This window comes from Culicoides brevitarsis, chromosome 1 (assembly GCF_036172545.1).
Source record: "Culicoides brevitarsis isolate CSIRO-B50_1 chromosome 1, AGI_CSIRO_Cbre_v1, whole genome shotgun sequence".
Lineage (NCBI taxonomy): Eukaryota > Metazoa > Arthropoda > Insecta > Diptera > Ceratopogonidae > Culicoides > Culicoides brevitarsis.
Genome location: NC_087085.1, coordinates 45,315,793 through 45,459,971, shown reverse-complemented (window position 1 = coordinate 45,459,971; position 144,179 = coordinate 45,315,793). Strand labels below are relative to the sequence as shown.

Sequence of the window (144,179 nt, the reverse complement as noted above, 5' to 3'; positions counted from 1 at the left end):
ATGAAATTATAAAAATTTTTAATTAATTAAAAATTGAAAAAAAAAATTGAAAAAAAAATTTTTTTTACAATAAATTTAAAAATTAAATTTGACGTCATAAATCCTAAAAATTGTTAAATTATGAAAATTTTTCGATAAAAAAAATTAAAAAAAAAAGAAATTATTAAAAATTAAATTTGAAAATTAAATTCGATTAATTAAATAAAAAAAATTATAAATAAAAACTAAATTTAAAAATTATTAAAACCATTAAAAATATTCATTAAAATAAAAAAAAATTAATTTAAAATTAATTAAAAAATTTTTTTTGACTAATTCATAAAATTATACTTAAACTTATGTCAAGATATTTAAAGTTAAAAACTTGTGTTAGTGAAAAAAATTAAATACAGAAAATTATTAAACTGAAGATCCTTTAAATTCATAGAAATTTCTAAATTTATCACATGAACAAAGAAAAGTAGCCTAAATGAAGTAATTTTCTCTTAAAATAGCTCTCCATTACAAAACAAATATTATCCTAAATCTTCAACATCGTCGGATGGGATCAAAAGTAAGGACATGCCTTCAATGTACTTTATCCAATGAACAAAAAAGAGGTAAAATTTATGATTCGACTTACCTTCCTAACAAAATAAAAGATTAATTTCCGCCATTTTTCATCCACAGAGCAGCACGTTTGACATTAACAAGACACTCAACACATGTCCAGGCATTTAATTACAAAATAATAAAACCAATCATGTTACCCAATCAACGGGGACGCATCACAGAGCAGCACAAACGTCTCGTAATGAATTGATTACCATCTGTTTGCATTTAAGTTAACAACATCAATCAAATAATTAAATCCCTTATCGCTCTGCAGACTCCCCTTTTTGCTTACTTTGTGTTGCGAAATCAGCAAATGTTGCGTCTCTTGGTTTATCTCGCTGAACAAACATGACAAGGCAACAACCATTTGTCTTCCGTGCATCTATTTATTTTTCCATCATTATTTATTCTGTGTGATTTAAGCTTTTCCCCGGGTAAAATTTACTCGTGTCGCTTAATTATTGCACATTGCATGTTTAACTAACAAAGAAAGATGAATGTCTGATTAGCGCGGCGAAAACTTACTGTTGACATTCGCGCATAGAAAGTAAATATATCCATCTTCGTCTTCTTCTTTTGCTTCACTTGCAAAACGACATGAATGATACGAGTTCATCATTGAAAGCAAATTTCAAGTATACTATTTATCTTATCTATTTGAGAATTATTCGAAATATCACGAGAAAATGTTTGATGTGTTTTCCTGAATAAAATAAGAGGATAGGGAGAGATGAGAAAGTGTTATATGGAGAAAATCAAATCATGACGTGCGAGAATTTCCAAGTCAATTTACCATGATTCAATCGACGCCATGTCTTCTTTATATTCGTCTTGAGACTGTTTTCAAGGAAAATTTTCATAAAGTGAAAAAATTTTTATAAAGAAGAATTTGTTTCTTGAAGGTTGAAAATATTTTAAAGTGTTTGAATATAAATTCTTTAATTTTTTTAAAGAATTATTATTATTAGGTATAAATTATTATTAAAAAAAAATATTAATTTTCAAATTTAAAAAAAAATATACAATAGATGGCGCTTTATTAAGTTGTTCAGAAAATAAAGAAAAATCTAATATTTTTTTATATATAATATAATTTAAAAATAATATTAATATTTTTGAAAAATATATAAAAAATTTAATAATAATATTATTAAAAAATTATAATTCTTTTATTCTTATTATTATTAAATATTAATTTTATTTTTTTTTTTTTTATTTTTTTTAAATTAGTTTTATAAATATTATGTATTTTTAATTTTTATATTTATTATGTCTTATATATTAAAAAATTTTTATATATTAAAAAATATAATTTTTCTCTATTTTCTGAAAATTTTTTATAAAGCGCCATCTATCGTATATTTTTTACTCATTTCAAAAATTAATTTAATTAAATAAAGGTTTAAAATTATAATTTTAATAATTATAATTAATAATTTTAATTCAAAATATTAATTAAAATATTTAATTTTATTTAAAAATTTAATTAATATTATTAATAATTATAATTTTTTATAATTTAAATATTTTTTATATTCTTTTTTTATAATTCAATATTTTAAAAATTTTGTTAAACAAATCGTTAAAAATTTAACTTTAAGTTTATTTTTTCAAAAACTGTTTTTCCAACGATGAAAATGAGTTACATTTACTCTCGTTAAACACAAACCAAAATGTCAGCATTTCAAATTTCAACTGAACAATTCAACATTAGTGTCAGCTAAAAACGCATGCATGTCAAGTACGTAATGGTTAAACTTTTCCGACACATCACTGATTTAAAAATTTATGACGCGTTATTTTTCCTGCTTTTTTAAGCAAAATTTTAACATTTCTAACTTTTTTCTGCTCTAACAGAAAAAAAAACTTGGTTTGCATAATTTAATTATAAATTTGCTGATATTTTTTTTCTCTATTCTGATCTTTGTTTCAGCAGAAAAAAAAGATAAAATAATTGCAGTTATTCGGTTAACTCATCACAATTTTATCAAAAAAAAAAAATTACAAATTTTGCTCTGTCCTACCTTTTTTTGATGCGAGATGAAATTGAACCATCTGGAAAAAAATTATTTGTGTGCACATGTCAGGCAATTTTCACCAAAATTTGTTCACATGTCCAAATTTTTTTTCTGTTGCTTTTTGATGTCGTCACAAAAAATCGCTTCTGTGTGCAAAAATGTGCATTTCGATACCAAATGTTGTTTCCTTCCTCGTCGTCGTCGTCGTTGTCAGCATTTGGCAAGACTTATCTGAACACGTATCTCGTGTCACACAAACAGACAGAGATTCGCAGATGGCACAGTGTGAATGGCACGTAAAGGTACCTATGCACTTCAGGCGAACAGGAGAGCCTTGCACGTTTTCGAGTGTAAATTCAAATATTTGTTTATTGAATTGTGTGAAACTTTTTTTTTTCGATTGTCATGAAATTCATCCTCTGTGGGTCAATTTTGTCTAAAACCAAGAGCGGAGTTTTGGTATTTTCGGCACGTTTGTAATCGTGCACACTGCGACACAACAATTTAAAATATTTCTCAATTTAGCCGTGCAACGTTGAGCGACAGCGGCATCATCACGAAATATTTATTTACAATTGATGTGATGGACACTTGATTTGATGCAATTTGTGCGTCGTCGTGATTAGTTGGGCATTTTTCCGATCAATTTCGCGTTCGTTTCGCAGCAACAGCTTTTAATTGATGTTTCAATTGCAGCGACGAATTTTTAATATAAAAATTCCCCAAATAGAAGTTAATAAAAAAAATATTTCAAGCTGTCAAGAACACACCGCAGCAGCAGCATCGACGAAAAAAAAAGCAACCAATAAAACAAACAACTTTCCGTGACAAAAGTATCGAATTCTAAGACCGCAGCCACACAAACACCATCTAACGTGGTTTAATTTATCACAAAAGAGAGCATGTTCTACTATTATTTAACAGCAAAACACACTCCTTGATCCTCCGCGTTGTTTTTCCGATTCCTCCCAAATGCACGAATTTCAGGCACAAAGATGATGGCATCGCATTTTGTACCCGTGGTTAGTTTAAAATTGTATTTATTTGACATTGTTTCGAACAACGACATCGATGTTTATGTTTCGGTTACTAACAAGTGCATATACCCGATAAAAGTAAAACATTGCAATGCACTGAAAAACCAACATGTTGCAATCAAGAGATGAGAAAATTTTGCTGCGATGACAATCCATCGTTCAAAGTTTTAATTTATGGGACAAATTGCGAATATTTTTGGTTCATAAAACGTCGAGCAATAGTAAATTGCAAGCGGATTAGCAAAAATCAATAGAGATTCAAATATTTGACAATCCAGTTATTTATGGATTTGGACAATTTATGAAAGCTTCGTTCCATATTTTGTTGAAAATTTTTAAATTCATGAAATAATTTTAAAGGAAGTATATTTTTGGTAAGTAAAATATTTAAATAAAAATTAAATTAAATTTTAATTTTATTAAAATTTAATTTTTATACCTATTATAAAATCAAATAAAAAAATTATTTATTTAAAAATTTTAGTTAATTTTAAAAAATTAAGTTTTAACGAAAAATTATTTTTTTAAAAATTCTTTATGGAAATTTTTTAAAATAAATAAATATAATTTTTATTTTAAAATTTTACTTCATCTTAAAAAATTTAATTTAATTTTTATAAAAATTTTTATTTAATTTTTTAGTTCAATTTATATAATTTTAACAAAAAAAAAATTTTTTAAATCAATTAAAATTTATTAACATTTGTTTCTTAAAAATTAAATTTTATTAAGGAAAAATTAATTTTTTAAAATGAACTAAAATTTTTAATAAAAATTAATTTCTATTTTAATTTCGTTGAATTTGATTTTTTTTTTCAATTTTAATAATTTTATAAAAAATTTTTAATTTATTAAAAATAATTATTTTTTATCATTTTTTTTCTTGAAAATTCACTAAAATTTTTAAATATTAATAATTAATTTTTTAACTTTAATTTTATTCCTCAAAAATTAGAAGTTTACTAAATATCTTTAAAAAACCAAAAATATTTGAAAAAGTTTTTAAAAAATCTTTTCATGCATGTTAAAGAAGAAAATCGACCATAACCATAGCAATTAACCAAAAAACCAACCTAAAGATCGATAGCTTCAATCTAAAGTCATCCATGACAAAATTCTATAAATATTTAACTTTTTTCACAAAGTAAAGTTTTCCTTTTGCTACCACTTTATTTCATTTATCGTTAACCCCTTAACTCTTAACTTTTAATCATAATGTTGTATAAACAAACTTTTTTTTTAAGAGAAAAAGAAAAATAAGAAAATTTTCTGTCAAACTCTTTTATCGGGTGCTTGGCTGTTTAAGAAAACTTAATTTATGCCTTTTTGACGATGTTTAATTTCTTTTCCCTCTGAAGCCGGAAACTTTTATTTAATTTTATTTTTTTTAAATTTATTTAAGTTTTTATAAAAAAAATTCCGCGAAAAGAAGAAAAAACCTTTGTACAACTATTATTAGGAATATTTTCAAAGTTGTTGGGTTTTCAATTATTAATTGCAGCAATTTATTCTTTATTTTTTAATGCTTTGTTAAGTTTTGCTATCATTATAAAAAGTGCAAAAAATGCAAGTAAGTTGATGTGTTAAGTGAATATTATTAAGAAAGTTTGTACAATGCACAAAAAATGTGAAAAAAAATTACAAAAGAGGAAAATATGAGAGAAATTTCTTCAATATTTAATATCAATCTTTTTAGTTCCTCTTGAGATGCTTTTGATGATGTTCAATTAAGTCGAGAAACTTTTCTCCTATAAAATTCCGTCATCGAAGTAAAGTAATAAAATAGCTTATAAGAAGAGAAAAAAATCAAAGTTATCATTTTATAAAAAAAAAATAAAAATAATGAGAAATTTTATGAGATACTGTCAAGAAATAATTTTTTTTTTCATCATTTTATTTTCTCCTATAGATAAAAGACTCCGGATTTCCGTCGATATTTTTTGTTCTGTATGTGAAGTTTTTAATATTTCATCGTGCATCGTGATTTATGTCGCTCCTTTTTAAAAAAATATTATAAATGATGTCTTTCTTCTGTTTTTATTTATTTATTTTATTTTTTGCGGGAGAAAATAAAAAATACATAAATAAAAATTAAGGACACGCACCCTCATAAATATGTCAATGTTTTATTGGTTTTCTATTCTATTTCATTTATTTATGATTCCGCTAATCTAAAATAATTCCGTAAAAAAATATGAACGACGACGACGACAAAGGGTTATTGACACAATAAATCCCGAAAGACGAAAAAAAAATAAACTTTTTTACCGGAAGAAAAGTTTCCATGAGAAAAAGTCGCCAAATACTTAAAAATTAATATCCTGAAAACAATGCAGACAAAGAAATTTAAACAAGAAATTTTTTGTTTCTCAATGGAAACTTTGTACAAAAAATCGAGAGATAGACCGTTTTTTTGTGTATTTTAAACAGAAGTTATTATCCTTTTTATGTCGCATTATTAAATATTATTATTAAACTTTTTCTTGTGTACAAATGTCTCGTCGTAACGTTCTCGTAATATTGACACAAGATAGACACAAAATAATTATAATTTTACAAAGTTTTATTTAAAAAACAATTACGGAGCTCCGTAAAATCTTAATTTGTTTTTAACTGGAATAATAATTATGCGACTAAAATTAAAGTTTGAAAAAGTAATAAATTTCAAGTTAGTAATATGACAATAAAATGGCCTAAAAATGAATGAAGGTACGACAAAAGTTTTGAATAATAATTTAATTTCATCAAAATTGGTTGTACAAAAATATTTTTCGTCATAACGCAAAATGATAATAATGGAAAATATCTTAAAACAATAAAAATTTTTATGATTTGCAATGAGATAAACATTTTATAGCAAGAAAAAAACTTTGATGAAAATGATAGCTATTGTTATTTGTGAGAAAAATGAAAGAATAAAATGTTTAAAATATAAAATGCAAACAAAAAACGGATGTCTTATAGTACATTATTTGGCTAAAAACAATATTTTTGTTTTTTTTTCATATTTTTAAAAATTATTATAGCCAAAATAATTTTTTCTTTATATTTTCGATTGTCAAAAAATATTTTCTTACAAAAAATATAAGATTTTATTTTTTTAAATGCTAAATCTCAATTTTATAAAAAAAAATATTTTTTTTATTATTAAAATTTAATTTTAAAAATTATTCAATTAAATATAATTAATTAAACTTCTTTAAAAAAATTATATAAACTGATTTAAATCAAATTTAACCTCAAATTATGTCAAAAACTCACATGTAAAGTGATTAAAAACAACCTAAATTGTTCCCTCTTTCACTTAATTGACCATATTGTTTTGGATATTGTTGCCTGTTTATGAAATATTGCTTTTATTTTTTGTACGTGAGCCCGAAAAATGGTTCATTTCATTAGTTTTTCCGCACAATTCATTAATTTCTCAAATCGATTCCTCATAAATTTTTTGGTTTTATCTATCATCAACAGAGAATTTTATTAATAATTAAATGAGAAATTATTTTTTTATGCTTTTGATGTTCTGTTTGTGAAAAATAAAACCACAACACATTTTTTTTTTCAATAAAAAAATTAAAATAAAAAAATACGTTGGAATTAATAACAATTGCATGAATGTTTCATGGATAGCTTAATGAATCAACAACAAAATGTTTGTTTTTGTGATAAATTCATCATCAACATCAATGGAAAAATTAAAAATAATTCACTGATCGACAGTGAAAGCCAAAAATTTGATCAAATATTTAAAGAAATGCCACCAAACTTAATTAAACACTCAATTGAGCACGCATTGCCTGGAATGTTTTTATAAAATAAAATAATGAATAAACAATAATAATTTTATACGACAGAAAAAAATATTCAAAAAATAATTATTATAAATTTCTGCGGAATAAAAAAAAATATTAATTATGAAAAAGATTGATGAGTGTCCGAAAATTAATGACTTTGTTGGAACAAAAAAAAATAAAAATTTTTTTCTTTGACTTTTGTCACATGACACTTCAACACGAACAAAAAAAATAACTGAAACTTTGAAGTGATGTTCAACAATTTTTTGTTCGCCTTGAATAAATGATGCTACAACGAGAAAAAAATTCTTTTTTTTATATTGTTTAAAAATTCAGCAACGTTTCTCTCGTTTTTCCTCGTATTATTTCAAACACATTTTTTAATTCATTCAAATACTACGTGCTACATGACGCTCCAGCAGGCGACTCGAATGACCAAAATATGCATTATTTCTGGATCAGAAGAACATGAAATGTTTGCCTTCGTTCTTGTGTTAGTTTTTTCCGACTGGCAAAAAGGGACTTTTTACCTCTTTTCAATGAATGAGGTTTTTCTCAAACAAAAATGAGTCGCAAAAATATTATATAAAACTTTTGCTTATTTCATGAATTTTACGGCTTTTTTACTCATATGTGAGTGTGCGAGGAAGAAAGGCATGTTTTATAATGGCAAATATTTAATATTTGTTGAATATTTTTTATTTACTTTTCATGCACAAGCATTTCTTTTCTCACATTTTGTCGAGTTTGATTCTTTTTAGTTTTCATAAAAAAGGATATTTTGTTAGAGTTTTTGAGCCATTGTTATGAAAGGTTATGAAAGCATTTGGAATGAAGAATCTAAATGTCACAAAAATTGTATTTTTGATGGTTTTGTAATGGTTTTTTTAAAAATTTTTGATCAGAGTTCGAGATCGATACAGATCTGAATGAAAAAATCGAGATCAATATTGATCTGAGAGAAAATATAGAGATCGATCTAAAATAAAAGATCAAGATCGATATTGATCTTAAATAAAAGATCGATATTGATCTAAAATAAAAGATCGAGATCGAAATTAATCTGAATGAAAAGATCGAGATCAATATTGATCTAAAATAAAATATCGATATTGATCTTAAATAAAAGATCGATATTGATCTAAAATAAAAGATCGAGATCGAAATTAATCTGAGTAAAAAGATCGAGATCAATAAGGTCAAAAAACGATCTGAGTAGATCTGTCGAGATCGAAAATGATCACAAGATCGCATTGATCTGATCTTTCACATAACCCTATTTTTTTTTGACACATTTCACGACAATTTATTGTATGTACTTTTTTATAGCTTATTGGCATGTGTGCAAGCAGAAAATTTATTTTCATGTAAAATATAAATAAATAATATTTTTTCTACCTCATCCTCCTGCTTCGATACCTAAATCTACCGACACTCCATAATAATAATAATATTTATTTACATTCAAATGCAGACTCTCACACATGGCAAAGCAATTTATTTCAGGAAAAGTCTAACAATATTTTTCTTATTATTATTGCAGAAGGAAAAAACGACGACGACGAGAAAAAATGCAACGTCGTCATTTTCACTTCGTGCTCCATCGATGATAAACAACAAAACACAGCAAACAAACAGCAGCAAGAAACAACATAAGAAGGATAAGAAATCGAATTGTACATGAAATATTCATTTTCTTTTTATTATACGATTTTCCAAGAGTTTCATACCCTCATGCTGCAAATAACTTTTCTTCTCTCTCTCTCATTCACACAATATTATCATCACTGCTCCATGTGTGTTGTTGCAATCGTTCGGAAATGGATGAAAAACTAATAATAATGCTACAACAACAAACAAATACGAACAAGAACGATAACATAACAATAAGTGAACGACTTACCAATAAATAAAAGCAATTATTACATTTTGAGTTGTTCTGTGTTCGAAGTAACAATTTTCCGTTTCAAGACTTCGTCGTAGACTGTCCCGCATTTTCTCTCTATAATGCAATAAAAAAAAAGTTGAATGCACGAGCCACAAAACTAACATTCAAACATGTTATTACTTCGTTTTTCTTCTTTTTTTGTGTGTTTTCCAAATGGAAATTGTAATCGGTTCACGTCTTCATGTTTTGTATCAGGATCGTTCATGTTGTAAGAACTCCAATGATTTATGGGCTTCGATTATTATACAGGTCAATATGTTATCAAGTTTACGTTTTTTCTTCTTCTATTGTCCTTTATCTCTTGTTCCTCTCTGTAGAACTTTTGCACACAAAATAATAGTTTTGAAATAATTTTACTCCCCAAAGACACTCGATTTGAAGGTTTTGCCATCATGATGTTGCATTCAGGTCATGTTCATGCATTTTTGATCAGTTGCTTTGAGATAAAGTGCGATGATGAGGATGTTGATGATAGTTTTATGGGATTTATTGTGTTTTAATCAATCAATTAGTGAAATATTAACGGACAATTTTGTTCAAAAATTCATCATATTTGATGGAAGTCTTGAAAATTTATAAATAGAAATGTTAAAACGATCTGCAGATCTCTTTATAAAATCAGTTTAGATTATCCCTTTCCCGGTTTTGTCCACAGAAGAGGAAATTTTAAAAATTTTGAAAAACTATTTTTTCAATAACTTTAAGTTCAGCTATTAAATTCAAGTTGTATGAAAGCCAATCTTTCAAGCATTTCAACAAAAAAATATTTTTGAATTTTGGTCTTTGAAATTTAAGAGAAATTTCAAAACGCGCAAAAAATCGAAAAAACTTTGGCCCGGGAAAGGGATAAAAGATCGAGATCTTAATAGATCTGACTTAAATCGGATCAGCTGATCGATATGATCTCTTGTTTCGATCATTAGATCTACTTTAAAAATTTTCTGAATTTTTCAAAAATTATGGTATATTAAAAATTAAAAAAAATCTTATGAAAAATTCAGAAAATTTTAAAAGTAGATCTAATGATCGAAACAAAACATTATATAAGATCAGCTGATCCGATCTAAGTTAGATCTTGATCTTTTATGATCTAAACTAAATATGATAAAAATGTCCTGATTCCTTAATAGTTCATAAAAAACGAAAACTTTTAAATTTTGTTACAAATTGACTGTTATTTCCCTCTCTTTCTCCCTTTCCAAACAAACATGGACTCCAAACAAACTTTATTTGTTCCCACAGGAGAGTCGAACAAAAAGAAAACTAATATAAATGAATTGTAAATTAAGGACTTTGGTTTTGTTACGCAATAATTGTTCAACTAAAAGTTTCTTTCTTTTCGCCCAAAAACCCGATAAAACACCTATTTCTCTCTTCTTACAACATCCTGCAATGAACAACGAACGACCCAATAACGAACCAACCAACCAACAAAAAACGGAGAGAGAAAAGAACTATTTTAAATGAAAAAGTTTTCTGATTAAAATCTAAACAAATATTTAAGTGTGATAGTGCTTCCGTATCTCTTTCTCTTCTTACTTGTTCCTGAAGATGAAACGAAAGTAAGAGAGAGATGTTAAATGCACTTTGTGCTCGGGAAACAACAGAAAAAAGTGAACCTGTAATACATCATCTGTTTTCATTATTCTTCTTCGTCTTTTGTTCCGTTGCCTGTTTTCGGTAAGAAAAGAAAGATTTTTTTGTGCACAAGAGTTTTCGTGTAAGATAGTAAGTAAAGGATGCACAAGAAGGAGCTTTATCTTATTTTCTGCCATTTTCCTTTTAATCGGAGAATAAATGAAGGCATCAAGTTATGAAGAAGTAGTTCGTAGTTAATAATAAATTGTAGGGTGTCATCTTACTTTTTGTCTCTATCTTTTGTTTTTGTGCCTGAAAGAGGAGTTATTGTAACTTGAGAAGCCCTTTTAGTGAAATTGCATTAAAGAAATTGAGGTTAAAAGTTTATGAGATTTAAAAAAAGTAACAGAACAAACAGAAAACCCTATAATTGTTTATCTCTTAAAAGCCCATCTTTCATATTATTTCATGGCGGTTTATGGTAGGATTAAAAACTGCTTTCAAATGTTCATTTAGAGGTTTGTTGTTGATGCTTTCGACCTTTTATTTAAAAAAAAACTTTTTTTTTCATTTACAGATGTAGATACAGATACACTTGAAAGTTGTTCCATGGTAAGGTAGGTAAGTATTTGGAATTTATAAGTTGAAATTGATAAAAAAATTGAAACTGAAAAAATTTTTTTTCTTTGACATAGTTTTGTTTTGAAAACCGAATCAAGAGCAAAACTGTGTGAAAAACTATGTTAAAAACTGTGTCAAAGCAATTTTTGTCAAATCTTGCTTCAAATGGATAAAAATTTGTCAGAGGGCTCTAATTTATCATTTTTAATCATTTTATAACTCAAAACTGCAAAAAAATTGAAACTGAAAAAATTTTTTTTCTTTGACATAGTTTTGTTTTGAAAACTAAATCAAGAGCAAAACTGTGTCAAAAACTATGTCAAAAACCGTGTCAAAGCAATTTTTGTCAAATCTTGCTCCAAATGGATAAAAATTTGTCAGAGGGCTCTAATTTATCATTTTTAATCATTTTATAACTCAAAACTGCAAAAAAATTGAAACTGAAAATTTTTTTTTTCTTTGACACAGTTTTGATTTGAAAACTAAATCAAGAGCAAAACTGTGTCAAAAACTATGTCAAAAACTGTGTCAAAGCAATTTTTGTCAAATCTTGCTCTAAATGGATAAAAATTTGTCATAGGGCTCTAATTTATCATTTTCAATCATTTTATAACTCAAAACTGCCAAAAAATTGAAACTGAAAAATTTTTTTTTCTTTGACATAGTTTTGTTTTGAAAACTAAATCAAGAGAAAAACTATGTCAAAAACTGTGTCAAAAACCGTGTCAAAGCAATTTTTGTCAAATCTTGCTCCAAATGGATAAAAATTTGTCAGAGGGCTCTAATTTATCATTTTTAATCATTTTATAACTCAAAACTGCCAAAAAATTGAAACTGAAAAAAATTTTTTTTCTTATTTTTCTTTGACATAGTTTTGTTTTGAAAACTAAATCAAGAGCAAAACTGTGTCAAAAACTATGTCAAAAACTGTGTCAAAGCAATTTTTGTCAAATCTTGCTTCAAATGGATAAAAATTTGTCAGAGGGCTCTAATTTATCATTTTTAATCATTTTATAACTCAAAACTGCAAAAAAATTGAAACTGAAAAAATTTTTTTTCTTTGACATAGTTTTGTTTTAAAAACTAAATCAAGAGCAAAACTGTGTCAAAAACTATGTCAAAAACTGTGTCAAAGCAATTTTTGTCAAATCTTGCTTCAAATGGATAAAAATTTGTCAGAGGGCTCTAATTTATCATTTTTAATCATTTTATAACTCAAAACTGCAAAAAAATTGAAACTGAAAAAATTTTTTTTCTTTGACATAGTTTTGTTTTAAAAACTAAATCAAGAGCAAAAAACTGTGTCAAAAACTATGTCAAAAACCGTGTCAAAGCAATTTTTGTCAAATCTTGCTCCAAATGGATAAAAATTTGTCAGAGGGCTCTAATTTATCATTTTTAATCATTTTATAACTCAAAACTGCAAAAAAATTGAAACTGAAAAAATTTTTTTTCTTTGACATAGTTTTGTTTTGAAAACTAAATCAAGAGAAAAACTATGTCAAAAACTGTGTCAAAAACCGTGTCAAAGCAATTTTTGTCAAATCTTGCTCTAAATGGATAAAAATTTGTCAGAGGGCTCTAATTTATCATTTTTAATCATTTTTTAACTCAAAACTGCCAAAAAATTGAAACTGAAAAAATTTTTTTTCTTTGACATAGTTTTGTTTTAAAAACTAAATCAAGAGCAAAAAAAACTGTGTCAAAAACCGTGTCAAAGCAATTTTTGTCAAATCTTGCTCCAAATGGATAAAAATTTGTCAGACGGCTCTAATTTATCATTTTTAATCATTTTATAACTCAAAACTGCCAAAAAATTGAAACTGAAAAAAATTTTTTTCTTTGACATAGTTTTGTTTTGAAAACTAAATCAAGAGAAAAACTATGTCAAAAACTGTGTCAAAAACCGTGTCAAAGCAATTTTTGTCAAATCTTGCTCTAAATGGATAAAAATTTGTCAGAGGGCTCTAATTTATCATTTTTAATCATTTTGCAACTCAAAACTGCCAAAAAATTGAAACTGAAAAAAAATTTTTTCTTTGACATAGTTTTGTTTTGAAAACTAAATCAAGAGAAAAACTATGTCAAAAACTGTGTCAAAAACCGTGTCAAAGCAATTTTTGTCAAATCTTGTCAAAGCAATTTTTGTCAAATCTTGCTCTAAATGGATAAAAATTTGTCAGAGGGCTCTAATTTATCATTTTTAATCATTTTGCAACTCAAAACTGCCAAAAAATTGAAACTGAAAAAAATTTTTTTCTTTGACACAGTTTTGATTTGAAAACTAAATCAAGAGAAAAACTATGTCAAAAACTGTGTCAAAAACCGTGTCAAAGCAATTTTTGTCAAATCTTGCTCTAAATGGATAAAAATTTGTCAGAGGGCTCTAATTTATCATTTTTAATCATTTTATAACTCAAAACTGCAAAAAAATTGAAACTGAAAAAAAAATTGTTTTCTTTGACATAGTTTTATTTTGAAAACTAAATCAAGAGCAAAACTGTGTCAAAAACTATGTCAAAAACTGTGTCAAAGCAATTTTTGTCAAATCTTGCTTCAAATGGATAAAAATTTGTCAGAGGGCTCTAATTTATCATTTTTAATCATTTTATAACTCAAAACTGCAAAAAAATTGAAACTGAAAAATTTTTTTTTCTTTGACATAGTTTTGTTTTGAAAACCAAATCAAGAGCAAAACTGTGTCAAAAACTATGTCAAAAACTGTGTCAAAGCAATTTTTGTCAAATCTTGCTCTAAATGGATAAAAATTTGTCAGAGGGCTCTAATTTATCATTTTTAATCATTTTATAACTCAAAACTGCCAAATCCGTTAAATGTCAATTTTGAGTAAAATTTTCATAATTCGAGTAAAACTTTAAAGTTCATGTCTCGCTTGTTCAAACTGTTCGTGCACATGATGAATTATATCATCCAAGTTGTTATTGCTCAACTAAAAGATAAACATTTCATTTTCTTTCCATGTCTCTTTTTTCAAGATAAATACAACAAAAAAATACAAGCAGCAGTAAGAAGACGAAGCAAGGCAAACTTTTAGCGGTTTTTATATTATTTGAGGTGCACATTGCAGCAGAAGCAACAACAACAAGTACATGAACTTGAAGTTATCCCACACAGAACTTTTATTTGCCATCTCTTCTTGCTTTCTCAGCGGAGGATGAAAAAGACAAATATGCCACGTGTGTGTGTGACTCTAAAGTGGTATAAAAATAAATGGAAAGAAAATCGAGCAGCTACATTTAGTCATCATCTAAAGTAAAATTACATAATCTTTTAACCTTATAACAACAGCAATGACGGCGAAGACGACGACGTTGCGGAAGAGAAAAAGATAAGATCCATTAAAATGGTTTTTATGGTTATATGGAAGTCATAGTCAATGGGTAACTGGTAGTTGTTTAAAATTTATCATGGAAAAAGATGATGAAAACGCGATGCAATGCCGACGATGCGATGAGGAAGAATGTAAATAATAATAGAGTAATGTGATTGTTAAAAGCATCTTCTCTCGGCATCGCGTAGATTTTTAGAGCCCAATTTTACTCAGAAAAACAGAAAGGCAGAAAGGAGCATTGAATGGCACATAAAGCTATTTTATTTTATGCACTCAGGTTAATTAAATTAAGTTGCTTGTGGATTTAAGCTGCTACTGGATGAAATTAAATGGATCTTCATTCGTTAGAAAACGAGATTATCTCATGGTTTCTGTGAAATGTGCATTTACGTCATTTTACGACGTAACCAGGCTTCGAGCAAGTTTTGAGTGCTTTTTAAAGGAGATGAAGAGCCTTGAGTGACAGCTTTAGTGAAATATTCAACCCAAAGCAGTAAAATTGCAAATGACATGTAAGTTATAAAAATAAAATTGTCGTTATCAAAGTCACTGAAAATGCGGTAAAATGCAAATTTGAGATCTCATGTAAGTTTTTTCATGCAAAACTTTTGAAATTATTTTTTGTTCAACTTTAATTTCAATTCTTTGTTTACATTTTTTTAGATTTTTACTTTCAAACATCGACAGTTTTTTTCCTTCGAAAGGAAAAGTACAATTTCTTGAGGAAAATTTTAAGAAATATAAAGATCAACTAAAAGATGCCAAATTGATGTCTTTTCAAAACAAATTTAAAGAAATTGCTCGAAGTCGAATGTTATCCGAAGTAAAATGACAATTAGAAAAGTTAGCTTCAAGGTAAATTTTGTTTTTGTTAAAAAAAATTTTGTTTTTATTTACATTCTTGAATTAAAATTCAATTTCTTTGGTTCATTATTTATAATAAAAAATAAATAAGGTCGTTCCAAATTTTTTCCGATGTTTTGTGTCCCAAAAAATTTTTTCAAAAATAAAATAAATTGCAAAAAAAAAAAGTTTGAAGTACTTTTTTATACAAAATGACAAAATTTAAACAATTTTTGAGCCTTATCAATATTTTAGCAGTTTTTATGATATTTACATTGAGATTTGGTAATTTATAAAATTAATCTTAGAGTCCCTCAGGTTGGAAACTTAAAAAGTTAAAAAATTCATAAAAAAACTGTCAAAAATTTAAAAAAAAAATTTTAAATTTGAAAAAAAAAATAAAAAATTTTTTAAAAAATAAAAATAATTTTTTTTGACAATATTTTTGAGAATGAATTTTTCATGTTCAATTTCGTAAAAAAAAATTTCGTTTTTCAATACAAAATTCTTGAAAATTGAAAATATTTTTTAAAAAATTTGAAAATTCCTTGAAAAAATATTAGAAAAGATCAAAAAATGGTCAAATTTGATAAATTTTTCAACTTTTTTTTTATTTCGCCCCATTGGATTTTCGACTTGGGATGGCATGGGACAAAAACATAGAAAAAAAAATTGGTGCGGCCTAAACTTTTAAAATAAATAAATATAAAAAATCAAAAATAATATTTAATTTAAAATTTAACATAAATTTAATTAATTTAATTTGAAATCAACTGTTTAATATATCTTAAAAAACATTTTTGGTAATTTTCGTTATTTTTTTTAAAGAAAATTGTGACTTGTATACAAGTTTCTTGTACAAGTAACAATTTTTTGATAGTTGATATTTTTTTTAATAGATGGCGTTCATAACCTTGAAAAATTTCAAAGTATTTTTTCATTCAAATATCGTTAACATTCAATAAAAATTTTTTTTTTTCATTTTCAGGTAAGATTCAAGCAAAAATCCAAAGAACACGCAACAAATTAAATTGGCAGTGAATTCAAGTAAATTTTTATTCAATAAATCTCCATTAAATTTAACTTTCGTTGGAACAATGTAACTTTTGAGCTCTTCCCGATGGATCTGCTGCACATCCCCAATCCAGTCTCGGAACCCATTTCATGACAGTCTCCGCACACGACTTATGAGGGAACATCTGCGTAAAAATCTTCCGATAATAATAAGCTTCTTTCGTCGCTGGCGTATTAAAAGGGAATTTTTCTTCAGCATTTGCGAACTCTTCATCCGTAATTCTCGAAGCTGCATAATCTTTAATCGAATCAATCCAATTATAACCCACGCCATCGGAAAATTGCTCCTTTTGTCGCCACAAAACACTATCAGGCAAGTATCCATCGGCAAATGCGGCTCTCAAAATGTACTTTTCAATGCTTTGTTTCGTTCCAGCGATGGGCATTCGATCTTCAGGCTTTATCGTCATTGCATGCTCAAAGAATTCCGTATCGAGAAAGGGAACACGAGGCTCGACACCCCATCCCATGCAACATTTATTCGCTCGAAGACAATCCGAAAGATGCAAGTTTTTGACACGCGCGACAGTTTCATGATGAAATTCTTCGGCAGATGGCGCTGAATGGAAATACAAATATCCGCCGAAAATCTCGTCAGCTCCTTCGCCCGAAAGAACCATTTTGTATCCTTCGCCTTTGATGACGCGAATTAGGATGTACATCAAGATACCGCATCGAACTGTCGTGATGTCATAAGTTTCGAGTTTGTAAATTAACTCCCGTATACAATCCAAACCTTCTTCAACGGTAAAGTAGACTTCTTCATGATCACTTCCAATGAAATCGGCGACAATTTTGCTGTATTTGAAGTCAGGAGCTCCTTTCAAGCCAACACTGAAAGTTTTCAATCGAAAGTTTGGGTCTTTTTCACGCATGAGTTTCGTTGCAATCGAAGCTACTAAACTCGAATCGACTCCTCCCGATAAAAGAGCGGCAAACGGAGCATCACAGTCGAGATGCGTTCGAACTGCTGATTCGAGTTTACTTCGTAACAAATTGAGATCAACATTGGTTGTTGGGACTTCTTTCTCCCATGTTGGTTTCCAATAACGATCGACCGTCATTTTACCCGGAGATCCGAACATCACGTGACCCGGAGGAAATATCGCGACATCTCGACAAAATTCAACCAAACATTTCATTTCGCTGGCAACCCATAAATTTCCGTCTTTATCTCGTCCTTGATAAAATGGAATAATTCCGATCGGATCTCGTGCTATCATCACGAAATTCTTTTTCCGATCGTAAATGACAAAAGCGAACATGCCGCTCAAATATTTCAACAAATCCATTCCATATTCCTCATAAAGACCTAAAATTACGTCGCAATCATTACGTGGCGTATATTCCTTTCTCGTAATGGCAAGTTGCGCCGCCACAGCATGATAATTGTAAATTTCTCCATTGGCGACGAGAATTATTTCGCCATCATCGCTGAAAAATGGTTGATCTCCTTTTTTGCCGCCCATAACAGCAAGTCGCTCCTGAAGCAAAGCAACTCCGTTTTCCTTGTAGATAAAAATTCCCGTATGATCAGGACCTCGATGTCTTTGGGCGCCTGAACGACGATACGCTATTTCGCGCATTGATTCGTCCGTTTCAAGGAAGTTGTCGTAATTGACTTTGTCGCTATTTTCGCAAATTATTCCAAAGATTCCGCACATTTTGTTAGATTTTGTACTCAAGAGGTTATCTTAATATAAGATATAAATTAGATTCAGCGAAGATAATTGATTTACAAAAGATCGTAAAGTTTTTGAATTTTGTCACAAATTGTTGCTGTGCTGATAAGAGACGTTTTGACGGTTGTTTTGGAATTTTTTGATGAGAAGGCTCGTGCTCTGTAAATAAAATAAAAAAACATGTTTATAAACATTTGGTAAGTATGTAAATAAAATGTGTTATATAAAAATTTTAAACGTATGTATTTTGTAAGAATTTTTTTCATTAAAATGACCCAAAAATATTAAAATGTACAGAAAGTCGAAAAAATTTTATATTAAAAATAAAAAAAAAATTAAAAATTAATAAAAAAAAAAATTAAATTTTTAATAAAATTTATCAAAAAATTTTATTTTTAAGTTATTAAGTTAAAAAAATTATTTTACGAATTTGTTTTAAAAATGATCAAAAAATATTAAAATATTCAGAAAATTAAATAAATTTAATATTAAAAAAAAAAATAATATTTAAAAAAAATTATTTTCTTCCATTATTAAATTTTAAATAAAATTTATCAAAAAATTTTATTTTTAAGTTAAAAAATTAATTAAAAAAAAATTATTTTACGAAATTCATTTTACGAATTCATTCTTAAAATGACCGAAAAATATTTAAAAAAATACAGAGAATCAAATAAATTTTATGTTTTTTAACAAATATTTTATAAAAAAAATATAATTTTATGAAATAACTCTAAATGAAATAAATTTTTGAATGAAATTCATTAAAAAAAAAATAAAAATAGAGTTTTTTAGGTCAAAAAATTCATTTTACTTTGGTTTTAAAATGATCTAACACGATTTTGTAACAAAAAATGCACCAACTTGACATAATATGTATTATTGATTTTCTGTTCTATTTATATCTTTATATATGTTAAGGTCATTGCCATTTTAGTTCATCTTTAATACATACCTTCTATATTTCAACAATTTTATGTAAAAAAAAATATTTTTTTCTTTTCTTATTTAAATTTTAAATAATATTTTTTTATTTATTTTTCAGAAATTCAATAATTCTTCTTCACTCAACGATATCTCTGAATAAACTGAAACAAACGCCGGTTGTTCGCATCTTATATACATTCGTTGCCGGTATACTTTTTGTCGTATGTAACCCCGTATCTTCGTTGCATCATCAAATTTTCGTTTTTTCGTAATCGGCGCAAAGAATGAACGCGCAACGATGAACACTTAGAACGTATGTTTCAAACGAAAATGTTAGAACGTATGAGAAAGTATTACTCGTTGCGTATTTATTCACAGATTGAAGGTAAACAACGATGCTGATGATGAACTTTGTTGTTTGAATTGAAATGAATGAATAGAAACCTGTTTTGAAAGAACATCCATTTCGCTGATTGGAAAGTTGTTGCTAAAGTTATCAGCTGTTAATTAAATTACTCGTGGCAGAAATTTACATTTGAAGTTATCGCAGGTAGTTTTATCATTCGAACAGATGTTTGTCTTGTTTTACATATTTTTTTTGAATGTTTGTAGTTATGAATGATTTACATTGATATATTCGGATTCAAAGTTTTTGTAATAAACAAGTTCTTTGAATCCAATAAGATAAAATTAATTAAAATATATTTTTCGTCGAGTCATGAATGTCGAACATGAATTAACATGGAAAATTCCTGTTGATCAATTTGGATATGAATTTTTGATAGCAAATAATGTTCGTTCAAAGTTATATTTAATATATGAACATATGTTATTTTAATTGGTTCAGAATTTCCAAGAAACGATGTTCAAATGTTTAACAATTTCGGGGTCTAAAAGTTAATAAAGAGTCGTTCTGAGTTCATTTTTGTTGATATTTGATCCATTTTTTGCAGATTTTTTTAACATATGGGATAAAAAAATCCTTCTTAGGTATAAAAATAAATAAAAAAATATTTAAAAAAAATGTATAAAAAAAATATTTAAAAAAATAAAAAATATTAAAAATTATTATCATTTATTTTTTTCATATTTTTACCGCATTTCGAAGAAAAAATGCGGTATTAAATTCGACTTGTCGTCTGTGTGTGTGTGTGTGTGTGTGTGTGTGTGTGTGTGTGTGTGTGTGTGTGTGTGTGTGTGTGTCAGTAACGCTGTGCCCCAAAAATTTTTTTTTTTATTTATTTAAAAATCATGGAGATTTTGATGGAAATCATCTTTAGAATAAATATTTATTCAATTTTAGCTTTGAAATCCATCAAAAGTTTACTTAAACTTGACTTGAAAAATTTCATGACCGTTTTTAATTTTTTTTCCAAAAAACGGTCATGAATTTTTTTTGAAAAATTTATTCAATTTTAGGCTTAAAAGTGATCAAAAAATGACTTGCAAAAAAATCAGAGTTTGAACCTCCAAACTCTGATTTTTTTGTTACGTCAAATATCGACCCAATATGAACAGAAATGAACTTTAGAATGAATATTTATTCAATTTTAGGCTTAAAAGTGATCAAAAAATGACTTGCAAAAAAATCAGAGTTTGAACCTCCAAACTCTGATTTTTTTGTTACGTCAAATATCGACCCAATATGAACAGAAATGAACTTTAGAATGAAATATTGAATATTCAATTTTAGGCTTAAAAGTGATCAAAAAATGACTTGCAAAAAAATCAGAGTTTGAACCTCCAAACTCTGATTTTTTTGTTACGTCAAATATCGACCCAATATGAACAGAAATGAACTTTAGAATGAATATTTATTCAATTTTAGGCTTAAAAGTGATCAAAAAATGACTTGCAAAAAAAATCAGAGTTTGAACCTCCAAACTCTGATTTTTTTGTTACGTCAAATATCGACCCAATATGAACAGAAATGAACTTTAGAATGAATATTTATTCAATTTTAGGCTTAAAAGTGATCAAAAAATGACTTGCAAAAAAAATCAGAGTTTGAACCTCCAAACTCTGATTTTTTTGTTACGTCAAATATCGACCCAATATGAACAGAAATGAACTTTAGAATGAATATTTATTCAATTTTAGGCTTAAAAGTGATCAAAAAATGACTTGCAAAAAAAATCAGAGTTTGAACCTCCAAACTCTGATTTTTTTGTTACGTCAAATATCGACCCAATATGAAAAGAAATGAACTTTAGAATGAATATTTATTCAATTTTAGGCTTAAAAGTGATCAAAAAATGACTTGCAAAAAAAATCAGAGTTTGAACCTCCAAACTCTGATTTTTTTGTTACGTCAAATATCGACCCAATATGAACAGAAATGAACTTTAGAATGAATATTTATTCAATTTTAGCTTTGAAATCCATCGAAAATTGATTAAAACTTGACTTGAAAAATTTCATGACCGTTTTTCTTCTTTTTCGAGGAGTACGAAAATGTGAAATTAGGGGTACAAAATTATGAAATATATGCATTTCAATGGAAAGTCTGTAGTTGATAAAAAGTTCGGAAAATTGAAATGAGGAGTATGAAATGGTAAAGTGAGGACAACAATAAAGATATGTATGTAATATCGAAATGCGGTATAGTATGTCGTTCTTTAGACGACTACTTTTTCTATTTTTTTTAAATTTTTTTTATTTATTTTTTTTATATTTTTTTTAATTTTTTTTTATTTATTTTTTTAATTTTTTTATTTATTTTTTAATTGTTTTTTAATTGTTTTTTTTCAACGTATAGTCTCGCCAAAAACGCATTGGATTCAAAAATTTTGAGGCAAACACAATATAAATTTTATAAAGATAAATAAAACACATTTTTTGACATTTTTTAAGATATCATACTTTTTATATTTTTGTCCATTATTACAATACAGATAAGGTGCTAAATAATAATTATTATTATAATTTTAATGTTTATTTATTATTATTATTTATAAGTTTATAATATATAATATAATGTTCAAATATATATTTTCAAATATTTATTTCGAAATTTCCTCCGCTTGTCCAAATTTATTCTCATCAAGAAATAAAAAAGGACTTTTCTCCTGTTTTCTGTTACAGATCGTATTTCCGATATAATTTTAGATCTCCTACATTTTTTTTATTGTTTATCTTAAAAATTATTTTTTTTTTGTTATTACAACTGCACAATATTACTTTTTTTTCTAAACTATTTTGTTTTATAGTCGCTGTACTTCTTTTTAATGTACTCATTAGAAGCTTAAACAGTTTTTTGTTTACCAAGCAAATTTTTCTGTATACGTGAAATGTTCATCGTATTCCTAAAATGCACTAAAAAAGGGGATCTCCTTATAGTTTTACGTTATTTTAATGTTTATTTTATTATTTATGTTTTATTTTATTCAAAATACAATATTTATTATGTTGAAATATATAATAATGGGATTATACATATTTTTATTATTTATAATATTTATATGTTTATAATGCATGTTGTCTCAAAATTGTTCCAATATTCATTTTTTTGTGTATTTATATATTTATACCAATTGTTTATTTATTTATTAATTTTTTTTTATTAAAATACTACAAATACTAATGTCTACGAATGATGAATGTTAATATATATTTTTATTAATAATTATTTTTAAGCAGGATTTCAGCTTGAATGCTAACAATCTACATCATGTATAATAATTATACAACGATAAATGTAAGAAAATATTTTTTTTTTAAAACCACATAAAGTCTTCACTAATTTAATGATGCACAAAATTATGAATGAGTTAAATGCAGGATTAAATAAATGAGTTTTTGACTATATTCGTATAAAAATAATATTTTGTTAAAAAATATTTCTTATAAAAAAGAAAATTAAATTTTAATGAGATCAGAACAAGAAAAAATTCTTGAAAAAAAATTTTCTTTTTTTTTAAATGATTTTTTTTAAGGAATGATAATGATAAATGGAAGAGGAATATGAATGGACATGAATTTTTGTTGTTGTTGTTGTAAAATGTACAAAGAACAAGATATACAAATTTTTAATATTTATACAATTTATTGATAAATATGATGATGTTGATGAACTTTTTAATGATGTTTTAGGATTTTTTTATTATTTGCATTTAATTAAATTAATTGAAGTTTTTCTTTATGTGGTTTTATTTGATGTTCATTTTAATTATTTTTAAAGTTCACACAATATTTGCCCAAAAATTGTTTCCGATGTAGTCGATCAAATTTTTACAGCAAATAAATTTCATTATTTTTTTTTAATTTCTATTTTTTTTGTACAGTAAATTACAAATGATGACTTTTTTTTGTTTATTAGTCGATTGAATTTACAAACGTTCTTTTGTTTTAAAAAAGAGAAGTTAGAAGAGAAGAAGTTATTTTGTACATTAACCGTCTTTTTTTAATTAAAAAATTATTCAATATTTACATGTTGTTGTCATATTTGCACAAATATGAAACAAACACAGTCTTATTTCTTTTTTTTTTATTATTTTCAATCCTTAAAAGTTACGCAAAAATAAATATTATAAAAAGATCAGATCCTTCTTCATTCATCGTCATTATGAGTAGTAGAGCAGTTCGAATTTTTCTTTTATTTTTTTTTTAATTAAAAAATTTAATATTTATATAAATATACAAAATAATTATACATGTTCTTCATCGAAGAGTTTTTTTTTACATGTTGAAATTTTAACGGTTTATTTATTTTTTTTGGTTGTGTACAAAATTGTGTGTTTTAAAAAGTTGTTTCATTATTTTTATTTACTTCGCTTGTTTGTTATCCTAAAAAATGCATTTTTACTTTTTTTTTACATATTTTTGGATCGTCTGTACAAAAATTTCAAAAAATATACAATTACGCTACAAAAGAATTTGAATCACAGTTTTTTTTTTATTAATTATTACGTTATTTATCATTTTTTGGAGAAAAAAGGTTACTTGAAAAATATTAAAATTAAACGGAAATCGTTTTTTTTTACATGTTTGCGCCAAAATAATTCCCCAAAAAATTTTAAACCAACAGGATGAAAAATCTTAACCTATATATTTTGTGAATGTTTTTTTTTTATTTATTTATACGGATTGTGTGGCATGGTTGCTTTCTACAAATGAATCATGATGAAAATCGGATTTTCTTATTTTTTTTTTGGGCAAATATTGTGTGACAATAAATTAAACGCAAATTAATGCACACGCAAGCGGTCAAATATTTTAAGTATTCACGCACTTGTACTTCCGATTACATTAAATATTATAATTTTCTGTATTTTTGCTGCTGCGTTTCCGGAATGATAAATGATTGCTATCAAAAATTTATTACTGAATGACATGGTTTTTCTTTCAGGTCATGCATTTGAATTTTTTTATAATTTTTTTTTTAATAAAATGAAAAAAAATTTTTTTTTTTAGACAAAAGTGAATCCTCGTGAATTCATTAACTTTTTTTCCAACAAAAAAAAAATAATTTAAATACTTTTACGAAGTTTTTTCCTCTTCGTCGCCACTTTTTTGTGAAGCATACTTCACATTTTTCTCACATGCATTCATGCAAGCAAAAGTTTTTGGAAAAGTTTATGCATATGAGGTACTTGACGACGACGCAAACTATTGTTTTATATTTTAATTTATAACAAAATGGATTTTTTGCATGTACTTTGCAGCGAGGCAGCAAAAAAATAATAACGGAAGGAAGTGCATTTTATATTGTTTGATTCGCTATTAAAAGAACTCCAAAAGAGTCCTTAGCGTGTCACGCAATAAACTTTTCAATGTTTATCTCGAGTCAACATGGAACATTTTGCGTTAATTGAATGACTTACTCGTCACTTTTACGTCTCTCAGCGTTATTTGTTTGTCTTGATGATAAAACCTTTTCTTAATGACGTGACACGTTTGCTACTTTTATTTGAGTTTCAAATCTGCTTCGTGTGTGTGTTACAATTTTTGATACTTTCTTACATTTACGCGTTATATAGTTCTAAAATATTTATTGTAATAAGAAAAGTTATGAATATTTATAATTAATACATTTATGTATAAGATATTTATAATATTTATAGCAATTATTTACTAAACATTTATAAATGTTTTTATTAGTTTTTTTATGTTTAAAAAAAAATTCACAACTATAAAAAAAATATTTTTCAAAAAAAGCAAAAAAAAAAATCTTAATTTAATTACATCCTAATTTTTTATATTTTTTTTCTACATATTTTCATATTTTTTTTTATTATTTATTACATAAAATACACAAAAATATTCAAGTTTATTATTTTTAACAAAAAGAAAGAAAAAAAAAACTTAAAAATAAAATTAATGCCGAAAATCGTATGTATTGTATATGTTTATTTATTATTAGTAGAGCCAATCAATATCTATTATTTTGTTATTAATATTTATTTATACTCATTATTTATTTATTATCATTTTATATATGTTGCTAATAATAAGTAACATTATTATAGTAGTAGCATGAAACTTCGTTCTCTATATCAAATTGCGGGTGTTTCTACAAAATTTGTATTTTTTTATTTTTATTTTGGGGTGTTGTGTTGTTATAAACTCTACTAATAATAATATAATGATTATAATTAATTATGAATTTTATTTATTATTTATATATATATGTATATTGGAAACGAGAGGTATTTATATTCATTTACGTTTTATTACATTTATGATGAATATTTATATGAATTTAAAGTGTTTCACTAATATAATATATATATGAATGATACAATCATATATAACATGTGACAAGAGCAGGACCGATTTTTTATGTATAAGGATACACGTACAATATAAAAATATACATACATGTATAACATATATACTATAACAACACCACATTTAACATTTTTTTTCCTGTATAAATATTTATTTTTCGCGTATTTTTCACGCCAGCAAAAAATAAAATGAACATCTAACGATGAATTTTGCGTTCTTTTGATGTTTTTTTGTAAGTATTATTAATAATACATGTTTCCTTTTTGATTTTTATTTTTATAACTTTAGATATTTGATACATACATATAATATAATGATAAATTTCGGGACCAAAAATAATGGCAGTGAATTGTTTTTTTTTTTGCAAAATTTATTTTCATGAAGGTTAAAATAAAAAAAAAATAATTTAGGCCGTTCCAATTTTTGAATTAAAAAAAATTTGAAAAATATTTTTTTTTTTAAATTTTTATTTTATATTTTGAAAAAAATTAAAAAAAATGTTGAACAATATTTCTTTTTTTTAATTTTAAAAATTTAATAAAATATATTTTTTTTAAATTTTAATTTTAATTTGAAAAATTTTCAATATAAAAATTCTTTTTAAAAATTTGGAGCGGCCTCATTTAAAATAAAATGATAATAATAATTAATGTGCTTCCGTTGTCGCTGTTTTGTTGCAAAACATCATTATTATTATTAAAATTTTTTTGATGCATTTTTTCGAGTAAATAACAAAAAAAAAATCACACCTGACCGATTCTGTTTCGAAAGATTTTAATAATAATTGCTTTGTTATATTTTTACAAGAAAACCGCCTGTTCATATTTTTGTTTGCACGAGAAATTATTGAAATTCTCGTCTATGTTATTTTATTTTAATTAAGAGAAATTTGCTGTTAAGTATTTATCTCTGTCTCGCACGGATTTTCTCTGTGCAGCGGAAAAATTTCCATCGACACGTTCGTGTGTAGAGTAATAAAAATAAAATATAAAATAGACGACGGCAATTATTATTAATAATAAATAATAATAAAATTTTGTTGATGATTTCTCATGAAAAGTTTCGTGAAAATTTCGGTAATAATTTTATGATTTATTGTAATTTTTTTTGTGCATTGTTTCGAAAGACTAAAATTTTAATGATGTTGTAAAATGAATTTTTAAACCAAGGAGGGAATTGTTGGAATTTTATGTGACGTATGAAGGTTAAATAACCAGACGTCTCCTTTTTTCTAAAAAAAAATAAAAATAATAGCACGAATTGTTAAAAAAATGATAATTATGGTTCGTGCAAATAAAATTTTTATTTCTGTGATAATAATTAAGCGAAAAATGGAACATAACGCTTTTCACCGATAATTTGTGGCTTTCACTGGAAATGCACTTGAATCGTTTCTTGTCGCGGTTAATTGAATGAATTTAACAATTTTCGTACTCGAACAATTAAAAAAAGCTGTTTAATTGATATGAAATGCGACACTTGTCGACTTTTAAATATTTTACCAATTTATCATTTTTTTTTTTTGAATAAATGCAAATAATCAGATCAATCATCCCATTTTGCAAATAAATGTTTTCGTATCGATTTTCATGATATTTGCCCTTTACTTTGCAAAGAGAGAGAGAGAACGAATTCTCGAGTGGGTGTCTATCAATGCTATTTGTTTGCATTCCGCTTCCAATTTCACAAAAATTCATTGGTAATCAATTCACGTCTCGGTTTTTTTTTTCGTCTCGAGGAAGATAAATATCGGATGCCTTATTGTTGTACATGTTCGAATTTTAAATAAAATAAGGCCGTTTCATATTTTTTTCTATGTTTTTGTCCCATTTCAAAAAAAATTTTTCCCAAAAAAAAAATTTCAAAATTTAAAACAAAATATTTTTTTGAATTTTTTCAAAAAAAATATTTTTCAAAATTTTTTCAAAAAAAAAAAATATTTTTCAAAATTAAAAAAAAAAATTCAAAATTTTTTGACAGTAGTTTTTATAAAATTTTTTTGTTTGAATTTTAACTTGAAAAAAAAAATCCTTTGGGATGAAAAAATAAAAAAAAAATTGAAACGGCCTTAACTGAAATTCTACGAAAATTCAATTAGTCTCGGGCGGGCGTGATTCGTTTAACTTTTTTTTTTCAAATATTGATTGATTTACGGATAAAAATGCATCAATTATTTTTCGTCACAAAAAAATGTTTTAAAGGGGTAAAAATATTTTTTTTTCTTAATTAAATATAAAAATTATACATCAAAAAAATTTAAAACGAATAAAATTGTGTAAAAATTGTTGTAGGTCCTGCTGTTCATGTGTTTTTTTTTTGATTTTTGATCGAATCGTGATGGGAAAAAGCTTTTGTAATCTTTAATCGTCATTTTTTAAGTCTTGCTTATTTTAGCCGTTTAAAAAAAATAATAAATATAAAATTTTATAATCTCATTCTCGTCGCGAGTCTTTTCAATGATGATCGATGCATGCTGTTTGCTTGGGCAGAGGCGTTTGGAGGAAATTTTATACAATTTTACAATAATTAATCAAATTTTACATCTAATATAGTAATTAGTTACTTGTCAAAAAAGTCGTTCTCTGTTTTTTTTTCAACGGCGAGCGACTTACATCACGCCATTTGTTGTTGCTGGAGGTCCAATTGGTCCGAGACTCGTGTTATTCACGGATGTTGTAACGGATGACGACGACGAAGACGCCGACGACGATGACGTTGTGCTACTCGTGACAACTGTTGACGTTTCTGTCGCTGAAGCTGTTGTAGTTGTCGTTGGATTTCCTGTCGCAGCAACTGACGTCACGGGAGACGATGCAGCAACGGCATTTGCTGCCGCTTGAGCTGCTGAAGCGGCAATCGCGGTAGCAGCGGCGGCGCTTGTCACTGTCGATCCAAGGGGATTCGAAGCTTTCATCGAGAATTTGTCGAGTTTGGCGATGATGTGCTTGCCATACGTGTATTTGCGGAGCGTATTCAAGTGAGGTCGGATCTTGTGGAGCAATTGTTTGCGTTGCGTCGGTTCCGAGACATCAATCATCTTCTGGATCACATAGTTGGCGAACTGATCTTTCATCATAACTTGCAAGCCGCTAAAAAAATAGAAAGAAAAAAATGTTAGAAAGAAGCTTAAAACAATCACTCAAGCACGAAAAGTACTTTCAAAATATTTGACACACGAAACAACATTAGAAATTCCGTTTTAATCTCATTTGTGACACTTTTTTGTTAAAAAGCGGCAATTATATGCATTCACTTGATCAGATCAGATCAAAAGCCGAATCGAATTTCGACGAAAAAAAACATTCAAAGAGAAAATCGGTTAATTACGACATGACTGAAGTTGACACCTTTTCATAATAAATTATGAATTTACATTAAATGCACTTTTTTGTGTTTGTTTTTGTGACAACATGTGCTGCGAGAGCGAAATTGTAAATATTTGAAGTACTTTTAAAAAAGGGTTTTATAATATTTTTTTTAAATGATAAAAATTCGAGAAAATTATCACGCTTTCACTCTTTTTGTTCGTAATCTGAACGTTTCCTGTACAGAAATCGATTAAAAGTGCGGTAAAACCTTAATCTCGGTAAATTTTGACACTTTTTGTTCGAGAAGGGAACTCCTACTCAAATGTTATTGTCGTTAATTATGTTATTGATTAACTTTATTGAGATTTTTAATGAGAGAAAGGGCGAGATTTTGTATTTTTCGGTCTTTACAAAATTTCTTTACAAAATTTATGATTTTAATTTCTTTTATTTTATTTCTCTAAAAATCATTAAATTTTTTTTAAAAAAATTTTTAAATTTCAAAAATAACAATTTTTTTCTAAATGTTTTATTGATGAAATATTTACAATATTAAAAAACTAAAAATTTTTCAATTGTTAAATATTTAATAATATTAAACAAAGAGACAAAGAAAAAATAATTAATTTCAACAAATTGATTGAAAATGACTTATTGATCGTCCATAATTAATTAAAGCAATCTAAAATGAAATTTTTTTTTTTTTTTTTTTGAAAAATTAGGTATTTCTCAACAATTTTTAATATTTCACTTCCTTCAAACCGTAAATCATCCTTGATGAAAAATAAATCTCCTCGTTTATTATTAATTACAACAACACTTTGAGGGCACATCCTACCTTCCGTTCAACTGTTTTCAAATGCTTGACAGTTATCTTCAGCATACTCAAAATTCAAAAACCTTTTTGCTTCGTCGAGAAATAAATCATTAAAATTCTTGTTATTAATACACCTCATTTTACTTTTCATTTCGCTCAATTGCTCTTCCTGCTGGCTTTTTTCTGGCTGTGCGCACACACTTCAAAAATCAAGTGATTGCGATAATGAACCATAAAATTTAATGATGCTAAATTTTTTATACGACAGCGAGAAGCATAAATCTCTCTCTCCCGCACACGCACAAAAATGAAAAAAAAAAAATTTTTTTTTTTTAATTTTTTGAATGAAAATCCGATGAAAGATAGACATTTGCGATGCGACGCCGATGATAGGTTGAACTTTTCGACGAGTTCGAGTTAATCAACAGCATGTCGGGCGTCGAATCGTCGTCGTCGTGCGTTGCGGAGAGAAATGTTTAGCAAACATATTAAATTGATGAGACGTGACTAAAAAGGTGTACTTTGAGTGTTATTTATTTATTGTCTTACTTTTGTTCTCATCATTACACGACACGATGAACTTTGTTGTGCCAACTTTTCGATACCGATTCGAATTGTGAGGCGAGGTTAACACACAGCGAGAAAAGGATACCTTTATCTGGTTTCACGTTGCGTGTTTGGCTGTACGTTAGACGAGGAGATAATAACTTTTTGGCATGTCGGTAGCAAAAAGGGTGTTTTCGGAGTGGTTTTAGTGCTAAAGTGTGCGGTAATTAGAAGAAACTCGAGGGTTTGATGAACAGAATGATGGAAACGAGTTATTTAATTTCCGTCAAAATGGAATTTTTTGGTTTCCTTTTTTTGGTTTGAAGGTATCGTCTCGTTTTTTTTGTTTCATCCTTCCATGAATTAAGATTTTTCTTTGAAATTTTATTTTAGATTGCTTTAATTAATTATTGACGATCAATAAGTCATTTTCAATCAATTTGTTGAAAATATTACATTTTTTTAAAAATTTTTTCAATTTTAATTTTAATTAAAATTTGAAATAAAAAAAAAAATTAAAATTATTTAAATTTTTTTTTATTTTTTTTATTTTATTAATAGTTATTTAAATAAAATAATTTTTAAAAAATTATTTATTTAATTTTATTTATATTGATATAATTAATTGAATATTTTTTAAAAGAATCTTTTATTTTTCATCAATAAATTTTTCGAAATAATTTATATTTTTGAAATTTTTGAAAAATTAAATGATAAAAAATTTTCAATTTAATTACGAGCATCCTAAAAGTTAAAAAAAAAATAGAAGTTGATGAAAAACTTGATTGAAACAGATAAAAATCTAATCACTGAAAAGCAATTACACTCGAAAAACAGCAATCAACAATGAAAAAATTAGTCATCACACTCCTATCGGCAAAAACAAACAAATTTTCACTCCTTTTTTTTGCATGAATTTGCGCTCGATCACTTTCACATGTATTTCGTGTCGTCTTTCCTATTCTAAACACAATTTACTGTTCAAATATCGGAAAGTAAATATTAGAACAGAATATTCATTAGATAGAAAAACTCACATTCCCTCATACGAGAGAACATTAAAAGAGAGGAAAAACATCGAGGACACACAATTTTAATTGCATTAAAAACAATTACTCGATTGCATGTCCGGCGTTGTTTTTATTTCTCTTTCTATCGTTTGAATTCAAAAAAAGCAGAAATAATGATGGAAAAATTCTCTCAGGGCTAAAATTCGAAAAAAAAAAAGATTTTTCGTTGTACTTACGCTTCATTAAACGTGCAGACTTCTTCAATGAGGAATTGACGTTCCGAACGTGTGGCGTGTGTTACACATTTTTCGACCACATTTGATGCAAATTTATGCTGAGACAATACTAAAACTTTGCCACGTACATGATTAATTAATGTAGACTTATCTTCCGGTTTGCCATGTTCTGCGAAATGGAATAAAATTTTCATAAATAAATTTTCCTATAGAGATGCATGTGGTAGACAAAAAGTTGTCAGAAATCAATTGGTCATATTTTTTTAAATTTTTTTACAAAATAATTTTTTAATAATTTTTTGAAAATAATAATTTTTTTAATTTAATTAATTTAATATTATTTAATTTTTTAATTATTTTTATTAAAATTTTTATTTAAATTAAATGAATAAATTTAGAAAAAAAATTAAAAAAAAAAAAAAAATTTTTTAAGACCAAATTATTTTTTTCTAAATTTAATTGAATTCAATTATAAATTATTTAAAATTTAATTAAATAAATTAAATTTAAAAATTAATTAATTAAATTAAAAAAAAAATATATAATTTTTTAAAAAAATTTTGTAAAAAAAACTTTAAAAAAAAATTATTTTGATTTCTAAATGTTAAAAAAAAAAACCCCTTGATTTGATTTCTGAAACGAAAAATTTAAGACTCTTACCTAACACATGCTGAATGACGTAATTTCCATATTGATCCTGAATGAGTTGTTCGGTGTGTGAATGGAGCTCTGCGAGAATTGGCGCCGTTTGTTCCGCCGTGCAATGTTCAAGGATGCGTTGAATGACCCGACAACCATACGGATGTGTACTCAACGAATAAATTTGCCCACTGAAGGCATTTATGACAAATTGCAAAGCAACCGGCTCAACGCATTCGATGCATTTTTGCACAACGTGATTGCCATTTTGATCTTTGACGCATTTCAGGATATGCCCATCGAGTTCCCGGACAATTTCTTGTTGTTGTTCGGCGGAAATGCTCTCGAGCGCCTTTTGGATCACACGACATCCGTACATTTGTAAGGCAAGAGGCAAAACGTGTCCCTTAATTTGAGAGGCAAGCGTTGCCTTTTGTTCGGGCGTACCAAACTCGAAGAATTTCTGTATCACATAGTTGCCAAAAACGTCAGTCATTAAGCTGTAAGCAGCTCCGAGAATTTCATTGAAGACAAGTTGCTTTTCCGCAGCCGTTGCGCGTTCGAGTTTTTGCTGAATAAATCTCGAGCCATGTTGATCTTGGCTAAATTCGACAATGTGATTCGTCAAATCGCGCAACTGCAAATTCGGATATCGCTGATTGCGGAAATCTTCGAGCAAACGAGAACGTCCCGGAGCTTTATCGCCTCCTGCTGCCGAAGCGGCATTCGCTTGAACAGCATTTGCTGAAACGGGAGCGACAGCTGATGCTCGAGCTGCGGGATTTGCAGCCATTTTCGGGAAGAGAGATTGTGCGGGATTCGCAACAGCAATTGCGGGATTTCCAAACATGCCATTTGACGCCATGCCGCCTGCCGTGAGTTGATTGATGTTGCGATATTTCGTTTCGGCGCCCGGAGCACGTGACGTTACGAGAGATCCGAGACCCGAAGATGGCGGCGGAGGCGTTAAGGGAGTTCCCAAGGGACTTGCTGAGGCAGCTGCGGTTGTTAATCCTCCGTAATTGTTGACGGGCCATTTTAATGCGGGATTATTGACGCGTCCCGATGTGTAATCGAGCGAAGGACTGAAGGCAGATGTATTGCGATCAAAGGAGTCACGACGACCTGTGATGGATGATGTGTTTAAGGCAAGTCCTGATTGCGCGGGGCTTCCTAATGTGCCCAAACTTCCGCCGACTGTTTGAGGAGCGAATAATCCGCCGCCTGAAATGATAAAACGATGTAAGTATTTTTTTCAAAAATTTTATGTTTTAAATATTATTTTGTTTTTTACTGAAAATTCAAATTTAATTTTTTTTAGATGGAGAAATCGAAAAAAAAAAATTCATTTTAAAAAATTAAAAATTATTTTACAAAAAAAAAAAAAAAAAAATAAGATAAAATAATTTTGAAATTTTATCTTTTTTCAACTAAAAGATTAAAATTAACTTCTTTGAAATATTAAAAAAAATAAAATTAAAGCTAATTTGTTCGTTTTAACAACTTTCAAAAAATTGAATTTTTTTTGAAATTGAGATAAATTTTTAATATTACATGAAAAATAATTTTATTTTATTTTTTTTTATAAAAAAATTTTATTATTCAAACTACTTGAATTACTTTAAAAAAATTTTTTTTTTTTTAAACTTTTTGAAAATTTTTTTTCTATTTCTACTTTTACTCATTGCATTGCTTGATGAGAGAAAAAAATGTAAAAAAATTAATTTTCAAAAAAAAAAAAATTTTTAATAAAATAATTTTTGAAAATAAAATTGAAAGGCAAAAGTAAAATACGTTGATTGAAAATAACTTTTTAATAAACAGGAGTCAAAAAATGCTAAAGGCCTGAAAATCTCATTAAAATTGTTTACCTGAAACATTATATCCGTTCTGTGATTGATTCATCGGATTTTGTTGCACTTGCTGAGGAGGATATATCGCAGGAGGAGCTTGAGGCGCTCTCGCAGCTCCCGGAGGAACTAAAACTTGCGGCGCAGGACTAACTAAACGCATTGGCGTTCCCGTTCTTGGTCCCATTACCAAAGATCCGTTTTGATCGTAAAACGCCATCATCTGATAAGGCTGTTGATCTGCTCCTTGAACAGCAGCTAAACGAAAAAAAAAATCCCAAATCAATATAATTTAACGTTTGTTCATGCTTTAAACTTACGTGTCATTGTCGCGGCAGCGGCAGCAGTTTGTTGATTCGGCGTCAAAGGTCTTCTCGGTTGAGCGCCTTGTTGCGGAATCAAATTCGCCGGATACATTCCCCATGGCGCCATGCCATAATATCCAGGGACAATGTTCACATAAGGTCCCTCTTGTCCCGGATTTATCACGTAAGGTTGTTGAGTCGCAGCGTAGGCAGCGCCCGCTTGTGCTTGTGCCAAAAACTGTTGTTGTGCAGCCAACGGTAAGGCTTGAGGCATGGGAGGAGCGCCATTTGGAGCAGCTTGATTCGGAGCAGCGATTGTTGGATTCTGTGATCGGAATAATTGCTGTGAGGAAAAAAAAATGAAAAAGAAAATGCGTTAATTAACTTTTTTTTACACATCTGGGGGACGAATGACGAGAAAAAAAAGAAGAAAATTGAAAAACTGACAAATTAAAAGCCTTAATAGAAAAATAATCTCATTATAATCCACGCGCGTTTCGTTATGTGAACGCGGGTGCCATCGTTTTATCATCACTTTATCATTATTTACGGCACACAAAACCTAATTTGAGATTTTTTTTATTTATTATTTCATTTATTTACTTCCCATTCTGCGAAATTTACCGAGGTAAATAAATATACAGGAAGACGATCAAAGAGAGATTATTTTTTGCATGAATTCATCCGAGATTCTAATAAATGACAATTCAAAGTGTCGCTATTCTTCGTACATAAATAAAATATGAGTTTGAACCATTAAACTGCCATATTTACGATTCTTTGCGTAATTTATTGGAAGACATAAAAAAAGCGAATTGTTGAATTTTTCCTCTATTGAAGAAGAAGACTTGACTTGACTTGAAGGCAGGAAGAGCGAACAAAAAATAACAAACGGAATGATGAACTGATAACAAACATAACAACTGGAGGGTTCGCATTTACATTTCTTTACTTTGCTTTCTTTTGATTTGTCCGATACAACAAAAAAAAATTACTTGAAGACAAATTTTTTCATCCTTGCATTATTTACTTTCAGGATAAATTGAGGAAATTATTCTTTCAATCTATTTCGTTTTAGGCAGATGAAATTTTATGAATTGTTTCTTTTTTCATCTTTTTTGTTATGAACTAAAATTTTCGAAAAAAAATTATTTCAAAAATATTTTTATAAAATATATAAAAAAAATTAAATCTAAAAATATTTAAAAATTAAAAAAAAAATTTTAAACTATAAAAAATTTAATTCAAGCCAAAAATGAAAACATTCAACATTTTTAAAACTATAAAAAATTCAAAAAAAAAAAAAATAAGAAAAAATAATAAAATTAACTAAAAATCAAGTCAAAAAAATCATAAATGTCAATTCAAAAAATGACAGTTGAAAATTTGAAAATTGCCTTTTGCTAATTCAAGATTTTTTTAAAGAAATTGTTTAGTTTGTTGCATCAGCCTAATATGAATAAAGTTATAATTTTTCAATCAATAAAGGTGAAAAACGACTAAAAGCGAAAAAATTTCTCCTCTTCCGTAATTCGTTTTTAATAATATTCTATGCTGCTCGAAGGCATATATTGCGACAAATGAGCATCAAGAACGACATTTTTCTCCATCTAACACATTTTTTTCTTCAACAGATGACAACGGTAATAACAACTCGTCTGCTCGATGATAGTTAAGGATAATAATGATGATAATCTATTGTACCCTATTAACGAAAATGATGATTATTATTACACAACTGGCGCGACTTGCTTCGTAATTTACTGCATCGCAGCAACGTTTTGCGCCCACAACAAAAGAAAAAAAAAGGAAATTTATACAAAAAAGTGGCATTAAACATCCCGGAAATGTCGACAAATTTAATAGACGTGCCATGCGATGCCCCATTTTTGGCACAAAAAATGTAAAAAAGTTGATTTTTTTCATTTAACGTAATTCTTTTAAGTAGATTATGCTTAATCTAATTTTTTGTCATTTTAGATTTTCGCATCTTGATGACATCCAATCTCCATCTTGCGCATCAAAAAGGGGGGAAATAAACGCGCAAACAATGAAGATAGCATTTTTTTGCTCGATAGACGGTTTTATAGAGGCGAAAGATAAATATTTCACCTTGTTAGTTTAGTTATGACAGACACCTTCTACCTTATTATACTAATTTAGTAACACATCAAGTAAACTCCATCGCCGGTGTGCTATCAATGATGGCGTGAGCAAAAAAAAGGGGAGAGAGAGAGAATTTTATGTTTGTAAGGCTTGGCGTGCCTGCGGTACATCACGTTGGTAATGGCATACTTTTATAAAAATTGCTTGTATGATGACGACATTATGATGGTTTTCTGTTTGTGTGTTTGTTGGGGCGAGCGACGTTTGCTGCTAGGACATTAGACCGCAAAACAAAAATAAACGTAAGAGATGTAAAAGTTGTCGAAACATAAATAACTTGAGTTTATTTCAAAAATTTATGATTTTTTTAATTTTTTTTTTAAATTTAATTTTTTTTTTTAAATAAAAATTTTTTACAAAATTTTATAAATTTTTAAAATATTGTTCATGATTTTTTTTATTTTTCATTAAAAACAATAAAAATCATTTTTTAAAAAAAATAGAAATTTGCGACAAAAGTTTAATTGAAAAAATTTTTTTTACAAATTATTCTTTATTTTTTTTTTAAATTTTGTGAAATTACATAAAAATTTATTTTTTTTTTAATTTTTTAAAATTTTTAATTTTACAAGTTTTCAATTAATTTTTAAAATCTATGAATTTTTATAAAATTTTTATCTTTTACATAATTTTTTTTATGATTTATTTTTGATTTTTTAAAATATTTTTTCATTAAAAAATTTCAATAAATTTTTAAAATTTATTTATTTTCATGAAATTTTTTTTTGCATGAAAATTGATTTTTTTTTTAAATTTTTAATTTAAAAATAATTTTGGATTTTTTTTATTTTTTTTTATAAATTATAAATTTGTCATAATAAAAAATTATTTTTTTAATATATTTTAGATTCTTCAAAGGATAGACAATTCAACACGAAAAAAGCACTTTTCATAATCCTTCGAAATGTAACAAACACAAAAAAAGAGAACACAGCTAAGTAATAATAAAATTAAAAAGGAGCGGCTTTGGCACTTAAAACAGCATTATATTACGAAAAAAAGCTATAGCAGTGGTCGACAAAATAAAAAAAAGAAACACGTGAACCAAAAAACAAAGGACGACGGAAAATTTTTTCATGGGCCCACATTTTTTTATGGGTCACAGACATTAAAGCAACTTTGTATCGTTTTTCCTTGAAACGAACATTATTATGATTATTAAAGTGTTTCGCGAAGAACAGAAGATGATGCGACAAGGGTTGGAGGAAAAAAGGTAATTTTCGGGTTGAAACACTTTATTTTAATAAATATTCAAACTTTTTTTTTCTACCTGTTTTAGGATAAACATACCGATAAATTGACAGTTCGTCGAATAAAATGAATGAATATTAATGAGACGGGATCAAATTTTCAATAGCGAAGGATAAATATTTATTGACTGAAAGTTCTTCTTCTTCGATCGTTTTCAAGTGACCGATGCTGAAAAATTGAGTTCTGTTGTAACAACATTTTATCGTATCAAATTTCCGGTCTATCGTTCATTTTTATTGTGCGACGATATGAAAGGCATAAAAATAATGGAACAGAAAAAAAAGAGAGAGAGAAATTGTAGCAAGTTATGGAACATCGTAACTGGATTATGATTTATTATGGAATCAATTTTTGTTGAGTTAATTGCTTGTTTATTTCTTGTCGTCTTTTTTTCTCGAACATAAAGAAACGTTGACGTACATTTTTTTTGTCGTCACAATAATCCATCTATTTGAAGGGGGAAGTAGGCGAATATCATATGGAATGATGAAAAGTTTTTGACCTTCAAATAGAGGAAAAATTGAGAAAACATACAAAAAAAAAAAAAATTAATTAAAAAAAATAAGGTATTTAAAAAAATAGAAAAAAAAATTTTTTTTGAAGTTTATTCAGAAAAAAATTTTCTTCAAATTTTTTTCGCGAAAAACATCTAACACGTCATAACTAACATTTTTCTCCATGAAACATATGCTCTGAGACGTATAGTTTTTGAGATTACCTCTCAGGAACAAATTTTGTAGGGCAAAGTCAATAAAAAGATTTAAAAAATATAATGAAAAAAATTAAAAAATATAAAATTCCATAGACACAAAAGTAATTATAGTAAATAATAATAATATCATGGGCAAAATTATTATTATTTTTTTGCTCTGTAGGTCGACATTTTTCCTGCAAACACATTTTCATCAACTTCCTGTCATGCTACAGTATTGGATATTTTCCCTTCTGTACAATTCCGACACACACAGCGCACGATATTAACGCTACATTATCGGCTGGAGCTTGACAGGAGGTAATTTTGCATTTAATAAATATGAAAAAGGAAACGAGGAAAAACAACGAACGAGAGAATTCAATAGAGAGCTAATGACAATATATTGTACATTTTCATAATTGACATTTTTTTTGTGTTTTGTCGTATTTGTTGCTTAGCTTGACCGAGACAAAAAAAAAGTTGCAGGACAGTTAAATTAAGGTCAAGGATCGATGATGCCGTTGTCATGTCGCAGCATGACACATTTAATGAGGCACGACAATAGACGAGAGCGAGAGAAAAAGTTAATCAAGCGGAAGCAATGCGAAAAATAGGCAAAAAATTAGCTTAATTTTATAATTTATTCAACAACAGAACGGAAAAATGTACAGAAACAAAATGGAATCGATTGATTGGTATTTTTCCTTTTTTTGTGTTTTTCTGAAAAATTAAATTTAAATTTGTATTAAATTTTCGTTATACAAAGCTCTCTTGTTTGGATGAGAACAAACAAAATGAAAAATGTTTGACCTGAGTTTTTGTTTGTTTCTGTTATTAAATGAGATCTGATATGAAAACTTCTAAAGTCAACAAAATGTAAAAGAATGAAGAAAAATTTGCATTTAAAGTTTACTTCAAATTTTGTTAAATTAAAATTTGATACACAGCGCCATCTTTCTTTAAGTTTTTTAGTTAAAGCGCCATCTATTGATTTTTTTATTAATTTTTTACTTAAAAATTCTTAAAAGTAAATTTCATAAAATTAACTTATTTAAAAAAAAAAAATAAAAATGACATCTATGAATTGCTTTTAAATATTAAAGCGCCATCTATCGGCGAGAATTCCTTAAAAGCAAACTTTAAACAAAATTTTCAGTGAATGCACTTTTCTGTTTGCAAAAAAAAAACTTTTACTCAATCCAGTTTACTCCTCTTTCTCTTTATCTCTTGATTGTTTGCACTTTGGTATTTTGTTGCTTGAATATTTTATGTAGGTCAGCAAAAACGCCATACATTCTTCTCATGCAACAAAAATATTCAGTTTCAACGGGATACGGAACAATTTAGCATTTTAACAAGCCAAATGAATGACCGAATAAAACAAAAAGGGGGAAGAAATTTCCTGAACTGAGATAAATAAGAAACAAGATTATCTCTACTTGTTTAAAATGAACGACGGATGGCAACGAGAGAAAGCAAATTCGACACAAAAAAGGACATTGTCATCATCCAATAAAAATTATACACACCTGATTGCCCTTTTTTTACAACATTTTTTTTTATTATTAATATCGGAGCTGTACACGTGTAAGTTTTAACCTGTTTTTAAGTGTCGTTCTGTTGTTTTGTTGTTATAAGCTTGTTTGTTGTTGTTGTAATATCATAATAGTAATAATAAAAAGCAGGCAACTCTTTTTTTATTCTCAGACACACTTTCCATGTTTTTCCGAATAAATTTGCATTTACAACAATGAAAATATCCTTCCATCAAAGGAGCAAAAATAGACGAAGGAAAACGAGAAGAGATACGAACCATGAATAACATTAATAATCTCCATGTTTTTCATGTTTTCAAAACACACACACACACAATAAATATTGTAATTTCCGATTTATATCCATAAATATCCATCGATACAAAATATATTTTGTTTTGGTATTTTCGTAAAATCGAGTAAAATTTAATTTTCAAAGCATAACTCTCGCACCGCAATTCCTCGTGAAGTAAAATAAAAGCAGTGCATAACCAATATTAATGCTAAAGTATGTGTGTGTGCTGTGTGTTACCATCGGTTTTTAATCAAATTGACTAATGATTGTTTAGGTAGGTTGTAATTTATGGGCACAGACAAACTTTTTACTTGTCGAGAAATTTCAGTCGTTGGTGTATTACAAATGTCTTTCTAATAGTCAATGAACTATTTTTAGATTAATTTAATTCCAAAATTTATTCATAAGCTTGAAAATTTGCATAAAATTCTACTTTTAAAAGAATTTGCAAATTTATGTCAATTTAAAAAATTTCCGTTAAAAATTTGAGAATCGCTTTTTGCTAATTCAAATAAAATTTTTTAAAGAAATTTTATAAAAATCTTTTGTTTAATTTTTTCAAATTTAAACCAAGGAAAATTTTTTTTCAAATAAAATTTTATAAAATTATAAAAATCTTTTGTTTAATTTTTTTAAATTTAAACCAATTTAAAATTTTACCAATTACCAATAAAATTTTAAAAAATTAAAAAAAATGTAAAAAAAATTAAGAATCGCTTTTTTGCTAATTCAAATAAAAATTTTTAATTTTTTTTTTTTAATTTGTAAAATTTTTCAATTTCATTAATGTCAATTTTAAAAACTTTTTCTAACTTTTCATTTACTTTTTTTTCACAGTAATTCTCGAAGTAAATTAAAAAAAGAGCAAATAAAGAAGTTTGGAATGCAGAAACGACGATAACAGAGCTTTATTAATCCCTTTCCTCGTATCTCCATTAATCCTTTCAAAGGCAAAGTAAAAAATGTGCAAGTAACGTACACGAAATACATCATCGCATTAGCATCCCATTTATCGCAAAATAAAGAAAAATTTTAATTAAAATTCTTTTTTTTTCGCAACAAACAAACAAACTAACCTACAACTATTGCATTTTCACCGGCTGAGTACGTGCAGTATGAGCAAATGTATGTTTTTGCTGCTGCTGATGATGATGATAAATAAAGTCATTTGCATAGTTTTTTGTCAATTATAAAACTCAAAACTAGATAAATGTTCCTACAACTATTTTAATTAATCAGACAAATTAAAATTCGCTCTCTTCGTGCAGAATCGCATGTGCCTTGCATTCGCAAAATAATAATTGCAACGAACAGAATGTTTATGCTGCTACTATTATTTTATTTTTGTATTCAAAATGCCATCTGCTTCGAGAAATCGACCACTTGCAAAATTTATTACAAACAAGAAGCACAAATAAACAAAAAAAAATGTACAGTTGCTGTGTCCCAATTGAACGAGCGATGCATGTTTCATGTAACAAGTTCACACCAAATATATTCAAATGCTTGTTGTTGCATTTGCCGTAAACAGACGGCAGCAGAGAGAGAAGTGTTTCATGAGCAACGATGGCAGTTTGTTAGTGCCAAAGAGAGAAGAAACCGGTTAATGTAAGACAACAAAAAGTAATGTTGTTTGACACACTTTTTTTCATGCCTTCCATCATCAAGAGCAATGAAGCAAATGCGTGAAACTTGATCTAATGCAAAAAAAAGTACAGTATATTGAGTGATATCTTTTATGCAGATGAAGTAGTAGTTTTTTTCAAATTAGGCCGATAGAGTTAGAAAAAAAATTTAAAAATGGAGCTTTGACATCTTGAATTAGCAAAAGGCGATTTTCAAATTTTTCAACTGTCATTTTTTGAATTGACATTTTACAAATTTTTGTTTCAAATTTGATTTTTTAAATCAATTTTTAATCTTTTTGAGAAAAAAATTCTAAAAATATTTTTAAGCTTAATTAATTTTTTAAAATTTTCAAAAAAAATTACTTTTAGGATGGAACATGAAACATTTTATCTCATTGGATCTGCCTCTGTCAAAGAAATTTGTGTCAAATGTCAAAACCAAACCAGCAACAAGGAGTTGATAATTGAATCATGTCTTATAATAAAATAAAAATTAATCGAGCAAAGGATCTTTTGTACGACTCGAAATTGCGTAACAAAAATTTATGAACCGTCAAATGGTAACGGGACTTTTTTTTGACATTACAGATCAAGTACATTCACGTATTAAAGGATCAATAACAACCATCAGGTAGCGAGTTTTAACCACAAATGTTGTGTTGTTGTCGATGTTACCTTAAATGGCTTAAACATTCAATCAAGCTTCGCTGCAATCGATTTTGCCAAAGTATTTGTTGACTTTGGATGCAATTACATCTCCTCAAACGTTTTATTTTTCTTGGAATGGAATCTCGAAGCGTCGCAAAAATTTCAAGCAGTGCACGTAATCGCATTATTTGCGTTTAAAAACCATGTCACACACACTTGCATCGCATCAGCAACAATATATGCACAGATTCCGCACAATTATACGACCGCCATCGACGAAGATGTGATATTTAGTAACACATGCACGCCCTCCTATCATTATCCTCGTGTATGTGTCGTGCGTCAATATAAGCAAGCAAGAGATAATCAAGACGGTGAAAAAAAAATGAAATTGAGAAAATCTGTGCACGTCGTCACTTAACCCAATTATGTGAGTAACATACCGATAAAAACTAATAATGAGAAGAAATTAAGATCTAAGAGTCAATTTTCAGTGTCAAACTGCGTGAACTTTTTTTTTATTGATACACGAAGGAACACATGTAGAAGAACACTGATTGACATTTAAACGAAGGGAAATGTCGAGAAAATTCTAATGCAAATTCACAGGAAAAACTTTTTTTTTTGCCAATTTGTTTATAAGGCAAACGTGTATTCATTAGAAGTTTATTCATGCAGTAATTTAATTAACTTACGTCACAGGAAATGAATGACAAGGGAACGAAAAAAGGCAGAAAAGTAAGTTTTGTTGACTTTAATTGATTATTTAGAGATCTGATACTTTTACTTTAATTAAGATTTTTTCTTTTCAGGTTTAAATTTCAATTTTAGAGTTGAAAAAATTCAAATTAAATTTTCCAATTAACTCAAACCAAGCTTACAAAACTTAAAATATGAAAGAAAACTGTGAATACTGTGATAAAAAAGACGGCAAAGAAGGTTGGTTTTTTAATAAGACATAGAAATAAGACCGATAGAGAAACAAGACTGATGCTTTAAAAATCTATGTAGCTCAATTTTTATTTTGAACAACGAGACTGATTTCAATGAATTACAAAAAAAAAATGCAAAATCAAGCATCAAGATCACTGACTGAATCAAACAAACTGAATTATTGAGTGTCAAACAAAAAATAAACTTTAATATGCTTGTCCTTACTTATAAATGTGTCAAAGGTCTCTTGCCTGATTATCTAAGAGTCAATATAGCACATGTCGGCGATGTTCAGAAACCTCAATCAAGAAACCTTTGATTCCTCGAATTGAATATTTTAGAGTTGAAAAAATTCAAACCAAATTTTCCAATTAATCCAAACCAAGCTTAACGGTCAAAACTTTCAAATTGACAAACGTCATATTTCACAAATATCGATAAATTCAGCATCAAATTAAATTAAAACCGTATAATTCAATATCAAAAATGAGCCTATGTGATTATTATTATCATGTTACTCCGCAAATTCATTTAAAATTTTATCAAATTATGATAATTTCAAGTGAAACACACACAAAGTTATGAATGCATTAAATTTAAATCTTTGTTCAGATTAACATAGAAATTACACTTTGTGACACGAGATAAGATAACGTTCGGTGAATGCAATGGCAAGATGGCAAATTGAAGTACTTGAAGATAAAAGTGACCTTCTTTTCCGCTTGTTTGCTAAAATAATAAAAGAAGATTCTCATTAATGAGATACACACAAAAAAGAGCATTTCAAAACAATAATATTTGCATTTATATTGTTATAACAACAATTTCAAGTTTGATGCTTCTCTTTCTCTCTGTTATTGATCGAAATCTGCTGCTACTACACAAAATAAATAAATAGAGGATCTTTTGACAGTAAAAGAAAAATATAAACATACAAAAGTTTTCCTTCGACAATATTTTCCGAGTCACAGGGAAAAATTTTTCAAACTAAAGGTACAAAAGTGTCTGTGTGTATAAATTTTTGATTTATTTATCTTTGAGAAAGTGTGTGTTTTCTTCGAAACTAAACTAAGCCGAAGGAACATAAGTAAGTTAATTTCTTTCATACATATTGAATGTCGAGTAGTTGCATCTTTTTGCAACGAGAACTTTTCTTCCCGAGATCATCTTTTGCCTCGTTTTCTTCGTAAATATTATATTATCAAGGGTTACTTGGTATTTTCATTCAAATTTATTTTATTTATTTATTCTTCCAGATTTATGTGTGTGCAGAATGTGGGAAAATATAAATTTCTTCGTATATATGCACTTCAATAATAATAACAACAACAACAAAGACGAAGAAAAACAAAATTGCAAATATAAATTTTAAATTATTTTTCTTCAGATTCTGCACTTAAATATCTCATGTACGTTCCTTTGTTGTCGTCGAAGAAGAAAAGAGTAAAGAAATAATTAAATAATAAATTAATTTTATGGCTAAGCACTTTTCTTGCAAAGGTCAAAAGTTGAGGTTCCCATCAAAATTAAAATTCTTGTTAGACGAGTATTTTAATTTAATTTATGGAAATTCTTTCATGTGGCTTTTTCAATCTCAATCTCATCTGAAACCCTAAAAATTGCTCGTTTAATAATTTAAATTTTATTTTGTTTCGAGTTACTCTCGAACATACGTGCAAAAAAAAGTTAAAGAATTTTTCATTTTCTTTTTGCGAAAGTTCAACAATGAAAAAGAAAGAATTCCTTTTTGAGTCGTTAGGCTGTGTGTGCGCACGGCAGATTATGCATGTAAAGGCTGAAAATAGCAATTCAAATCCTATAAAATATTCCTCTTGTGCAATAAAAAACCTTAATGCCTTAAATATATTTGCATGACTTGCTTTTGTGTTTTCCAACACTCTCAGTTAAAGCACTTTTAATAAATTGAATGAATTTTGGATGAAATATCGCTTTTATGATCGTTATAGGATTTAACTGAATTTTTTTCATAAATATTTTTTTTATAAAATTTTTGGGCGTAAATTTTTAATTTTGTTAAAAAAATATTATTTTAGATATTTTAATTTAAAAAAAAAATATATTTTTTTAATAATAATAATTAAAAAAATTATTTGATATTAACAAAAAAAAATTAATATAAAAAAATTATATTAAAATTTAATAAAAATCATAATTTTTAAAAAAAAAAAAAAAAAAATTAAAATTTGTTTTAAATTTATATTTTTTATTTAAAAAAAATAAATAAAAATTTATTTAAAAAATATTATATTAAAATTTAATTAAAATCATTATTTAAAAAAATTATTAAAATCATTATCAAATAAAAAATTATTAAATTTTTAATTTTAAATATTTTTTTTTTTAAATTTTTAAATATTTTTTTTTTATTTTTAAATATTTTGTTTTTTTTATTTTCAAATTTTTTTTTTTAAATAATTTTTTTCAATTTTTTTATTTAAAATTTTAGTTTTAATTAAATTAAAATAAAAAGAAAAAATAATTATCTGAAAAAATCAACTTGTCACTGATCGTCAATGATGCATAAAAACCAATTCTTCGATGACCCAATTACATTCTTCATTCTCCATTCGCCACTTTCTACATCGTTCTTTATTTATTTCTTTGTTATTTGCTCAAAGCACATACCTCAAGTATTTACATGACGAGAAAGCAAAAAATATTCTTTATTTTTTATTTTATTATGCACACGCATACGAAGTTAAAGTAAAATAACAACAAAGGTAAATAAATATACGACGACGAAGAAACGACTAAAGGAGGAGAGAGAGAAGAAAGAAGTGTGTAATAATATATTAAATAATAATATCGTTGCTCTCTGTGTGTGAGTTTCTGTCAGTAATATCGTGCAAGTACAAAAAATAAAAAAAAACTGGTTGCTTTGCCATATTATTACCGTTACAAATTCGGTCAATATAACGGAATCGAAAATATAATGATGATGCAAACGGAGGTAAGTAAATTTTATATTCTGTACTTATAAATTTTACGAGAAACATTACAAACACTCGAAACGTTAAAGTTTACGATAATAATATGTGATTTCGAGAAATTTTCTTCTTTTTTCCATCTTCAAAGCAATTTCATGAGAAAGGTCAAAGTTTGAAGAAAAAAAATATCAAATCTCGATTATGAGTAAGGAACATGTGTTGCAGTAACAGCAAACTTTTATACCCAAAAGACGTGGATTATCGGGTTCAATGCAATTATTTGATGGGCTCAAAGTTTTATCTCCAAAGTCGTCGTCGTTGCTTATCGCTGCGAGAGTTGCCGATAAGTTTAGTGAGATTAAGATTATAATTTAGAGAGAAAGAAAAGAGAGATAAGAAATATATTAAAAAAGTTTCTTTTCGTAATAAATATAAAAATACTTAATCGTAATATGATTACTTTACTCTCACACAAATATTTAAGTGAATCGATATAATCGAAAAAAAAAAATCTTCGTGGGAAGTACATTCTGACAAAGGTAAGAAATGTCAAAAGTTTCATTTGGAAGCCCACACAAATTTCAAATCTCATTTTTTTAAGGGCTTCCTCATAAAATGAAATGTACTAACAGTAAATCTGTGTCAGAAAAGAGTTTTTTTGCTCAAGTGTGGTTTTACATAAAAAAAAAATGATGCTAACAAGAACATTAAATAAAGAATATTCTCTCTTTTTTTATCTCTCAAAGTGTTTGTACACAAAAAAAAATGAAAGGCGGATAAGTTTTTTGTTGTGTACAAACACCAATAACATATGGTTAGAAAAGTTTTGTTCAGGAAATATTTTGAGTAAGTTACGTTTTATGTGGTCTGTCGGATAAGTTTTTATCACAATTTAGTAAAATTTGGTTTAAAAGTGATCCTTATCATAAATTTTCAATAAAATTTCAAATAAAATAATTTTTTTTATTAATATTTTAATAAATTAAATTAATTAAATAAATAAAATTATTTGTTTAAATTTAAATTAAAAATATTTTTAGTTTTTTTTTCAAATATAATTTTTTTTAAATTTAATTTTTTTTAAATTTATTTTTTTAATTTATACAATTTTTTTTTAATTAAAAAAATTATTTTATATTTTAATAAATTAAATTAATTAATTATATTATTAAATTATAATATTTTAATTTATATTAAAAATATTTTTAATTTTTTTTTTTAATTTTATTATTTTTATTTTGAATTTCTTCGAACTAAAATTTAATTTAAAAAAAAATTATTTTAAATTTTAAGCATTAAAAAAATTAAAAAAGCGCTTTCGTTTTACTTCCGATCATTCATAACTCATTTTTTTACAAAATACAGATAATATTTAAACGTGATGAATGAATAATGACAAGAACCCGCATATAAAATTTCTTTCTTTTTCGGTCAAAACCCATCCAACACATAACCAAAGAACCATAAAACACACACACACACTCACGCGCGCATCCACGAGAAATATTATCATCTATGAACGAAACGAGCGAAAAATAGACAAAAAGAAGAAATGAAAGGCCAATGAACGTAAATTTGAACTTGAATATTTTTTTTTTGATGTGTCATTATCGGAATATGTGAACGACGATTGACGAAAGGTTGAATGATCGGTTAAATTCACACAAAAAAAAAATATGACGAAATACCTTTCTGCTTTCTTTCCTTTTCCAACTCATCGAATCACACAACGTTTTATTTTCACCTGTTTTTGACGTTTTAATTGAAACTTAATCGCCGATGAAAATATTTTTCTACTTCGATGGAGAAAGAGCCAACTCGAGCGAATATTTATTTTATTCAACAGGACGGTGTATTTATTTTTTCAATTTAAACGTTAATCAAAAATTCAGATCGCCGATTTTTACAAAAAAAAAAAAAAAAAAATCGAGAGAAGCTGAAAAAAAAAGGATTTCATAATAAAAATAAATATTGAAGCAGTTTCCATCACAAAATAAATAAAAATTGGAACAAAAACGATTTTCAATGAATATTTTAATTGTTTTTTGAGTGTGCGATGAAATGATATCGTTTTAATTTATTTATTGGTTGGAATTTTTTTATGAACCGTTTTTCTCTCGTCGTGACAGTTTCCCGATACTTTGTTGTAACATATAATTGGCAAGTTGATTGAACTAAACTTGAAAAATTATGCGAGCGCTCGTCGCTCAGTGCAAATGAATTTATTATTGTCACTTCAAAGGTCTGTCGTTCGTTTTAAATAAAATTTTAGTTCGCGCTAAAAATTACAGTGTGGAAAAAATCGTAAATTAATTTTAATTTTAATGTACGATTATTATAATTTCATATTTCACGAGATTATTTCACTTTTTTCCTGCTGGCAAGGCGGAACGAACGAACGACAGACGTAAATCTTATTTAATAATGATGAGCCAGAGTAGATATAATTGCAATTTCGGGCACTTGTCGGGCACAGAAAGATGTTAATATGATTAATAGAACGGTGTCTTGTATAATTAAATGAAGATTTTTCTTTCTTTTTGCGACATCGAGAAATGGACTTGCGCGAGATTTTTTTATTGCTTGCTGTAATTTGGATTCTATTGTTATGAGACGAAGCGTGGGGCGTACCGAGCCTTCGCTAAAAGAAATAATAATTATGACGCGTAAATCAAATTAAATGATAAGACGCGTATTTATCTTTGGAGGAGATGGAAATCTAATGGGATTCAAGATTTAAATGATATTTTTGATTTATTTAAAAAGATTTTTAAATTTTTTTTTAAATAAATTCTTTTTTTTAATTTTATTTAATAATTAATTAATTTTTTTTTTTCAAAATTTTTACTAAAATTTCTCCCTGTCTCCCAAAAAAAAATCGTATTTTTTTTAAATTTCAAAAATAAATTTTTCAGAATAAAAAAATTATAAAAAAAATCAAATTTTTTAAAATATTTTCACACAAACTTACAAAATAAATAAAATTTTGAAAAAAAAAAAATAAATTTTTTAAATTTCGTAAATTTTTAAAAATTTAAAATCTTTTTTTAAATAATTTCTGTAATAAAAAAAATTAAGAAAATTTTATTTGTTATATTTTTGTTCTATTTTCTTTAAAGTTGCCTCCGAAATTTTTGAAATAATTTATTTTTATAAAAAAATAAATTTTAACGAGGCTTTGTTAAAAAAAATTATAAAAATATTTTTACGAGGATTTATTAAAGAAAAAGTTAGAAAAAATGTCTTTAATCATCAATTAAATTTTTCAGATTTAAAAACAAAAACTTCAAATCTCTCCTTTGAGACTTTTTATCGAGCACGCCTTTGCCACAAATCCCATTTAATCGAATAATCCCCGTAAAGCACCACTCGTCGTCGTCGTCGTGCATTTTTGAAGAGAGTGTGTAACAACAAGTCCAACAAGTATAAAATACTTCACTTTTTTCTTTCATTTTCTCTCTCTCCATTTTTTTTTACATTTCGCCAAGTAAAGTGTGTGTCACTCACACTCACTCGAAAAGAAGAAACGACGAAGAAGCGGAAATCTTCATTTATCAAAATGTTGCTTATTTTGTTTGTTCCCGTTTTGTTCCATTGGAAAAATTTGTTTTTTAGTCCAACTTTTCAGAACAAACAATTGCCGATGATGTGACGACAAATTAATGATTTCGCAAGGACCAAACTTTTTTTTTTCGTTCGTCGACAAAACAGCGCGTCAGACAAGTGTCAACAACAAAGTTTTTCTCGGAAAGATTAACAGAAAGATTTAAAACAGAAAAAAAGTGTTTCGAAAGTATGACGACGACGACGACGACAAGAAGAAACGACGACACACAATGAAGAGCATCAACTCAAATTGAAATTATCTAATTTCCTGTCAGTCTTTTTAGCATTTCCTGAAAGTCGTTTTCGTCAAGAGATGAGAAAAGTAGAATTTGACAATGAAACAAGACGAAAGTATCTTTGTGAGCAAATAAAAAGTTCTTGTTACACGTAAAATTTTCGTTGTAAGCAAGACATTAATAAAAATGTTTTCAAGTGTGCTGTCTTTTGAATATTTTATGTCGTTTCATATTTTTCAGCTGCAATTTCTCTCGACAAAAAACTTTTCGCTTTTGAACAAATTTATAGTTGAGGGGATATGTTTACATGGAAAAATACTCATAAAAACGACGAAAAATCTGCAATAAAAAGAGGTTGAATTTAGATCATTTTTTGCGATTTTTTTCGCTTCTGAAAATCATCCTTGACCGAAATTCAGGGATTTTTTTTTGCTGAAGGTCCGTAACGATGATGAAAAGATAAGCGGAAATTCCTCGTAATAATAGAAATATTTCGCAAAAAATGCCAACAATCTCGTTATTTTCACTGCTCTTGTCTTTTTTCCATTTTTTTTTTAAATAAGACTCGAAACAAGGAAAAAAAAAGTTATTTTGAATGACTGATTTTACAACAATTTCATCCTCATCCATTGTTCGTCGTTGTACATCATATTCATCACTCCGTCAAAAGTGAAGTTGAACAAAAGCACAACATAATAAAATTAAAGTGAGATCGACATAAAGGCGGCTTCCATCGCCGCACGATTATGATGATTACGAGAGTACGAGCGAAGAAAAAAAAAGTCAATAATAATAAAAAACTGACTGTTGAAATCTGTTTTGTAAATAGATATGGGTAGAGAAAAGCAATGCAAATAGTAACGACGTCGACAATAATGATGATAATAATAATGGAAAAGGACGTGCCTGTACTTTGGCGACACATATAAAGAACGCTCGACGTTTTAATATAGAACGATGTGAATATTGTGTTCGGAGGATGAGAGATATTACGCGCATTGACTGTTGAATATCTTTATTTACATTTTTCTTTGTTCTAAATTGTGTGAGAAATTGGGTTAGAAGCGCATTTTTTAGATTTCTTGAACAAAACTTCAGATTTTACGAAGATATTTTAATAAAAATAATTTTGATAAAAAAAATCAAAATTATTTTTCTCAAAAAAAAAAATATTATTTTTTTTGATAAAAACAATTTTTAAAGGATTTTTTTATCCAAAATTTATTTAAAAAATTAATTATTTTTTTTTTAAATTAAATAATTAATGTTTTTTTATAAAAAAAAATTTTTTTTAAAGTAAAATAAAAAAAAATAATAAATTAATTTAAAAAAATTAAAAATCAATAAATTTAAAAAAAAAATTCAATAAATTTAAAAAAAATTTTTTTATTAATTTTTTTATAATTTTTTTTTTAATTTTATTTCTATAAATTTCTAATTTTTATTTTTTTTTAATTTTTTTAACTTAACTTTTACTTTTTATTTACTTGTAGAAGAAATTTAAAGGAAAATTTAATTTTTGTGCAAATTTTAAATTTTCAAAGATTTTCAAATAAAAAATTTTTCATTTCAAGAGCAATTCAAGTTCATATCTTGAAATAAACTGAACATTTTTTTGTTAAAAAAAATCAATTTTTAACTAAAACATGAGCGAGAGCAAATATTAAACCCCGATGTCATTTTGTGAACCAAAACTCTTCACAAAAGCCGTCGACAATATAGAAACATTTATTTATTCATGTTTAAACATTACTTTCGCCTTTCTGTAGTCGTACGTTTTACATAAAATATGAGGCAAAGCGCAAAAAAATCCCATTCAATTTTCCAGAAGTTTAAACATGTTTTTCATCCATGTCTGCGAAATTTTCCTACAATAATAACAAAACAGAGAAGAGGAGGCGTCTGTAGCACGATTTGTGGGTGGTTAATCTGCAACAGTGGGTCATAACGTTTACGGCTTGTCTCATCACAGAGGAGGATTCTGTTCGCATGCATGACCCATTTTCAGCAAATTAATGAACTTTTTGTCTCGTTGAATTTTGCCGAAAGGCTCTTGAAATTTTTGAAAAAATATTTTGATGAAAATAAAAAATTTAAAAAAATAGGAATGGGAAAAAAGGGAGACTTGTCCGTAATAAATAGATGATGATCATGTTTATCATTAGCATTCGTTTTATTCATTCGATTTTTCATCATTTGCATTTTTATAGAGCCATGTCACTTATTTTTATACATGTTGATGTTGATAAAGCGATGTTGTAGTTTGCACTACAAATTTTCATATTTTTTGCTTCAATTCAATGTTGTTGATGATGATGTAAACAAAGTGATATACATTCATTTTTTTTTTAATATTTTCCAATTCAATATTTCAAAACTCTGAATAAATGTTGGAGAGATGAACGATTGGAGAGGAAATCAATAAAAATATTGCTCGAACACATAAATTTATTTATCGAAAATATTAGATGACGAATGAGAGAGAGAACGAGAGATGATTTTGCTTGATTACTAAGCGCTTTACGAGATGCGTGTGCTTGTGTAAACAACATTCGATTCGTCGTCAAATGTTTGCTTTCAACATTCACGACGTAAAAAAATATTAATAATAAAGTCATTTCCTATTACCGAGTAAGACAAATATATTAAAATTTAGAGAAAAGGGAAAATTTTTGATCGCATTTTAAATTTAATTTTTTTAAATTATAAAAAATTTATAAAAAAAAAGTTAGATAAATTTTTCTTTTTTTATTTATTTTTTTTTATAAAAAAAAAAAATTTTAAAAGTAAAATTTTTTCAAAAAAAAAAAAAAAATAATAATAATAAATTAATTTTAAAAAAATTAATAATTAATTTATTTAAAAAAAATTTAAATAATTAATTAAAAAATTATAAAAAAATAATAAAATATTTTTTAAAAATATTTACAATTTTTTTTTAAATATTATTTTAGATAGACGTTAAAACGAGCAAAAATTCATTTTATTCTTGAAATTTATTGAAAATCAAGAAAAAAATGAAAATTGTACGTTCTCAACTAATCTATAACAGATGAGATTTTGACAGATTTGACATTTTCGTTCAACTTTTCTTACAAAAATCTCTTTTTGAATAATATTTCTATTTATTTTTTTCACAAAATACGCTTTAAACTCTTCTCACAGAAGTTTTTTCCTTTAAAAAATTATTGAAAAAAAAAATTTTTTTTCTTGTAAATTTCCGTTTAATTTTACGTTAGAAGAAAAAAAAACTTTCAAGTACTTGCTCGCGTTCAATTTTTATTATTTTTTCTCATTATTTCTCGAATCAATATTCAAACAAACGTAGATCGAACAGTAGTAGTTTGTCCATCTGTTCATCGTACCTGATGCTGTTTCATTATATAAACAAAAAAAAAAAATCATCGACACTCTTTGGACTCACAAAGTACAATACTTTTTCGTGAAGAGATAAAAAAAAACGAGAAACGAGTAAAAAATGAGGTAATTGTTAGCGATTTTGTTGAGATTCACGAAAATAATTGAATGTATCAATGACTTGACGAAAGACGACGACAACGATGACTTTTGATCACTCATTAAAAACATCGCGTTGTTTAACATTTTTTTAAAAAGTTGAAAGAAAAATGACTCAAGGCGTTTCCCGTTCGAAAAAAAAATTACATAAAATGGATTAACGCAGATTTTCTCTCAAGGCAACAATGGAAAAATTTTTCGATTCGATTTTTCGGCGAACGAACAAACAAGCCGAATGGAAATGTTTACATTTTTAAATAAACTACAATTTTTTCACTATATTTTATTTTTTTTTACATGACGACGGAATAAAATGAAAAAAATTAAAGTAAACTTGATGTACAAGTAAATTTAAATTTTTGCCGAACGACGACGACTCGCTATGGAAAGATGTAGCATTATTGATTTAACCAGCATTTGAAAATTGATTCTGTCAACAAAGTCATAAAAAAGCGGGTGTTGACTAAAGTTTACGTGTTCGTCGTACAAATTCGATGAGACTCGAAATTATACCTGAACACTTCTATTCATGTCTCTTTCGCTCTTTCGGTTCTGTATGTGTGTGATTACTGTTTACTTTTGTTATTTTCATGCATTTCTCACAATAAGGGGGGTTTTGGAAGTCCATTTTTGGGCTTTCATATTCATGAGTACAGGCGTTAAAAAATTTTTAATTTTAAAAAAAAAAATTTTTTTAAAAAAAATTTTTTTTTAAAAAATTTCTCAAAATTTAAAGAAAAATAATTTTAAAAAATTATCGAAATTAAAATAAAAAATTTCATAATTATGAATTTATTTATAATTAAAATTGAAATGATTTTAAAAAAAAAATTTTAAATAATTAATATTTTTTGTTTAATTTTTTTTTTAAAAATTTTTTTTTTCATATTTTTTAAATTTTAAAAAATTTTGAATTTTTTTTTTGAAAGAAAAATATTTTTTATGAAAATATTTTTTTAAAGAAAAATTATTTTTTTAAATAAAATATCTTGAAAATTTAACAAAAAAATTGTTCTACTTGAAAATTTTCCAACATTTTCGTTACTTTAGAACATTCCAACCCGCCATCAATCACCCGTATTGAGTATTTACATGTATCTGGGTTACATATTTAACACATATTCTAAATTGCATTTATTTTTGGGTCTCCGCATACCTTTTCGGAACACACAAAAAAAAGTTATTTACTATATTTACCGACCTTAGTAACATCAACTTTTACCCCATTCTCTCGAACTTTCGCATTTCTGTGTGTGTTTACTTATTTATTATTTCGATATTTGCACAAAACATTGTTTTGTTTTTGCTGACTGGTCCTTTTAGCCTTTCCAAATAATAAAATTTACCGTTCACAGAAACACGTAGAAGCACATTATTTGTCCATTTTCTTCGTTTTATTTTAATATCATCCTCTTGTTAAGAACGCATAAAGTAAGCATTTTATTGGGATTTGAGGAAGATTGGAGTGTGACAACAAATTATGGGTCAAATGCTTTTTATTTAATGAAAATGAACTTTGAAATGAATTTTAAAATTGACAAAATAATTTTTTCGATCTCGAAATGAATTTTTTTTCGAAATGAAATTCTTTTTCGAAATTATTTTTTTTTTCGTAATGAAATTTGTTTTCGAAATTAAATTTTTAGATCTCGAAATAAAAATTTTCGATCTCGAAATTATTTTTTTACCTTTCGAATCGAAACTTTTAATTTAGGAAAAGATTTTTTCCCAAATTAAACTAAAATCCTAATCCAATAAGCCCGATTATTTTTCTACATTCATCAAATATTTGCATACACATCATGAAAATAATGACGATGATGGAGACATACATATCGAGAGCATCAGATGATGAGGTTTATTTGGTCAAGCGCACACACAAAACAAACAACAAAAAAATAAACGAGACTCAATTTAATGGATATCCAACAAGCTCCGTACGAAAACTAATCAAATTAGTAATGAAATCATTCATTAAGTGTGCCAACGTTGCACTATAAAAGCGGGAAATGAGTGAAAATTTATTTATTTTGTGATAAAATAATAGTCAAGACTCGTTCGTTCATTCGTAAAATGTCCAATGCGACGTGAAATGATGACAAAATCCATACGGCGCGACACACCTAGTTTTTATTGGATCGCATTCAATATAGTTAATTGAATATGAAGCTGGCTAATTAATTGCACATCATCGCCATAGATCATGAGGAAAACGCAAGTAAGGCGTGCAAAATGTACATAAAATAAATAAGTACGGATGGATTTCCCACATTAGAGCGCCAAATTGAGGTAAAAAGAGTAAATAAACTGAAATTTGTTTGATTTTTATCTAATTAATTTTTCAGTGAAATGGAAAATTGGGCACAAAAAATTACCGCGGTTTCAAAATTAATTCATAAAAGATTTTCAGGCAATTTTCTGACCACGGCACGTTAACGCGTCAACACACCTGATTTCTCATTCATTAAATTTAATCGACGCTTAAACCGTAAATATCCTCAAATTTCGTCATTTTATGTTTCGCGTGTGTGTTTCGTGGGTAATTTTGACACCAAAAAACTTTTTGTTGTTGTTTGCTGACACAAGCAAGCGGATTAACATATCGCACACACAAACAAGGTAAAAGCAGATGGACAAGCAGCAAAGTTATGATGTCAACAGGATTCGATATGTCTGACGTTCGGATGACTATTGTTATTGTTATGGTGATTTACAACACTAATTACTGTGTGAAATGGTTCAGGATTTGTTTGGCTGAGACAAAAGAAGCGAGATAACAATGAGCAACGCGTGATAGCTTGAAATTGATGTCACATTTAATTATCAGCAGCATGTATCGTGGTACGACTTCCTTTTTTGTCACATTTCACACTTTTAAACGGAAAAACTTTTCTTCTTTTTCTCTTTTCTACGACTTCGCATCGTAGAGAATTGTTTTGTTGTGTCTTGAAAAAGTGTCGTTTAAATACGAGTTCATGCGAAGAGGAAAAGGTTTGTCGCAGAAATTGTTTTATATTGCGGAGATTAGTTTAATTACATTGCCAAGTTACGAAAAAAGTTTCATTTTCTATTACAGTGTTCATTAAAAGTGATTTTTGACTCGAAAAACGAAGAAATGGAAACGCCCTGTCATTTACTACAGTAACAGCTATTTGAGGGAGAAAACGATTTAAAGTCAACATCATCATCAAAGGCGGGAATTTTTTTAAACAATTTTTAAAAAAAAATTTTTTAAAAAAAAAATATTTTTTTTTTAATTTTTAAAAAATTTTTTTTTAAATTTAAAAATATTTTTTTTTAATTTTTAAAAAAAAATTTTTAAAATAATTTTTTTAAATTTTTTAAAAGTTTTTCAAATAAATTTTTTAATATTTTTTTTAATTTTTTACCTTTAAACTATTTCAAACTGATCGCAAAAAATTTAAAAAAAAAATCCCTTAATTTTTTTACAATTTTTTTTAATTTTTAAAATAATTTTTTTTTTATATTTTTAAAATAATTTTTTTTTAATTTTTAAAATATTTTTTTAAAATTTTTTAGACATATTTTTGAAATAATTTTTTTTTTAATTTTTTAAAATAATTTTTTTTTAAACAAATTGTTAAAATAATTTATTTTTATTTTCAAAAATAGCTTTTAATGAACGTAACTTTATTTTTCATTTTTTTTTTAAATTTCATCTGATTTAACTCAAGTTGCAAAGAAAAGATTTTCACTACTTGAGAATGTGTTAAGAGAAAATTGCATGCAATTAAAAAATGCTCAAGACGAAGCAAACGAGTTACGTAAAGAACTCCCATTAAAAGGTTTAATTTTCTCTCGCCAAGTATGTCGTTTCGAGAAATAGTTGAGGGTCATTTAAGGAGGAAAATAATTATACCTCGTTCTCGGAAATAAAATTTGTCCTATTTCACATAAGATGATGATGATGAACGTACGGAAACCACATATGCGCAACAACAGCAACAAAAAAAAGCGTATTATTGGATCAAGTTGGGATTTATTGAAATAAATCACCATATTTTATTTTTTTTCTTGTTTGCAAAAAAAAAACTTATTTCCAATACGAAAATTAGACAGTAAATCTTTTGGATATCCTTCGTTCTCTCATCCCCTCGTTTTTTTTTGTAACAAGAAGGGATGGATTCTCATCATTTATGATGCAAAAAAAAGAAATACAAACAAGATGTGTGAAGAATTTTTATTACTTTACTTTTTTTTCGTTCTAACCACTCGCTTTCATCATAAAAAGTCAAGGCTCTCTTTTTGTGTGTTTTTCTTTTTATTATGAACCATATAAAATATGAACCAGACAAGAAAGAACACAAATAATGACCTCTATTACGTCGCCGCCGAAGACAATGATGATAAAATGCAGGCACGTATTGGTTGTAAAAGTCATCATAATCAGTAAATTTCAATTAAAATGAGTTGTGTCAAGTGATAATAATAAAGTATTAAAAAAAAGTTTAAAAATAAAATGGAAAATAGAACAAAAAAAAATTATGAGAGCAACTTGAAGAAAAAAAAAGTCACATTTATTGATTAAAAAAGTTGTTTTGTTTTCTCGTATAATGTTTAATTAATTAATTAATTTTTTAGAATTTTTATATTGATTTTGCTCTACAAAATTTGTTCGTGAGAGGTAATCTCGAAAACTTTAAGTCTCAGACCATATGTTTCATGGAGAAAAATGTTAGTTATTACGTGCCCGAAGTTTTTTGCGAAAAAAAAAAAATTGAAGAAATTTGAAAAACATTTTCACTCATATCCTCTTATTACAATTTTTTATTTTTTTATAATTTTTTTATGTATATTTTTTTTTAATATAAAAATTATTTTAGAAGTTGAAAACTTCAAAAATGTTTTTTTTATATTTTTTTTTATATTTTTAAATTTTTTAAATATTTTTTTAAAATATTTTTTTTAAATATTTTTTTGTAAAGAAATTTAACGACATTATGAAAAAAAATAAATGAAGTTGAGATGGATGGCTTCATTTCGCCCGTTAAAACATGCAGCGTAACTTTAAATTCAATTAAAGAATTTTTATTTGTTTTTACTTCTTTTGTGAAGAAAGTTGCTCCTTTCGTGCGACGAAGCGACGAGATAATTAAATAATGAATAAAAGGACATTTTTTTATTCCTTTTAATTTTACTAAAGATACAAGTTACTGAAAGAAAATTTTGTCCCACATTTTTTTTATCGTTACCTCAAGGTGTTGGTAACTTTCTACATCGAGTTTGTTTGCTTATACACATGTAATTAATAGAGTGTGTGAATTAGCGAAGCAAGTATATTTTATTGGTACGAACGAGATTCCAAGAAAATAGTAAAAATATTTTTCTCTGTAAATGTTTTTATTTTTTTTTGGGTCGAAACTTTCTAAACTAGAATGCAATTAGAATTTTATATTAAAAAGTTTATAATCACACACGTTACGGTAATTGCTCTTTTGGTATCTCTTCTTGCAAAATTAAAGAAAACAACAGAAATAGAGATAAGAAAGTTCTGCAATAAAAACACTTTTGAGGAGAAAAAATCACGAAGAAAAGATTTCGAGGCGTTCATGCAGAATCAGAGTATTTAGAATATTTTTCGAAATAAATTTTTCCTCCAACTTTATTGTCTAACAACAAAAAGAAACTTTCGGGGAGGGATAGAAGATAATGAAAAATAACGTCGAAGCGAGAAAAAAGACAAACTTTTATGTGTGAAATTAGAAATTATACACTTAATTCATTCGGGTTATTTTTTCCAGTTGTGTGGTTCGGAGCATTGCTGATGAGTTTTTTCCACTTTTATCGCTCAGGCATGGCGCACACGGCAAATAACTATATCAATTATGTGTGTGTGTGAGTTTTTAAAAAAGTTTTCTACAAATGTTCAACAATTGTTTGCTACCATTATACGACTATTATCTATTTTTTTTTCGTGTTGGGGTTTTATGGCATTTTGAAAGAAAAAAAAATTTTCTCGCTTCTTTTCTTCGTAAGAAAAAAAATATTAAAAAAAATATTTTGAAAAAATATATAAATTTTTTTTTTTAATTTTTCAATTTAAATTAATTAATTAATTAAAAATTAATTAAAATTAATTTAATTAAAAATTATAAAAAAAAAAATATATAAAAATTTTTTTTTTAAATTTTTCAATTTCTAAAATAATTTTTAATTTTTTTTCAAAAAAAAAAATCAAAAAATTTTGACTTCGCGAAAAACATCGGGCACGTCATAACTAACATTTTTCTCCATGAAACATATGCTCTGAGACGTATAGTTTTCGAGATTATCTATCACGGACAAATTTTGTAAGGCAAAATCAATATAAAAATTTTAAAAATTCACCTGCTTATAAATAATTTTACGCTATATTAAAATGTTACAACAATTTATTGAAAAATCACAGAAAACGCAACTACCGGAACGTTATGCCATTGTTGTCGAAGTGTTTTGACAAACATCGGATATTATGCGAAGAAAGATGCCCTGACTTGAGATAAACGATGTGAAGCACAATTAAAGTCCCCATTTAGTTTGTGGTTTCTTATTCTCCGAAGGTAGAAAAGAACATTAGCGAAAGAGCAAAAAATCATGAAAAATAATAACATTTTCCATTTACAAACAGCTCTATCTCCTACAATATATTACATTCTTATGCAAATAATATTACGCCTATTATATTTTTTTAAGCGTCTCCTATTTCGCTCTTTTTGTGTTTGTGTCTTGAAAGAGTGCGAACACCGATTCAGCGGTGCATTACCATCTAACCGCCATTATAAACAAAAACAGGCGAGATAATATTATATTTCTCGTATATCTCTCTCGTATCATAAGAAAATATCATGTTGATACAAGTTGCTTGGTTAACCGCATTTTTTACTATTATCTTTTTTTTTCTGCATTTTGTAGCGCACAAAGTTTTGCATGAGTAACGATGACGTTCGTGTAATTGTGTGATGCAAAACAACACAATCGATAGTTGGTGCGAAGGAAAACCTTGTTGCACCTTGAGAACTATGAGAAATATGGCGAAATTGTCATCAGGTATGGAAATTTATGTGCAGCAAGTTTTTGCATGGAAAAGTTGTGTCTTTATATGTTCACATGACAAATGTTCAAAGTTTTTTCAAATGTATGTGAAGCGATATGAAACATGAAAAGCATCACTTTTGAAAGATTTCACTTCATTTGGAATGAGAAAAGGAAGGTTTTTGCGTAAATTTTGCATTTTTATGACTTTTTGATGAAAATTGTTCGGGAAAAAAGAGAAAATTGTCAAAAAATACAGATAAAAATGTTCATAACATTATTTTGAAAATTTTTAAAAATTTGATACAAATTTAATTTAAATTTAAAAAAAATAAATAAATTAATTAAATCGAATTAAATTTAAAATTTTAATTTTTTTTTTTTAATTTTTTTAATATTTAATTTAATTTTTTAAAAATTTATTTTTAATTTAAATTGAAAAAAAAAAAATAAATAAAATTTAAAATTACATATATTTATTTTTTTTTTAATTCTTTAATAATATAATTTTTCTTTTTTATTTAAATTTAATTTAATTTTTAAAAAATTTAAATTAATTTAAATAAAAAAAAATAAATTAAATTTAAAATTATATTTAATTTTTTTTTTAATTCTTTAAAAATTATAATTTTTCTTTTTTAAATTTTTTTTAAACTTTTGAAATTGAAATTAAATTTTCCATTTAATTAATTAAAGTTAGTTTAAAATTAATTATTATTAATTGTTTTTTTAAATGGAAATTTCGATCAAAAATCGGTTCAAAATAATTTTTTTTTTTCAAAAATGATATTTTTTTAAATTTTTTTCAGATAATAATTTTCTTTCATAATTTTAGGTTCAAAGACTATCAAATCTATTATCAAAAATTTCTTAAAAAAGTCAAAGGAGACGGTTGGTTATTTTTTGACATTTCTCTTATCAAATCCCGGAAGAGGCACAGTCACAAATTCCTTATCACTTTTAAACTTTGCATTGAGATGCATTGAGAGCAACGTTCTCTTATCACAAAAATTCTCTCCATTAAACGAAATTTGTGAATTCAATTATTTCTTCGCTCATTTCAAGACAGGGAGAAACACTCGAAAATATTGATGCGCAATTTGGCATTATCTAACGTGCATACGTTCAAAATTTGTTTACCAGTTTCATTAGAGTATAATGCGCTCAAAATATATATTTATAGAATAAAGTAAACATTTTATCATTATCATTGTGGCAAAATAATATTTCGTTATGAAACTACTCAACTCTCGACTTGCATTAAATTGAAAAGGAGAACAATGTACTTCACAATATTGTTATTATTGCATTATCGTGTCTCTTGTGGCAAAGTGTGTAGCCATGAGGGAGAATCACTCATTGAAATTTTGTGTCAATATTTGTCGATGACACACAAACGCATCTGGAGATGAAAGTCGATTTGAGCTTGATGAGATTTTTTCTTACCGCCCTTTTTTGTCAGTTTTCAATACTTTTGATGAGAAATTGTGGACTTACCTAAAAGAAAAAGAGAAAATAAATCGTTAGTAATTATTTTTGCGAGTGAATTAATGTCAAAATAGTCATAAAAATAGGTCAATCGTGGAGCCAAAACGTATCAATTTCCTTGCCTTTGTTACTTGACGTTGTTTATGGTAGTAAGTAATTTCCCTTTTCCTCCATATCGTTCATGCAGATACGACGGAAGAGTGTTTGCTATGAGCAAGCAATTATAATTTATAATGAAGCTGTACAATAATAATGATTTAGGGGAGAAAAACCATCAACCAGAATCTCATTAAATTATAATGCAATATAACCCTTAAAGTTAAATGGACAAGAAAGTGACGAAATTTAATGACACGCAATTACACATTCACAGGCGTCTTGAGGAATCGATTAAAAATTCAATATGTCTTTAATTGGATTACGAAAAGTTATATTCGAGTTTCATCTCGAGTTTCTGTCGCCCATGAGAGAAGAGAGAGGAGGAGCAACAGATGCGCCCGAACCAAACACGCCAGAATTTGTTGTAATTGCCATGTTGTTGCGATGGAGCCGAAGTTAATAAAATTTATGATGCCACAATAAACTAAAATAACAGCAACGGGATGGAAAAAAAAGAGGACAATATAATAAAGTTGCGCCACACGAACCGCCGTCGCACACAATGAAACAAAATTTATGGGAAATTTTTCAAATAAAAGGCAACAACAACAAGCGCACTTTCAGGATTAATTAACGAGCAGCGAGTAATGAAGGTTGCCTCTTTTCTACGATGACGTTGCAATACCTTAGTATAAATCAAACGACTTGATCCCAAGCTGCATACATTCGCAAATGTAAAATATGACGCCATCAGGATATTTATTGTAAACACTTTTCCGCAAAACTCTTGGAAGAATGTCGAAAAAGGGGCTCCTTAAATCACGAAGAACAGGCAATTAAGCGAAATGAAATATTTTTTGGTAAATTTGAGGATGTTTCAATTAAAAAAAATGTTTCATATTTCAAAATTTTTCATTTTTCGAAATTTTCTGAAGTTATTCTTGAGACAAATGCATTAAAAATTTTAAAAATGTCGAAATTTGTAAAAAAAAAAAATTATTTTGATTTTAAAACTTATTTAATTTGTAAAAATTTGAAAATCGCTTTCTTGTTAATTCATAAAAAATTATTTGTCATGTTTTTTTATGTATTAACAAAAGGCGATTTACAAATTTTTACGAATTAAATAAGTTTTAAATTCAAAATAATTTTTTTACAAGATTCGACATTTTTAGAATTTTTAATAATTTTTGTAAAAAAAACTATTTTGAATTTAAAACTTATTTAATTCGTAAAAATTTGAAAATCGCTTTCTTGTTAATTCATAAAAAAATTATTTGTCATATTTTTTATGAATTAACAAAAGGCGATTTACAAATTTTCAAAAAATCTTTTATGAAATAATATTTACGAATTTTTAATCAAATATTAAGTTAACTAAATTTTCGAATTAAACATTTTCAACAAATTTTTTATAAAATTTTTTCAAGATCAATATTCTAAAAAATTCAATAAACATGAAACATTTTTGTCAATTGTATCCGCCTAAAAATCACATGCACTCGAAAGCATTTTTATCCATTTATCAGGTCTGTGCGCCAAATTTGTCCAATAACCAGCAATACATGTGTGTGACATAAAATGGGATTCAGGTTAAAGGGTAAACAAGTAAAGAAAGTTGAAATGAGAATTCAATCCCCGAAGGGAATTTGACGAAAGCCGAACGTAAGCCAACCATATATTTTCGCCTATATCTCGAGAAGCGGCAAAGGACTAAACATATTGACACACAACAACAAATCATTTAGAAAAATGACACTTTCCGCTAATATAATGTAATATAAAAGGAAAGCAACCCTTTTTTCTTTTTTTTTCTTCATCTCTTTCTTCGAGAGTAAGTAACCACTTTCGATAAACAGAAACACATGCGAGGGAAGAAAATAACATCATCAACTACCGGATAAAAATAATAAAACGAAAAAAAAAGAAAACGAATCAATATGATACAATACAAAATATTATTATGGATACGGCAGCTACTTATTTAATGATATTTGCTTCTCGCAATTACTGTTGCCTCGTGTAGGAGATATCAATTTCTCTTATAGGTAAGCGCGATGGTGCCTTGGGGCAAAGAAAAAAGCAAATATCTCTCGGAATCCGAAAACCAAATAAATTTTGTAATATATCCCGTATTGACACAGAGCTAAAGCAGGCAGATTCCATTTCCATCCAAATATAAACATGTGAGATGCACAAATTTTGAACGACCAACACTCAAGTAGAATTCGATGTAACACACGACGAGGGTAAGTAATGGAATTGTGTCTTCTTGTAACTGCCATTTTCACTGTGTGACGGATTTAGAAGGAAAATTTATAAACTTCCAACGACGACATCGACAGCACGAGCAACAAGATGTCGCGCGAACGAGAAGAGACACAATTTATTTCATGGCATGACCGAGCGACATCGTCTCAAACTGCGATATCTATATCCAATTTGAAGCCGAGAGATGTTATTCCATTATAATGTAACATGGATAAAACGACATCTGGTACGACATTCGGCGGAAATGTTTTTTGGTCATGTAACTGGCTTTCTCGAGGATTTTCACAACTTTTACTATTATTATTGTTTGCTACTTGTTTCCGGGTTTGTTTGGATTTCGTCAGTTTCGCTGCGAAATATGAACTACGATCGCTCTATGGGCGAAAAACGGGTCAAATTGATATCTTAAGGGATCAGATTGACCTCACAGGGGTCAAATTGATTTCTTCAGGGAATTTTTTGATCCCTTCAGAGATCAATAAGAACCCTTAAAAGATCAACCTGATCCCTTATAAGATCAATAAGAACCCTTAAAAGATCAACCTGATCCCTTATAAGATCAACTTGATCCCTTAAAAGATCAACCTGATCCCTTAAAAGATCAAACTGATCCCCTAAAAGATCAACCTGATCCCTTAAAAATCAACCTGATCCCTTAAAAGATCAATCTGACCCGTTTTTAGCCCATAGGACCATCTTACTTTGACATGACACGAATATTGATGAATTTATGAAGATTTGAAGAAAAGTTGACGAGAACTTTTTTGTCACATTTTTTGAACGAAAGAAAATCACATTTTTCCATTCTTCAAACCGAAATATATCGACAACATTTCCTATTAAATTTTCTATTAGGGCAACACAGAGACACTCACACGTACCGCAAACACTTACATGCCAAATTAGTTTTCATTTTGAATGTGCCTATTGGATATCAGAAAAAGAAATATTGTTGCAATTTCAGACACATAATAAAATTGTTGCAAAGTCATGGCAACAAAATGACATTTTTATAGATATAATATATAAAACAGGCTTCAGCAGAAAAAAAAATCGTAGCTTTGCTTTGCTTGTTTCTACATAAAAGGGAGGCATGACACATATTTGTAAACGCAGGCGGATGGAATACAAAAGCTTTCATTTTGTTAATTTTCATCCTTTTGTGCTTTTGCGAGTGTTTTTTGTGATAAATTTTCCGTATATCTGAGTTTTATTGGGACAAAAATACCCCGAAAAAAATGGAACAATTGAACGAATTTGACAGAAACATTTTGAATTCGTCTCAAACGCCTCTTCAAACGAAGATAAACATAAAATTTTAACAATTTTAAGGTTTATTGTTCATTTTATCGGACATTTGAAGATTCCCTGTGGCATATTCGTGTGAGTGTGCATCAAAAAATTGATGAGAAATCATTTTACAATAAAATCTTTTATTTTGCCATCAATTCGTTCTCGTTCGTGAATGGAGTGTCAGAGAATCATAAAAATGCCATCTTAACTGTTTTTTTACGATACGATACGATTTTTCGTGTGTTGTGTCTCAAGTAGCTATCTTTTTTTTATGTATTTTTGAAAAAGAAAAAAAAATAAAGAGAAACAAATAAAAGTTATATAAGATGAGGTTGGAAAAGCGAAATAGATAAAGATAGAGAAGTAGGAAGAAAAATGTCACGGATGAAGCAACAATGCTCGTGGCATGACATAAATAAGAGAATCTCGTTCTCTCATGCAAAAATGTTTCAGTAATAAGCTTTTAATGGTCTAATGGTAAAGTACTTGACCTCTTGTTCTTCATTTTCTTCTTTTTTTTCTCCGGAGGTGATGCGGTATGAAACATTTAACAGAGGAAATGATGCAGAATGACATAAACTTTTCAAGAATGGGATTTTTAATTGAAACCCATGTTCAGTAACGGAATCTGCGACGAAGGATCTCTTTTGGTAAGTATCTTATCTTAAATTTTAAAAAATTAATTCTAATTAATTCAAACCAAGCAAAAAATTTTTAAAAAATAATTCAAATTACTTCAATTAATCCAAACCAAGCAAAAAATAATTAAGAAAAGGGCTCTTAAGCTCGTAAAAAGTACGAATCCGCCTCTGTTCGTGTCGCTAGATAAAGAAATAGATGTTAAATTATTCAGAAAATGAGCAAAAATATTTTGCGAGGAACAATTCACGGAAATTTTTCTGTACTTCCTGCTACTGTGAACTTAATTTAAAATGATTTCTTACACAAAAATCGTCGTCGTGTCACTCAAAAGTTTATTAACACTTGTCTTGAACTCTTCAAAAAACTTTCGACATGCTTGAGCAAGCATGGATGGTCATTTACTTAAAAAAAAAATGGGAATTAATTCCAGAAGTAAGTGATGTAGAACAAAAAAAGTGATGAAGATTTATAATTTTTGTGTTTTTATGTTGTTATTATGAGCAAAGATTATGAAAGATTTATTCATAAAAGAAAGCAATAACCTCTTTACTTAGTGCTACGTACGATAAATTCTTATTTCACATGTCACGACCATAAAACACTTATGTAGCACGTTCCAGATTGAAAGACTCACGTCGCTTCTACAACTCGGTTTTCTCGCAGCGAGCACGTAAAAAAGATACGCTTTCTACTATGAAGAAAAAAAAACTGAATTGTTGTATTTTTCTTCTGTAGTATAAATTTTCCCTTTTTTGCTCTGTGTGTGTTTCTAAATACTAAACACGCACAGGATTTTATGCTTCGAAGCATCTGGCTTCGTTCGTCTGCGAACTCATTCACTCATTCAGGGCGAAAACTGAAAGCGAAGCAACATAAGCGCCGACACGATACGGGTTTTATTGACTTATTTACGCTGCGATGGAGTTCATATCCAAACAACATGGAGCAACAATTCGTCGAAAAACCCAGTTTTTTAATTACAAAAAACGAACGAAACAACAACAAGGCATCATCAAGCCAGGCTAAAATCTAGTTAAAATTATCATATTTGGATTACTTTTATCTCCTATCCGTCGCTTTGCTCGTCTCGTCGTTAAACTACATGATATCCTATTTCCCAAAGTTTTATCCCAAAGTTTTATCATCATCATCCGATCAAACGATTTCCGAAAAGAGATGCGAAAAAAAGTTCAGCGAGTGTCGAGGAATATATGAAACTCGATGCCAAGAGGAAAATTTATCGATAAATGTCAGCATGTTTGACGTGTATGTTACGCTCGCGGTAACTCTGGATTTCTAATGTTTCAATCGATGTTGAGCGTACAAACATGCTTGAATCAATAGTCAGGTAAATGATTTCATTCAGAGGAAAAACAACCTGGATTTGTGTCAATTTTGTGTTAGTATCTTTTTTATCTCGTTGCTCCTTTTTTTAAAACGTTTAGTTGTTCAACAGAGATTGAACATGTGTTTGTTGGCAAAATTGTGAAAAAAAAGAATTGTCACGTGACCAATTTTAAAACATTTTTTTTTGAACAATAAGGTGATTTAAAGAATAAAATTTGTGATGTCAACATATTTTTTTTTGGTTGAAAATAAATTTAAAAAAAAAATACTTGAATTAGCGAAAAGCGATTTTCAAATTTTCGAGTTTATTAATTATTCAAGTTTGAATAATTTTATTAAATTTAAAAATTTAATTTAAAAAAATAATATCAGAAATAAATTTAAAAAAATAATATCAGAAATAAATTTAAAAAAATTACTTGAATTAGCTAAAGGCGATTTTCAAATTTTTAACGGAAATTTTTTGAATTAACATTTATTTCTTTCGTTTTAAAAATTTTATTAAATTAATAAATACTTTTTTAAATAATTTATTAATTTAACAAAATTATTTAAACGAAAAAAATTAATGTCAATTTAAAAAATTACCATTAGAAATTTGAAAATCGCTTTTAGCTAATTCAAAAAATTACTTGAATTAGCGAAAAGCGATTTTCAAATTTTTAACCGTAATTTTTTTATTTTATTTTTTTTTTTTGAAATGAAATTACTCATTGCTCAATGAATCTGCCTAACTGAAGCAAAGCAAAAAAAAAAAAGAAAATATGAATGTGCGGCTTAAATGCTCAACAATCCAAATAAAAAATACATTTATATTTTATTATTATTATTATATCTCTTTTTTTGCATGTAGGTACGCCGTTTTTCTTGTCTGATAAGAAAAATGGCACAAAAATCCGTACTGTGGAATGTTGCTCGTGTCATAAACATTTCCTTACTGCTAACGTTCCGCTGCATGAATAAACGACACAAAACGGAAAATTTCTGCTCAAAGACACAAATAAATGCTTAAATTATTGATTAAATTTAAAAGAACGAACTTTTTTATGAATTCTGTATAAAAAATAAAGATGTTTCACCTTTGTGTCGCGAAATTGCTTCTCCCTATCTTGAAATAAATATTTAATGAGAAGAAAATTTAACACTCTGATTTAAAGAATAAATACCAAAAAGAGGACAAAGTTCATCCTTTTACGCTTCATTTAATTTGTATTTTAAAGAAGTAACATTTCGAGAGAGAGAAAGAGAAAAATTCCTTCAAAAGCAACCAATTAGTTGATTGAAGTTCACATAATAGCTCAATTATTCGTTCTTCAAAATAAACATTTTTTTTCTATAAATTCTCGTTTTTTAAATAGAAAAATTAATTTCTGAAGCAGAAAATCTTTTAAAAGGTAATTAACTATGAGAAAATGCTCATATTTTTAAAACAAGGGCTCCTTTTGGACTTTGATAAATTATTACTTTCGAAATAGTCGCAATAATTGCATCACAGCGCAAAGGCAAAGGAAAATGGAGCTCTATAATGTAATTTATTTCACATCAAATGCAGCAAGATCCTTCTATGACGATGATAAAAGGCATAAAATTTTTAAGATAAAATAACAAGGACGACGACGACGACGATGGAAATATGTAAACTATATTGAGCAAGGCAGGCAGGCAAGTCATGTAGATGGAGCAAAATATATATTTTATAATAAAGATAATTGATAATGTTTAACCGCATACACAGACAATCTGCTTGCTCCTGACATTCGTGCGACGATAAATATTTTGCAGGATATGGAAAACGGAGTTATATTATCGCCATGTCGCATCTCTCTTTTCAGCATAAATGTGTATTTTAATCTGTTTTCAGGCTCTAATCTGACATCTCTGAGCTTCAAATGGATGGTAGAAAAGGTAATGTCACGAGGGAATTTTTCGATTGTATCACGTTCGGTTTTGTGTCATTAGAAATGATTTCAAATCGACACAATTTCAAGCGTTATCAGTGAAGAGAGAGAGAATATTCATCAAAATATGTTTTTTCAAGTAGATTGTGAGGTCCATTTCTAATCTTCTTTTGTCATGGAATTAAATTAATTTAATAACAACATTACAATAAAATGGGAGCTTTGCTCTATTGCAGAACGTACAATGAGCTTAAATTGTGTCGTCCGAAAAGATTTACTGATGGATGGAAACCGCATGGATGAGAGATATTTTTGTGGTTGTAAAATGCATTAAAAAAGGTTAAAAGTCAGACATGGTTCCCTATAGGAGAAAAACGGGTCACATTGATCCCTTAAAGGATCAGGTTGACCCATCAGGAGTCAATTTGATCCCTTAACGGAATTTTTTGATTCCTTAAGAGATCAATATGAACCCTTAGATCAAGAAGATCAAATTGACCTCTTAAGGGTTCATATTGATCTCTTAAGGGATCAAATTGACTCTTGAGGGGTCAACCTGATCTCTTAAGGGATCAATTTGACCCGTTTTTCGCCCATAGGGTTGAACAATGGAAATGGTACAAAAGGAATTGTCTTTCTTATTACTCCCATAACATTGTGTGTGTGGATCACAAGTATTCTTTCGAGGTACATCGATTTCGTTTTAAAATTAACATTAATCTAATCAATACAATTGAACAAAGATTTTCACAAAAACTGCACTTTTTAGTTTCAAATCTAAAGAAATTCTATTTTTCAATGAAATCTCTTTAGATTTGAAACTAAAATTTTTAGTTTTTTGTAGATTTTTGTTGCTTTAATTTTGTTCTTTTGACGAATCTTTAAACGAATGTAATTCAATATTCGTCTTCAACTAAATAACTAAGCATTTCAGTTCTCATGATTATTCCCTCTAATGACGACGATGAACGTCGCGTCGACATTTTGTGACAAAAACGTGATCTCCTTATCAAACTGTGTCGCTTTTTTTTCGTTCTGAAACGGAATGTAATGTCAATTGTACGTTCTATGGCGTGCCATCGATGCTTGAACTTTGTTACCTCCCATACATTACAAAATACTCTCCTAACTAACTCGTTTTACAACATTCTCAAAAGATACTTTAGTACTTACTTCTTAATCAGTTACGTTGCCTAATAGTTAATGTATTCACAACTAAACGAAAAAAAACGTAAAAGAAGAAGATGACGACGAAACGAGACTCATAGACCGTAAACACCATCATCATCTTGCCCATCAGTGAATGAACTTTGTACACGCATTCTATTTGTGGATTTGAGGCAAAACTATAACTTCCTAATTATCATGAACTGAATTCCGAGAGTGAATCTAATCAAGAACAATCAAGAGTTTTGTGACTTCTTCTTCTTCGCGTGTAGCGTAAATAAAAAGTATGAGTAACGAGATTACGACGGAACGATAAAAAACATAAAACTGAAGTAGTTAATAGAAAAAAAAAGTGTAATGTACACAGAAGTTTTAACAACAAGTTTTACCGCAACAACATATGGCAAGACATTAATGATGATATATGTACAGAAGTTCCGATAACAATCGACAATGTTTGCGAACAAAATTTTCGGGTTAATATGAAGATGGACCGAAATCTGCACATGGGTAAGGATTTTACAATTGTCAAAAATGTTTTTTAACTAAAAATTTAAAAATCCTTTTAAAAAAATTTTTATGTCATTTATCGAAAAATGTAAGAAAATGATTAATTTTATTATTAATTTAATTTTACAATTATTTTATTAATTTTTTATTATTTTCAATTCATTAATTAATTATTTTATTTTTCAATTAATTAATTATTTATTTATTTAATTATTTTTATTATTTCTAATTTAATATTTTTTATTTTTTTCTTTTTTTTTCAAATTAAAAATATATATTTTTTTCTGAAAAAATATTAAAAAAAAATTTAATATTTTTAAAATTTTTGAAATTTTTTTTAAATAAAAATTTTATTTTTTTTATAAAAAAAATTAAAAAAAAAAAAAAATCAGTTTCGAAAAAAATTATTTAAAAAATTTTTTTAATTTTCTTTAATTTTTGAAAAAATATTACTGAAATTTTTAAATTAAAAAAAAGATTTTTTGAATTAAAAAAATTTTTTTTCATTTATTCTTAAAAATTTACTAAAATGTTTATTTTAAAAAAATTTTTTTTACCAAAATATTTTATATTCAAATTTTTACTTTTGAAAATTATAAAAATTTAATTTTTTTTACTTTTGTGTAATTATAGAAAAATTTAACATTTTCTTATATTTTTAGAGATTCGATATTAAAAAAAATTTTTTTTTTTTCATAAAAATATACGAAATTTCAAGTTATAGATAAAAAAAAACATTTTCGATAATTGTAAAAACCTAAATAAAATAGGTTTCACAAGAGGAAAATCTGATCAAATTTAGGAACAAAAAAAAAGAAGAAATATGATGGAAAAGAAACACCATCCAATAATAGTAATAATAATGATACTAAAAACATTAAATTATGCGGGAAAGAGAGGCGAGTAAATAAAATATATGCAAATAATATATAGACAGCTATCTACGAACATTGTTATAATAATAATAATAATTTTTACGATTATTATGGTTAAAGGCATAAAATAATAATAGTAGTATTTTTTCTCGCTACAAGACGTGTGAATATATGTTCTTGTAATAAAATTTAAATATTGGCAGGTACGTTTATTGGTTACAAGAAGAAACACTTTGGAGAATTGATTTTTATTTGCGTACGAATTTTACGAGTGCCCTGAGATAAGAAGAAGAAATGTGAAGTTATATAATGAGCTGAAATACAAGAGAGAAAAAAAATGTACAAGAAAACTTACAATTTGTTCTTTAATTTCTTTCGTATATACAGGACTGAGCCATTGATGTACTCCGAGATAGCGTTTCGGTACCAATTTGAGAGCCGGATTTGCTTGGGTGTACGGAGTCCCCAACAAATTATTCTTCATGCTTGTTGTCTCAAGTACGACCATTTTTATACACTTTATACACGTTTACTTCTTGTCTAATTATATGATGATGCGAATGCGCGTGTAGTGTACAAAAAAATTATTAGTTTTTGACGACGAACGATGTCGTTTTGGTCGACGGTCGTCGGAATAATTATAATAATTAGTGTTATTTACTCTCTTTTTTCAGGCGTTTTGTTGTTGTTGTTGTCTATATAGTACAAGTACACTCATTTTACATATATATATATATACTTAAAATAGTTAGAGATGTCTTTGAAAATATTTTTTTGAGAATATCACAGCTCTATGTAAGTATTATTTTAATTATTGTTATTCCTTTCATTATATATATATTTTTATTATTTAAACAACATACAGGCTATCATAGACTAGAAAAGACAAAAAATATAAAATTTTAGTAATAATACATATATTTAGACAACACAATTTTTTTTACATGTTCTCTCTCTCTTCGTCGACGAAACTACGAGGCACGTGGAAAGGCGATGAATTATTATTATAATGCATAATTTTGGCGTAGTAGTAATAATAATAACAACAATGATAGTTAAAATAATGCAAATGCACACTCACTCACTCCCACGACACGTCTAGCATATTTTAAGTAATTATGTACAAAAATGATTGTTGATGTTGGCAAAATTCATTAAGATACAAATGCACGGTATTCTCGCAAGAGTCTACTTCAAGACTATTTTAAGATGAAAATTTTCATGAATATGTTTGTTTATAGTTTTAAAGTACTTAACATCATATTTTTTGACCCTATGGGAAATTATTTTCGTTTTAAATTAAAAGTTGTTCTTTGTTTTTGGGCTTTGTTCCTTGAAAAATATTGAAAATAATTACAGTATTTTACTTTTCAAAAATTTTCATATTTTTTTTTATTTAAATTTTTATTTAACTTTTTAATTCTAATTTTTAATAATAAACATTTGTTTTTTTTATAAAGTATAAAATTTATTTAAAAAATTAAATTAATTTTTTTAATAATAATAATTAAAAATTTGAGTATAAAAGAAAAATTTTCCATATAAGAAAATAAAAAAAAAAAAATCTTTAAAAATTAATATTTAAAAATAAATTTTCGCCACAGGATATAAACTGTTATTTTCTCACCCGACAATTAAGATTTTATTTAAAAGTCAATATTTCAAAATATTGAAAATAATTACAGTATTTTACTTTTCAAAAATTTTCATATTTTTTTTTATTTAAATTTTTATTTAACTTTTTAATTCTAATTTTTAATAATAAACATTTGTTTTTTTTTAAAGTATAAAATTTATTTAAAAAATTAAATTAATTTTTTTAATAATAATAATTAAAAATTTGAGTATAAAAGAAAAATTTTCCATATAAGAAAATAAAAAAAAAATTCATTAAAAATTAATATTTAAAAATAAATTTTCGCCACAGGACATAAACTGTTATTTTCTCACCCGACAAACAAGATTTTATTTAAAAGTGAAACAGAGTTCATTATGTCTGATAAAGTTCATGTTTGTTGGACAAACACCAAAAAAATAAAAATATTTTCAAACTTTAAAGAATTTTATACATCCTGCGCTCTCATCTACTCTCCCAAAGCACGTTAAAATTTTACAAACGACGAAAAAAGTTACAAACTGCTCATTTATATCAGCATCCTGTAAATTATTTTTCATAAATTGTTCCGACAAGAGAATATTATGTTTAATATTTATACACATTTACCGAAAAAACCACTCTCTAAAAATGTACATAACGCAACTTAATTTAATATATGCTAATTTACAAACTTTTTTTTTCTATAATTTTGTTTTATAGTTGGATGCAATTTTACATGCTCTTAAAATTTTCATGATGATGCTGTTGCATTTGCATTTGCGATAAATTAATACGTAGATGATGACGTTGATGATGATGGGAAATATTAAATTATGCAACTTAATATTGGGACAGGCGTATCATGTCGTTAAAAAAATTCGAGTTTTCATATTTTTAACTGCATTCGAAAAAAATGTGCATTGGGGCAAAAACATAAAATGTCCCAAATTGGGAAAATTTACAATTTAAATTTGAGAAAATTTCAAAATGTGCATTGGGATAAGAATTTAAATGTGACTTGAGATAAAAATTTCGAATATTTAATCCGCAGACATTTTGCAATGTGCATTGGGACAAACATTCAAATGTGATTTGCGATAAAAAATAAAAATATAATCTCTGTAGACATTTTAAAATGTGCATTGGGATAAGTTGAATTTCAAAATGCGATGAAAAAATTCTTCTAACGAAAAATTTTATTCTATCTCTCTTAACACAAAACTAGTTTAGATAGAATTAAACGTAAAAGTTCACATAACGGCACTTTCATTCCCTATCTACATTCAAACCACGAAGCGGAATGGTATGCAAGCACGCAAAGTAATAGGAAAAAATGGTCAATCGATATATTAAGTTCCTACTTCACTCCAACGACTAAACAATGAATGCGGAATGTAATAAAAGACACGCATTGCCATCCATTAGTGCGCGCCGCACAGAGGAGTTCATTAATGTAATGTAATTACACTTGCTCGTTATTTAATTAAAGTTGATTTCAAAAATTTCACTGTGTCGGGTCCTGCGCCGCGCGTCGTTTCGTTACCAAAACAACAAGAACAATAATAATATAATTATAATTAATTTACGATAGTATTTCCTTTTTCACGCAAACTATACCGTGAATTTACTTCTGAGGACAATTGTAATAATCATCAAAACGCCTCAAAATGAGAAATGTACCTTTTCTCCAAATGGATCCTATTATTGTCTTAATTGCAATCATAAATTGCGATTATGACTCGAATGAAAGAGTACATTATGCAAATTATCAACGTCGGGCAGAATGCAGTTGAAATGATAGCAAGCTGTTTGTCTGTGCGTGTGACAAGCAAATATCGATCACGGCGTTTGAACAATCAATGCAATGTCGTGATTGTGCGAGTGTGTGAAGTAAAAGGATTAGTTAATGAAGGCATGTAACACGCGCAACGATGTTTGCTTTGAAAGGTAACTCGAAGTTAAACGCCCCAATTCCAGCTGAGACACACAAAAATCGTAATTAGTGCTTTCGTAAAAAAAAAGAAAAAAAAATGTAATGATTACTAAGCAGTCGTTTTGAAGTGAAAAACATGAAAATAAGTAATGAAATGTTACGTGACATTAATTTCTTGAGTGTATTTTAACTAAATTTATCAATTTGATGAAAATTGTTTTCTATTTCAAGTTAGTTTTCTTTTTCATAATTTTATAAATTATCCTTAAAATATTTTTTTTAATTTTGACTTTTCTCAAAATTGTCAATTTATTCATTAGATTTTCAAAAAAAATATTTTTTCATGAAATTTTCAAAAAAAAAATCATTTTACATGAAATTTAAAAAAATTTATTTTTTTATGAGATTTTAAAAAAATTTTAATTTTTGATGAGACTTTTAAAAATTTTTAATTTTTTGATGAGATTTTCAAAAAGTTTTAATCTTTCATGAGATTTTTAAAAAAATTGAATTTTTCATGAAATTTACAAAAAAAAAAATTTATTAGATTTTTAAAATTTTTAAATTTTACATGAATTTTTCAAAAATTTTTAATTTTTCATGAGATTTTAAAAATTTTTTAATTTTTTTTTTTAATGAATTTTTTAAAAAATTTTAATTTTACATGAAATTTTCAAAAAATTTTAATTTTTCATAAAATTTTTTTATTTTTATAAAAAATTTCATTTTTTTATTAATTTAACTAAAAATTTTTTTTCCATAAAATAAATTTCTGACTTTTGCATGTTAAATTTATTTTTATAAAAATTTAATAAATTCGTAAAAAAATATCAAACCTCAAAAAATCAAGGACAGAACACTTTAAGAAAACTTTTTGACATGTGTCAATTTGAAGAAAATGACCGTTCATTGTCACTTTTCGCAAAAGAAATGTTGACCTTTGATCCCCATCATCTTAAATAATGATACTTTTCTGTTACTTTTTCTGCAACAGAAACTTTTCCTTTGCAACTTTCCTTTAATTTTCAACATTCTTTCAAAGGGGGAATTTTTCTTTGTCAACTTTTACTTTGCTGCTAAAAACTACTGAATATTCAAATTCTCTACCTTTCGTCTTTTATAGTGTTCATTTGTAACATTATTGTTTCGTGACCCTTTTTATTATATTTATTTTTTTCGTTCTGTGTTCTGTTTAACTTCAAGCAATTTTTCATTCAAACACTTTAGTTTCTCTCTTTTTCGTTGTTTTCTCTTTTTTTCACTCGAAATGTGACACTTTCTTGTACTTTGGCATTTATTTCCATTTTTTTCTATTTTTTAGATTCATGGGATGGGTGTTGCTATTTTTACGTTTTTTTCACGCAGACAGGTGAACAGGGAACATTTATAGCTTTTTTTACTTGTCCAGAGACAAAAGAACGAATTCAGGTACTTTAATTTAATTCTGTGCAGCTTAAATTTTTCGTGTCTTTTTTATTGTCACTTTTTTTTATTTCTTTATGTCGTAATACAATCTGGCTTGTAATAGACAAAAAGAGGAGAAAAAACGAAGATGAAGAAGGCAACATTACAAGAAACACGTTGCTAGACAAATAAATTCCGTTTTATTACATTGCTACACTCGAAAGTGGCTTTGACCATCTTCTTTGGGTTTTTTGGGTGATTTTGTGAGATGAAGAGAAATAGAAATGGAAGAGAATGGGAGTCACATAAAATACAATTATGTACACTTTTTATGACTATATACATGGAAAAAAAGAAGAAATACGACAAAATACGTCATTTCGTCATCCTCTTTTTTTAAACTTTATATTGATTTTGCTTTACAAAATTTGACACTGAGAGGTAATCTCCAAAACTATACGTCTCAGAGAATATGTTTCATGGAGAAAAATGTTAGTTATAACGTGCACGAAGTTTTTCGCGAAAAAAAATTTGAAGAAATTTGTGAAAACTTCAAAAATATTTTTTTTTATATTTTTTAAAAATTAAAAAAAAAAGTTTTAATTTTTTTAAAAAAAAATTTAAAATATTTTTTTAAATATATTTTTTTTTTTCAAAAGTTTCAAGAAGAAGAAGACGAAGTACGTAACATAACACAAATCTCATTTTTATTTGAAGATAAAATATTTATTTTGTAGTAGCAAATTTTGTAACAAATTTGAAAATTTTACGTCTAGACCGAATTCAATTGAAAAATGCCATCAACATATGTTACCTACCCGAAAAACGACGAACCAACATCTCGCCTGATTGCCACGATTTGATGATTGACGCAGCAAATCATGTTCTATTTATCAACAATTCAGCAGAAATTTCGGTTTAAACGCCCATCGAAGCAGCGAAACGAGGGAAAGATTAACATCTGTTATCAGTAAGTTGTCGTTTTGTTCATTCTCTTGAATTTCAGATATGAGAAAAAATATAAATTACGACAATTTTTCAATGTTTCAGATAACAAAAAATGCAAAATAGTTGTAGGATGACCCTTTTTTGGTGTTCCGTAGTTTTCTGAGAATTGTTGGGAGGCAACAGCGCATGCATCGCTCGTTATCTACGGTTATCAACACGCAATTTCGAGGAATGTCGGATCAATAATTATCGGCTTTTTCCCGTTGGTTGATTGATTTATGCATGGCAAAGTGTTGGCGATAACAGAAAATGTGATAAAGGGTAACAAGCTTTCAATTAAATTGACACGTTTTTGTCGAAAAAAGGTCCGTGGAGATCAATTTTTTGCTCATATTGAAAATTTTGATGAATAAATTTATAATTTCAGATCAAAATTCAATAAATTTTCCACACAATGCAGGAAAATTGATGAAATTCACCTTGAATGCCGAGTAAAAGTACTTTTTGTAAGTATGATTTATTGTTTCTCGTGCGCGCGATGGATGACCTTGAGCCCATTACAGCACGTCAGGTATTCATTTTTCATCCGATTTCCCCGATGAATTGTCTCCGTGCTGTCTTTAATGAACAAACACACAAAAACCCGTCAAAGAGGAAAAATTACACACATGTTTAACATTACACACGTAAATATTTCTTTTAATCTAAACCGACTGTCGACTGTCGTCGTCATCGTCGCATCGAAGCTTGGATGACAGACAGACGACAATCAAATAGAAATTCTACGCATTTTCAGTTTATTTGTGTTTCTGCATTTTTCTGTGTCACGTTGGATGTTTTATCATTAATAATAATAAATAATGAACAACAAACACAAAAGGAAGACAATTTCAAAAGAACTTGCAGTCGTACGCCTTCTTCTATCGTTTCTCGTCTTTCATTTTTCGATAAGCAACGTTGTTTAGAGGCGACTGCATTGAATGACGACTATATTAAATTACAATTTTAATTGAAAAATATCGCAAGGCAAAGTTATAAAGTAAAATTAATGAAAAATTTCATATAGACTTCCATTTTGTTTGAATTAGCAAGTTGGCGATTTTCAAATTTTTGCGGTTTAAATCGGTTATTTTTTAAAATATTCAATATTTAGTTAAATTTAAAAATTTTTTAACTTTGAAAAAATAATTAAAATGAAATATGAAATTTTTCTCTTATTATATCTGAGTTTGTGATAAGAAAAAAATTTAATATGAAATTTCTTATCATAAAAAATGATTAATTATTCATGTCGAGTTTTGTTCATTTTATCATTAAACAATGCATTACCATCATAAAATGCAAAAATTAGAAAAAATATTAACTTTTCTCTTTTTAATGAACAACTTCACTTCACAACGAAGGACAATGATAAATGACGACACAGAACGGAAGTTGTCCGATAACAAAATCCCACATGAGAGAGAGAAAAAAAATACATCTTAACACACAAATAAAGAAAGCATAAATCAAATTGACGTTAATTGAAACTTTTCTTTCGTGTGCGAGACCGACAAAAATCTACTTATTATTTTATTATTCCTATTTCTGGACATAATCAATGGGCATGGATGTTGAATTCAATTCCAATTCAAAGCAAAATGGAACGTATGAATATCTAATAAAACATAATATAATATAATAAAACATCTGTTTGCATGGATGTTCCATCAACAAGTGGATGCGGATAAAAATACATCGCAAACGAGAGAAAAATATTTTGTAAACATGAAACTAATCAAATCAAGCTTTGGATTTGTATGACGGTACGAAGGATAATTGGACATAAATATGAAAGATATTTAATTTAATGCACTTTTGATGTCGTCATTCAATTGGATTTAATGAAAATTGTAGAACATAACGACGACTTGTTGCAAGAATTTTTCAGATGAGAAGGGAATGGAAATGCAAATGTGTGAAGAAATTGAGCGGAAATGATGAGTTTTTGATTAAAATTCAAATGATTTCTTGATTTGCATTAAAAATTTGTCCTTGAACTTTATTTATTTTAAAAATATTATTGAAAATATCACGTTTGAAATCATAACCGATTTTTACCGATTGAAATTTGAAAATCGCCTCTCAGCTAATTCAATTTTTTTTTGAAGTTGAATAAAGTATTTAATTTTATGATAAATTTTAAGTCAACAGAACTTTTAAAAATATAAAAAGTCAAAAAATTTCATTCAACTTATTTTTGAAAAAAAAAATCTTGAATTAGTTGAGAGGCGATTTTCAAATTTCAATCGGTAAAAATCGGTTATTTTTTCAAACATGATATTTTCGATAAATTTTTTCAAACAAATAAAGTAAAATCGATTCAAAGGTAGAAAAATCGAATGAATCTAATCGATTTTACTCATTTTTACGCCTACATGAACATTAAGCATTATTTGTCTTACCCCATTTCATATTCGAATTAGAGTGTTCGATCGATAAAGAAAGCCCTTCATTTTCGTCATATTTTTTTAGTCGTCGCTCTGCATATTTATTCAACATACCCCAAAAACACTCGTGATTTTCTTTACCTTGTCATTTATCACTCACTTCGGTACACGCAAGTGCCTCAAAAAATACGCACAAAAGCTCATATTTTATGTTTTTTTTTCTTCATATATATTTATTCATTGCCGCCACATTTATTACTGTTATTATTACACTCATTTTTATGGTTTATTCATACACTTTCACGACGACAAGAGGACGGTAAATAGGAACAAAACATGCATAAATACTTAACGTTGGCGCGGCTTGAGACTTGTCATTCTTAGTCACACTTTATTAGTACGGCGAGGGGAAATTTATGCGAACGACTTCGCGGAGAAAAAGCAAATCCTTGGCAAAGTATGCAACGAACGAATGCACTTGAATGCTACTGAAAAGAACCAAAAGATGAGTTCTTGCAGAAAGTATAAAAAATATAACCAAAGGAACTTTTATTATTTATGTGATATGGCTTCTGGCTGAGTTAAGGGTACTATTGCAGAAGCAACAACACATAGATAACACATTTTTGACATTTATTGAAGAAAATTACCAACATGACATGCGTTTCTGATTGTTCTCAGAGATAAAGAGGTCGATGTATGAACAAATATTGTCAGAAAAAGGGGCGTTTTTATCGTAAAATCGAGAAAAATGGGTCAGAGAACTCAATTTAGTAAAAATTTAAAAAGCAAAAGCACTTCAAAAAATTATTTTTTTTATGACAATTTTAACAAAAATTAAAAAAAAAATTAAAAATTAATTTTTTTAAATTTTAAAATATTTTTTTTTTATTTTAATTTTCAAATTAGGTCTCATCATTAAAATTTGGAAATTTTTAAATATTTTAATTTTTACTCACGTTCTAAATTTTTCAATAATAAAAAAATCTTAAAATATGACAATTTTAACCTATTTCCAACTTTTTGTTCCATTCTTCGGTATCATTTACAACGCAAAAGGTGCTAATTATTAAAAAAATGTAATACAAAGCGTGACTTTTATAACTCAATAATTCATTTTCTTGCCTCATCTTTGTTCTCATTCGCGCAAGCAACCAACCAACGTTGATTAATCAACATTTTTTCATAGTTTTTTTTTCTATTCTTTCGTAAATTATAATAAAAGTCCATAAACAAATAAATGAACGTTAATGCTCACGCTTTAACTTATAATAATTTTTTTTAATCGGAACTAGTTCCTTATTCATTATAATTTTACTCTGTCGTCGTTCTTGTTTCGAAGGAAGATTCCTTTGCATTTTTATAAACATTTTTTATGTTCATAATAATAATAATAAAAATGTTGTACGCATTTTGATGTATCTTTTTTCTTCGTTTTTTTCTCCATTCTCTTTGGTTTCAGTTGGTACATGAGCTTGCTTGTCACACCAACAAGATAGATATTACATGCGAAGAAATAATAGACAAAGTACAAGACAAGCATTGTACGAGCATCGCATGTTGGCTCGCTTCGTAATGAAGAAGAAAAAAAATTGTAATGAAGAAACGTATCAATTCTGGATTCATGTACACAAGTTTTGTACTATTTTGTAGTAGAATAAAGTAAAGAACAGAAAAAAAAGAAACATTTTCAATGCTAGTCATGTGTTTCTGTCCATTCATATCAAAACAGAGCGAGTTCATCCTATGGGCGAAAAACGGCTCAGATTGATCCCATAAGGAATGAAGTTGACCCCTCAGGAGTCAAATTGATCTCTTAAAAGATCAATTTGTTCTGTTACGATTTCAATCTGATCCCTTATAAGAGATCAACCTGATCCCCTTTCGAGTTTGTCATTCGCAGACCCAAAAAATTGAACCTTTTAAGAGATCATTTTGATCACTTAAGATCAACTGATCTCCTGAAGAGATCAATTCGACCCATTGAAGAGATCAAATTGACCTCTTAAGGGTTCAAAATGATCTCTTGAAGGTTTCATTTTTTTTTTGGGTCTGTGGATCATCAACTCGAAAGGGGATCAGGTTGATCTCTTAAGTGATCAGATTGAACCCTTAACGGAACAAATTGATCTCTTAAGATCCAAATTGATCAATCTGACCCGTTTTTCGCCCATAGAGTGCACGTTTAGAAAAGAAGAGCTCAGTGGTTTTTTTTCAGTATTATTATTATAAATATCTACTTCATACATTCATTTAAGAAGTTCATCGAACCATTATGAATGAGCGTTCACTCGTATCCATACGGCGTATTTTATTATTACAAATGATACAACAACAATAACAATCAAGCTATGTGAGCATGCAGTCAGTGTCTTTTTTTTTAACACGTTTATTAGTAGAAGTACGTATTGTGCTTGAAACAGCAGCAACCGAGCAATGTAACAAGTGCACTACAACTACTACTTTCTTAGCTGAGCAATGCAGAGAACAGGCCATTGTACTGAATTGTCATTTTTTTCATGCTCTTTGTTGTTGTTATGTTCTGTTATTTTTTTTATTATTATTATAATTTCTTTCTATGTTGTTGCTGATTACAACTGTTAATTTCTTGTAAATTAACATAAATTTTAAATGTTTGTTTGTGCGACTTTTTGTTGATGCAAAACGAGCTGTGGAATAATTAAAGCACACACAATGATGAGGTTTGTTGGCTTTTTTTGTTTATTTATCTGTTCCGATTTGGCGGAATGATAAATTGCGACAATATTTGTTGAACATTTTTTTTGTTTTTTTTTATTGTTGTTTGTTTGAGAGTAAATTGAAGAGAAATGACAGTTTTGGAACGTTAGTTCATATGAAATATTTATTTTAGTAAAAAAATGTTTATTATTTAAAAATTCTTATTTAAGAGAAATTAAAATTTCCTGTCAAATTTATACAATTTTTAAAAAATTTTTTATTTTAATTTTTTATTTTAAAAATTTAAATTAAAACTTTTTAATATAATATATTTTAATTTAATTTATTTTATTTTATTAAATTTAATTTTTAAATTATTTAAATTATTATATTTAAATATTATTTTCATAAATATATTTTTTAATTAATTATTTTATTTAAATTTTTTTTTAAATTTTTTTTTAAAAAAACTTAATTAAAGTTTTAAAAATCCTATAAAATTTTTTTTATTAATAAATTATTATTAATTAAATTTTCAAATTTCCAACTATTTTTTAAAGAAATAAATAATTTTTTAAAATAAATATTTTTAATTAAAATAAATTAATTTTTTTTTATTAATATTTATGTACTTATAAAATTATTTATTTTTACTTAAAAAAAACTTTCGTACTTAAAAAAAATTTTTTTCAACTTCAACTTTAACAAAAAGATCTTATCTCAATTAATTTTGTTCCTTTTTCACACAATAAAAATTATTGGAATGACATTTTTCATCATTCCATTTTCCCATATTATATCAAAATAGTTATCAACAGGTTGTTGTCTCCATTTTTATGGAATTCTTCGGGAAAAATCATTTATATCTGTCACTCATTTCATAAATAAAATTTCTCATTTTTCCCATTGGCGACAAAGAAAATTCTTCTGAGACGAGATAATTCTTTTGTCATTTCAAACAGAAAACGAAAGAGAAAAATAACCGCAAAAAATCCATTTGACTGTCACCCATCCGCATTTTGTGTTTCGTTTTGAACAACAGTGAAAGTGACAGGAGTTGCTTACGCAAGAAGAAAAAAATTATATTTATTTAAGGTGAAGGTAACTTTATGAATTCACGTAATTCAGAGGTCGACTCGACTCTATCTATAAATAAACCATTTTTTTTTTGGGTAAAGCTTTTTAGTAAATTAAATGTCAGTCTCCATTCAGGTCTTTTTCTCAAAAAGAGACCAAAAGTCACTTTTTATAGGATTTTTTTTATTGTTATTCATCCTTTTTTCTCTTTTTTCTTGAAAAAAGACAGAAATTGTGTGTGGTTATCGCATTTCACAAAATATGACTCGTGACTGATGATGATTTTAATTCGGCCCGATGCCATTTATCAAACACTCTTCATCATCACACATCACTTGATTGATTGAATACTTTTTTTTTCTCGTCGAGCCTTATTTAACGAGAAAAGAGAAAAATATTCGAGCAATCAACTAAAATACCGATAACGTCGATAGGGTCAATTCAATTTCTTTATTTTATTTTTTTCGTCGTCGAAAAGAGAGGCAGAAAAAAATTTATGGCGAAAAAATTTGTCGTCATAAAATATGTGTGTGCGACTCGCTTTTACCTGAAAGTAATATATCAAATATTTGTGCCAATTCAGCAGAATTTATTGGGAAATCTCTCTTTTTTTATTTCTATGAATGTTATTTGTTTGTTCGTGAATAATGCGAATTCAATGCGAGAAAAGAGGATATGAGACAAAAATAAATAGCTTTTAATACTGTTGTGTGTGCGACTTTTTCGGATTTTTTTTTTCGGTTAAGTTAAAATTTGCATTGCGTTGTGATTTATTAAGTCACAGATTTTTTTTGCAAACAAAAAAAAAATATTAAAAAAATATTTAAAAAAAAATATTTAAAAATATATATATAAAAAAATATATTTAAAAAAAAATGAAAAAGTGTTAAAAAAAACACTTAAAATAAAACATTTAAAAACGAACTAAAAAGTATAAAATATGGGCTTACATGGGAGGGTCTCATATGATGGATGAAAGTTGAAAATCTAATATTATGGCTACCTTTTGCGAAAGATTTAATTAAGTTTTGACCCTACTTTGAGCTTTCTATCTCTTAAAATAAAAAAGTTATAGGGACGGGGCTTAAATTACTGTAGTGAGCTTTAAGAAAATTTTTATAATAAAAGGATTTTTTGAAGGATTTAATAAAATAAAATGTTCCTCTCTAACATAAATGACTGCGGCGAAATATATCAAAAAATATATTACAGGCCAGAAAATAATAGTGAAAAATAGTTTCAGTTTTTCGTACAAATATCGAACGTCACGAGGGAGTTCAAACAATAACACACATGCACGTAGGCAACCAATTTTCCACTAAATTGCTTCTGAATAGAATGCGAATGACATCACAGAGCATTTTTGCTTAACTACGGGCGTTATCGATGCATTTTTTGATGTACTATAGTTTAAAACAAAAATTAAAAATTTCCCTGTGAGTCATGAAATTATTACTTGTGTGTGTCTAAAATAAACAATAAACTCAATGTCATGTCGACTCGACGGGTAATAACGAAAGTAATGAAATTTTCGTGCACTTTTTCCGAATGCAACGGACACGAATGACAAGATTTCCTCTCCGCGTATCTCTTTTTCTGTTGTTGTTGCAGTAGACAGCGCGAGAGACAGCGACGAACATAAATTTAATTTTCAACTTGACATTCTGCGCTTTCTGTGAGTCGTTTCGTGCTGTTGTTAGGAAATTGTTGGTGTTATTATTTTATTTTAGTGCACTATGGAAAAAGGGAAAACAACTCGTAAACTCGCATCAAAGAATTTTATTTATAGAGGAGAGTTTTCTTGTTCATCGCAATCATATTTCTTATGATATTTTTACGATTTTTTTTTTTTATAAATAAAAAGGAAATAATTTCAGACTACTGCATGCGCTGTTCAGTGCATGTAAATGGCATTTAATCCGACGCAACGATGGAAAACTTGGTCTGTATTATTATTTCTAAATAAAATATGAAAAAAATTCGCTTTTTTTTCGCAAGACAAGGCGAGGCATGTTGATTGCTATGCAATGAACTTTCAGCCATAAGGTATGAATTTAGATTCGAGCGAGAAGCAAAAAAAAGGTATTTTTGTGAGAAGAAGAGAAGAAAACGATGATGTCGTCAGTGGCAAATGTAAATTTAATTTAACACAAACTTATGTTATTTAAATGCAAAGTAAAACAAGAATTTTATTTATTTATGCTTTTACTTTTGCTTCATCCATGCGAGAGAAAGAGATCGTAGCGGAGCAAAATGTATGGATGTAAGATTTATAAGGACATCCTCTTTTATACTTTTTAATATTGCATGCCGCTTTTATGCATGCGATGACAAAAAACAGGCAAACGACGAGACAGAGGAAGTTGTTGTACTTTTTTTTTAGTATTTGATGATTTTTTAAGGATTTACTGTCACGTTCCTACAAGGAGTTTTATTTACATTTTGTCTTCTTTCTTTTTTTTTCAAGTACTCTAAGTGAGTACTTTTCAAGAACTATAACATTTTAATTAGTTGAAGTAACGGATAGAAGGATTTTAAAAAATTTTTAACTCATCCCATACAAAATTTAGTTTGTCGTGTTTAGTTGCTTCAATTGAATCCGTAAAAATTAATTATTTAATATTTTTGTTAAAATTCTTATTACTTCGATAGATGCCTTTTATACAAAAAATAGTTATATAAGGACTCTATCGAAGTTATAAGAATTTAACAAATTTTCGAAAATAATTTTTTACGGCTTCTATTGAGAAAACTAAACACGACAAACTAAATTTCGTATGGGATGAGTTAAAAATTTGTTTAAAATCCTTCTTCAAATTCAGTTTATCATCGATTATCACACCAAAGTATTTTGTCTTTATTTGCTCTTTCAGCAAATTCATTTCTAAATCGTTGAAAAAGCCTCCTTTGTTCTTTTTTACCTGAAAATCAATTTCATTAAATTTTATCTGATGATTAAAATTCCATTACAAATGACGCCTTCCCGCAACCAACAATAAATCGACACCTGTTCAATTCACTTCAATTGAAAATGTCACAGCTTGCTCAAACAAAAGGCAGAACAAAACCTATTCATGTCTCCATCAGACTTTCACATGAAATGACATTTTCCATTGAAGTGCTTTTTCTCTTTCTTTCGTTCGAGTTCGAGAGCAAACAAAGCCTCAAAACTCGTGAAATTCGTTCGTATTTGGTCATTTCTATTTGCTTTTCAATGTTATTTGTGATTTCCGCAAAAAGTAAATTTTAACTTGCCTTCAGCTGTAAAATACTTCAAAATGTCCAGATTTATTTTTAAGACTTTTATCTTTTTCGATATTTCTTCATTTTCTTTCAATTTTTGTGACAAAGTTAGCCAAAGTTTATTTTTCGTTTTATCGTCTATTTATTTTCTTTCGCACTCGAACGGATATCTCAAGTAAGCTTAAAAAATTGATATAAAAATCAATTGAAGGTTATCTTTTTTTTCATGTCAAGAAAAAAAAATAAAAAAAGTTCAAAATCCTCAAAAGAGAAGTAATTTGATCATGAAAAGTGATAAGAAATAAAAAAAACGAAGGATAAAAGTTTCAATAAAATAAAGAAGAAAATGCACTTTTACTCTGGACTTGGCGAGCGATAAAGCAACTCGTTCAAGTCTTTTATGTCATCATCGTCTACGACTTAGTCTTATCTCATAGCAAAATGGAACTTTTGATTGTAAAAGATGGTCAAGTCATGTAATAAAAAAAAAACGTAGAAGAATCGTCTACGTAAAGACCATTATTTTTAATAAAATTTATTTCTAAAGTTCTTCTGACAAATTGGATAAAAATAAAAGAAGAAGAAAAAACGAGTTCGCGTATCTATCTAAGAAGAAGTTGCTTCAGCGAAGAAAATATGAGAAGAGAGAAGCATAACGGTAAATTTTGTTTCTCGTTTGTTTGGTTTTGCTGTTTAAAGTTGAATCTACGTCGAATGGGAAAAACGAAATAGAATAAAATAAAATAATGATAAACACAAAAAAAAAAATAAAATAAGCAGAAATACAATCAGATCTAGTTGAGTTGAGTTGAGTTCAGTACCTGTACAAGATGATGCCAATGAACTTGAGGAGTACGTATGTAGAATAGCATGATTGCATAAAAAAAAGCGAATAATACAATAGAATGGAAAAACTAAGCAAGTTTAAAGTTTAAGGAACTCTTTTTTTATGTTTAATTTTTTTTTCTTCTCTCATCATTGTTTGGCGATTTATTCAAAAAATTAGTTGATTTGTTTCAATTTTTTATATTTTTTTTTTTTTTTTTTTTTTGTAGATAATGATGATGAAATATGAATGAGTCAACAACGTGCTTCATGAACACACGAAAAAAAATTTTAAGAAAAATATTAACAAACAACGAAATTTTTTAATATTTTTCATCGTGAGTATAATAATTTATAATTTTTTTTCATACACTTTTTTTGGAATCTTGCCCTCACACAAGTGAATGCATTCATTGTTCCAAATATTTCTGACAAAAAATAAAAACAACAACAACAAATATTTGTCCGCCCAAAAAGTTGCCATGAACCGAGAGAGAGATGTGTGAAAAAAAAGAGGCGAACAATAGATATTTATCTAGTTCAAGAACGGCAATGTGCAATATTAATAAAAAGCAGTCTCAAATGACAGACATTGTGACATTACACTGACAAATAATTTGCACAAATATAATTTATCTTAGTCTTGGTATCCATCCCGTATGTGCGTAAAGTGTCTCTATACAGGTTGCATTTATTTGGTAGCACGGCAAAGAGCAAGTTGTAATAACATGTTTGAGTAATAAAAGTGGAACACCACAGCAAGGGAATTTAATTTTGTGTATTTTGTGTGGGAATGACGATGAAAATTTTAAGGTTTGGCTCAAAAACTTTTTTGACGAATGATACGTTTCATGGCTTCATTGACCTCTTGTTAGAAACGTAATTGACAATTTTGCATTTCAAACGAGAATTCATCTTTGATTAAATGTCAATTAATAAAGTCATGCAAAAATTGCAATAACCATATTTTACTAAAATTATATTTTCAGGTTGCTATCGATATTGGATACAAAGGAAAAATCATCTTTCGGTAAGTATCATATCTCTTTATAAAATCAGTTTCAGTTAATCCAAACCAAGCAAATATAATTAATTTCCTTAACATATCACCCAATATCAGCATTTCATCGAAAAATAAATGGCATGAGATTTTTTTGATGGTTTTGAGGCCTAAAGTAGTCGAAAAAACCTAAATTCAAAATTCTGGAACGAGCTCTTGAGACTTTTGACATTTTTCAGTGCAATTGGGTATACTTAAGTACCTCTTTGACATACCCCGCCATACCCAATCGCACTGAAAATACATAGAAACATTTGAGCTCATTCCAGAATTTTAAATTTAGGTTTTTTTCGACTACTTTAGGCCTAACTTACACAAAACCATCAAAAAATCTCATGCCATTTATTTTTCGATGAAATGCTGATATCGAGTCAAATGTATTGAAAAGCCAAAATTATCAAAGAAAATCATAAAAACTGTCAAAAAATCACTTTTGAGTTAAATTCTTTTCCAAAAAATCTCATAAATCACTCGCAAGCACGCACTTTCTCACACATTTGTCATCGTCAATTTTTCAGTAAATCCGTTCATTAATCTGCGCTTTATAAATATAATTGCGTTTGCTTGTAAATCTTGACACACAAACCTCCTTGACCCCTTTCGAGAGACATGACAAAAAGCATTTCTTTCAAAAAGTTCCATTGTAAACATGTTGTTTTGATTATTTCGTATTTCAAAATAATTCATGAAAATAATTTTTAAGCAAAAATACTTTCTTCGCAATTAAATGAAATTATTAAACAAACACGTTCGGAAATGCATCATCTGAAATTTATTTTGCAGTTTTATTGCAACTTTCTTTTCTTTTAACGAACAAAAAAATCACTTGAGTTTATCAAATGACAAAAATTATATTTTTACATTTTCCAAACACAATTTTTCTTCCACAGAAAAAAATAAAGAAAAATGAGGAGACACCCAAAAATACATTTTTTTTTGTAAATTTTGCAACAATAAAATAACGGTTTGCGGCGATGAGTCGTCTCGTCATGTACAAACGCAAAACAATATTTTTGCATATCACAATATTCATTTTTTATTTTGGACGATGTACGTCGCTGTTCACTGACTTGACGTACACAATCAATGAAGAAGTACATTGAACTCGGTTTATTGTGTATTTTTTTTTAAACCGAACAATTTTATTTCTTTTTAAATTTATTAAAAATATTTTTTTTTTCGTCATTATTTGTAAAATAGCTGACTTATTGTTTATTAAGTCATACATTATTATTGGTTTATTGTAAAAAATGTAAAAAACTGCAATTTTGTGGCCTGGTTTGTTGTAAGGTTTCACTTTCAATACGTAATCGATGATTAATATTAACGCGATAATTTTATAATTTTACAAAAAAAAAAAACTTACAACGAATTTATGCGATATTTGTAATTTTTATTGATCCGTCGTTCTAAAAATAAATATTTTTTCCTTTTCCAGACATTATTTTTATGTCGTTTTCATTATTTTATTATTATGGATCATAAACATTTAGCATCTTTATCTCGAGATCAACGAAAATGTCAAATTCATAATTTTCCTCCTTCGTTTCGTGTTGGAAAATGTAACATTTATTATGTCATATGTGTCATAAATACACGCCGTTCAAACATAAATACTGTCATTTTTTGATGTTCTTTCGTTTTCTATTATGTATAAATTACTCTGGCACACGAGATTATTCCATAAATACCGACAATAAACATAAAAATTTCATCTCCAAAAAAATGTTCATTTTTAATGGAGATTTTTTTTTGTTGTTGTTCATTCTGATAGATGACCACAGCGAAAATTTATTATTATTTTTTTCGACACGAGACAATGTTCATTACGGTTTCTTGAAAAAAAATGAAAAAATTGGGTTTGTGGTACACTTAACAACGTCAACAAATGTACAGCACAGTTAAAAAAATAACAACAAATTCGTGCGAAATTCCATTAAAAATTATTATTTCAATTTTTCCACAAACACAAACACATGAAAAAAAAAATGATCAAGAAAAAAAAACGAATTGCAAAATTTTTCAAGTGTAGGCGCGAAAATATAATTATTATTAAAATTTTTATCAAATGTTATTTTTGAATACACGACGACACAAGATGACTTTTGGAAAATTGTGTGAAAATGTATCTTATCATCGAAAATTGTGCATAAAAACGGCGATTATGTGACGGAGGGGAATAAATATTTAATTTCATACATTTTTTTCGGCATCATCATCCTTTTTAATAAAAGTTTTAAATTGTTGCAAAAGGTGCTCGGATAATTTTATACGTTTTCCAACTTTTTTTTATAGCTTTTTATTTATTTTTATTATTATTTTTTTTTGTTATGAAAAAAAAAAATATAAGCAAACAAAGCCCTCCTTTAAGTAAACTTTTTTTTTCATTTAATTTAATCAATTTTTACCGAGAGGATTTTCTTTTCTTTGTGATAAAATTAAATGTTTATTAAAACCACGAAATTCAGACAAAAATAAATAATAAACAATAAAATCCGAGATTTACCCACTTTAAAAACGAAATTAAACCTTTCAGAGATTAAAATGAGAGAGAGAAAAATAAACATAAATTCCATTGTGATACTTGAAAAATTTCGGACTCTTCAGTTTTGTCATCGTCAAAAACATTCCGGGATCCATGATTCATACCGCACATAATTTTATTATTATTACAACTAACTGATAATAATAACTGTACTTGAGCGAATTTCTCTGAATTTTTGGAATAACACGAGTACTTGATATTTTTGCGCGAACATTACAGATTATTTAAAAAATCATCGTCACACGAAGAATTTTTTTACACTCAACAATTTCATATTTTTTTTATCATTATTGTTATTATTATTATTACTACAGTACATATATAAAATACATATAGAAGAGAGATTAAAATTAATAATAATAATATAAAATAAAGGAAGTTGTGGCTTATGTAAATTTATACTTTTTTATTATTATTTGAGACTCGTCTCTACGCGTTCTCCATATTTTTCATATATATATACATTGCTTTATACACACAAAAAATACAATAAAATTATGTACTTTTCTCGCCTACTTTATGCGCGATTTTTACGTACAGCAAAATTTATTATTAAACATGATGAAGAGATTGAAACATTTTTAATACAAAAATAATTGTGTTATCATTAAAAATTCATAATAATATTTTGAAGGAGGTTTTGACACTTACAACATATTATTTATTTTTTTCTGATATTTTTTTTTGAAGTAATAAATAATTAATTAATCGATAAACACTTTTTTTTTGTAATTTTATGTTTTTTACTTTGATAAATTAATTATTAATTATATATATTTTATCTTTAGTGTGGTGTTGATTACTATTTATTATAATATTTTTTTTTTTATTTTATAGTATAAGTAGTGTATGAAGAAGCTCACAAGATAAGATAACGCACTCTTTTTATCAATATAATTATTTTGAAACTTTTTGAATATTTTTTTTAGAACATTCTTTTTTATTTATTAAGATATATTTTTTTTATATATGATAAAGAATCACTTAACACTTTTTTTTTTAATTTTCAGGATCGTGATTTGTATCCAAAAAAGTCTTAAGATGAACAGCTGTTTGTTTTATATATATATTTATTAATTCAAACTGTTTTTGGTCAATATTTATTTTTTTTTTAATTAAACTTTAATTAATAATGTTTTTAATTTAAAAAACAACAAAAATAAATAATTAATTATATTTTTATTTTTATTATACGGGATATTTTATAACTTTTTTTCTCATTAAACTAATATAAATAATTTAATAATAATAATGATATTTTTTTATAACGAAAATTATCTATGTAATTTTTTTTTTATTAGATTAGGAACGTTGAGAAGCACTTTTTAATATAATTTTTTATCAGAATGTTGATAAATAAATAATTTCTTTTTTATAGGCCCACTTTTGATATTATAAATTTTTATTTTATGATATTCACATTGGAAGTTGTTTGATTTTAAACTTCATTTTAACCCATTTGGGGTGTTTTTTTATTTATTTGTTGATAACTGAACAGTTATAAATATATTTTTTGTATTTTTTTTAATATATTTTTTGTGATATATATTTTTAATAAATATATAGTAGTTTTTTGTATATAATTACAATAATAATAATAATATAAGAATAATAATAAAGTGACTAAGGCGCGTATGTATTCATCTGAAGCCGAATTTCAACTGATTGCTCTTTAAATTTTTCCTGTATGGCAAAGGGAAAACTTTACTTCGCATGGAGGTACGACGAGTATCATAGTATATTTCATTTGAGTTTTTTCAATGTATTTTTACGTGTACAACGTACGGGATTTGTGTACGAGAAAGCGGCAATAACAGAGAATAAACAAAAATCTCTCTCTTTCTCGCGCTCTCTTGGATTCGGATCTCACTGAACATACCTTCATTATTTACTTCTTTTCATCTACGTTCTAACCTAAACATGTGTGTAGCTGGAGGGCAGACGACGTATTTATGGTGTCGATGTACCGTCGTTGCAAGGAGTTTCGTTGAGTATGTTTGTGCATATGACGTCACAAGTCGTTATGTACTTGCAAGATTTTCATTTCTTGTGAACGAACCAGACATTTAGCAACAGCGCGTTTAACTAACTAGAAAATAACTCGAGTGTAGAATTTTTTTTTTTCGCTCCGTGTATATAACTCCATTGAGACTCATTGAGTGACTGCGCGCATATGTATTGTACTATATTTTACCAAAGGCAACCACACTCACGTTCCGAGTCGTCCTCTATGCTTTTCTACGAGGCTTTTCATATTATATTATAATAAAAATACACAAAGCATTAAGCTTTTACTCGTCGTACGAGCTACGAGGAGCGAGTTTATATCCATTTTGATGGTTTTGCTGGCATCAACTCCGTGTAAATGCCATCAAATACGGAAAAAATAACCGAGAAAACATGCATGGAGAAGGATAGAAAGCATAGTGCAGTGCTATTATGATTATTATATGAGTCTCTTTTTCCCTAAACTACATTTTTTTTCTTCTCCATTCGACGTTACTTTGCGTAATGAGAAACAATAGAAGGACTTTGTCGCTCAATTTGAACCGCTTTTACTTTAAAATTTGTTGAAAATTTACCCAAACAAGCACAAATTGTTCCTCATCCCGTCTAAACTTTCGTCGCGAAAGCCGAAAAAATTTGTTGCTTGTCAAAATATTTTCATATTCTTTCGCTCACTTTACCTTCCAGCCAAACGAAGAACAAAGAAAAGTCTTCGCATTAAAATAAAATATGCGAGAGTGATTTTTATATTACATTTCTTTCCGTGCATGCCTTTAATATTCGCATTATTATTTCGTTACTTTTGACTGCTGCTGCTGCTGCTTTTCCACTCCAAAAAACACGACACAGGAGACGAGCGACGTACGTGTCGCATTTAAATATAATAATAACGTTGTTGGGATATGAGGAAAATCGAAAATCGCAGAAAGAAAGAAAAACATAAAAGGTGTGAAAAAATTTTCTGCGATATGATGTCTAATGCTATTTTGTGGCGTTTTGTGAGGAAAAAGAGAAGAAGAATGTTGATAGAGTCATAAAATTACCGCGGGTACGAAAAAAATTTGTGATTTTTTTAACCTCAATACGAGGAGGAAGGGAATATGAAGTCGAGATTTGAATATGAAAAAGAAAAACAAAATTTTCATTAGACGAGTTGTTGTATGTTGGATGACTTTAAATAAAAATTTATGAAAAAAAAAATAATTCATAAATTTTTATTTAAAGGAAGTTTAAAGGAAATTTTTTTTTCATTAAGATTTTTTCAATTTTTTTTTTCTGAGATTTTTCAAATTTTTTTATTTAATTTTATTTATTTGAAAATTTTGAATTTTTTTTTTATTTATTTTTTTTATTAAATTTGGCATTTTAATATTATTTAATTTTTTTTTTATTTTATTTAATTTTATTTTTTTTTAATTTTTTTTTTTTTATATTTTTTTAATTTTTTTTTTTTTTAATTTTTTTATGCGAAAACAAAATGTTCTCTTTAAAATTAATTTTAAAAAAATTAAAATTTAATTAAATTTAATTTAAAATTAAATTAAATTAAATTTTTTGAAATTTTTTAATTTAAATTTTTTATTAAATTAATTAAAATTTTATTAAATTAAATTTATTTTTTTAATTAAATTTTTAATTTAATTTTTTTATTTATTTATTTTTTTATTTTTTATTTTTTTTTTTAATTTTTTTATTTTAGAAAATTTTGGATAAAAAAATTTGTTGATAAACTTGTCAATTTTTCCACACAAAAAAAAACTATATTTAATCAATTTCTCAAGTCTCAATCGCTCATTTGTCAAAAAAGTGTCAAATTTCAATGGCAAATAGAGACACGGGACACTTTGCGTGAAACATCTCATAAATCACACACGCAAAAAAAAAAAACAAAAAAAAATGTGTGCAAGGAAATTCCATCGTACTTTTCACGTGAAAATGTGTCATCATACCGCCATCATATCAAACATTGTTCCAAAAATAACAACGGCAAGTGAATAAAATAATCATAATATAAATTTTTCTGCTATTTATCTGCCGTGCCGCGTTTTCCATGCCAAAAAAAAAAACAACAACTAAATGTATGCGCAAAAGGTAGAAGAGACAAAGTTGACAGAATTAACACAGATTTTATGCTGTCATCTATCCCCGGGTTCAACAACGCAGCAGTCAACATTCTTGCGATTCACGTTGTTTGTGCTCCGCCGAATGATGATGACGATGACAGAAATATTCGTGTTTGTGTTTCCTTTCTAATGTTACCGCGCGAATAATGTGATTATGTAAGATTTATTCGCAAATCCAATATTTTTCCGCCGAATTTTATGTTTTTCATCGTTCTTTTCGCACCAACTAAATAAATATGAGATATTAAAATCAACATTGTGCGACTCACTTTCAAAACAAAAACAAACTTTAAACGCGATAATGATGACTGAAGCTCGAGGAGGAAATTCGTTCTACTTCATCTGTTGAGAGACGGAGCGAAAATGAAAATGAAAAATAGGTAAACCGCACAAATTTAAGTGAAGCGGTTTTGATCAATGTCTGTGTTGGTGTGTGTGTGCGAGCGAATTTATTATTTAAATGGGTCTATTTTACGCTTTTGCGACGACGATTGTACTCCCCGGAACACGAACGTTTTAATTGAAATTTTGTTTTTAGCATCATCATTGTGTTCGTTTTTTGCATTCATTTCACGCAAATCAAGGACTCCAACAGCGAAAAAAAAGGGAGAGACGCTTTTCATTAAAAATATTTACTTCAATAAGCAGTTTGGCAAGAAGAAAAAAAACAAATAAAATTGGAAAATATCTCGTTTTGCAAACAAACAGCACAAGGTAAACATGGCGAGCGATTACCTGTCGTCTCCATCCATCAACAAGTATTATATCCTTTTGTTTCCAATAAAGGAAAAAAACGAGACACAGAATGAGGGAGGGGAGAAAAAAAACAAAAATAAGTCAACGAGAAAAAAATCTCGTGACGAGACGCGTGTACACAAGATGAAGGTAATGAAATGAAATCGTCGGTAAAATATGTGAGTTTTTTCCGCGAGGAACGAGACATATGAGAATTTTCAGAAAAAAGGATGTTAAAGGATATCACGTTTTGTGAGATGCAAGCATTTAAATAACTTATTTTAAAAAAAATTTAAAAGAAGTTGAAATTTTATTAAATTTTTAAAAATTTGTTGTTTAAAAAATTTTTAGCTCTTAAAACTAAATTCTCAGCTTTTGTTTTTTTGTGACCTAAATTTGTTAGTTTTTGTAAAATTTAACTTCATTCTTATCAGAAATTATTTAAAAATAATTTCAAGCTTTTAGACTTCCAAATTTGATGATTTAGGGCTTATTTAACGAAAGCTGAGAACATTAAAATGTAAAAAAAAAATATTTTATTTCATTTTTAAATTTTCAGTTTTTGTGAAATTATTGATTTTTATGAAAAATAAATTTTAATACATTTTAAATAATTATTCAAAGCTCATAAAAAATTTAAAGAAAATTTTATTTAAATTCATTTCAATACGAAAAACGTAAATCTCAATTTTCGTTAAATTTTTCATCAAATATCAAATTAAGAAAGTCAAGAAAGTTGCTTCACGTTAATTAAGCTTACATTTCATTCAAATGATTAATTAAAACCCACGCATGTCGAAAAATACTCAAGTTTCTTCTTCTTTTATTCCGCTTTCAGTATTTATCCATTTTGACGTGAAACAAAAAAAAAGCTTCATCCTCCTTTTATCTTTGAAATTTGTTGCTTGAACGATTTTTTTTTTGTAGTTGCTTCCAAAAATAGTTTATTGCTCATAATTTTTCTTTTCGTATTTTTCCCTTTCGTTTCTATGACGAGCAAAAAAGTAAGTGAGGCTTATACAACCCATTTTTATTATTATTAAGAAAACATTAAAAAGGAATTTATTTTTTGTTTTGTTCATTCTAAATCTCGCAGAAGAAAAGGAAGAAGAAAAAAAAATACAAAATATTAAAAAAAAAATATTTTTCTCCTTTCCTTCTAATATTACTCACAAACAAATTTCTCGTATCTGGCTTATTTCCTTGTTTGTCGAAAAATTGTAAATTTTTTGTTGTTGTTACGGAAACGACTGTTCCAGAATATTAACTCGTCTTATTTTCACAAAAAAAAAAAAAATAAAAAAAATAAGAAAAAAATATTTTTTTCGCTCAATTCAATATTTGTCTCTTATTCATTCAAATGTGAAGGAAATTTGACATGCGGGTTCTTAATAGACTGCAAAATGATTGATTATTCTGTCAATAATCACACGAGCCAAACATTCGTGGATTTCTTTTCATCAGTTCATCACTTATTCGGTCATTACCGACATTAAAACCACTTTCCGTAAAACGCAAAATTGGAAGTAAAATGACAGGATAATTATGTGACAATATTATAATGATATAAAAATGACGCGACAAGCGACATAACAACCACAATAAAGAATACCGTCGTGCTTTGTCGCGTAATAACAGAACATTATTTTTTGTGAAGAATTGAAGGGGTAGTAAAAGATATAACTTGCATGAAAAGAAAAGAAAAATTGCTCCCTTTCGATTTTTTTTTATTGATATTTCGTAAACAATGTCGAGGTAAATCGAGTGAGAAATGTCACAAAATCAAAAACACATCATAAAAATGGTTGATGAATTGTTTTGGAAGGAAAAGCTGTCAAAAAATAGGGGTCACATGTATTTTTTGAAAATTTTTAGAATTTATCAAAAAAGCTTGTTAAAGTTGAATTTTAGTTTTTTTTTATTTAAAAAAATCAAAAAATTTCTTCAAAAAATAAAAATTTAAATTTGAAAAAAAAAAATTAAAAATTTTAAAAATTTTAAATTTAAAATTTTAATTTAAAAATTTTAGACTAAAATTTAAAAAAAAATTGATTCAAAATAAAAATTTTTTTCTTGAATATTTTTTTTTCTCGAATTATTTTTTTTTTATTTTTAAATTAAAATTTTTACTTTTAAAAAAAAAAATTTTTTTTTCAAAAAATGTTTTAAAAAATTTAATTTAATTTTAATTCTCTAAAATTGAAACAATTTTTTTTCAAAAAATAAAAAAAAAATTTCTTGAATATTTAAATTTTTTACTTTTAAAAATATAAAAAAAAATAATTTTTAAAAATTTTAGAAATTTTAGAAATTTTTAAAATTAATTAAAATCAAATTTAATTAAATTTAATTTTGAATTTAATTAAATTTAATTTTAATTTACATAATTTATATTCAGAAAACAATTTTTTTTTCTTGAATTTTTAATTTTTTTTTTTTAAATAAAAAAAAATAGTTTTCCAAAAACACATGAGACCCCTTATGCAAAAAAAATTGTCTCGAGGAGTGTTATGTAATGAATAGCTGGCACTATTTCGATATTCATAGACAAAACAAAGGTTTCGTTTGTTGGTTGGCAGTACGTGTGTCTTTGAGGAAAATTTATTGTTTTACAGCAAAGAGTAATTTATGTGGGTGGTCTTGCATGTCAATAACGTTATTTGCGGTTTTCTTTTCCTCAATGGAAATTTCCCTCAACACATTTTAAAAAAATGAAGAAACCATAAAAGATTGTCGGTTTCAGCTTTCCTAAAAGGTCACGAGAGTTTTTTTCACGCAGGAAGAGGATTTCAAGTGTTGGTTTCCATTTTCATTACGAGTTGCTGTGCGAATACAAGACACACCTTTTCTCGTCGCCGCCTTGTTTTTCCAAGCACAAAGTAATCCATTATTATACATTTTACTTAATTAAAATTATTTTAACAACGTTGGTCGCTCGTCGTCGTCTTTGGAGACGTGAAAAATTACCGAGGTTTTTGACATGAAAAAGTTTTATTTTATTTTTTGCGTTTTTGTGCAAAACTGGGGGAATACATGAATCGGGTCCCTTTGAAATTTGCTTTGTAACGTTGCGTTTGCTTTGTTCTAGATTTTCAGATGAATACGAAATGAAAGTAAATTACCACAATCATTTCCATTTTATTCGACAAAATTCGTTTTGCCGCGTGTGCAAGCGATTCAATTGAAATCGTTTGTTATTAAATAATAAATAAAAATTTTATGCAAATATTTTGTGAATTTCTGATTTTTGTTTTAGATTCAGGTATTATGCATAAGCCTATTACGATTCTAATCGGTATATGAAATGAGATGACTTGCCAATTTTCGGGCGATGTTTGTTTCAATTGCATTAATTTTTTGGTAAATGCGAAATATGTTGTTTTTAATGTAATTTTGTGAACATTGTTTGATAGTTTTCAGATAAAAAAGTTCTGATTTTTAACTTAATTTAATATTTTTTTGAATTAAAAAAAAATAAAAATTAATAAAAAAAATTTTTTTTAAAGCTTCAAAAGCTATTTTTTGAAATTTATTTTTTTCAATAAAATTAAATTAAAATATTTTTATTATTTTTCATTTATTAATTATTTTAAATTAAAATTTTAATTATTAATTAATTAATTTTTTACAAAATTTAAAAAAAAAAAAAAAGAATTTTTTCTTAAACTAAAATAAAAATGACGTAAAGAAAAAAATCCTTCAAACTAATTCTCGAAACACAATTTCCATAATTAAATATTCAGTAATTTTCCATTTGACTACCAATATTTAAATATTAAGTGTTTACCAAACAATGCCAAAAATAAATAAAAGGTCACCTTCCTCTGTCGAAGTCCTTCTCACACATTGCTCCATTAAATATTATAATAACATAATTTTCTGAATATTTTTTTGTGATTAATTAATCATGAAACGAAATTTATTGTTCTCTGATTCAATTTTGCTTTATTTTATTATTAAATATAAATAAACATGAAACAGATCGCCTGCTCAATCATAATAATACTCTATGGGCGAAAAGCGGGTCAAATTGATCCCTTAAGGGAATTTTTTGATTCCTTGAGGGATCAATTTATACCGTTAAGGGTTTAATCTGATCCCTTAAGAAATCAAAATGAACTCTTAAGATGTCAATTTGACCTCTTAAGGTATCATATTATTTAAAATTAATAATAATTAATTAATTAAAATAAAATAAAATAATTAAAAATAATTTTTAAATTAAAAATAATAAAATAAAAAAAATATATTAAAATTTAATTAATTTCTTTTATTTTATTTTATTATTTAAAAATTATTTTTAATTATTTTATTTAAATTTAATTAATAAATTATTATTTAATAATATTTATTAAATAAGGTTCAGTCTGACCCGATTTTCGCCCATAGGGTACAAAATTTTTTGATCGTCATGAATATTCTGCGGTTTTTCGAAATATTAATAATATTGTTGTTATTGTGTGTCCTTTTCGTTTTTGTGGGGAGCTTTTACCTGCCATTTCATATTTATGCGTTAAATAATATCATCTGGATTATCGGCGAATTTACGCATTGTCGCGCATAATGTTCGCGTGTGTTCATGGAGTTCAATTCGTTTTTAGGGTTAATTCGAGTGGTTTGGAAAAGTTTATTTTGGAGCGCGCGATAAAAAAAAATTAAAGGTAAATTTGAGGTAATTAAAACGAGAGTTGATTAAAAGTTTGCGTGTGTGAACGACATTTGCATTTCATTTTTCTCTCTCATGAGAATTTAATTATTATTTTTATTTGTTTTTTTAGAATATTTTGTCGTGTCGCGACGATGGATGGATGACATCACACACACCCAAAAAAAAGTTTTTTTTTGTTTTTCAAGAAAATGGCACGAAATGTCATCTTTGTTGCAAAAAAATAGGCTCACACATGCGATAACATAAATATTAGACATCTCCTTGGGGTACGATAAACACGAGTATTGAAACTTTTCCGTTTCGCCTCAAAGCATTCAAACTCAAAGCTCTTTAGAAAGATAGATTGAGACAGAAAAAACTATTTTAATGCTTTTTATATGGAATTTTACAATAAACGACAAGAAATAGGTCTCTTCGTTCGTCTTCCTTCTCGAGACACTTTCGCATATGTTATCTCCGGTTAAGTGTTCCATGCCAAGACACAACAACAACACGACAAAAAATGTGTTCGGTAACTATTTTCAATTCAGCTCTATTTAGTGCCGTATGTGACAAAATAATTTTGCATTTTATCCTGTCTTAACTTTTGTCTAACACACACTTTTCGAAAAGTTTTTGTCTGCACGGGAAATTTCCCATCCAGCATTGACGTGATGATGAGAGGAAGAACGAAAAGTGAAAAGGAATCCTTTGTAAATTTTGTAAAAACTATTTAGAGATTGCTTCGAGGCAACAATTTTCACTTTAATTTAAAAAAAATGAAAGCAAGCTGCTCCGCAAGAGAAAAAAAAGAAGGAACAAAAATAAGTACAAAGTTATTTTGGATGCGAAAGGAGAAAGGAATTGTTTTTCATATATGAGTACATGATATGAAATAATAATGGAATCACCTTTCACTCATGAAATATTCACAAATATGGAACCACAGAGTATGCATGAGTGAAAAAATATTGATATCAATGTATGTCAAAAGATCGATGCAAGTTTGAATTAAAGAGAGCTGTTGTTCTCATTTTTCGTTTTATGCAAAAGTGAAATTTTTTATGCTGCATGTTTTTGTAAGAGCGCCTTTTTGATAATAATTTTAATTTCTCTTCCCTTCACCAAGCTTTATTGTTATTCTTATATTATTATATAATAATGAAATTTTTGATTTATACTTTAAACATTTAATTTTAACAAATTATTTTTAATACTGTGTAATAATTAAAAAAATTTTTAACATATTTTAAATAATAAAATTCAAATTAAATTTAATTTTTAATTTTTTAAAATAATATTTACATTTTTTAAAAATATTTTTTTTTATTTATTTTTTAATTTTTAATATATTTTAAATTTAACAAGATTTTTTATAAACTAAAAAATATTTAAAAATTAAAGTATTAAAAAATTTCATTTTTTTAAAATATTTCATCCTTGAAAAAATAATTAAAATAAATTAAAAATAAAATTATTCTTAAATAATAAAAATTAAAAAAAAACATTTAAATTAACTTTTTATTAAAACCCAAATCAAAAAGAATTTTTTATATTTTTTTTATTTTATTTTTTTAAAATTTTTTTTTAACAAATTTTAATATATTTTTTTTAATATATAATGTTAAAAGTTGAAAAAAATAATTACATTATATGTTTAAAAAAATATTAAAATTTGTTAAAAAAAAAAATTAAAATAAAAATATGAAAAAATTAATTAAAAATCTTTTTGATTTGGGTTTTAATTTAATTTAAGTTAATTTAAATGTTTTTTTTTAATTTTTATTATTTAAGAATAATTTTATTTTTAATTTATTTTAATTATTTTTTCAAGGATAAAATATTTTTAAAAAATGAAATATTTTAATACTTTAATTTTTAAATATTTTTTAGTTAAAAAAAAATCTTGTTAAATTTAAATTAAATTTAAAATATATTAAAAATTAAAATATTCATAAAAAAATTAAAACTTAAATTTAATTTGAATGTAATTAAAATTTTTTAAAAAATAAATATTATTAAATGTAAAATTATTATTTTTAAGATATTAAAAAAAATTAAATTTTTATTTCTTTGAAAAATCTCAGACAGACTTTCAAACAATATTCCTTTATCCAATTCTTCAAAAAAAATTCTTTGCACAAACGCACAAAACACACAAAAAAACCACTGAAGTCATGGCACTCCACACATGCATTGCTGATCGCACAAAAATTCAATGCAAGCAATAACAATCATGCTCTATAGTGCTAAAAATGCATGTATGTTTGTGTCATTATTCGAATATAAAACATATTTTTTATTCGATTCTAAAATTACATTTACACAATCTGCATGCGCTTTGCAGATTGACATTTACAATATAGAATGACGTTATTGTGTTTTTCGTGCTACGTGCGCCGTGTGTCTATAAAAAGTAAATAAAAAGCTATTACTAACGCGTTTGCACCTGTACTTTTTCCTATTATCATCATCATCATCATCGTTGTTGTCGTCGTGCAAAGCATAATAATAAAAATATTGCACGAGAGAGAGACAATAACAATGCGCTTGGCATGATTGTTTCTGTCGTTGATGCAAAACTAAAATGAAATCCATTCATCGAGAATTGAAAGGAATGTTTAAAGCGCTTTATTTTTACCTCTTTTTTTTTTGCTGCGAATTGGAGTGCGGCGACGACTCTCGATAGAACGGAAAGGCGTCAAAAATTGACTTTTCGCATGGAATTGTAGTTTCCGAATGAAATTCACAGAATAAGAGGTTTTAAAAGCAATAATGGAATAGAGAAATTGTATCAAGTGAAAAAAGCTTTGTGGCGACGAGAAATATAATTGCAAAGAGAGAAATAGATACGGATTTTTTTTTATTTACACTTGTGACTCGTGTTTATTGTTTTATTGCAAAAATAAATTGCATTGAGTGAAAAAAATCCATCAACAGAAGAAAAATTGAATCTCTCCAATTAAATGCAAACAAAAACGGCCAATATTGTTTTTTTTTTACCGCATTTTAAATAAAAAATAATTTTATTTAAAAGTCACGTGGTTAAAATTTTCAAAATTTCTCTTTAAATAAAAATTTTAAAAAAGAAATCGAACAAAAATTTTTATTTTGGGTTGAAAAACTCAAATCTACAATATAGTAAAAATTTTAAATTGGTTTTGTGTCAAAATTTCAAATGTATGTTAACTGAAGGTCACGTGGTTTGAAATTTTTTTTTTAATCAAATCAATTTAAAAATAGAACTTGAACATTAATGAAGACTTTTCATATTAATCCTCGGAAATTGTGATAAGAAATTTTTCCAACGAGTTAAAAATAGCGCAGCAACGACAAACCCATTAATACACAAATCGACTAATCTCGCCTGCCTCGCCTATTAAAAGTGTACTCTTTCCTTCGATATCGAACGACGAGCAAACATAGCAAGGAGTGTCATACTAATAATAGTTAAGTTGCATCATTTAACGGAGCACGAAGGATGATAAGACGACGACGAGAAAAATGAGTTGAAACGTTCAAGACAAATTTTCCGCTTGATACAATTTCTTGGCAAAAATCCCTTTGGTTGTTGTGGCAAAACGACAGAAAAAATGACGCAACGATGATTATCAACCGCTTATTTCCGCATGAGCTACGCATCGACGGTGTCATAAATGAGCAAAGCCATTGGAAAATTAGTAACAACATTGGGAAAAAATTCTTCCATGTTTACTATATGGGTGGTTTTTCTCCCTTTTTTTTGCTCTATTTTCTACGCAAACACTCCATGCACATCATTATTACGATTATTATCATAAACGTGATATTTGTTTGGTTTATTTGGATACCGACGCACAAATATGCCATACCACAGGCAATATGCGATGACAACGCACGTTATCAGGACAACAACATCTCGTCGTTCGGAAATTTATGTGACACACGATTATTTTTAGGAACGCTCAAACTCATAATCGCGCGGAAAGAGAGAGATAAAAACCGAACAAATTAACAGTTGAAGAACCATTTTAGACGATATAGAGACATCATCAGCTGGATTTTGTGGTTGTTTGTTCCAATTAAAATCTAAAACTGCATGAAATTGCAAAAAAGATTGAAAAGTTGATGAGAAATATCGTTGTAACTTTTCAAAGGCAGTCAATCATGAAGTTAAATCCTTAACTGAATAGAAGGATTTTTGTTGAATTTCTGTTTCAAAGAGATTTGAGAGGTTCAATGAGCTAAATGAAAGTTTGAATTAGTAAAAAAGCGATTTTCAAATTTTTAACGGTCGATTTTTGAATTGACATTTCAATTTAAAAATCGACCGTTATAAAATTTGAAAATCGCTTTTTGTTAATTCAAACTAAGATAATATCAAATTTAAGATACTTTCAGTTTGAAAAATCGACCATTAATTCATTTAAGAAGGATGAATTACTTTTTATACAATTTAAATTCTTGTAAAAAATTAAAGTTCAATAGGATGAGAGAAAAATTTTCCAAAACCTTGACTTTAAAAAAAAAGTTTTAACAACAAATTACTCTTTCTCCTCTTTTTAAAGAAGTTATTAAATTGTTCTTGTTCAAGTTCATTTTAACAAATTTCTTCGTTTAAGCTCAATTGAGGATAAAAGTGGATTTTTCATCGATTACCGTCATCATTTTGCTCTCAATTTTTGCATTAAAGGTCTTTGTTGCCAACGAACGATGATGCTCTGTTGTAAATTGAGGCTTTCTATAATAAACTACTTGCACAAGAAGTAAGGCACTTGTTATCATGTGTGTAAGTACCTTCTTTTATGCATTTTTTTTTTTTTTTTTTTTTGAATTTACGTTTTTTTTTATCTCACGATGAATGTTGTTGGAACGAGACAAAAAAAAACGGTGAGCTAAGACAAACAACAGGGATTTATTGTATAGAATCCACTTTATTTTTTGTATTTAACTTTTCAACAGGAGGCGAGCAACAGCGATAAAGGATGAAAAGTCTCTCGGAAAAAAAACCACATAAATGAAATGCATGTACGAACGTCAGATCCTTTTTGTGGCTTGCTGCAGCACAAATTCACGTTTCTGTTCACTTTTTAACAAAGTGAGGATTTATCATGCATGAGTAGTTAGTATATTTTGTGTGCACCTTCATTCTCTATTTATGGCACTCTGTGAACTGTATGAAGGAATGTTTTCACAAAATATTCTGCACAAAAACGAGGATAGAGGTGTTTTTAATCTTTAATGGCGCACCTATTTATTTTTAATCATAAAAAACAGAATGTCAGGCGAAGAAAGGAAACGGTCAAAGGAGAGAAATTGTGTCTTAATAACCTCGATTTTCAAGCAAATGCATTACATTCTTTGTTCCATTTTAGCTCATGGACAGTGATGGATTTACTGAAGGCCCAAAGATGCAACAGAACAAAATCATGAAGTTAAATCCTTAACTAAATAGAATAATTTTTGTTGAATTTCTGTTTCAAAGAGATTTGAGAGGTTCAATGAGCTAAATGAAAGTTTGAATGAAAGATTTTGAATTTTTAAGTAAAATTTTTGAATTGATTTTCAAATTTTTAACGGTGAAAATTTTGAATTGATGTCATTTCAATTCAAAAAATGCCCGTTAAAATTTGAAAATTGCTTTTTGTTAATTCAAACTAAATTAAAGGACAAAATCCTTCAAAATTTAATTTTTTGGTAAGTATTTTTCTTCAAGTTTGTTTAAACAAATTTTTCAATTAATCCAAACCAAGCACAAAAACTTAACAAAAATGCCCAAAACCTGTCACTGCTCATCTACTATCCATTGTTTGATCCCATTTGCAAACATGAAAAAAAAGGAATTTTACGAAGATGAGGAGCATGAGACACAAGATAAAAGTGTTGCTGCAGCAGAAAAACATAAAAATACTTTCAAATAACTTTGTCTAGTCTGACGGCACGACGACAGTAAAGAGTCGAGTTGAGAGTAATTTTTTTTCTCTGTACTTTACACTCTGCATGCCTCAGACTTGACAGAATTAATGCGTCAAACGTTCCCCTTCGATCCACATCCTTTCGCATTGTACAACTTTTCTTTCTTTTGGTGCATGGTTTGCACTGTGCTGACAAATCAAACTCAGCTACATGCAGATAGAAAGACAGAATTTGCCATAATTCCCAAGTGTTGCAATTTCTCTGTTTAAATAAAAAATTTAGAGCATCAGTGACGGATTTACACTGATTGAATTTCATTTGATTTTACTCAATAAAAAAAATTTAATCTGATTATTTAGATTTTTAATTTGAATAATTTTATTTTATCTCTGTTTTAGAGACCGTTGCCCGAATTGCAATGGAATGAATTCCAACTCTGTTTAATTTTTGTAATGTTTCATATTAATAAAAGGCATGTGATTGCATAAAAAAATTGTTATATAAAATGTTCTTGTTATTACTTCTATCAAAACTTTATTATTCTATCGGGGTTTCTTTCACATTTTTATTTTACATTCTTGCATGAAAAAAGTGCAGCAAAAAACGCGCAGAGTGAAAAAATATTGAAAATGAATTTTTAATGTAACAACTTTCACTTTAATAGAGTTGGAAAAGTTTTATTTTAATTTTTGGAAAAATAACAAGGCGTTTCCATTTTTTATTTATATTGAGTTAATTTTTTAGACGATAGATGGCGCTTTATTTTAATTTTTTCTTCTAATTTTTTTATACAAAATTAAATAATCATCAAAATTTTTGCTAAAATACTCTTGAAAGCCACAAATGTTGTCACATGTCATGATATTTTATGTAAACGCTGCAAGTATTTCTGCAGTCGACCGAATAATTTTAAACTTTTGGTATCATCTCTCATCTCGTCTCGGCTATTTTATTTCAAATAGAAAATTTTATACCAACTCAAAGGATCAAAATAATAATTTTAGTTTCATTTCATTATTTATGAAGGTAATTGGATTAAATATACAAAAAGCGTTTGTGCAACAAATTTTTCATTTATTTTTTTGGTCAAAGAGTTTTTGGCACGAATGAAGATAATTTTAAAACAAGATAATGGCCAATTACTGTTTTTAATTAAAAAATTGCTGAAATTTTCTTTTTGCAAAAATTATTTTCGAATTCAATCATAATTCAAAAAAAAAATTATCTAATTAAATTTCAATTTACAATCAACCGATAGGTAGACATAACTTTATATGACTCCTGCATAATTTCCCTTACGCCAACATCGACACGTTCATAATCTCAACTGAACCATTTTATTATAAAATACAATTTACTTCGATAAATTTTCCAACCTACAGCAAAATATACCGAGTGTACGACATAATTTGATTTTAAATTTTAATTACAGTCATAATTGGTACAAATCAGCCAATTTCACTTGTAGAGCAATTCGAGTTGTTGTTGCTGCAAAATTTGCACAAAATCTGATCATCATACAATTTTATGGCAAGTCTAATTTTTGTTTGCACAAAAAAAAAGTTTATTCGAAACTTTTTTGTTTTTAATGATGTTTGAAAAAGTAAATAATATTGGTCTGTTGGAAAACATTCTTTTTAAAAAATTTATATTGCATTTGCCCTCAAAATTTTGACAGCAACGCGTTTTTGGCGAAACTATACGTTTCCGAGCATATGTTTCATGGAGAAATATGTTAGTTTTGACTTCGTTGAAGTTATAAGCGAAAAAAAAATTATTTCAAAAAATCTCGCTTTAATCCTCTTATTACAAAAAAATTTTTTTTAATAATTTGTTTTTAAATTTTTTTTTTTTTTAATTTTTTTTTTTTGCAGAAACAAATGTTTAATTTGTGTAAATTTTTTTTTTCGGACATTTTTACGAAAGCGCATTTTTTTTTAAATTTCTTTTCAAAGTATTAAAAATTCAAAATAAAAAAAACACTTCAACAAGTCTCAAACAATTTTTTTATGTTAAATGAAAAAGGCGATAAAGGTGCGAAATAGAATGAAATTGATTGCGAATTGTTACACAAAAAAAAAGTTGTTTAAACAGTTTTTCCATTTAGTTTTTCTACATGGGACTTTTTCCTGTTGAAAACTTCGCAACAGTGCATAAGCAAAAAAAAAACTTGTTAAATTAAGGGATTTTTGTTGAAAATGAAGTTGTTCCCTCATGCATTAAATTGTAAACAAAATTTCGAGTAAAAACGTTAAAAGTACGGAAAATCAGGAAATATCGCTTCACTAACAGCATTTCTTGTAGCTGTGTATTGTAGCGCACTATTTCACTTAATTTCGTTTAGAAACTTAATTATTGGCGAGGGACTGTCTGTTGTGGCGACTTGCAATGCAATTAATAACAGTTTCGAGTTACCCGAGTTAAGCAAAAAAATAAATTGAAAGACGTTTGTGTGTAATCAATTGAAATATGTTATTTTTTCATGTTCACTGCAATTTAATTTCACTTGCAGTCGAGAAAAAAAATGCGGGCTCGGTGAAAATAAATAAATAAACAAAACCACAAACTGCTCTTTTTTGCGTTTTCTCTCTAAATAAGGGCTTACGAGATGAGAAGTAATGGAACAAAAGACACAAAAAAATGAACTTGTAACAACAACGAGAGACACAAGAAAAAAAATTATTATTTATATTTACTTAAAAAACTCTTTTTCCCTCGTTCTCGGTTGTTGCATTTCTTTGTTATTTGTTATTATTACGACTATTCACATGTCATTGTTTCATAAAATGCATCTTCGTCGTGTGTATTTTGTGCAGTGAGCTCACTAAATATGTTTGTTTAGATGTTATTTGGTCGGATGAAAAATGACAAGAGAGACACACGTCTCAGTTCACAGGCTGGAAATGCATTGAAAGTTAATGAAAATTTCAAAAACATTAAAGTGCTTTTTGTTTTTGATTCAAATTAGGCGATATTGGGTTCTAAAAATGTTCAAAAAGTTAGATTTTAGTGAAAATTTTAAAATATTTGACGTTAGATGGCGCTTTATTTCAAAAAAGTTAATATCGAACAATAGATGGCGCTTTAAAATTTTAATTTTTCTTGAAAGTTTTCTTAAAAAATTAATTGAAAAAATATCTTGAGAAAAAAATTGACGTTAGATGGCGCTTTATTTTAAAAAAATTAATATCGAACAATAGATGGCGCTTTAAAATTTTAATTTTTCTTGAAAAATTTCTTTAAAAATTGATTGAAAAAATATCTTGAGAAAAAAATTTAAGGTAAGATGACACTTCAAAATTAATTTTTTCTTTAAACACATATTTTAGCAATAGATGGCGTTTTATAATAATTTTTAAATCGTTCACAATTTAGTTAATTTTTTGAAAATAACTTTACTTTTATATTAAAACGAATTTTAAAATCTCAGACAGACCAAAATCCATTCAAAATCTCATTTAAAAAAAATTCATAAATATCAAAAAATTTCTTTTGTTTTTAGTTTAAGAGCCAGCATCCGTTTTAACATAACTTTAATATAACATACTCCATACATATGTATTTATGCACATAACAAACACATAAATAAATGATAATTGTTGCAATTTTGAAATGAATATTAATGTTTTTAAACGAGATGTGTGTGAACTGGACTAGATGTCATTGTCAAAGACGCAAATAATGAAGACAAAGCGTATAATGATCCCAAACAAACAAAGATAGAGAAATTTTTTTAATTATCTTGATTGTCATTGTCAGGATTTGATGCAATAATTGGCTTTTCCTGTCCTGCGGTTTGTGTTTTCTTTTAAATTTGTAAAGATTTCATGAAGTTTCGGATTTTTATTCAAAAAAATCGCTCGTAAAACGCATTAAAACGCTAAAGTAATTGCGTTTTCTTAAAATTTCTTCGGATTTCGCAGTGAGGAAGGTCATTTTTTCTATTTTAAAAGAATCTTTTGACACTTTCTCCCGTAATTTATTTAGTTTAAAGTGAAGGCAGTCATGCACGAATGCAATTTAAATAACTCTCAAAATTTTTTTCTCTTTTCAATTTATCAAAATCTAATTATTCCGTTAATATGTTCAATCGTTCAGCATTAAAAACAAAAGGAAAAGTTTACAAAGAATTCTTTTCAAAACTATTTTAAATTTCATTTGTACGACGAGCATGACTGCATGCAAATAGGCGAACACATGAAAGATTTTAAGGAACAAACAATAGAAAACTTGTTAAGCTGCAAAATTAATTGCTTCTCTCTCGTTTGTTACGAAAAATAAAAAAAAAGTTCTTGAACAATGCAGAACATTTTTTATCATTTTTCACAATTTTAAATCGGTTTCTTCTCATAATTGCTCTGTTATTGTTACTTTTTCAAATAAAATGGAGAAAATCTGCATCCAACGATGAAGGAAATTTACGTTTTGGCTCCTTTTTGACATTTTTTCGCGAAAAAATAATCAAAAAAGTCACTTACCTGCACATCAAAGCTTTGTCCCTGTTGCTGAGATTGCTGCTGAGCCTGTTGTTGCTGCGCTTGTTGAAGCATATCAGCGCCCGGCATTTGTTGTTGATGCCCTTGATGAGGTCCTTGCATATTTTGCATTCCCTGCATGTTTTGAACGCCCGTTTGTTGCATATTTGCCATCGATTGTTGCACATTTTGAGCATTTTGGGGGTTGAGCAACGAGTTCTAAAACGAAATTTCAATGAAAAAATGTTTTTTGTGCAAAAAAAGGACTTACTTGTGGTTGCATCATTTGTTGCCCGTTCATCATGGGTCCTTGCATTTGATTCATGCCGCCCATTTGTCCCATCTGGTTCATTTGATTCATCTGACTCAGTTGATTCATGGGATGATGCGGATGATACGAGTTCAAATGTTGCTCGTGATTTTGATTCATCATGTGTTGCAATGCTGGATGTTGCGCGAATCCGCTTCCAACGTGCATCGATGAAGTGTCAAGTAGGTTTGTGTTGCGTGCTAACGACTCTTCGCCGGGAGACGGTTGACGAGATCCGGGAGTGCGACTAAAAAATTAATTTTTTGATTTTTTTTCTAAAATTAATAAAAAAAAATCTTACTTGAAGCTCTTATCGTCATCAATGCCATTAACCATAACGCCAGGTCCGGTACCATCATCGGGCTTTTTCAGACCATTTGTGTGATCAAAAGGCGAATTTCCCTTCTCTTTATCGTCGTTTGTCTAAAAATTAAAAAAAAAAATAAATTTTCTCCAAAAAAAATTAATTTCCAAAAATTTACCTTATCATTTTCGTCAAACTTGAGATTATTCAAGCGCGGAACGAGAGCTGACAATGGACTATCTTTGTTGGTTGGCGATCCGCCGAGCACATATTCGACCATTTTTACTCCTAATCCGCCTGTTGAATCACGAGGACTAAAAAGAAACAATTTTTTTATAATTTTTTTCTTTGATTTTAAGCAAAAAAAAATTTACCTCAAAATTCCTGCACTCATGGCGGGATTCATGGATTCGTGACCTTGAGCAAAAGCTCTGCGTGATTGAAGAATGTTGTCGGTTTGTGCAGACCATGGCAAATCGCGCCAAACTGCGTGATCCGAACCTCCGTGCAATTGTAAAGGACCAAGAGAACCCGAAGTTGGCACACGAACGTCAGAAATTCCGCTCTTTTCCCACAATTTCTTCGTGTTTGTTGAGGAAATCTGAAAAAATATGAAATTTTAAATTAATTTTTCTATTGTTGAAAAATTTTTTAAAATTATTTTCAAACTTTTTTAATTTAAATTGTTTTGAAAATTTAAAATAAAAACTTTGAAATTAATTTTAAAAAAATATCAAAAATTTGGTAAGTAGATAAAAATTTCTTATAATATTTTTTAAAATAAATAAATAAATATTTTAATTATTTTTTTTTTTTTTTTAAATATTTTGGGAATTATTTTCAAACTTTTTTAATTAACGTTTTTTTAAAAATTAAAAAAAATAAAAAAAATTTCTTAAAAAAACATTTTTAATTATTTTTTAACTTTTTTTTTTTAATAATTTGTGATATTATATTTAAATTTCTTTAAAAATCATATTTTATTTTAAAAGAAAATTAAAATTTTAAATCAAAATTAATTTTCAAGAAGTAACAATTTTAAATAAATTTAAGAGCTAAAATTTAAGAGATGAAAAATTTAAAAATTTTTTTTTTCAAAAATTTGTGATGTTATATTAATAAGAAAATTAATAACTTTGAAAACAAAAAAAAAATAAAGACAAAAAGTTACAAACAAATTTGAAAAATCAAAAATTCGATATACAAAAAATTCTTTAAAAAACTTTTTTAAAAGATTATTTTCACACTATTTGTTTGAAAAATTCTTCAAAATTAAATAATTTTTAAGAAAAATTTCAATTTTTTAATCAAATAATAATTTTTTAAAATTTAAAAGTTTGACAATTTTTTTAAAAAATTTCTAAATTATTTTTAAACTTTTTTTCAATAATTTTGTAATGTTATTTTAAAATTTCTCCAAATTTTTTCAAGAAATTTTAAATTTTTGAACCAAAAAAGAAATTTTTTAACAAAAATGTTCAAAATATTTTAGAAATTTTTATAATTTTTTTAAGAAAAAAAAATTCTTACAGCAGGTGCAGTTCGTGCAAATTGATTCTGATGCGGCATAACTCCCATCGGCGGTTGCGTTCCCAAATAAACAACTTGATCCTGAGGCTTTGGCACGCCATTCAAATTCATGCCTTGATGCAATTCGTGTCCATATTGCGGCATTTGATGTTGCATTTGAATCCCGGGCATCGTCGGCATCCCTTGTTGCGCACTCAAATGATGGTTCAAAAGTTGTGACGGATTCATCGCCGCTTGTTGCGGATTCATCATCGGCTGTTGACTCTGCTGTTTATTGCCGGGAGCTGCGCCTGGCATCGTGCCAAGAGGCCCTCCCTGTTGTTGCTGCAACAAATTCGAGTTGTTCGTGTTGATCGGCAGACTGTACTTCCATTTGTCTTGATTCTATTAGTACAAAAAGCGATTTATTAATTGAAACTCTCGCGTTGCATGAACGAATTGCGCGAAGGGGGAAAACGTACCTCAATTATGCCGTCATCACCGGAAGCCCATCTGGATCCGTCTTTGTCGTAATGCGAGAAATCCGGAGGTCTCTGAAATCCGTAGCCGACAGCAGCATCGTCCTGAGCACGAGTTTGCACTTGCGAAACTCGATTGTCGTCGGAACTGCCCAATAACTTCATCTCGGTGAAAAAAATTGATCTGCAACGAAATAAAATGAGTTTTTACGATTGATCAGCACAAAATTCGCGAGTTTCACAACAAAAGCGGCATTTTCGAGTCTCTTTCGTAAATTTCAGAACATTTTGTGCTGTGCCGTAGACACCGTAGATACACATCGTTCATCCATTTATTATGGCGTCGAGACGAATACAGACAAAGAAAAATGTCGCCGGAATCAAAAAGTGCAAAAAGGACCTTTGGCGAGCGATTGCCGGCCACGAAACTCACCTTTATACAAAAATTTACAATTGACGGCACGCGAATCGCCCAATTACTGCTCGATTTTATTCAAAATTCCCGATAAATGAGGCGAAACTTTTTGTTTACCCCTTTGCCTTAGCGTCTCTTGTACGTGCTCGCTGTCGATACACACTTTGTTAAAAAATTCTAGTTCCTCTTTTTTTTTTTGCTGTTGTATTAATTTTCGCTCGATTCGTTTTTAGACCATAAATTGTTCGTAAAATTACTTTTTTCGATATTTTCCTGCGTTTCTGCTCGATTTTTACACTTGAAATTTTTTATTATTCACTTTTCTTCGTCGTTTTTTTTATATTTATCTCCAATAGCTGCGAGAATTTAACTTTTGCAGCATGCGACCCGGTTAAGTTTTATGTACAATTATAACTATTTACAATTTTTTAAAAGGTTTTTAATTAATATGAATAAATACAATATACGAGAATAATAGCAAAGACTACGGCATTTATATTTTACAAAATTTTTTACTGGCTGCTCAAAACCGCAAGGAAAAGCTTACTCTCGCGCACAGATGAGAATAAAAATGTTTGAGAATTTTTGTGTGTTTGTGCATCGATGGAAGTTCTCGTTGCACGTACAGCAATCAGAATTTCGTTCTCACGAGAGATGACAGCTCCGGTGACAGAAAAATGGAATGGAATTTGAAATTTTGAGCGTTGAACGTGAAAAGTGAAGGAATTTCTATGATTTTTAGATGTTTCAAAGGTTTTCTTTGGAAATTTAAAGAAAAATATTGATAAAATTTTACGTCAAAGAAGAAAATTTGAAAGAAAATTAGAGAAAGTTGAGAAATCGAATGAGTTTCAGTATTTGAATGAAACTCGACGATGGGAAATTTGATGAGAGCGCATTTTACGTATTTTTAATTTTTCAATTTTCAAGCTTGAGAACCATCCAAAAGTCATCCAAAGACATTTTCTATAACTTTTGTTCAATTTGAAGCTTCAAAACCATCAAATGGGCCTTCAAAATAAAAATTACGTATTTTTTATTTTTCAATTTTCAAGCTTGAGAACCATCCAAAAGTCATCCAAAGGCATTTTATATATATTTTACGTATTTTTTATTTTTCAATTTTCAAGCTTGAGAACCATCCAAAAGTCATCCAAATGCATTTTTCATAACTTTTGTTCAATTTAAAGCTTCAAAACCATCAATTTAAAAAAAAAATTAAGAATAACCGACGAACCTACAAAAAACCTCCATGGAGCAGATTTTTACAAAAACAAAAAAATGCTTCATTCTCTCGTCGCTTTAACGCAAAATTCTCTCTCACGCCAGACTTGTCAATTGATATATTTGCGTTTTCAAGGACTTTCTGGTTCATTACCCCAAAAGACCTGTTTCTTCCTTGATTTCCTGACAGAAAATTTTAATTTTTCTCAAAAAAAAAAAAACAAAACAATATTTTTTTCAGTTTTTATTTGAAATAACTTCTCCCATTTTTCAACATGGGACTCATTATTCGCTTAATTGTAGATTTTTTTTGTTGTTGTGTGTGAGGTTTACTTGGATTTCTTCGATTTGATCTTCTTCATGTAGAATTCCAATTCTTTGCCTTCAAGAATGTATCCGTCGGCGCGACCGCATTGTCCGGGGCGGGAAGCGATTGCAGCTAAAATTGATTTTTTCATTAGTTTTTATGCGTAAAAAATTTTTTTTAAAGATTTTTTTGTTTTTGGGAAGGAAAGTCAGTGTAACTATGACAAGCATGGTCATTTCTCACAGGCTTCAATCGCAACTCAAAACGAGCGTGAAAGAAATTTAGTTGTGAATCGCTTTAATTTTAACATCATTCGAGTTGGAGGAAGTTTAGAAGATGTTTTTTAAGGGATTCTTACCCAAAAGTCTGCCGGCAGCAAATTGTTCCTCGAGTGCGGGATCAATTTTGGCGACTTTTTGACGCAACAAATACTTCTTCATTGCCTTCTTGCTGCGTTGCTTTGTCAAGGTGTCATTTTCCTCGGCTTTAGCTTCCTTGCGGCGTGCCAAAGGCAACAAATAGTGTCCTTCGTAGTATTGTCTGAAGGGAGTTGCATCGACAACGACGATGGCATTCTTCACCAAAGTCTTGGTACGGACCAATTCGTTGTTGGAAGCGTTGTAAACGACATCCAAGATACGAGTCTTGCGCGCAGATCCTTCGCTTGCCCATGCAAAGTTTCCAACTTCAAGACGAAGGGCGCGGAATTTGCGGTTTCCGCCGCGAGTGCGAACGAAATGCACGCGAGTGCCTCCCAACTGCAAGAAAAAACACAAATTTTTAGTTAAAACAAGAAAAATTCGACTCACAACGAGGTTAACTTACTCTTGTGTTGGCTGCGGGACGTCCTAACTCATACTTTCTCTTTTTGCGGATGGAGGCCTTCTTACCACCCGTTGCACGGCGCTTGTGAACGCTATCTCTGCTAATACCTAAAAGCAAAAACAACAAATTAGTCATGAATTCAACACATTTTGAGGCAATATTGAACGACTGCAGTTCGTACGTCACATGTAGACAGCAATAATAACATCAAATTTCACGTAAAATACCGAAAATTGACGGGAAATTTCATGGGAAAAGCTTTCACGAGACACAAATGCAATAATTTGTGATGTTTTTGCGACACTTTTCCCGAAAATAACGAAAAATAAGCGGAAAAATACCTACCCATGTTTAAAACGTGGTACACGCGAAACGAAAAAGAAAGATGGAGGGAATTGTCATTCGAAATGTCAAATTCGAATCGGAAATTGCTTCATGCTAATTCAAAGTAGGGTTTGTAGTTTTCGGAGTTTGCTCCGAGTCTGCTCGAGAAAAATTCTAAAAATTGAAAAGTAATAAAATTGTTCAATTTTGAGTTATTTTTTATGATATTGCTATTAAATTAGAATTTTGACAAATCTTGCTCCAAATGGATAAAAATTTGTCAGAGGGCTCTAATTTATCATTTTATATCATTTTATAACTCAAAACTGCCAAAAAATTGAAACTGAAAAAAAAATTTTTTTTGACACAGTTTTGATTTGAAAACTAAATCAAGAGCAAAACTGTGTCAAAGCAATTTTTGTCAAATCTTGCTCCAAATGGAAAAAAATTATCAGAGGGGCTCTAATTTATCATTTTTAATCATTTTATAACTCAAAACTGTCAAAAAATTGAAACTGAAAAAAAAAATTTCCTCTGACATAGTTTTGTTTTAAAAACTAAATCAAGAGAAAAACTATGTCAAAAACTGTGTCAAAAACTGTGTCAAAGCAATTTTTATCAAATCTTGCTCCAAATGGAAAAAAATTATCAGAGGGGCTCTAATTTATCATTTTTAATCATTTTATAACTCAAAACTGCCAAAAAATTGAAACTGAAAAAAAAAATTTCCTTTGACATAGTTTTGTTTTAAAAACTAAATCAAGAGAAAAACTATGTCAAAAACTGTGTCAAAAACCGTGTCAAAGCAATTTTTGTCAAATCTTGCTCTAAATGGATAAAAATTTGTCAAAGGGCTCTAATTTATCATTTTTAATCATTTTGCAACTCAAAACTGCCAAAAAATTGAAACTGAAAAAAATTTTTTTCTTTGACACAGTTTTGATTTGAAAACTAAATCAAGAGAAAAACTATGTCAAAAACTGTGTCAAAAACCGTGTCAAAGCAATTTTTGTCAAATCTTGCTCTAAATGGATAAAAATTTGTCAGAGGGCTCTAATTTATCATTTTTAATCATTTTGCAACTCAAAACTGCCAAAAAATTGAAACTGAAAAAAAATTTTTTCTTTGACACAGTTTTGATTTGAAAACTAAATCAAGAGAAAAACTATGTCAAAAACTGTGTCAAAAACCGTGTCAAAGCAATTTTTGTCAAATCTTGCTTCAAATGGATAAAAATTTGTCAGAGGGCTCTAATTTATCATTTTTAATCATTTTGCAACTCAAAACTGCCAAAAAATTGAAACTGAAAAAAATTTTTTTCTTTGACACAGTTTTGATTTGAAAACTAAATCAAGAGAAAAACTATGTCAAAAACTGTGTCAAAAACCGTGTCAAAAACCGTGTCAAAGCAATTTTTGTCAAATCTTGCTCTAAATGGATAAAAATTTGTCAGAGGGCTCTAATTTATCATTTTTAATCATTTTGCAACTCAAAACTGCCAAAAAATTGAAACTGAAAAAAAATTTTTTCTTTGACACAGTTTTGATTTGAAAACTAAATCAAGAGAAAAACTATGTCAAAAACTGTGTCAAAAACCGTGTCAAAGCAATTTTTGTCAAATCTTGCTCTAAATGGATAAAAATTTGTCAGAGGGCTCTAATTTATCATTTTTAATCATTTTGCAACTCAAAACTGCCAAAAAATTGAAACTGAAAAAAAAAATTTCTTTGACATAGTTTTGTTTTGAAAACTAAATCAAGAGAAAAACTATGTCAAAAACTGTGTCAAAAACCGTGTCAAAGCAATTTTTGTCAAATCTTGCTCTAAATGGATAAAAATTTGTCAGAGGGCTCTAATTTATCATTTTTAATCATTTTGCAACTCAAAACTGCCAAAAAATTGAAACTGAAAAAAAATTTTTTCTTTGACATAGTTTTGTTTTGAAAACTAAATCAAGAGAAAAACTATGTCAAAAACTGTGTCAAAAACCGTGTCAAAGCAATTTTTGTCAAATCTTGCTCCAAATGGATAAAAATTTGTAAGAGGGCTCTAATTTATCATTTTTAATCATTTTGCAACTCAAAACTGCCAAAAAATTGAAACTGAAAAAAAATTTTTTCTTTGACATAGTTTTGTTTTGAAAACTAAATCAAGAGAAAAACTATGTCAAAAACTGTGTCAAAAACCGTGTCAAAGCAATTTTTGTCAAATCTTGCTCTAAATGGATAAAAATTTGTCAGAGGGCTCTAATTTATCATTTTTAATCATTTTGCAACTCAAAACTGCCAAAAAATTGAAACTGAAAAAAAAAATTTCCTTTGACATAGTTTTGTTTTAAAAACTAAATCAAGAGAAAAACTATGTCAAAAACTGTGTCAAAAACTGTGTCAAAAACTGTGTCAAAGCAATTTTTGTCAAATCTTGCTCCAAATGGATAAAAGTTTGTCAGAGGGCTCTAATTTATCATTTTTAATCATTTTTCAACTCAAAACTGCCAAAAAATTGAAACTGAAAAAAAAATTGTCTTTGACATAGTTTTGTTTTGAATGTGTATGAAATTGCAAAAGGGCCATGAGGAGTACGAAAATGTGAATTGAGGAGTACAAAAAAGCGTAGATATATAACATCGAAATGCGTTATAGTATGTCGTTCTTGAGACGACTACTTTCTCTTTTTTTATAATTTTTTATTTATCCATTTTAGAGACTCGAACACGCTCGAAAAGAACTGCAAACCCTAATTAAAAATGACTCAAAAAATGGATTTCCTCGTGAAATTTAGTTACGAACCTCAATCAGTAAAATTTGACAGCAACAAACATCGAATTGCAAAAAAAAGTTGAATTTTTCTCAAACTTTGTGGATTTTTGTTGAAATTTCGACAAAAAACTTGCGCAAAAAGCGACAAGTCAAATGGCGACCATGGAAGATGAGAACGACGAGAGTTGGTTGTACGGAAATTCGGAGGGAAAAGACACTGCGAGTGAACAACCGCCCGGCACGGAAGATGATGCGGTGACAAAAGTTGATGGCGAGGAAAATGCAAAAAACAATTCGGTAGCTCCCGTCGTCGAAACGGAGGATGGCGATGCGAAAGATGATGTAAAAATTTTTTCTTGTCTCAAAAAAAAACATTTTTTTTAAATTTCATTTTTTTTAGGAACCCGAAGAAGTTGCAAATGACGAAGAAGTGCATTTCCAGCCCGCGAACGAAATGGAAGACGAAACGATGGAAGAAGCGTTTCACGAAGACGATGGCGAAGAAAAATCTTCGAAAAACCAAAAGTCCGAAGATGAAGATTCCGATAGCGATGAAGATGACGATATCAATGTCGTAATTGGCGATATCAAATCGGGTCCGACGTACAATATCAAGCATCGTGGGCAGATAAATTCGGGCGCTCCAAATGCCGCAGGCGCAAAACAACCCGCTGGAAAGTTCAATATCGAAGAATTCGAGTCAGTTGGCACAATTGCCGGGGTTGCAGCTCACGAATTTTCCATCGATTCGCTCGAAGATAAGCCATGGCGAAAACCGGGAGCTGATATTACGGATTATTTCAATTATGGCTTCAACGAGGATACATGGCGATCGTATTGCGAGCGACAAAAGAGATTTAGAGTTGCGGAAAGCGGCGTTGGATTGGCAAGTTTGTCGCAACATGTCACACAACCTGTCCCGAATGCAAATGGACCATCGACTGGGCAAGGAATGGGAGGAGGATTCATGTCGCGACGCTTTGGAGCACCGAGATTTCGTCATCCGGGACATATTGGGGTCATTGGAGGCGAAAATCATCAAAATAATCGCGATAATATGGATCACATGGGAAATAGGGGCGATGGCGATATGAGTCCCATGAAGAATCAGCATCCGAAAGAGAATGTAATTCAAGTTATGACAGCAGATCGACGCGAATACAGTCGAATGAATCGCGGTTTTGGCATGGATGATCAACCTCCGATGAATGAACAGCCATTTTATGAGGAGAATCAGTTCAATTACATGAATCAGTATGAACCGACGCAAGATTCGCAAGCATGGATGGGCGGCGGAAACTCCGCATGGGGTCCCAGTGGCATCAAAGAACTCACGCCAGGCCCGAATCTCATGCAACAACAACAAAATATGGGTCCGCCGGGGCATCATGGACCTCCGGGACACATGGGAATGCCTCCGGGAATGAATATGGGCCCAAATATGGGCGGAAATCATCCAAATATGGGAGGCATGAACATTCCATCGCACATGAATGCGCCGCCAAACCAAAATCGATACGATAATCGACGAGGCGATATGGGAAGAGGTCCTCCCATGGATCGTAATGATAGAATGCAACGGAGACGAAGCAGATCGCCGAGATCACGATCTCGAGATCGAATGCGACGTCCTCGTTCACGTAGCTTTGATCGCGGAGGCGGAAATATGAATGTAGCTGGAGGAAGTTCGAAGAGAATGCGTTCTCGTTCGCGTGAAAGATCAAAAAGACCGAGATCCAGATCGCGTGAACGATCGAAGAGACCGAGAAGTCGAAGCAGGGATCGCACAAAACGCTCAAAGTCGAAGGATAAAGATCGCAAGAGATCGAAGAGTAAGGATAAAGATCGCAAAAAAGACTCGAAAGATTCGAAGGACAAGGAAAAGAAAGACAAAAAATCGCATAAGAAGGACAAACCCGAAAAGGAAGCAGAATAATAGTAAAATTGTACTCTCAGGTCATTTGATAAGAAATTCGATTTTTTGTTATGTATCGAAAACAAGAAAAAAATATATGAAAAAAAAAACGTCAGAACGTTACTTTTAAACTTTTTATTGATTGAGATTGCTTAAGATTAAAATCGGAATGAATATTTTTTGTGTACTGGTTTTTTCTACAAAGTTTTTTATTTTTATTTACAGAATTATTATTAACTAACGTTTTACTTTCAAAAGCTTAAATTTTTTGAAAATTTTATGACAAGCAAGACTTACAAATAGATTTTATTCATAATATAATGATCAACATTTAGAAGAGTAATGAATTTTTTTAGGCAAATTCAATTCGGAAAAATGTTTCAAATTTCAAAATTTTGTGGAGAAAATTATTATTTTTAAGAAAAAATTACAAAATTTTAAATTTTTTGTTTCAATTTAATTTTTTTTTTAATTTTTAAAGGAGAATTTTTTTAAACTGACACTAAATTTTTACAAAAATTGTAAAATTTTTCTATAATTTTAATTTTATGAAATTTCTTAGACTTTTGATTTTTCGATTTCAAAAAATTATTTTTTGAAAAGCAAATATTAAGATTTTTATTCGAAAATTTTTTCTTTTTTAAAAATCATCTTCAGAATGAATATTTATTAAAGTTTAGCTTTGAAACCCATCAAATATGGGTTGAAAACGCTCATATGATAAAATCGTTGTTTTTTTTATTTCTTCAAAAATCGAGGAGATATGCATGGAAATTATCTTCAGAATGAATATTTATTCAATTTTAGCTTTGAAATCTATTAAATATTGGTTGAAACTTGACTTGAGAAAAAACAACGATTTTTGCTCCTCATATGATAAAATCGTTGTTTTTTTTATTTCTTCAAAAATCGAGGAGATATGCATGGAAATTATCTTCAGAATGAATATTTATTCAATTTTAGCTTTGAAATCCATCAAATATGGGTTGAAACTTGACTTGAGAAAAAACAACGATTTTTGCTCCTCATATGATAAAATCGTTGTTTTTTTTATTTCTTCAAAAATCGAGGAGATATGCATGGAAATTATCTTCAGAATGAATATTTATTCAATTTTAGCTTTGAAATCCATCAAATATGGGTTGAAACTTGACTTGAGAAAAAACAACGATTTTTGCTCCTCATATGATAAAATCGTTGTTTTTTTTTATTTCTTCAAAAATCGAGGAGATATGCATGGAAATTATCTTCAGAATGAATATTTATTCAATTTTAGCTTTGAAATCCATCAAATATGGGTTGAAACTTGACTTGAGAAAAAACAACGATTTTTGCTCCTCATATGATAAAATCGTTGTTTTTTTATTTCTTCAAAAATCGAGGAGATATGCATGGAAATTATCTTCAGAATGAATATTTATTCAATTTTAGCTTTGAAATCCATCAAATATGGGTTGAAACTTGACTTGAGAAAAAACAACGATTTTTGCTCCTCATATGATAAAATCGTTGTTTTTTTATTTCTTCAAAAATCGAGGAGATATGCATGGAAATTATCTTCAGAATGAATATTTATTCAATTTTAGCTTTGAAATCCATCAAATATGGGTTGAAACTTGACTTGAGAAAAAACAACGATTTTTGCTCCTCATATGATAAAATCGTTGTTTTTTTATTTCTTCAAAAATCGAGGAGATATGCATGGAAATTATCTTCAGAATGAATATTTATTCAATTTTAGCTTTGAAATCCATCAAATATGGGTTGAAACTTGACTTGAGAAAAAACAACGATTTTTGCTCCTCATATGATAAAATCGTTGTTTTTTTTATTTCTTCAAAAATCGAGGAGATATGCATGGAAATTATCTTCAGAATGAATATTTATTCAATTTTAGCTTTGAAATCCATCAAATATGGGTTGAAACTTGACTTGAGAAAAAACAACGATTTTTGCTCCTCATATGATTAAATCGTTGTTTTTTTATTTCTTCAAAAATCGAGGAGATATGCATGGAAATTATCTTCAGAATGAATATTTATTCAATTTTAGCTTTGAAATCCATCAAATATGGGTTGAAACTTGACTTGAGAAAAAACAACGATTTTTGCTCCTCATATGATAAAATCGTTGTTTTTTTTATTTCTTCAAAAATCGAGGAGATATGCATGGAAATTATCTTCAGAATGAATATTTATTCAATTTTAGCTTTGAAATCCATCAAATATGGGTTGAAACTTGACTTGAGAAAAAACAACGATTTTTGCTCCTCATATATTAAAATCGTTGTTTTTTTATTTCTTCAAAAATCGAGGAGATATGCATGGAAATTATCTTCAGAATGAATATTTATTCAATTTTAGCTTTGAAATCCATCAAATATGGGTTGAAACTTGAGAAAAAACAACGATTTTTGCTCCTCATATGATAAAATCGTTGTTTTTTTTATTTCTTCAAAAATCGAGGAGATATGCATGGAAATTATCTTCAGAATGAATATTTATTCAATTTTAGCTTTGAAATCCATCAAATATGGGTTGAAACTTGACTTGAGAAAAAACAACTTGAGAAAAAACAACGATTTTTGCTCCTCATATATTAAAATCGTTGTTTTTTTATTTCTTCAAAAATCGAGGAGATATGCATGGAAATTATCTTCAGAATGAATATTTATTCAATTTTAGCTTTGAAATCCATCAAATATGGGTTGAAACTTGACTTGAGAAAAAACAACGATTTTTGCTCCTCATATGATTAAATCGTTGTTTTTTTATTTCTTCAAAAATTATGCATGGAAATTATCTTCAGAATGAATATTTATTCAATTTTAGCTTTGAAATCCATAAATATGGGTTGAAACTTGTTGATTTTTGCTCCTCATATATTAAAATCGTTGTTTTTTTATTTCTTCAAAAATCGAGGAGATATGCATGGAAATTATCTTCAGAATGAATATTTATTCAATTTTAGCTTTGAAATCCATCAAATATGGGTTGAAACTTGACTTGAGAAAAAACAACGATTTTTGCTCCTCATATATTAAAATCGTTGTTTTTTTATTTCTTCAAAAATCGAGGAGATATGCATGGAAATTATCTTCAGAATGAATATTTATTCAATTTTAGCTTTGAAATCCATCAAATATGGGTTGAAACTTGACTTGAGAAAAAACAACGATTTTTGCTCCTCATATATTAAAATCGTTGTTTTTTTATTTCTTCAAAAATCGAGGAGCTCCTCATATATTAAAATCGTTGTTTTTTTTATAAAAATTATCTTCAGAATGAATATTTATTCAATTTTAGCTTTGAAATCCATCAAATATGGGTTGAAACTTGACTTGAGAAAAAACAACGATTTTTGCTCCTCATATATTAAAATCGTTGTTTTTTTATTTCTTCAAAAATCGAGGAGGTATGCATGGAAATTATCTTCAGAATGAATATTTATTCAATTTTAGCTTTGAAATCCATCAAATATGGGTTGAAACTTGACTTGAGAAAAAACAACGATTTTTGCTCCTCATATGACTTAAAATCGTTGTTGTTTTTTTATTTCTTCAAAAATCGAGGAGATATGCATGGAAATTATCTTCAGAATGAATATTTATTCAATTTTAGCTTTGAAATCCATCAAATATGGGTTGAAACTTGACTTGAGAAAAAACAACGATTTTTGCTCCTCATATATTAAAATCGTTGTTTTTTTTATTTCTTCAAAAATCGAGGAGATATGCATGGAAATTATCTTCAGAATGAATATTTATTCAATTTTAGCTTTGAAATCCATCAAATATGGGTTGAAACTTGACTTGAGAAAAAACAACGATTTTTGCTCCTCATATATTAAAATCGTTGTTTTTTTTATTTCTTCAAAAATCGAGGAGATATGCATGGAAATTATCTTCAGAATGAATATTTATTCAATTTTAGCTTTGAAATCCATCAAATATGGGTTGAAACTTGACTTGAGAAAAAACAACGATTTTTGCTCCTCATATATTAAAATCGTTGTTTTTTTATTTCTTCAAAAATCGAGGAGATATGCATGGAAATTATCTTCAGAATGAATATTTATTCAATTTTAGCTTTGAAATCCATCAAATATGGGTTGAAACTTGACTTGAGAAAAAACAACGATTTTTGCTCCTCATATGATAAAATCGTTGTTTTTTTATTTCTTCAAAAATCGAGGAGATATGCATGGAAATTATCTTCAGAATGAATATTTATTCAATTTTAGCTTTGAAATCCATCAAATATGGGTTGAAACTTGACTTGAGAAAAAACAACGATTTTTGCTCCTCATATGATAAAATCGTTGTTTTTTTTATTTCTTCAAAAATCGAGGAGATATGCATGGAAATTATCTTCAGAATGAATATTTATTCAATTTTAGCTTTGAAATCCATCAAATATGGGTTGAAACTTGACTTGAGAAAAAACAACGATTTTTGCTCCTCATATGATAAAATCGTTGTTTTTTTATTTCTTCAAAAATCGAGGAGATATGCATGGAAATTATCTTCAGAATGAATATTTATTCAATTTTAGCTTTGAAATCCATCAAATATGGGTTGAAACTTGACTTGAGAAAAAACAACGATTTTTGCTCCTCATATGATAAAATCGTTGTTTTTTTATTTCTTCAAAAATCGAGGAGATATGCATGGAAATTATCTTCAGAATGAATATTTATTCAATTTTAGCTTTGAAATCCATCAAATATGGGTTGAAACTTGACTTGAGAAAAAACAACGATTTTTGCTCCTCATATGATAAAATCGTTGTTTTTTTATTTCTTCAAAAATCGAGGAGATATGCATGGAAATTATCTTCAGAATGAATATTTATTCAATTTTAGCTTTGAAATTCATCTAAAATGGTTGAAACTTGACTTGAGAAAAAACAACGATTTTTGCTCCTCATATGATAAAATCGTTGTTTTTTTTATTTCTTCAAAAATCGAGGAGATATGCATGGAAATTATCTTCAGAATGAATATTTATTCAATTTTAGCTTTGAAATCCATCAAAAGTTGATTAAAACTTGACTTGAAAAATCTGAAGACCGTTTTTCTTCTTTTTCGAATATTCGGTCATGAAAAAAAAAATTTTTTTTATTTCTTTAAAAATTTTTGTAATATGAAACATTTTTTCCCTAATTGCATTTGCCTAATGATTTTTTTATTGCAATTATTCCTAATTTTATTCTAACTACCTTTGATTTTCATTTTTTTTTATGTGTCGAGGAAGAGTTTCCAATTATTTTAAAAAGTTAAAAATAAATAACAAATTAAACGAAAAATTTCAACAATTCAAAAAAAAATTTAAGTCGGCGTCGAATACCATCCCTGTCCTTTGTGATACAAATGAAATCCCGTTGGATGCGGAAAGTATTGCGATTGATCGATTGCACTGCTGTAACTATCGGCAATTGAACTGTGCATCGCTGCAGCTGCTGAATACGCCTGTGGCTTCAATGGCAATGGCGGCAACGACGATTCCGAAGAATTTTGCTCCGAATAAACTGAAGAAATGTACGAATCGTATGTCGACGAATGTTTATTGGCGACATGATGCGAGGAAGAATCACGAGGAGACACCGAAGATGGGGGCGTCATTGCACTTTGATACTCCATTGCGGCGGATGAATATGTTCCGTAAGCGGAAACGAGATTCGTGAATGCATCTGAGGGTTTTTGATGATGTAAAGTTGTGTATTGCGTATCGTAAGAGGATTCACTGCCCGGGGGAGTTGGTAATGCACTTGATTGAATCGTTTCTAAAAAGATTTTTATTAAAATTTCAATTTTTTATTGAAAAATATGAAAAAATTTACCTGGATAGAAGCTTCCATTACCCGATCGAGACGTTGTAGCACGAATAACACTCTCACGATTTGCGTAAAGTTGTCGTAACAAAGCTGTAGCAGGCATTGGAGCGCCTGTTTGTTGATGAAAATGTCCTGTATTGCTCCAAGATTTCTCGGGACTTTGCTGCGCTTGTTGTTGATGCTTCAAAAGTGTGTCTGTACTGAAATCTGTTGTCGATGGCAAATGTTTTGACATTGCAGTTTCCAAATCTTTCACCTAAAAATCAAAAAAAATCAAAATTTTGTCTTTATGGCCTCCAAAAATTTTTGAGCTTTTTGTCCCATTTCAAAAGTTTGTGTTTTTTCATAATTTTTTTTTTAATTTTCAAGAATTTTTATATTGAAAAAAAAAAATTCAACATAAATTTTCTTCGTAAATAATTTTTCAAAAAAAAAAAATTCAAAATTTTTCCTAAATAAAAAAATATTTTTCAAAACATTATTTTTCGTAATTTTTAAAAAAAAATATTTTTTAAAATTTTTTCAAAAAGTTATTTTTTTAAATTTTTAAAAAAATTATTTTTAAATTTTTAAAAAAATTATTTTTTAAATTTTTAAAAAAATTATTTTTTAAATTTTTAAAAAAAATATTTTGAAAAAATAAAAACAAATTGAAATTTAGTTTGAATTTTATCATTCTGTATGAAAAAGTTTTTAATTTTGAAAAAAAGTTTTTTGGGTTCGAAAAAAAAGTTCGAAATAAATTTTAAGCGGCATAAACTTTTAAAAAAATAATTTTTTACCGAAGTTTCTGCTCGATTACTTTCATCCGCTCCTCCATTTTCTTCAATATTCGCAATTTTTGCACTTGAAACTCCTTCATTTTCCTCTTCTTCCTTCGTCGTTGGCACGTACTTGACTTTTCTCTTTCTTCCTCGTGTACTTTGCTGTGGCTCAGTAACTTTTTCTGTTGCTAAATTTAAATTCGTTGTATTTCCATCGCCTCCATTGACAGCATTTGCTCTTCGACTTTGTCGTTCCTCCCTACTTTTTGCCTTTGAAGACTTCAAATCTGTCGAATTTCGTGCATTTCTTCCGTTATTTCCCTCATTCGATGGACCGCTACCTGGCGAATCTGAACTATGTTCCATGCGAGACGTTTCCATATCTTCCAATTTCACGGAATCCATTTGGCAAGTGTCTAAAATGAGATTTGCGTTTTCTTTGCGACTCACAACGTAGTTGACACAAATGATATTTTGCTCATCAGCGTTCTTCGAACTGCAAATAACCGTCGCGCATGTTTGAATCCATGTGTATCCGCCGTTTTTGTTCATAATTCGATAGTAATGTGTGAGAACTTGTCCTTTGTTGATCACTAAAAAAATATTTTTTGATAAATTTTTATGTAAAAAGTGAAAAATAAGGAAAACTTACAATCAGTATGACATTTTCTGAGTTTTGAAGCATCTTCACCGTGACATAAGGAATAAATACTTCGCCCCAAGAGCTCTTCAGGAGTATATTCTAACAAATCTGTAACTCTAAAAATTAAAATTTTCATTAAAAATAAATTTTTTTCAATTTTTTGATAAATTTACATTACCTTGGTTCACAATGCGCAATGGTAAAGTCAAAATTAATTCTTGTAACGAACATATCGCACTCTAACCTTATCTCATGAATCGATGGCGGAGGTAAAGCAACAGCTAATCCAACAATTCCCATCAATTGTGGTTGTGACTTTTTAGATTGTGTGAAATTGTATTGCGTTCGGAGACGACAAAGTACCAAAACGACCTAAAATTGAAAAAAAAAATTTTAAATTTTTTCATCTAATTTTCAATTTTTCATGCAAATCCCAAACTTTAAATCCTATTCTACGATCATGCGGAGAAAAAAACTCTTTGTCAAAAGTGATTTACGTACCACATAATGATTCGATGTCGTTTTACCGCCTTTCCCGCCCGGATTGACAACCGTTAATTTTTCGCTTGCCTCTTCCGACGCCTGTGAGAAACAAGTTTCATTCAAAAAATTTTAAGTTTTTCCTAATTTTAATTTTTCCGATTTTTTTTTTTTAATTACTTTTTAATTGATTTTCACGAAATTCCCTCAAAATAAAAATATTATTAATGAAAATTCAAACTCACCCGATATCCAGAAGATTTGAAATGACATCCTCTTTTTGTTAAAGTTGATTTCATTCTGATGCAAAATGCTCGATCGTAGCCTTTGTAAGCACTATTTGAGCTTAATGTCATTTGAGCAGCAACTGAAAAAATAAAAAAATAGATTTTTGTATGAAATTGTACGAAATTAATCGATTTTCGGTTCAAAACATTTTTTTGTTTAAAATTCACAACTCGCAATCAAGCAAATAGAGACGTGCTCAGTCCATTTATTTATTTTTTTTTTGTTTGTTGTTTTGACGTTTGTGAGGAATTCCCCGAAATAAAAAAAATGAACAAATTTTTTAAAGTTGTCAAGAAATAAAAAAGTTAAACGCATTTTGATTTTTTTTAATGATATTCAGAAAATCGAATTTACAAAAAAATAAATTTTTTATATTTTTAAGAATTTTTAAAATATTTAAATATAATAAAAAATATTTTTAGATAATTTTTTTATATTTTTAAGAATTTTTAAAATATTTTTTTATAATCTTGAATATTTTTAGAAATTATCTTTTAAATAATTTTTTTTTAAATTATTAAAGTTCTGTTATAAATTTTCAAAATTATTTCAAAAATAAATATTTATTCAAATAAATTTTATTTTCATTGGAAAAATTATAAATTTTATTTTTTTTATAAAAATTTTAAATTTTTTTTTAATTTTTTGAAAATTTATTTATTTTTTATGAAAATTTTTAATTTTTTCTTTTAAATTTTTTTTTTTTTATAAAAATTTCTAATTTTATTTTTTTTAATAAAAAAATTATTTTTTCAAAATTTAAAAATGTTTAAAATACATTTTTAAAAAAATGCATGAAATTTGTTTGAACTTTTTTTTTAATTTTTTTAACTCGAATAAATTTTTTAAAGCAAAAATATCAAAGACAGACAACAAAACGGGCAAATTCCATAATTTTCATTGAAAAATCTCTCAAAAAAAACCTTAAAATTGTCCTTCAATTAACCAAATCGATAAATTGGAACAAATGCACGAGACAAAACAACCGATGAAGAAACGTAAAGTAGATCACACATGTCCTGCTTTTTCGTTTCGTCATGCATTCGGATCTTCATTATGATTCAAGTCTTCAACTCTTTTGTGTCGCTTTTGTGTGTTTCCGAGCAAGAAGTCGCTCACGTATGAAGAAAATGACTTTCCCACGTCGTCTCGTGTGTTCAAGTTCATTGTCTCTCTTCCTTGTTCTTGAACGAAAATGGAATTTGATGATCAAAGTTTTTGTTCATTCACATTTTTTTTTTTTGGGAAAAAGCTTGAAAAGGTGGTCAATGTCGAGTCACGTTTTGTGCTCTACACGTCTTGTCTGTGTGTTTTTTGTGTGAAAATGTGAGAAAGGGGATTGTTTTTGTGTGCTCGGAATATTCATCTCGTGCAATTTTCTATGATTTTATTATTACTACCTCCGTTCGTACGACGCGTCGTGCACGCATTTAACTTTCTTTTAATTTTCAACTCACGTCACATCGACACACACACACACACACACATGGCAGACAAATAATTTTTCCTCGCAGGAAGTTGTAAGCACATCCAAAATCAATTGTTTTTCAGCTCAGACAAACATTGGGTCAATGAATGAGAAACACGTCGCCATCGTCGATTTGTAGGTCAAACTTACCGTCTGGATTGTTCGTGCCATGAGATGATCCCGGCTCGTCTGAATGTATCGAATGCGGCGAATTCATTCCCGTATTTCCGCTGGCGAGACTTAAGCCAAGTTGCTCGGCGATTTCTGCATGATCTCCGTGATGCACATAGTCGAAGATGGAGCTGCCTGTCATTTCAACCTAAAAAAAATTAAAGAAATTATTTTTATTAAAAATTTAAAAAAATATTTTTTAAAAAATTATTTAAATTTGTTTTTTTTATGAAAATTAATGAATTTTAATTAAAAATTAAAAAAAAATTATTAAATTATTAAAATATTAAAATTATTAAAAATTTAAAAAAACAATTTTTTTTTTGATTCAATGAAAATTTTTGATTTTTTTTTATCAAAATTTAATTTAAAAAAATTAGCCATTTTTATAATTTTTCACACAACACAAGCCAAAAATAAGAACACAGGCGTGGTTAACAACTTCTCTCACATAAGGCACATCAACAAGGCGCAGATCAAAAATTATATATTTCACACCATTTTTCTTCGTTTTTTTTTTTATTCCAGCCTTGCTTGCACTGTTTCATTCACTCCTTCGTTCGTTCATCATCATGCAGTAACGTGAGGCTTCTTGTGCTTCAAAAACGAAAGCGCATGCGTTTTCTTTCTCGTTTCATGCAAAAATCGACTTTTTTCTGTAAAAATCGAGTAAAAATTGAAAATTTTGCAACTTTTCAAGAAACAATTAAGGAAAAGTTGTTTTTCTTCAGACCATAGAAGAAAAAAAAATTAAAAAAAAGAAGAAGTGACAAACCCAAAATAAAAATAATGTTCTCACAATGCATTGGTCGGAATATAAATTGGCTCATTTTGGATTCAATTGCATCGATTGACTTTTTTTTCGTTGGTTCACAAACAAGCTCGATGGCGATAAAAACTGGGTGCAGTCTTGGCATGAAATGCAGAAAAATGCAATTTTGATGATTGGAACGACGAAATTAGGTGTGAAAGTGTGACTTTGTAACGGAATGCGAACAAAAAATTAACCAAAAAAAATTTTATGGTTGGAAAATTTAAATTTTTTTATCGTCTTATAAGAAATTATGAAAATTTTATCAATTTCTTTCTATAAAAAAATATTTTTTGTTAGTTTTATCGGAAATTTTTATAAAATTTTTATTTAAATTTTTTTTTTTTTTTGAGAAAAATATTTCGTTCATGAAAAATGTCTTTTAATACAATAGATGATCAAATTTTGACTTTATTCTGAAGAAAATTTTGAAATTTTTTTAATCTTTTCAAATTTTTTGTTTTTTTTATTATATTTTTTTTATCATCAAAAATTTCACTCAATAAATCTAAATTAAAAATTTTCAACTTTTTTTAAAAAAATTATTTTAAATATTTATTTTAATTTTTTTTTTAATTATTTTTTTTTATATTTTTTAAAAAATTTTCCTTTAAAAAATTGAAATTTATTTAAATTTTTTTTTTAAATTTTTATTTTAATTATTTTTTTTTTAATTTTTTAAAAAGTTACTTTTTCAAGTGAACGAAATTTTCTTTAATTTAAAACAAAAACACGCAGCAGACGTCTAAATTTCCTCTCAAATATTGATTTTCCTAAAATTTTCCTCGTTCTAACAACAAAAATATTTATCAGACGGGACTTTACTTGCAACATAGTCTCTACTTCGTTCGTTATTATTATCATGTGAAACAATTTCTTTCTTATGTGATGATGATGTGTTTTCCTTCCTCGACAAAAGCCGACGTGATCGAAATATTTATTAATTTTTGTGCTACCAGAGACATTCAATTTTCTAACTTTTTGTGAGAAATCTAACAAAATTTTCTATTTTTATCAAATTTTTAACTAAAAATATTCAAAAAATCAAATTTTGAGATTCGTTCTCTCGAAATTTCATATTTTTTCATTTGTTGAAGTAACTAAAAAAAAATCGATTCCTAATTCCATTCACCGTCGATTTTTATATAAACGAAAAATAATTTCATGCAGATCACGTACCATCGTTGTATCCTGCGTAAAACTCACTTTTTTCGGGTAAATAAATAATAAAAATAACCGAAATGATGGTTTTTGATGGCTTCCTTCGCCGAGTCCGACAAAAATGGCGTTCGACTCACCTGTGACAATCCGAGATAAATTGAAACTGTCTCCGAAATGTACAAAAAGCGTCCGTCAGCAGCGACAGCCAACGCAAATCCATCTAAACTTTGGAGAATGTGCGTTCCTTGATGTTGTTCGAACAGTTCGACAGCCATTCCCGCAGCGGTACGACGTGCTGATGCACCTAATTGACGAAGAAAGAGAGAAAATTAAGTTAGAAAAGTGTTAATTGACTCAATGAAGTTGTTTCCGCAATTAACTGAGGACAGGGGAACGTCAAATATTTGCAAATTGAACGACATTAATCATTATTAATTTATGACTTCTGGCAATTTATCGATGCAAATCACAATATTTGTCAAAGAGAGAAGACAAAAAATTGAACAATCGAGATAAGGAGCAATTTTTTCTCTAATTTTGTCATATTTCATGCCGCATGTCGATTGTTTGTCTCGCTCCTCTCGATGGAAGGGGAAAAGCGAGACAATAGATGATAAATTATGATATTCTTGCGTAACTTTACAAGAAACACGATAATAATAATAAAATAACATGTTGATATGCCACAGCACATATTTTGTCACATATGTTTCGTTTTGGCGATAAATCAAACTCTCCGAACGAAAATTTCCTTGGACTTGGTTTCCTCGTATCGATTCGTAGAGGAAATAAATCATCGCTCCAACAACATCTTGGACACGTGAAAATTTTTGGTCTCAGCTGTTTTGATGTTTTTCTTTTGCTTGAAGAATGAAAAATAAGAAAAAATCTTCGAAAAAATTGGTAAGTTTTAATTTTTCTTTAAGTTTTTTTTTAATTTTTTTTTTTTTTTTTATTTTATTTTATTTTTTTTAATTTTATTTTTTTTTTAATTTTATTTTTTTTTTAATTTTTTAATTTTTTTTTTAAATTTTTCTTTAATTTTATTTTTTTTTAATTTTAATTTTTGAATAATTCTAATTCAAAATAATTTTTCTGATAAAAAAATCAAAATTCAGAAGCATGAAAAAAATAAAAAAATTAAAATTTTAAAAATCAATTTTAAATTTGAAAATATAAAATTTTATAACTTTTTACAAACATCATTAGAAAAAAAATAAAATTTTGTTATTAAAAAAATTTTCACCTTTTTCTTAAATTTTCTGTTCTTCAAGTCAAATCTATAACCGAAAAACATCACAAGCAAAAATATTTTCTTTAATAATAAAAATAACACTAATAATAACGCCGTTTATTGTCCAGCTTTATATTCTCTTTATGTTCCTTTATGTGCCTCTTTATGTGTTTATTTACCTATGCCGAGTAATAATCGTAACAATAACAAAAAATATTATTTTTCTTTTTAGGTATTTCTCGACACAAAAAGGCAATTCCTGTTCATAAGTCTGGATCGAAGACGAAAAAGAGACCTTGAAGAACAATTCAAGCCGAACTAAAGCAGCTGATGTTGAATATATTTGTCGTAAAAGAGAATTTCTCCTGACCAAAGGGCATTTTTCGACATATTTATTCAATTTGGAAATCCTCGCCTGTCGTACCGAACGAGGGTGCAATGAAATGGAAAATCATAATAAAGTGTGTGGGTGCAATTTTTCGTTATGAATTATAGGAGGAAAAAAATAATAATAAAATTTTTATTATTAGAAATGGAACGAAGGTGCAAGAAGAACAGGGAAAGGTCATGAATAGAAATTGCACTTTAAATGTGACTTATGGACAAAGTTAACGATGTCATAAGGAGACTTTGGAATGAAAAATTGTTTATGCAATTGGATTAGATGGAGAAATGATGATAAATGACGAAATTTGTGTTGTGAAATGGACTTTTCTTATTCTTAAGAAGGTTGGATTTGGACAAGGATTTGCATAAATTGGGTAATTTTTGATTTTAAGCTAATTTTTATGCACAATTTGAGACTTTATTGTCTCATTTTTCAAGAAAATTGGAGAAATTGCTTAAGCCAGGTAATTCGGGAGTTGAAATTAGTTTTTTGTAACATTCGACAAACACTGCTTTCTATATTTCCATGCGGCGTCAAGATTCTAAGCGCTCTGTTTTGAATTTTTTGTAGTGCTTTAATTTCTTCTTTTCTATTCAGGTACAGTATTGAGCTGCAGTAGTCGATATGGGCTCCAACCATGCATTTGTACAAAGTCAATTTCGTTTCGTGTGGAAATTTTTTCCTGTTTCTGTTTAGAAAACCAACCATTTTTGCCATTTTTTGCTTAACATGTTCTGCGTTCTTTTTTAAATTAAGTTTGTCATCGATTATCACACCAAGGTATTTCGTTTCCTTCACGATTTCAATATCACAGTTTGAAAAAATGTTCCCTTAAATTTCTTGCCCTAAAAATATTTATTTTTATGATTACAACGTCTTTAATTATCATTCAGTACATCACTTTGGTACAAATTTCCGTTCATTAAAACCCGTAAATACCGAAAAAATGTTAATTTCGTTTATCGATTATATTTTTATTGGATTTTCTCTTGGTCATTGAAACAATCAACGTACAGGAGAAAGGGATAATGTTCATCAAGAATGCAGAAAATAATGATGATTATCCTTTTATGACACGAAATAAGCTTATTTTTTCCCTTTTATGTCTTTCTCTTCGTTTCTTGCACTTGCATCAGGGGAATTTTCATTTTATTTCTCTTTTATGACGATTCTTGCACTTTTCGAACATAAAAATAAAATTACTTACTTTTCAATATTTTGCTGCTCGTTGAGAGCGAATCACGAGTCCACGATGGATCTCCGTGCTGCGAAAAATCACGCAACTTTAGGTAACTAATTGTCAGTCTTATGATGGATGCCTTGTCAAGTTGACTCGTAATCGCAGCGGGAAGCGGCAACATCTTCGCCAACTCGTAAAATTCGTAATTTTCCTTGCCTCGACGATTTCTTGCTGCATCGCGACTTTTCTCCTTTCGTAATTCCAAAATGCTAAAAATTAAAAAAAAAATTAAATTAATTAATTTATTCTGTACAAAATCAATTTTTTATAGAAAAATATTTATAAAATTCATGCAAAGCCAATTTTAAATTTTTTTATTTTTTTTTTTAAAAAAGTTAAAATTTTAACCGATCAAAAATTTAATATCTAAAAAAATTCTACAAAAATTTCATCTTTCAGGAGGTCTTTCATTCATCATCCATTCACTCATTCATCAAAATCGTTAATTTATGGTTTTGAATGAAAAAAATCTTTAAAAAAATGTTTTGTCAGTTCACACTTTAACTCGCTACGTAATCCGGATTACTTTGCTTTTTATCGTAAAATCTCAAGATATAATTAAATTTTATTCAAATTTGATCTATTTCATTCATTCAATGTCGATTTGCAAGTCATTGTTGTTGTTTTTCGTGTGAAAACATCAACAAATAAACACAAAAAAAAAAATCGAGGTAAGCCACGGTATTCGAAATTCATTAAAAAAGCAACGAGGTGTGAAATCGAAAATCAAGATTAATTTTATGATTTTTAATTTTTTTTTACTTTTTTCTATTTCACTCCAAGTTTAAAGTTTTTTTTTAAGACACAAAAAACAGTAAAAGTTAACTTTTGTGGTCGATTAATTATTTCAAAAACTACACAAAAAAAATGTTGGAAAAAAATTCAAAAATATAATTTGTCAACGTGCCGTGGATCAATAATCGGTTCTGGCTTGTGTGTAACAGGTTGATTATTAGAAAATTGATTATAGGCGCTGTACAAATCCTGATTCGGTACCAACCAGGAATGCGCGAAACTGCCAGGATTGCCCGGCGATTGGGATGAAATGCGATGCGGATGTTGTTGGGCATGATGATGGTAGCCCATGTAGTCCATTGCCATTGCAGCGGAGTAAGGAAGCATTTTTAATTTATTTTTTCACTTTTTTCAAATTTTTTTTTAAGTTTTTAATGAAATTTTATCATTTTAAAATTTTAAGATTTTAACACTAAAAAAAGTATTTTAATTTAAAATTTTTGATTTTTTTTTTACTTTTTCAGCCAATTTTATTAAAGTTTTATTATTTAAGTTCAAAATTGATTTTAAGATATTAAAAAATTTGACAGTTTAGTTTTTAATTTTTAATACAAAACTTTTGAAAAGTTCTTAATTTTTATAAATTTAATTCAATATTTATTATTTATTTCAACACTTTTTGATTTAAAATTTTGATAAATTTAAGTTTTTTCACATGAAAAATTTAAATTTTTTTTTTGATCTTAAAAAGTTCAAATTTTTTACACAAGATGGCGTATTTTTGCTCTTCAGTTTTGGGTTTTCAACATTTTTTATAAAAATTTTATCACTTAATTTCAAATTATTTTTTAAAAAATCTTCAATGTTTAATTTTTTAACATAAAAAGAAATTTTTAAATTTTCTTTTTTTATTTTTTCTGATCTATAGATCTTTAAAAGTTTAAATTTTTGACACAAGAGGGAGTTTAGTTTTTGATCTTTAACTTTTATCCTGATTTTAATTGATTTTTTTTTTTATTTTAGTTCAACACTTGAGTGACTTTATTGATTTTTTGGTTCGTGATAAAATATTATCCGTGAAAAAAATCGCATAAATTTGTAGAGCAGTCACAATTTAATCAAAAATTCTATGCACATCGCCCGAACAATGCACAGACTATCTCCTCTCCGGCAGTTATCTACGATGATAGTAGCCTCGTCGTGCATGATGATGGAAGGACAGTAGGTACGAAAAAAAATTGTATCAATCAGCTGACTCTCTTTTTATTATTATTTTTAGAGCAAGAGGAAAAGTAGAGGAACAGAAAAAAACGTCGAATACTGAAAACGTCGAGGAATACGTGCGATATTAATCCCGTCACAAATGTAACTGCATGATGCTGATACACTTGGAACCACACATAACCTACATAGGTTTGAGAGTTGAGGCCCTTTTTCCCCGTATACGTCGCATACGTTGGGGTGTTGTTGGCGACGAAGCCGCTTCTCGTACGACGATAGCATTACAAATTAGTTTTTTGGGAAAGGAAATTCCTCTACTACTCGCACACACACGTGATCGTATCGTGTCAAATCGGTGAATGGGCGTTACGTGACTTTATGCCGCAACACAGCCAAAAAATGTACTTAACAAGCGAGAGATGCTTGCGAGAAGAAGAAAGTCTCCCGTATAGACGAGAGTTGTTGTTGTTGTTATTATTATTTTTGTTGTACATAAGTATTATATGATGATAGTCAATATAAGAGAACGTGATTGGTTTTAACAATTTTCTGATATAAAAACCACGCCTCGAACAACAACAACCCAAAACAACTCTCGACTCTTAAGTAGAAACACGTTTCGTCTCGTACAGCCAGAGAGAGATTATTATAATAAATGTCTCTACGTGCACATTGTAAAACGAACGCGCAAGGCAGCAGCAGCCGCCGTACAGAATGGTGTAAATATAATAAATATTCAGGACAGGACAGTGACTCAGGTCGATGTAAATAAATATTGGAACTATATTATACGGCACTTTATGTACGCGTCCTGTGTGTGTGATGTTATGGGAATTAAGGTGAAAAACTTTTTTTATATGATTTTTATGAAAATTCAAGATGAATCGAGCGATAAATTTGGGTTTCCAAGAATTTTGTGATTTATGGCTCGGAGACATTTGTTTTTGGTCATCAACAAGTAATCGTTTTTGTGACTTTGTAATTTTCTGGTAGATTTGACGAGGTTTCTCTTTTAAGATTTATTGTTCGTAAAGAGTAGATTTGAATAATTTCATCCTTTTTGACCTACATTAGTTCTATCAAATCAACTTTTGATCTTAAAAGATCTTGAGAATTTAAGATTTTTAACAATAGAGGGCGCTTTTTGATCTGTTGATCTTAAAAATTTTGTGAATTTAACTCCAGAGTGCGTCTTTTAATTTTTATGATTTTTTTTATTTTTATTTTCAAAATCTTAAGGAAATTTTTAAGATTTTTAAAAATTTAAGAAAAAATTTTTTTGGTGTTAAAATTTTATTCAATAGAATTTTTAAAATTTTCAAAAGATCTTAATAACTTTAAATTCTTAACTGTAGAGGGCGCTTTTTAATCATAAAAGTTTAAAATATTAACAATTTTTTAAAAAAAAACTTAATAGAAAAAAAAAATGTTAAAAAAATCTTAAAAAAATTTAAAATTTAACCCAAGAAGATATTTTTTTGATAAAAAGTTCAATATTTTTACTCAAGATGGCGTTTCTAATCTCTTAAGATCTTAAAAATTTTCTTACATAAACAATAACATAAATTTCATTAAATTTTTAATGAAAATCTAACACTTTAATCTAATAACTTTAAAAAAAAATAAATTAATAATCAATAAATTTCACTTACCGTTGATTTGCTGAACTCGCAGCTTGTACTTCTTCCAACGTTGGTTTTCTTCATTTGTTCCCAATCGATCAACACAGCAGCAGCAAAAACGGATAGAAAATAGAAATTTAAAGTGAAAGGTTACAACGTGCTTACTTGACCATATAAATTAAACATTTTATTAATTTTTTTTTTTTTTGTAATTTTAGAAAAACATCGTGAAAAGGTGTAAAAACTCGTCAAGAGGCGCCTGTATATCAAAACATAATTATTATCAACCAGTATTCTTAATTTATTCCAGACTCGATTCATCGAGCTCAGCACATGCTTAGATAAACGCGCGAGTAAGAGACAAATAAGACACCATACACATGTGACATGTCTAATAAAAATAGAAGAAGTTGAAGAAAAATAGTAATAAAAACTCGTATCTATATTTAATATTCAATTGACACGCCATCCCTTGAGATATTAATTCCGTCATATCATATCGCTCTCTCACATATTTAGCTTTTTTTTCTTCTACTTTGTAGCAATGTGACTTCACACAAAATTCTTGTCTTTTCCAATATCACGTTATTATTTTATTTATTTATGTTTTGAGATAATTTTTTATTATCATGAATTGAGCTTGATTTGTACAGTTAATTTAATTAAAAATGCACTTATGGGACAATTGATTGAAATATTTTCTTTTTCTGGAATCGTTTTGCTTAGCTGTCAACTTTTTTGAGTTGATGCAGAGACAATTAGTATGTAATGTTACTTTTTATGAAAAAAATATTTTTTGTAGTTTGATTGACTTGACATACATAAATGGTAAACTTTGAGATTTTGCCGCGTGTTTATTTCCTTAAAAAGATTTATTTTGATATAATTATTAATTTTTAATTAATTTTTGTTTTAGTTTATTTTTTTGTTCATTAAAATTCTGATATTTTAATTAAAAAATATTTTTTATACATATTTTAAAATAATTTAAAAAAAATATTTAAAATATTTCGTCTTAATTTTTAATTAATTTTTTTAATTCTTAATTAATAACCTTAATTTTTATTTTTTTAAAAAATAATTTTTTAAAATTTTTTTTAAAAAAATTAATTTTTTAAAAATTTTTATGTTTTACATTTATTTTTTTTTGTAATAAATTTTAATTTTTTAATAATTTTTAATTTTAAAAATAAATTATATAAAATATTTTTCACTTTTAAAATATTTTTTATTTTTTCTTTTTTGTTAAAATTTTCATGTTTTGAATTTTTATTTTTTTTTTAATTAATTTTTTTTATTTTTAAATAAAATTGATTTTTACACCTTTTTCGATATTTTTTTTTAAATAAATATTTTTTTTTTTATTTTTTTAATAATTTTTAAAAATTCACCTTTCAGCCCAACAAAAAGGATCTTCGCGATATCTGAAATAAATCACAAAAATTTAATTTTAATATTTTTCTTTCACTTTTTTTTCAATCAGCAACATTTAATGAAACATCAACCGACGGCACTTGCACAATTGTTCATAATTCACGTGCAAGAAACGCACGCAGGTAAGTAACGATCAACACACCTGTAGTATGAAAAACTTTGAGGAACATGTAAATCCATAGGAACACTGTAGTTTGAATGATGTGCAGCGGCAAAACCCGGATGATGTTCACTTCCAGGCATTCCGTGATGACTTAAAACAGCAGCCCAAGGCGATGCATACGATCCGCCATGGTGATCCATTTTTAATTTATTTTTTTTTTTAATTAATTAATTTTTTTTTAATATTTTTAATTTAAAATAATTTTTTAAAAATTCTTAAATTTTTTTCATATTTTTTTTTTAATTAATTTTATTCATAAACGTCAAAAATTTTTCTGACACTCGCGTAATAATTTTTTTTCTCGCAATTTTTTTCAGTGCAAATTCTGTATGCGAACCGCTTTCTTTGGATGCTTGTATGAAACTGACTGCCAAAAGTACTGCAATAAAATTTTAAGACAAGTACGCGCGCGGCACATCTCTTTTATTATATATTTTTGTATCGTACTTATATCACTCCCGTACAAATCTACGACGGAGTTGAGCAACAAGAAGCGCAATTGTTATACAAAATCTTGTTTCTACATACAGCATCCCATTTAATATCATTTTATACGCACGCATATTCGTATTCTGTCTCTTTTTATGCTGATTGCGATTGCGTTTTACATCACACCAGTTCGCAAATGTTGTTTGTATGTAACACAGAAGTGTTTTCCGTGCATTACGATGAACGATGGATTATGTTGCGATACATTTATCGTACAATCGGCGACGTAGAATGAACTGAGAGATGTAATAAGGATGTAAGTTTGCGTTTTTCACGGTACTTTTCGTATTTGAAGAGGCGAGAAACGTTCTTCGAGAAGTGTAAAACGTCGAATTTTCTTTCAGTCGAGATTCTAAGAGCTTTGTTTTGAATTTTTTGTATTGCTTTAATTTCTTCTTTTCTATTCAGGTACAGTATTGAGCTGCAGAAGTCGATATGGGCTCCAACCATGCATTTGTACAAAGTCAATTTCGTTTCGTGTGGAAATTTTTTCCTGTTTCTGTTTAGAAAACCAACCATTTTTGCCATTTTTTGCTTAACATGTTCTGCGTTCTTTTTTAAATTAAGTTTGTCATCGATTATCACACCAAAGTATTTCGTTTCTTTCACGATTTCAATATCACAGTTTTCAAAATTCAATGCGTTTTCATTTAATTCAGTACCTATCTCCATAGATTTCGTCTTATTTACGTTTAACTTGAGTTTGTTCATATTCAGGTACTTACGGACTTCTTTAAAATCGAACAATAGCTTTTCATGATTTGAGATACAAACCACTCGGAAGGAATTATCCTCAAGCAATTTCCGCATTAAAATTTGATCTTTTTCCAAAACTGATGAAAAACGACTTTCACAATATTTTATTATCTCCTAAAAAAAATAAAATGAAAGTAAATAAATTTAAGAATGTTAAGAGTGTCAGTCAAATGGAAAAAATGATTAATGGAATTGAATGAAAAATTTTGCAGACAAACACACATGACTTTATAAAATATACAAAAAAAAATTGTCCAGAACGAAGACGATCCAGCATATCAAAATATTAAATCTTTT

At 27.8% G+C, this 144,179-nt stretch overlaps 5 protein-coding genes across 5 annotated transcripts; 1 reads left to right on the top strand and 4 right to left on the bottom strand.

Annotated features, from left to right (window-relative positions):
* Positions 1-16,811: 16,811 nt before the first annotated feature.
* Positions 16,812-19,620, bottom strand: LOC134836906 (uncharacterized). The gene is made up of 2 exons (XM_063852186.1): positions 19,497-19,620; positions 16,812-18,700 (listed from the first exon to the last, which is right to left on the bottom strand). Exon 2 carries the CDS (start codon positions 18,521-18,523, stop codon positions 16,865-16,867), a length of 1,659 nt encoding a protein of 552 aa, XP_063708256.1. The 5' UTR covers positions 18,524-18,700; positions 19,497-19,620; the 3' UTR covers positions 16,812-16,864.
* An 8,646-nt stretch (positions 19,621-28,266) lies between these two features.
* LOC134828201 (maternal protein pumilio) lies at positions 28,267-116,167 on the bottom strand. Its single transcript, XM_063841216.1, has 13 exons — positions 115,645-116,167; positions 115,215-115,395; positions 114,754-115,137; positions 113,598-113,824; positions 113,402-113,537; positions 113,221-113,342; positions 112,881-113,166; positions 112,613-112,828; positions 34,924-35,251; positions 34,625-34,861; positions 32,775-33,977; positions 32,115-32,283; positions 28,267-29,286 (listed from the first exon to the last, which is right to left on the bottom strand). The coding sequence occupies exons 2-13, from the start codon at positions 115,374-115,376 to the stop codon at positions 28,806-28,808; spliced, it is 3,951 nt and encodes a 1,316-aa protein (XP_063697286.1). The 5' UTR covers positions 115,377-115,395; positions 115,645-116,167; the 3' UTR covers positions 28,267-28,805.
* A 912-nt stretch (positions 116,168-117,079) lies between these two features.
* LOC134828037 (small ribosomal subunit protein eS8) lies at positions 117,080-118,409 on the bottom strand. The gene is made up of 4 exons (XM_063840982.1): positions 118,328-118,409; positions 117,983-118,089; positions 117,516-117,915; positions 117,080-117,289 (listed from the first exon to the last, which is right to left on the bottom strand). Exons 1-4 carry the CDS (start codon positions 118,329-118,331, stop codon positions 117,180-117,182), a joined length of 621 nt encoding a protein of 206 aa, XP_063697052.1. The 5' UTR covers positions 118,332-118,409; the 3' UTR covers positions 117,080-117,179.
* A 2,712-nt stretch (positions 118,410-121,121) lies between these two features.
* On the top strand, positions 121,122-123,093 carry LOC134833323 (pre-mRNA 3'-end-processing factor FIP1). The gene is made up of 2 exons (XM_063847612.1): positions 121,122-121,407; positions 121,466-123,093. The coding sequence occupies exons 1-2, from the start codon at positions 121,219-121,221 to the stop codon at positions 122,999-123,001; spliced, it is 1,725 nt and encodes a 574-aa protein (XP_063703682.1). The 5' UTR covers positions 121,122-121,218; the 3' UTR covers positions 123,002-123,093.
* Positions 123,094-128,308: 5,215 nt separating this feature from the next.
* On the bottom strand, positions 128,309-142,777 carry LOC134837927 (protein trachealess-like). The gene is made up of 13 exons (XM_063853323.1): positions 142,617-142,777; positions 142,432-142,464; positions 141,071-141,118; positions 137,430-137,671; positions 134,738-134,904; positions 132,608-132,776; positions 130,947-131,068; positions 130,723-130,803; positions 130,400-130,593; positions 130,231-130,337; positions 129,597-130,171; positions 128,821-129,070; positions 128,309-128,763 (listed from the first exon to the last, which is right to left on the bottom strand). The coding sequence occupies exons 1-13, from the start codon at positions 142,775-142,777 to the stop codon at positions 128,309-128,311; spliced, it is 2,604 nt and encodes an 867-aa protein (XP_063709393.1).
* Positions 142,778-144,179: the final 1,402 nt, after the last annotated feature.

Coding starts and splice junctions, on each gene's coding strand:
- LOC134828037 (XM_063840982.1), bottom strand. Junction 117,916..117,982: donor GTCCCGCAGCCAACACAAGA/GTAAGTTAACCT, acceptor TTTTTCTTGCAG/TTGGGAGGCACTCGCGTGCA. Junction 117,290..117,515: donor TGCTGCCGGCAGACTTTTGG/GTAAGAATCCCT, acceptor AATCAATTTTAG/CTGCAATCGCTTCCCGCCCC.
- LOC134833323 (XM_063847612.1), top strand. CDS start 121,219: ATGGCGACCATGGAAGATGAGAACGACGAGAGTTGGTTGTACGGAAAT. Junction 121,408..121,465: donor ATGGCGATGCGAAAGATGAT/GTAAAAATTTTT, acceptor CATTTTTTTTAG/GAACCCGAAGAAGTTGCAAA.
- LOC134837927 (XM_063853323.1), bottom strand. CDS start 142,777: ATGGATCACCATGGCGGATCGTATGCATCGCCTTGGGCTGCTGTTTTA. Junction 132,777..134,737: donor TTTATCTCGGATTGTCACAG/GTGAGTCGAACG, acceptor AATTTTTTTTAG/GTTGAAATGACAGGCAGCTC. Junction 130,172..130,230: donor CAGAAAATGTCATACTGATT/GTAAGTTTTCCT, acceptor ATATTTTTTTAG/TGATCAACAAAGGACAAGTT.
- LOC134836906 (XM_063852186.1), bottom strand. CDS start 18,523: ATGTGCGGAATCTTTGGAATAATTTGCGAAAATAGCGACAAAGTCAAT.
- LOC134828201 (XM_063841216.1), bottom strand. CDS start 115,376: ATGAAGTTATTGGGCAGTTCCGACGACAATCGAGTTTCGCAAGTGCAA. Junction 113,538..113,597: donor ATGAGTGCAGGAATTTTGAG/GTAAATTTTTTT, acceptor GTTTCTTTTTAG/TCCTCGTGATTCAACAGGCG. Junction 35,252..112,612: donor GACAAAGCTTTGATGTGCAG/GTAAGTGACTTT, acceptor TTTTCCTCACAG/CAATTATTCCGATCACAGAA.